The 142,708-nt window shown below is 41.6% G+C and overlaps 6 protein-coding genes across 11 annotated transcripts in view; 2 read left to right on the top strand and 4 right to left on the bottom strand.

Moving 5' to 3' along the window:
- shroom3 (shroom family member 3) overlaps window positions 1–45,959 on the bottom strand; it is a 60,135-nt gene extending 14,176 nt beyond the window's left edge. For 2 of the 3 annotated variants that reach the window (XM_080047001.1, XM_080047003.1), the window contains exons 1-17: window positions 38,609–38,673; window positions 27,351–27,533; window positions 15,079–15,204; window positions 11,489–11,710; window positions 10,578–10,900; window positions 9,873–10,119; window positions 9,331–9,380; window positions 8,449–8,902; window positions 7,507–7,755; window positions 6,491–6,944; window positions 6,151–6,284; window positions 5,678–5,830; window positions 4,693–5,111; window positions 4,181–4,408; window positions 3,194–3,386; window positions 2,360–2,681; window positions 2–75 (exon numbers count right to left, since the gene is read on the bottom strand). In XM_080047001.1, coding sequence (XP_079903127.1) covers window positions 2–75; window positions 2,360–2,681; window positions 3,194–3,386; window positions 4,181–4,408; window positions 4,693–5,111; window positions 5,678–5,830; window positions 6,151–6,284; window positions 6,491–6,944; window positions 7,507–7,755; window positions 8,449–8,902; window positions 9,331–9,380; window positions 9,873–10,119; window positions 10,578–10,900; window positions 11,489–11,710; window positions 15,079–15,204; window positions 27,351–27,533; window positions 38,609–38,667 — 3,890 coding nt within the window. In that variant the 5' untranslated portion in view covers window positions 38,668–38,673. Of the gene's footprint in view, window position 1; window positions 76–2,359; window positions 2,682–3,193; window positions 3,387–4,180; window positions 4,409–4,692; window positions 5,112–5,677; window positions 5,831–6,150; window positions 6,285–6,490; window positions 6,945–7,506; window positions 7,756–8,448; window positions 8,903–9,330; window positions 9,381–9,872; window positions 10,120–10,577; window positions 10,901–11,488; window positions 11,711–15,078; window positions 15,205–27,350; window positions 27,534–38,608; window positions 38,674–45,827 lie in introns of those variants that run through there. The other variant, XM_080047002.1, reaches the window with a different exon arrangement.
- Window positions 45,960–60,590: 14,631 nt separating this feature from the next.
- LOC307265311 (uncharacterized protein) lies at window positions 60,591–66,890 on the bottom strand (the record flags this gene model as incomplete). The annotated part of the gene is made up of 7 exons (XM_080047007.1): window positions 60,591–61,319; window positions 62,049–62,165; window positions 62,792–63,313; window positions 63,965–64,078; window positions 65,025–65,387; window positions 65,581–65,700; window positions 66,809–66,890. The coding sequence occupies 7 exons, from the start codon at window positions 66,888–66,890 to the stop codon at window positions 60,757–60,759; spliced, it is 1,881 nt and encodes a 626-aa protein (XP_079903133.1). The 3' UTR covers window positions 60,591–60,756.
- A 4,578-nt stretch (window positions 66,891–71,468) lies between these two features.
- On the bottom strand, window positions 71,469–87,876 carry mfsd14ba (major facilitator superfamily domain containing 14Ba; the record flags this gene model as incomplete). Its single annotated transcript, XM_080046335.1, has 12 exons — window positions 87,769–87,876; window positions 80,465–80,563; window positions 79,340–79,402; window positions 78,942–79,069; window positions 77,999–78,113; window positions 76,804–77,022; window positions 75,907–76,020; window positions 75,699–75,770; window positions 74,769–74,881; window positions 72,770–72,867; window positions 72,325–72,485; window positions 71,469–71,756 (listed from the first exon to the last, which is right to left on the bottom strand). The coding sequence occupies exons 1-12, from the start codon at window positions 87,844–87,846 to the stop codon at window positions 71,469–71,471; spliced, it is 1,548 nt and encodes a 515-aa protein (XP_079902461.1). The 5' UTR covers window positions 87,847–87,876.
- A 5,355-nt stretch (window positions 87,877–93,231) lies between these two features.
- On the top strand, window positions 93,232–102,629 carry LOC307265121 (kelch domain-containing protein 1; the record flags this gene model as incomplete). Its single annotated transcript, XM_080046705.1, has 18 exons — window positions 93,232–93,293; window positions 93,458–93,530; window positions 93,649–93,691; window positions 94,165–94,243; window positions 94,676–94,764; window positions 95,350–95,496; window positions 95,866–95,917; window positions 96,317–96,417; window positions 96,817–96,902; window positions 97,434–97,515; window positions 97,910–97,995; window positions 98,389–98,476; window positions 99,026–99,074; window positions 99,246–99,336; window positions 100,901–101,001; window positions 101,536–101,620; window positions 101,893–101,997; window positions 102,518–102,629. The coding sequence occupies 18 exons, from the start codon at window positions 93,232–93,234 to the stop codon at window positions 102,620–102,622; spliced, it is 1,524 nt and encodes a 507-aa protein (XP_079902831.1). The 3' UTR covers window positions 102,623–102,629.
- A 4,046-nt stretch (window positions 102,630–106,675) lies between these two features.
- Window positions 106,676–122,249, top strand: spina (spindlin a). 4 transcript variants are annotated; one of them, XM_080046207.1, is made up of 8 exons: window positions 106,683–106,795; window positions 114,363–114,436; window positions 115,615–115,709; window positions 116,339–116,387; window positions 116,928–117,069; window positions 118,082–118,199; window positions 118,719–118,952; window positions 119,344–122,249. In XM_080046207.1, exons 3-8 carry the CDS (start codon window positions 115,670–115,672, stop codon window positions 119,541–119,543), a joined length of 783 nt encoding a protein of 260 aa, XP_079902333.1. In that variant the 5' UTR covers window positions 106,683–106,795; window positions 114,363–114,436; window positions 115,615–115,669; the 3' UTR covers window positions 119,544–122,249. The 4 variants fall into 4 exon arrangements, with proteins under 4 accessions (XP_079902331.1, XP_079902333.1, XP_079902330.1 ...); XM_080046204.1 differs by having other exon boundaries at window positions 116,904–117,069; XM_080046205.1 differs by lacking the exon at window positions 114,363–114,436 and having other exon boundaries at window positions 106,676–106,795; window positions 116,904–117,069.
- Window positions 122,250–122,963: 714 nt separating this feature from the next.
- dnajc25 (DnaJ (Hsp40) homolog, subfamily C, member 25) lies at window positions 122,964–130,007 on the bottom strand. Its single transcript, XM_080046523.1, has 5 exons — window positions 129,609–130,007; window positions 129,030–129,182; window positions 127,635–128,008; window positions 125,103–125,202; window positions 122,964–124,352 (listed from the first exon to the last, which is right to left on the bottom strand). Exons 1-5 carry the CDS (start codon window positions 129,945–129,947, stop codon window positions 124,230–124,232), a joined length of 1,089 nt encoding a protein of 362 aa, XP_079902649.1. The 5' UTR covers window positions 129,948–130,007; the 3' UTR covers window positions 122,964–124,229.
- Between the last annotated feature and the right edge of the window lie 12,701 nt (window positions 130,008–142,708).

Raw genomic sequence — 142,708 nt, 5'->3', positions numbered from 1 at the left:
CCTGTCTTGAGGCGGAGAGTCGCGTCCTAGTTCAGAGAAGACACCAAACACCCTGGCTTGTCCTGGAGGGTAATCCTGAAACACAAACACACAGCATAGATAAGCTCAGTTCTGTTTTAGATAACGACTCCACCTCTTTTGTTTATATTCTTCTTTTAAAGGCATAATGTTTTCATGCTTTATATAACTTATAACTCATAAAGATGGCATCATCCACGCCTGTCTCAAGTCTTTCCACAAAATCAAGTGATGAGGTGAAGATGTATTTAGTAATTTATTCTATAGTACTTCTTCTTCTTCGTCTTCCAACAGGTGCATTTCCCCAGGACGCCCACTGTATATAAAAACACGTAAGGGTTAGTTTCTCTGTTGGGTGCTACTGCACTATATTGATATAAAATGCTAAAGTTATAAGAAAACATTTTATTCATAAGCGATTTACCAAAGCATACCTATGAATTAAAATAATACATTTTCTACCAAGTCTGTTCTGATATAATACAATGATGACAGTTATCATTAGAGTACTTGAGTGCACCTGAGCCACACCAACAAAATCATCTGGATGCGATAAGGACATAAAAATAGCATTCCTTCAGTGATGGTCTCGTTGGCTTTTACATTTATCATCATCAGAGAAAAAATGTTGACTGTATCATAGAATGTTCCTCTTAGCCTCTTTCATACCACTCTCATGTCTTTGTACTAGCTATTGAATTATAGCCAGCAGACGAGTTTACGTTTTGAGACAAGCTGTGGTCATAATGCTTTAGTGTGTGCAAACAGCGTTATCCTTATCTGAATCTAGGGGTCTTTCTAATCCTTAAATGCCTCTTTAGGGCCTTTGGACTATGTACATAAAGTGTGTTGCAGCTTTGAACAGTGAGCACTGCTGTTTCTTGTCTCACTGACCCATTTCAAAAAAAGAAGTGCAGACAGTGGCATCAGCGATCACATGTCTGCCCACAGATATCATCACACACTGGCCTGAGGTCTGCTTCGTCTACACTGAATCGCTGCACCACCAAACTTTAACTTGTCTGAGATAACATAAAAAAAAAATCAACCTCATTTTGCATTTTGCCCCAACTCCATCAATAACATACTGTTTTACATCAATCGGGTGCATTGAAAGACAACAGAAGAGTTGTTGAGGACATATTACATTCTTTGTCAGCTGCTTAAAGGTGGAGTCAGCCAATCCGGAGAATGCTTGTCAAAATCACTTTTTTTTGTCAAAATCAGTGAATATCTCCTCACAATACATTGATTCCGACAACAAATGTTCTCCACCTTGGCTGACTCCATCCTTAAAATAAATAAAAAAAACTCAATGAAAGCAGGACTGTCACCACCCTGTTGTGAAATAGATTGTGTAACACAAGAAGATAGATTGTGTGTTTGTCCAACTATAGCCGTAATGATGTTTATGTGACACAGGCTGCTACGATCAAGATAAAAAAAAAGATAAATTCATCCTTTACAGCATTCATTTAAAAAGACTGTGTGGATGTGTGTAGTCAGTGCATGATGTATGTATACGTGTGCTGCCCGTGTGTTATCTTTGCTGTCATCCACATCGGACAGCGCCCAGCCACCGTCTACCCCGCTCTCTGGGACAACACAGGAAACCTCTGAGGGATCTGGGTATTTCCTGTGTGACTCAGGGCCAAAATGTCCCTTTCGCGGCACAAAGGTGGTGATGCCAAGAGGAACGTGAATGTAAGATTTATTAGTATTCCATCCAAGTTGTTGACTTATGTTTATCCTCTTGGCACAAAATGGATGACAAAAGAAATATAAATTATAAAGTTGATAAGATAATGATGGCATTTACTTCCTCGCAATTGTTACGATGCCAAAGCAAAAAAAACAAAATAGCTCCTGAGCTTTGTAGTAACACCATTGTGCTTATGAGTCATGCTACATTTATTGTATCTTCCGTTGCGACGATCGCAAGGTACACATTTTGTAATACAGCTTGAATGTTTGTATCAACTGTGAACCCTGGTGCTCTATTCTAAGTTGATTCAATAAAACTATAAAATATAACTTTTACATTTTTCATAAAATGTTATATTGCTTTGATTAATTCTGCTATGATAAATCTACACAACCCATGTTACCACGTAACATAGGATTTATCAACGACTCACATAAACAAACCCATTTTACTGTATTCTGATGTCAATGCATGATTATTATTTATGGAGCTTCACTGAGTGTATGGTACTTTTTCTGAAAGTGCTGTCGGTACTAGCACCTCAAATAGGACTGGGGTGCGTTTGCCCAATCTATTTATGTCATTGTAATACCAACAAAACAAAACTGTGAGCTCCTGGTGTGAGTGCAGTGCTACCTGGTTGATTGTCTCCACCATGGGGGTGGAGAGGGAGCGGTAGTGTTGAGTAGTGGTTGGCCTCTCCTCAGATCTCTCCAGGAGATCTTCAGCAGAGGCAGACTTCCTGCTAGAGCCGGCCCTCTGCAGAGCCCCGTTGAGCTGCGTGGACAGGCCCAGTTTGGGTTGAGGATCCTGGGCTAGCTGCTGCTGCTGCTGGTGGACGACTGCTGGGCCTGGGTCTCTGCTTGAAGACTGACCCTGTCTGAATAGTCCTTCTTCAGGGGTGAGATCCTGGAGGGTGTGGGCCTGGAACTCCGAATGGGGCCCAGATAGAAGAATACTGGGAGAAGACATCAAGAAAGGGATTTATCAAAAAAGTCATTACAACGTTATAATCAACTTCAATTCAAATGTCAAGTTATTGCAATTCATTTGGTGGTTAATGTCTGATTCATATTTCAGGTCAAGTCATCCAAAGGTTATGAAGACATCTTATTCAGATGTTAAGTTTTGTCACGGGATAAGTAGAAACTTTTAAATTATGGTGACAAAAGTCTTTGGCTTCATCTTCTGAGAACCAAGAAAGTTTTGTATACAATTCCACGACAATGGATGTGGTCGAGATGTCTACGTTTTTTTTTTTAAGTTTTTTTTAGATGGATTTATTTTTGTGTGAACATGAGAGATATATCCGGCGGCTAATTTACATCCTTATTAGTCCTTTTGGCAGGTTGGTGTCAAATATACAAATCACAACATATCACAAATACAACCAATCAATAAGAAGTCTGGACCAAGCACGGCTTCAAACGGCAGATTTACATAAAGCGGGGTGGCCAGTTTTGGGTTTACCTTGGTTGTGGGTTTGCCGGCAGCCTGGGAGTGGTCACTCTGCCTGGGTAGAAGAGGTTGGACTGAAGGCTACGCAGGTCAGCTCCTGGATCCCTCTCTCCAGTGGAGAAGCTTCGATCCAGGCCAGAGTCCTGCAGGGAGAGCAGGCTGGAGGCAGACGACAGGCTGAATGTGTCCGACTGACTGGAGGAGACTGGAGAGAAGGAAAGATAGACAGAGGGACATGGTTCATCCATCTACTTTCAGTCTATCATTCAGTACCTTTCATGCACAGTTAAGTCGAACTACGGTTTAGTCGAGCTACGGTTATAGCTAGACTAGACCATTTAATTGGACTACTGTCCTTATCCCAGAATACAAACCAAGGAGTCGAATCAATTTATTGATCAAATTATGTCCAACTCCGCTATGATAGGCGGCGATCCCCTTTCAGGTGCTTTTAGTCATGGACCTATTATGCTTGTTGTTAGTTTTGGACCATTTTCCGGTTGACATATTTCGGCTTGAGTGGCTAATGGTTAACGTATGGCTAATGTTTAGCTAGCAGCTAACTACGTAGTTTAAGAGTGTCTGTAAGCCAGCTGCAAACTGGCCCCATGTTGAGCGGTGGTATGGATGACTTAACAGCTCTGTACATTTGTTATGCTGTACGCGTGCAAGGCTTTCTTCTTTTATTTCCTTTGTTGGTGTTCTTCTGTTAGCATTGAATGCTATTGGGCTTCTGGGTCAAAGCTCGGGGCGGGATACTGTGGAGCATGCTCAGAGCGTGAAGTAGGTCAGTTAAGGTCTGACTGACTGCAGGAATAGCTCGGCTACCAATCACATTATCTTGGTGTGTGTTAACTCGACTTTGAGAAAATTGATTTAGTATGTTGTATTTTGAAAGTCCGGTTTCAGTCGGACTAACGCAATAAATCGACTTTCTCAAGGGGAACTTTCTCGAGTACAATATTTAGTTTCCCTACCATTGATCCTTCATCCACCCACCTGTATGGTTGCTGTTTTCAGGCTGTAGATAAGCACTGCGAGGCCTGGGTCCACCTCTATGTCCTCCGTCGTCTCTTGTCACACTTCTCTTCCTCTCCACATACTCAGCCAGGGCGTCGTGCTGTATCTGCCGTAGGTCAGGCCTGGACGTGGCGCTCTGCCCTGCCGCGCCCCTCACATGACTGGCCACCAGCTCAAACATCTTCCTCCGGTCGGCCACGCTGGTCTCTGGACAGACAAGGGAAATCAGGGTCAAAGCCCATGATTAATACAACAAATATTTGTTTGTCTTAGCATTAAAAATAAATCCCATTTTATTGATGAGCTGTGTTTTAGGTTGGCCTAGGAATTTCCACCAAATTATATCTTTACATGTTTTGCTTTTGTCTCGGATAACTTGCACCATGTCGACTCGCTCTTGCCATATTTTGGTGTTTGTGTGAGCATTTAATAAGTAACCCAAGTAAATTACCACTTTGTCATTGTGACATTCGCAGCATTATCTCATTTACCTCCGCGCCTTAAGGGAGCCGTCTCTGCATCTGAAACCCCAACCTCGTGCATTTTCTCTGGCTCTGAGTAGGAGCGTTTCTTCTGGTCCGCCCCCAGACGCTTGCGGGCGCATATCCGAGCTGGAGGTCCGACCGGCGGCATGCTGGGAAGAGCTGGGGGACTTGGGCCTCGGAGTTCCAGGCTGACCACGTGGCGCTCCTTGGGGGTGTGAGGGGAGAGGATGTGTTGTGGCGACTGCGGCGCGATGACCACGCCCTGCGGTTTGGGCATGGTTTTGGGAGCTTTCTTCTCCAGAGAGTGGTACTTGGCAGAGACGGGTGGAGGCTGAGGGCTGCCGGAGGAGGAGGAGGAGATGGGTCTGAAGGAGGTGGACTGCAGCACCTTAGACTGGGCATCTTTCAAAGAGTCCCTGTAAGATCTGATGAGAGTTACAAAGTTAGAAATCCAATGTCAGGATGTCTCAGAGAGACACAAGAATTCCACGAGCTGAAGGCCTCAAATTGTGGTCTAGTTCTGGAGGGCTGTGAACTGTTCTTTTGCATTCATTTTGCGCTGCCTTAATGTTGTGTTAATTGGTCCGACTCAACAACACTAGCTTACCCAGCTACGACAAAGGAAAATTGGTGGCGACTCAAATTCTACACATCGGTATCGGTATCAGCTGACAAATGTGCAATCGGTTCATCCCTATCTCTGACCTGTTGGAGGACCAACAGGCTGTGGCCCCAGACCATTCTCCTAGCCGTATTTGACAAACAGGCCATCAGGAAAGGTAGACTTATCATATCAGACCCCCACCAATAACCTCAACAATCAGTACCATCAGTTACATTTATGGAGGAGATTTTGAATCCGGACCCTAAAATCCAAACGGCCCAGGTCCACATTTGTACCAGTATGTTGAGTTTGAATGTGCCTGACCACATATGAAGTTCCCTCACACGAATTGCTGGTGGACCCCTGATCGGTTGGGTAGACTCTGACCTGTTGGAGGATGTGTCCTGCATGGAGCCCAGCATCTCCTGGATGTCCTGTCTCCAGGGGAAGTGTTTGCTGCTGCCGTCACTGTCCCGGTATTCGTCCAGCTGGAAGGTGCTGCGGCTCCTCTGGAGGGCTGAACTGGGATCTGCTGGGGTCCTGAACAACAGAGAGAAGTGTAACTCCCTTGTTAACATACCAGCAAATACCAACATATGGCACTCAATTTGACTTAAGCTATTTTGAAAGGGACTTCAGACACAAAATCATCAATCAACATTGCAACACATGACGTACCCAACCGAATATGAAACATGTTTTTGGTGCTTGTTAACAAATTGGAACAAGTCTAAAACATGTATATGAATGAAATGTATCCATGTTGGCAGCAGTTGTGAGAAACAAGGTGACTATCATGTAGACACGTAATAGGATAATATACTGTAGAGAAGAGTGAAACATTCCAGCAACCCTCCTACCTGTATTTCATGTGTTCGTTGCTGCCTCCCAGGTAGCTCATTGTCCTGTGAGCTTGTCTCCCACTGGTGCTCCTCTCCAGCATGCTTCTCAGGTCACTTGCTCCACAGGCGTTGCTCTGGCCCTTCTCGGTCATCTGATTCAAAATTGCGAAAAAACATTAGGCAGTGAAACAGCTTCTCAGGCAAGGAGAAATTTTGGGATTGAGATGTTTGAGATGAAGCAAATCAGGTCAAAATATTGTATTTATAGAAATACATTTATGTATGAAGTTTTGTTTGTTCGAATCTTTAAAAAAAACATGGCGGTCAATGATTTATTTTCACTTTGATTTTGACTCACCTTCAGATGGCAGTTTGCCGTGCTTAAACTGCGCTGCTTTGAGGAACGTTCGCGACGCTCAAAGCGATTGACCTTCTCCAGGACGGAGAGGCTGCGGGCTGGTCCCTGGCTGCCGTCGCCCAAGCTACTGTTGCCGTGGCTACTGTTGCCCTGGCTACTGGCGGAGACCACACTGTCGGTGGGGGTCGGGGATCGCTGCACTTCGGCCAGGGCGATCTCCAGACGGGTTAGCGGGTGTTCTCTGTCTCTGTCCCGCTTTCTGTTGTCCCAGTGGGGGTGCTGCAGAGCTGCAGAGTCGCTGAGGTGTCGATGGGTCGGGTTAGGCTGAGTGGTGGAGGATGGTGCTGAAGACTGGGGCTGAGGGTGAGCAGGTATGTGGGTAGGTGGCACCTGGCCCTGGGCCAGCCTGGGGGAAGTCGCTTCCTCTGAATGAATGATGATCTGGTCTGTTGATCTGAAGGCGAAGGAGTAGGAAATAGGAGGACATGAAATTTAAAGACAGAAATGTGTTATCTGTCAAAAAAAGGTGGTACTGCGATTCTGGAAAAGGCTTGATGCCAAAATAATTTTTTAATAAATCAGTGAATATCTCCTCACGATCCGCTACCTGTCCAAACTGTGTGTTCCCTGAAAAAATCCAGTGTTAATACACAGCATAGGCTCTGTAAACGGGCATGTTGCTAGCTATAGTGAGCCCTTTTGTCTACATACAAGTTTAGAGAACCTATGCTGTGTATTGAAACAAGATTTATTTTCAGTGCACACACAGTAGCTGATTGTGAAGAGATATTCACTGTTTTTGCCAAAAGTAATTTTGACAACAAGCGTTCTCCAGAATCACTGCCTCCACCTTTAAGGTTAGGAGTACTATCCAGGGATGTTTCTTGTGGAGCTTCTGATTGGATCTCAAATAAGCTTTACAAAGTATAAGATACAGAATCTCAAAATGTCATGGCGAAAAAAAAAAAAATGATTTCAACATATAAAGAACAAACAGTCATCCCTCCATAGTGTACCTGCTCCTGTCTGCTCTGGACTGAACAGGTGTAACAGGCTCCCTCCACTCTTGTGAGGATGGCGGCGGCCTGGGTCCAGGGGTTGACTGGATGTGGGAACTATGGAAATCCTGGATCTGTTCCTGGAACAATTGGCCTCTTTGAACATGGGACCCTTGGAGGCTCTGAATGTGAGCTCCCTGGTGGTTTTGGACCCTGTGGGACTCTGTCTGGCTCTCCGATGCCCCTCTGGCAGTTTTCATGCAGGGTCTGTAAGGTTCAAAGTTAGACTCTTCCCGTTGAGGTCTGATCAAAGTAGAAGGCTGGGTAAGCATTGAGAGTCAACACGGACATTTTTACAGTTGCATAGCATACCATGTGTAGCCTGGTGAGACCAGCCTGATCTTGTGTGAGCTTCACATCGTTTTTCTCAAGCAGATCAGTCTGGATTTTCTCTAATCTTTGGGGTGGAGGAGCCCAACAAAAAATGCCCGGCCTAACGTCCCTTATAGTGGGAAGGCAGACCCTGATTGGTTCATGTAGTTGTCAATGTAGCCTCTTGAGACCAGCCATATCTCACAAGCTTATTTGTCGCTGCATGTTGTCAACGTCAAACGACTTCAAGAACCAATCAGGGGCTGTCTACTAACTGATGGAAAGTGGGGAGTTACTGGTTAGATTCAGGACTACATGAACCAATCGGGGGCTGCCTTCCACTAACGGACTTGCTAGGCTCCTCCCCACGGAGATTGGAGAAATGCCAGACGTATATGCGAGAGGTATGCAAATGTTTAAATGTTTAAAAAATAGGCTTCCATAAAATTGTGAATTTAGCCAAATTTCGATAAAAAAAAAGATGACTCTTTGAAACATACTCCTAACAACTACAGCTGCAAACCTTAACAGCCATGTACAACACAGTAGTTGGTCATCCATTGGAATAACAGCATTAAGTAAAATCACCTCTCTGCTTGGTGTGCTTGAGTCCTGGGCTCTGAAGAGGCAGACGACGAAGAAGAAGAGGAATATGCATATGTTGAAGAAGTGTTATTTTGGTATCCATTTTCTGTAGAGGACATCCTTCCGTCCCTCCGCCCCTCTACCACTCCTCTTTCCTCTCTCTGTCGGCTGCTCTCCTTGGCCAGGGTGGGGTAGACTCCGGCGGACCCTGGAGCTGGGCCGGTACTGGGCGTCTGTGCGTAGCGGGGCTCGGGCTGGGGGACAGGGTACATGCCAGTGGGCAGAATGAAGCGGCCTGATGGGGCATTGGGGGGGCCTGCAGGTCCAGTGGAGGGTCCAGTAGGTGAAGGGGGCTGGGAAAAGCCACCGCCCTGCCGGGGCTTTATGGTGGGACTGCTCTCCGGACTCTTCTCTATCACAGTGTGGAGCTGACCCTCAGTGCCGTACGAGCCTTTAGCTGGAACATATTATATCATTTGTAAGAGAAATGCAGAGGATGATGACAGCAGAAACCTTACTCGTTGGATCGACACTTTCTGCATATTCTATTGTCACAGCAGACTTAAAGGTGGAGTCAGCGATTTTTGGAGAACGGTTGTTGTCAAAATCACTTTTTGTCAAAATCAATGAATATATCCTCACAACCTGCTATGTGTTAACAGCCATATTGCTAGCTACCTTTGTTTCTATACCTCTTACAGAGGCTGTGTATTCTTCAGCGCACACACACAGTATGGACAAGTAGCAGATGTTGAGGAGATGTTCACTGAATTTCACAAAAAGTGATTTTGACAACAAGCTTTCTCCAGAATGGCTTACTCCACCTTTAAACGGTATATTTGGATTCTGCCCTTCAAATAAATAAAATATTTGAGATGTATTTACCTGATGCCACAGGGCCACTGGAGTGATGCCAGGAACCTTTCTGCAGCAACCTGAGTAAAATGCATTAGATTACATAAAATAACATTAGTTCAAGGGAGATGTCATTTTATGCAGTAAGTTGTAGTTCACACTTTTGAAACGTAGTCCATCGTTTGTACCTATTGTTTTTAAATCAAATTTCATTGATTTCAAAATTTCTTGAGTTCCATTGTAATATCATAGAATATTTTCATTCATCTTTTACATCAAACATGTATCTAAAACTGTCCTTGTTTAAATGTGACTACCTTATTATTTTAAAATGTAAACAAGAGAACAAATAAATGATGAGGGGCTCAGACATTACTGGCATGTAAACCCATTTATATGACAACACTTTCTAGAGAAGAGCTCTAGCTTAATATCTGCTTGTCTTTAAATGTAAAACAAGTAAACACATGCTATACTGAACATTGGGAATACTGTGTGCTTGTAATTGTAATTAATCCATACAATTAAATTCATTATTATTCTGACATCAGTGTGTTTGGATGAGAATATACCTCAGTGAGCGTGGCTGCTCCAGACTGGACCAGGAGTTTGGTCTCTCGTGGTGTCTGATGGCTGCGTAGCTGTCACTGCGCCTGGGCGGAGCTGGCGCCCCCTTCAGACTCTCGTATGAACTGCTGCTGGCTGTTGGACCCAATATGGGACCCACACTGTGTCTGTTTGAGGCCGGTACCCCACCATTGCTGCTGCCGCTACTGCTACCACTGCTGCTGCCACGGTAACAGACCACACCCACTGAACCTGGAACCAATAGTACAAAGATACCACAATGATATCATCACATCAAATTTACATTACCCAGTGGTGGGACAGTAACAAAGTAAATTTACTCGAGTAGCGAACTTAAGTATATATTTTGAGGATTTAAGGACTTAAGTATCTGCTTTTTTGGAAACTGCTCTAACTGACTCAACTACATTTCAAAGGAAGCTTCCTAGACCTTTGGAACACGAGTCCTATTGTATGTTAATCCTTTGCCTATATCTAGCAAAATGTACACTTTATACTTTTGAATACCGGTAATCATTGTATTTTTTTAAAAGAAAATACTCTGGTACTTTAAATCGAGTACAAATTTCACTAGGCAACTTTCAATTGTAGTTGAATAGTATTTGACCAGGAGTGTCTATACTTTGACTTAAGTCTTTGTCCAACACTGACATGCCCCAACATATAACTATTCCTGAGAGAAACCGTACCCTGCATATCTCGGCTCATCCCGGCCCTCGACCCTTCCCTGCTTCTGGGATCGGTGTGGCGTAGCAACGCGGCAGAAGTGGAGCTCAGCTCGTGCTCTTGAGATCCCTGATGGTTATCGTAAACCGTCCGGACGTAACGTATGTCGGCCTGTTGCATCTCTCCACTCCCTCCTCCCCTCTGAGGGACGGTCTCCAGCGAATAGGAGCGCTCTGGGCTGAAGGAGGGGTTGGAGGCAAGGTATTCTGGGATACTGGAGCTGGTGGAGAAGGATGAGTAGGCGGAGTCCCGTTTGCTGTGGAGGTGGTCGATGCTGTTGGATGACCTGAAACACGACAAGAGATTTAGTCTGAGACATCGGGACATTTTACCTTATTACATTTCTATTCAGGGCTTGTACGAGCCCAACATGTAACGATAATGGTCTATGAAGTAACAAAAGGCTGAGCATATAAACTAATAATAAATGAGAAAAATATTTTGCTCGCTCCCGGACGAGCCCCCAATTTCATACAACCCAACTCAAGGGAATTAGACAATAAATGACCTTGTCATGAACTTGTAATTTATTTAACAAAAGGCAAATAAAGTAATGTGATGTGTATATCAGTAACATCAGTAATGTGTGCTGTGAGTGGATGAATTATTTTAATAGTATTAAATAAGGCTCCTTTGATCCTACCATTCGGGGTTAGGTCGGTGAAAGTGGGTGACACTCTTTAGGTTTAACTAGTGCTATAGCATGCAAGACCAAGGACAGAGCTAAAACTGGCTACTCCACTATACTAATGGGCCATCGGAATTATGGGTAGTCCCCCATTAGACATATCCCGAACCATTCTCTGTACTTTTTTAAACTTTCAGACAGTAACAACTGAGGTGTTTGTATATTTGTTTGTTTGTTGGTATGAACCTGGCAGAGGACAGCTGGTGGCAGGAGGAGTAGGCGGGGTGGGGTCCTCCGTGGGTGTGGTGGCCCAGTGGATGGTGGTGGTGCTGGGCTCCAGGGTGGAGGTGGGAGGACTGAGGAGGGTCCAGGCTCTCCATGCTGCCCCTGGAGCTGTACTGATCCGGGCTCTTCCTCAGGTAGCTGCTGCCAGCGTCAAAGCCGCCGGACAGGTCAGTGTTGGAGGCGCTGAGAGATCGAGACAGAGGATTTAAATTGTTACCTAAGAGAGTCAGATACATGTTTTGGTAATGGACGTGCGGCCAAATCATCATACACAGTGGATATTTTAAAAATGATAGTAATTCTGCTGCCTGTTTTATGGAGTGTAACTATGCACAATCATAGAATGACAAGGCTTTGAGTTGAGTTGGAGTCAGCGATTCTGGAGAATGCTTGATGTCAAAATCAAATTTATTTGTCAAAAGCAGTGATATCTCCCCACGGTCCGCAGATCTGTCTGATCCTGAGGAGATATTCCACTGATTTTGACGTAAAAAGTGATCTCGCGGAAATGCTGCAGTTTTCACATTGATGTGAATTTTCCAGAACCTTTTGAGTAACCATGTTTACGCCTGAAAGTTTTTTTTTATTTGTTAGAACTGTTGCTTTGTAAGTTGCAGTGAATCGGCTGTTACCTCACTCTAGAAAACCGTCTGGAATGTAAATGTGTGTGCGTGTGCGCCTACGTCACAGTTTGACCCACCAAGTCTTTCAAGCGAACACAATGCAATTAACTGCTCTGGAAAAGGGGACAGCCTGAGTATGTCTGCATTTCTCTCTTTCTGTGTCAGTAACTCATCTCAGTCAAACTTTTGTGCCGTCCTTTCTCTCTTTCTGCCGGCTGTTCTCTCAACTTCTGTTTTTACATTCTCTCTTCAACTCCTTTGGTTTCTTAATTTCTTAATTCCAGATAATATTAAAGCAGAGCTGCAGAAATGTTATCACAAATGGTTTATTGAGATCCCCACTTTACTAACAGGTCATGACAAAACTGTGTGTGTGTGTGTGGGTGGGGAGCAGGGGGGAGGGTTGCCATAGGAGACCCAAAGGTAAGGGGGAAGGGTAAAAGGAATGCCCACGTCAATGCCCTGTCCATCCTAATAGACACATGTACACCCACACACCCACACACAAAGACACAGTGATGTAACTTCCTCTGATGACGTATTCACATACGAAACAACAAGCACAGCATTAAACGAGGCAATTAGCAATTGAAAGTTATATTGTGACTTTTTTTTTATAATGTCTGCAGCAATATCAAATCTGTTTGGTCTGAGGTCTGAATCCTAAAACAATGTTAACACACATGTGCGGCCCTTAGGCACTTTGGTTTGACTCAACGTCATTGGTAATGAGGGTCTCTCGAGTATAAATAAAGGTTGAATGAATATGAATATAGTACGAAAACGTTTAACCAAACATAATTGGAATTTTAATATTTTAACCAAGTAAGTAGCGCCTTTAAAGGACATTTTGGCTGGCAAAGTCCTAATTTTTACCCAAAAATTGTATCCCCTTGAAAACAAAGACTTCAATATCCCAATATAATAATTTTTTTCCCTAACTTTCCAAAGGTTCCACACTAAAAACATTTCTAAAATGGCCATCACTGTCAAAGAAACTATAACTGGTCCTCACAAAGATAGATATCATGTCAGGGTTGCAGGTTTACTTTACAATGGGGCCACCAATACTGAACATTTTTTAAAATCAGTAATCAATAATCATAATTTCAATCATCTAATATATTTCAATGTGTATTATAAATGACCATGCAGGGTCCAATATTGTAATGGAATTCATTATGCTAAAAATGGGGAAACCACATTCTGACACTTCAGAATCCACACACACTGTGCTGCTGACAGACAGACAGTCAAAGGTCAGGTCATTAAACTGACAGATCTCTTTCACCTGAAGACATTTCTGCCTTAAAGAGAGTCACGCAAACACAGTGAGTGTTCAGTGAAAGCCGTAATTAACTGTAACTGTAGGCTGTAAACGAATCGCCTGCCATCAGTTTCTCTGAGATTATTACCTTGTGCGGTGCATGATTGTGTGTTTTTATTGGTGAGTGAATGTGGTGTCTGTGTGTGTGGTGTGGTGTGGTGTGGTGTGGTGTGGTGTGGTGTGTGTGTGTCTGTCCATTAACAACACATCAATCATAATGGAAACTTTACTGCAAGTCTAGGAAAACCACAACTGCAGAGTTCAATTCATATGATCTTGACCTGTGATCTCAAAGCAGGACATGATAAATGTCTAGAGTGAAGACTAGGTGTGAGTTATTTGGAGATAAGATAAGAAGCAAGACATTAAATGTTTCTCTGAAAACATGAACTTTGACCCTGTAAGCGCCTGACTGATAGTGACACAGTAAACTACAAAATCCAGGCAAAACCTATCTTCAGACAATGAAGGAAGACTGCACTGGGCAAGGGTTGATAACCAGTTTCAAAGTATGCCACGGATTTGAAAAAAGTCCACACACACACACACACACACACACACACACACACACACACACACACACACACACACACACACACACACACACACACACACACACACATACACACACACACACACACATACGATATTAACATACAAGTTTATTAATGTTCAGAATATTTCTACATTATAACGTTTACAAAAACCGTGGTATTCTTGCTTAAGGTTAACATTCAGAGTATCATGCGAGCTGGTGCCTAGACTGCACAGACAAGTTGTCAAGATACATAGTGATGTCATAAAAGAGATGATTGGGTTTTATTGTCTTGTGTTATTACGCTTATGACAACAAGCGGCTGTCCACTGGTGCTACATGGAAGGAGTCAGGTTACACAGTAGACTACATGACTGCAAATCGCCAGCTCCTCCAGGCCAGCCAAGAATGCATAATGAGATGCAAATAAAATCCAGAGGTCCATGCAACAAAACAACAAAACTACATGGCAGAACTTACCATGGCAATAGGCACATGCAGAGGCGGACATACCATTAGGCAAAGGAAGCCAATTGCCCTGGGCCCTGAGCTACTTTATGTGGGCCACATTAACAAGTCTTTTATAGCTAGATAGAACAGATCTTGTGGTACTACAGATAACACAGTAGATATTAAGAAGCCAATGATGGAGGTACAAAAATAATACACAAATCATAATTGTGTACTGTATTTTGATTCTTTGGCAAAAAAATTTTTTGGAACTTAGATCCCAATAATTAATAAATGTAATTAGATTTTACAGAAAATAAGTTATACAAGTATGTCTTTCTTACATAGATAAAGATTGAAAAGGGGGGGAACAAGGGATGAGGAGGGCCCCATGATTGTGTACACCTTAGACCCAAAAATTATTAAATCCGCCCCTGGACACATGAAAACATGGCTTATGTAGCATTTTCTTATGAACATTATATCATTCTGGTAGCAACATGCTAGCTACACAGATGCAAAATGCCAGGCGAAAAATGTATCCAAAGAATATTAATGGTGGGAGAGACCAAGAGCCTGGGATAAGTGATGGATATAACTGTTTTTGAACACTGACCTGGCGTGGTAGCTGTGGTGCCAGCCACTGCTCACTGTGTCCATGCCTCTCTGGTTGGACTCCTGCTGACCTTCACCCAGCTTCGTAGAATGCCACGAGTGAGGCCGAGACGACGCCTCATTGCGTCTGTGAAGGGGAAAAGACATCAAAGACAGATTCAGTGTATGTGCAGTATGTGATTTGTGCTTGTAGTTCGTCAACACACTTCCGAATCAGAATGGCTTTTATTGCCAAGTACGTTCCATCCCACATACAAGGAACTTGCAGTGGTCAGACCGTGAACATAGAATTAACATAATCCCAGAGAATATAAGTAAAAGGAATCTTAAAGAATATAAATAGAATATATACAAATAACTATTACAAGATAGAAATATGTGCAATTATCTATTTTAAAAGAGGAGCTGTACCATTGTGGAGCGTACTAAACAAGATCAAAAGTGAGCATGAAATACAAATTGAGGCATACTGTATTTGGATCTTTGATGTGAAAGTTACGGGAAGTACATCATTTGATTGAAGATATTTAGTGAAGGCAAAGCATACCACATACACCTACAGTGTAGTAGAGGCTGTGAGAAAATACTCAGACCTCAATGTGGAGAGTTACAACTTAGGAAAATGGTGTTTTTTTGGCTGTGTGTCTCTTTTTCTAACATAGCATATGTTTAGTTGGGTTTTTTATGTTATGAGGTGCAGTCCCATGAAGCCCCCCTTCACTACTTCCCTTAGTGAATCAAACAGACACCCTAAACTGCTGCAGGAAATTCACCACCGCAATAGAGTTTGTTATCAGAGCTGGAACCAGACAACGGATCATTCCAATACTAAATAATCCTGCTGCCTATCCCTCCCACGGTAACACTATACACTACAGGCACACGCACAGCTGTGCGCTCTCATTCCACAGAGGTGTGACTCAACTTCTGGAGAACTCTGCCGCTCCCTTCCCTTCCAGGGGGAAATAAAAACGATGAAATAGTTGAAACTCCAAACTTTGATAGTATTTTTTTTTCTGACTTGTAAACTTGGCGCTGTTGAAATCTACTGTAAGCAACAAAATAGTACGATGGACTATGATGGTTAATTACATTTATCACATGAATATGCAAGACCATTATTTCCAGTTTGTCATGTTTTATAACATGATCATACTTAATTTAGAAGCCTCTCTGTCTTCTCATCTGCATCCATTTTGACTTGTTGCAGATGTTTGCTCCAATTGCAATGCAATGGCATACTCACCACTCTGGGTCTCACTCTTCATACACTTTTTGACATTCCCTTCTACTTTGCTGTTAATTTGTTTAAAGCTATAGTGTGTAACTTCTTCCCCCCCCCCCTCGCCCCCCCATGAGGAATTTTGAGTATTTACAACAACACTGTTGGAGCATCTACATGAGGTGAAACCAGATTGTAAACGTTGCCGTATTGAGAAATACAGAGAGAGTTTATGGAGCTCATAGGCGTAATCAACTTGGCAATGGCTTGAATGTAACGGAAATTCATTTATATGATAAGGTTACGCACTGTAGCTTTAATGTTAAGAGACTGTCACTGAAACTCAATGCTTCCCTCGGGAATGTTCACAATAAAAGCCTTCAAGTGGCTCACACAACTCATGATCCCTAAGCAGAGTAAAAGTGATTATAGATAAAAAGGTGAAGGCAGACACATGTATGGAACAATTGAAAGTGAGAGCAGATGATTATGCCAGGCCTCTGTAACAGGCCTGGAGTTCTGTTGTGCGGGTTGGTTTCTCTTTCTCTCCGTTGTGTTTTTTTTTTCATCTGATGCTGATGACACTAATCCTTATAATGTGTCCTTGTTTGTAGTTCTAGTCATTACGACATCCCTGTCATTATTTCTTGAACGCGTTTTACCAAACCCAGTTGTGATAACGGAGAGGTCGGAGGGCAATGGCGGTTACAAATAATCTTCCCCTCGTCGTCATATTTGAAATGTTCTGCCGCTGTGTATTTATCCGCACACATAAACAGGAAAAGATGGTATCGGAGTTAAGTAGGAGACAGGAGACATGAAAGCCCGCATGTCTCTGAACCACAGGAGCCCGGGTAATGACAGGACATGACTGGAATACCTCAACGCGTTATCATCATCGCCGTTATACTTGTACAGATATTCACCCTCTCCATTAGCCCATGGGGGGAGGGAGAAGGGGGGGTCTGGCTTGAGTGCATGGCAGGTTTGAGTTTCCAATCCAAGTCTGATTATAAATACTCAAACTAAACCACATTAAGGCAGACTGGTCACACAAAGACATGAAAAGAGAAACATGTCTTCAGTAGACTCTGCATTCACATTAACACAGTATGTATCAAGGTAATATCAAGCCACCAAAGCTATGTACGAGTGCCACTGCAATTTCAGGGATTCAATGATCATAAGTAAGCCAGGGCAGTGCAGGGACACAAAGTCCTGCACCAAACAGAAAATGTCATGTCCAAATCATCAATGTCCTATTATAACTCATTAATATCATATCAAAGTTATACATTTTAATAATGCGGTTTGAAGTACTGAGAACAAAAATCTCCCCATTCACAACAGATACATTACTGCCACATTGAAAACATGTATATAATATAATTTTTTGATTCTCAGTTACTAGTCAGTTAAAAATGATCCTCTCTTCTCTGATGGTTTTTCTTAAGCTTTCTGTTATTAGTAACCACAGTATCGGGTTCAAAATTTAGGGTTGTGCTTTTGAGTCTAAAAAAATTGGGACAAGAGTGAGTGACATTCCTCCAGCCAACAATCAACACATTCAGTTTGATCGTCAAGGATGATCTTGGCTTGAGACATGAAGCATCTCAAACTGTGTCCTTTGCTAAGAAGAAATACTAAACTGTTTCATCCTAGTCAATCACCTGTAAAGGTTCCAGTTTCAATTGCAAACGCACAAAGTTAGTTTCTTCGTATGTAACCTATAATACTGGCTAGACAGTCACGTCAACTCCTTTACTTCGGTTGACTGTCAAGGAAAATCTTTAATCAAATAGCCACAGGTCTCTTTTTTTACAGAATTCATTAGACCTCTTCTCCTCAACGTCTCCCAATCTTCTGACTGAATAAACCAAACATGTGAGCAGTTTTTACCTGGAGGTGAACCTGAGGACTTTGGAGATGAGGCCAGTCGCCAGGCCGTTGACGCTGGACTGCGACGGCGCCCGACACAGGGCCCCGTCGGACCGGCCCAGCTGTGCCTTCTTCTGCTTCTTCCTGAGCTTTCTGCGGTAGAACACCTCCAGAAGCTCCATGGCCTCGATTCAAAGTCCACTTTATTCTAGTTTCTACTCTCCTTCTTTCTTCTTAGCTTCACACTTCTTTTCTCAACGTGTTATCCTTCTTTTATACAGTCCCAGAAAGTTCCATCTCCACACCTTTTACTCTTCACTCATTCGAGCTGGTTGTTTGTTTTGTGTCCTTCTACGAAGCTCCAAGAAAACCTATTTTCTGCTTTCAACTGGACTCAACTATCTACATCTACCCACCAGATGTACAAGGGTACTTCCAAGAATACTAGTTCCAGTATTGGAACTTGTACCTCCTACCTAAGAAAACAAACACAAACTAACCCCCAGTTCTGAGTCAATGTATCTCTAACGCTAACACTCCACTTCTTCTGCTGTCTCCTTAAGTACAAAGAACCAACCCAATCCGACACTTCCACGATATTCCCGAATAGTCCACGTTCATCTACTCTATAAAATAACACTACCAATCGTGTCTCTTCCACCCTCTGATGTGTCCCTTCCGCACTGTGTTGGTCCACGGCCCCGAGCTTGTTAACCAAATGAAGCAATTAAGCGTCATTAGGCTGCTGTGCGATAAAGGCGTAAAGTAAACATCCTTGGCCGGCTTGGTTTGGATAGCAGCCGTTGATGTGGTGTTTGGTTTGAGCGAGAGACACTGATAGTCTGAGGACTGGGAGGAAGAGAGAGAGAGAGAGAGAGGGGGGGGGAGAGAGTGGGAGGATAATGGGAGAGAAAGAGAAGCAAGAAAGGGAGGGAAGATGGAGGGAGATAAAGAGTCACTAAGGAAGATACAGAGGAATGAAGCCCCTCCAATACTGATAGAGAAATGGTGGAAAGGAACGGAATCGTGAGGGATCATGGAAGGGAGGATAAAAAGACAGAAGGATGTGGGAGAGGGAACTGAATATGACCAGAGAATATGATCAAAACTAAAAAATAAAGCACATTATTGGACCTTAAGCAGTAGAATGGCCTGTCACTGGAGCAGTATCCACAAAGGTGTAGCTGTTAACCTTTTAACTTGGATACTTATTTGTACCCTCGTCCTTCATGTCCATAAAATCTACTTACAGACCCTTTATTTATTTTATAATTTTTCTTTTTAACGCTTCCTAACCACAGCCTACACGTTAAAATCAACCTTAAATAAATAAGGAAACCGTAAAACCTTCAAATCCAAACCAAATTGGGTACCAACACACACTGTCTCTTGATATTGTACCTTGACATTTAGAAGTAACGGTACATATACAGTATGCATCTTTCACTGCTTGCAAACCCATATGTACCTTTATGGCCCTCAAAAGGGTACATATAAGTATAAGTACGCCTTGAGGTCCAATAATTATAAGGGGTACATTAATATAGATTACACCGTGGGGGACATAATGGACTTACTGTACCCTTACTTCCGACAGTGGATGAGGAGGGGGAGCAAGGAGGAAGTGGGGGGGGGGGGGGGCAGACAAAGAAGGGCAGAGAGTTGCTGAAAACAGTGGATCATTGAGTTCATGGCAGGAGAAATGGATTCTGAAGCCGAGGGGAGAAAGACATCTTATGATGCAGCATGTGGTGCTATGGTGAACAAGGAACTGACTATTATTGACTGTCATTATCACTGTTACAAGGTCTGGATGTCTAAGGTTAGGAACCACTGATCCCTTCGGGGCAGGTAACTTGAATGCAATGTAAGACCTTACTTTACTGGAAAACTAAATAAATAACTAAATAGCCATGGAGATATTTGAATGACTTTGGTTGTCCCCCAACTTTTCCTCCAACACCACCATCAGGTTGACATTTTTAGTTAATGAAATTGACCACGATTAGATGGACTGACATTTTCAAAGAAATCTGAGGTCCATGAAAAATAAATATTTATGATTATGGTAATCCCATAAACCTCTCCTGTAGCCCCTACGTTTGGGTCTTAACTTAAATTTCATCCAATTCTGTGGTTTATGACTCGGTAACTGTGGAACCGGCAAAGCAATCCCTGTCAATTATTCATTACATCTCCATTTGAAGGTGCCTTTCAAAAACCCCAAATTAGTTTTAACTGATATAGAAAAAGTAAATGAGTCAAGCAGTGAGTATACAGTTCAGCGGTATCAACGGTTAGCTTAGCCAACAAAAACAGCCTATATCTGAATGCAGGAATTGATTGTGCCCTAGAGATCAATGCATGTTCCTACCCTCCGTACCCCCACACATGTGGTTTCACTTATTTTCCCTAGGTTCACCTGTGTGTGGGCATGCATGAAGTGATCATGCGAGCCCCTCAGGCACTCCCCAACCATTTGAACCTCTTCAGGGACCCTTTTAAAAGACCAGTAGAACCTTCTTAAGGCATCCTAAAGGATAACTGTAACTGTATCTTCCTCCCCTGGAACCTCCAAAATAACAATGTCTGCCTCCTTAAACACATCCAGCAGCTTCTCAAAGACCCCTGAAACCACTCAATGACTTCAGGCTTCCTTAAATACCACTGTAGTGGCCATGTCCAGGACCAGTTACCTCTGGTTCCGTTTGAAAGGTCTCTGGAACGCCTCTTGATGGCTCTATGCTTCCTCAAGGACTGTTGTAATCTCTTCAACCACCCCACCTAATAAGGATTCCATTCTTTCTTAAGGACCACTGTGATTTCTTCTAGTTTCTGTGAAAGCCCCTTAAAGACGTTTTCCTAAAGAACCAATGGTACCACCTCAAGGACCAAATGGATGAAGGGAAGAAAAAAGCCTGAATCAGGTGAAATTGGCCCCCAGTGCTTTGTTCCAGGAAGAAATGTACTCATCTTTGCGCCTAAAGGCTGTGTATGTTATGTTCCAGTGGTGTCAGGATATCCATTGTAAGTCAAATTGGTCAAAATGACTTCACAAATTCAACCTTCGAAATGAAGCCCTTGTGTTCAATAAATGCTTATCTGATGCTTAGGAAAACTTAATTAAACATATAAACATTCCGTCAACTCCAAAGTTGCCTGATTTACATGTATCATGGCTGAAGCTGTTGCAATAGAAACCTAAAAACAAGGCATTGTCACAGTGGTAAGTAATGTTCATCATCTGTGATTGGGATTAGTGACTGCAGGTAAAACCTGTCAACCAACCAGTTTTTGTATGGAAAATATAAAATACGTGAAATTATCAATTTATCAGGATCAAAATAACGAAAAACTGAGCTGAGTGTTGTTGTCTGTGTATGTGTGTGTGTGTGTGTGTGTGTGTGTGTGTGTGTGTGTGTGTGTGTATGTGTGTGTGTGTGTGTGTGTGTGTGTGTGTGTGTGTGTGTACGTGTGTATATGTGCATGTGCAGGGTGTGTCTCTTTGAACGGAGACCTTATCTGTTGTCGTGGGAAAATGTTCCTCCAGCCTATAATAATAATCACTCTGATCTGCCCGGAAACCAAAATTGGAGAGAGAGAGAGAGAGAGAGAGAGAGAGAGAGAGAGAGAGAGAGAGAGAGAGAGAGAGAGAGAGAGAGAGAGAGAGAGAGGGGCTGGCACAAGTGCATACTTATACACTTAAACTGTGTGTGTTTGTGTCAAGTGTGTAAAAACAATTTGTTTGTGAAACTATGTTAATAGCTTGTGTGTTTAGGGTGCGTCAACATTGTATTAAAGTTACGTGTAGCCTAGACAGTCTTCTTTTGCTACAGGTCCTGGTTTTCGGCAAGCAGATGAAACCCTGCGTGGACCCTTCAAACATGGTTCTGGTCAACATTTTTCACTGTTTTTAATAGGTAACAATAGCGATAGACACACCATGTTACCAGTTGACTCACTTCAAGACACCCCCTAGCAAAGCAGTGTGGTTAGAATACCAATCTTTGCCCAGTGGTTGTTGGCTGTAATCATTTTGTTGGCAACTTAGTTTTCTCCCTGTTAACTGAAGTTGTAATAAGAGTGCAAAGTCTAAAGCAGGCAGTGAAAAACATGGCACACACTGCAGCCACTTCCAGTGAATGGTGGCTGTTGGTCAGAAGAAAGGTGAAACTGGGGCAAAGATCAGTAAGTTCAGAATTTATAATGTCATATTGTGATGCTATATAGTGTGTTGCTTGCCGGGATAAGTTGGCTGATACTTGGCTGGATTGTTTGGTGGATTTAGCAGTGTGCTGCTGATGGTTAGATGTACAGATATAGATAAGTGAATGCTTTGCTGATTGCCAACTTGGTTATATGGTTGTGCTAAGATGATGTAGCTAAGGGGGATTATTTGTCTGCTGCTTGCTCATAGCAACATGCTGGTTAGCACAACATGCTGTTAGCTGGTGATTTTGTGGACAAATATAACACAAGCTTACATTTCCCGCAGAAATTCATTTAGATACCAAGTTGCATTATTTGGTATGACTGGTTAAGGTTCAAAATTCAAGAAAGGTCTCTCAGGGCTCCTCAAGGACCACTCAAACCCAATAAAGGATCCTCTTCCTGCTCCTGGGACCACTTTCAGGATCACTACAACCCCCTTCGACAACTTCTGGACCATTCTCAAGGACCTCTCTAACCTCATCAACCACAAGCAACATGCAGACACTCACTAGACCATGGCTACAGAGAATCTTGCTCACTGGCTAACAGGTGCATGTTTATAGTTCATATCAGTAGCTTACATCTTCCAACATCGAACTTCTCCACACACAGTTGAACCACAGATCTGAATCAGAGCTCAAGGTATGTGTGTGTGTGTGTGTGTGTGTGTGTGTGTGTGTGTGTGTGTGTGTGTGTGCGTGCGTGCGTGCGTGCGTGTGTGTGTGTGTGTGTGTGTGTAAGGGAGTCTGTTTGTATTGCGCTTGTGTGTGGGTGTTTTCTGCAATTACGTGATGATGTGTCCGAAAAATGTGGTGATTCAACTGAATAAACATGTGAGGAGACAGAGGAGACAAGAGGAGCAAGGTAGGAAAGGAGAAAAGGAAAGAAAAACTGAAACGTTAAAAGAGAAAGAAATGAAAGGAAAGAATGAGCTGCAGAAAGAGACTGCGTGTAGATAAATCACTCCGTCGTCTCCAGATTAACACCCAGCCTCATGGGGCTCTGATGGCCCACTTCCTGTTTTTGGAACCAATAGGAGACAAGCGTTGCTCTCCCCCCCCCCCCCTCTCCCCTTTCTCCTCTCTCTACAGTGGTATCTGATAACCATCCAGGGCCCGGGGGATTGCAACAGAATAGAATCCCCATGCAAGTTTATCTAACTCTATGGGACGATTGTACATTTTAATGACTCAGTTGTCACCTGCTCAAAAGCACCTCGGCAGGACCTCTTAGCTGCAGGTTGAACTTATTTTTAACCTGCAAGTGATTTCAATTCAACTGCTTCGTCACCCCTCCAAAATAAAAGTGGTGCGTACTGCGTAGGCTATATCCTGGAGCAGTTAGCTTTCCGAGAACAGTGAACTGTGTTTTCAAACTCCACAGTTTCAAAGACTGTCTAAATCAGGGGTGTCCAAACTACGGCCCGCGGGCCAACTGCGGCCCGCGGCCCGCTTTTTATTGGCCCGCGGCCGATTTTAAAAATATAATGCAATATGGCCCTTTAAAAAAAAAAAAAAAAAAAAAAAAAAATTTTTTTTTTTTGCATTTCTTAGTTAACCCACTAGTGCAGGGGTGTCAAAACTGATTGATTGGCCCTTGGCACATTTTAAAAATATAATGTAATATGGCCCTTTTAATTTTTAAATAATCTAAATCAGGGGTGTCCAAACTTTTTTCACTGAGGGCCACATACAGAAAAATCTACGAAGGGCCGGGCCACTTTGCAAAAATAACACATTTATCAGGACATGTAGCTGCTCTGATGTTTAGTTTCATAGTGTCTTCGTAAATTGTAATCCTTCTTCACGGCAACACTTTACTTGCACATTAAAAATATACATCCCCCCTCTTGTTAAATGCCATTGATACACCCAGTGTTTTCTGCTTTTACGTCTAATGTCCAGCTTGGTGAAAATAGTAGCCAGCTGAGATCCCGCCCCTCCAAGGGGGGTCCGGGGGTATGCCCCCCCGGGAGATTTTTTTAAGTTTTTAAAGTGAAATGCATGAATCTGGTGCACTTTGAGAGGGAAATTAAGAGGCTAAAGCTGAAGAATTTTGTATGAAAAAAAATGTAAACACTGTGTCAGATGATTTAGAAGCTATTGGAGAAGGACACATAGATTTTCCATAATAATATTAATTTAAATTTGAATATTATGCAGGGTCCTCTGGGATGGCCTTGATGCTCTTTTTCTTTTATGGGACATATTTCTCTGCAATATAATGAGTGCATTTAGATTATTTAAAAATTAAAAGGGCCATATTACATTATATTTTTAAAATGTGCCAAGGGCCAATCAATCAGTTTTGACACCCCTGCACTAGTGGGTTAACTAAGAAATGCAAAAAAAAATTTTTTTTTTTTTTTTTTTTTTTTTTTTTTAAAGGGCCATATTGCATTATATTTTTAAAATCGGCCGCGGGCCAATAAAAAGCGGGCCGCGGGCCGCAGTTGGCCCGCGGGCCGTAGTTTGGACACCCCTGATCTAAATGCACTCATTATATTGCAGAGAAATATGTCCCATAAAAGAAAAAGAGCATCAAGGCCATCCCAGAGGACCCTGCATAATATTCAAATTTAAATTAATATTATTATGGAAAATCTATGTGTCCTTCTCCAATAGCTTCTAAATCATCTGACACAGTGTTTACATTTTTTTTCATACAAAATTCTTCAGCTTTAGCCTCTTAATTTCCCTCTCAAAGTGCACCAGATTCATGCATTTCACTTTAAAAACTTAAAAAAATCTCCCGGGGGGGCATACCCCCGGACCCCCCTTGGAGGGGCGGGATCTCAGCTGGCTACTATTTTCACCAAGCTGGACATTAGACGTAAAAGCAGAAAACACTGGGTGTATCAATGGCATTTAACAAGAGGGGGGATGTATATTTTTAATGTGCAAGTAAAGTGTTGCCGTGAAGAAGGATTACAATTTACGAAGACACTATGAAACTAAACATCAGAGCAGCTACATGTCCTGATAAATGTGTTATTTTTGCAAAGTGGCCCGGCCCTTCGTAGATTTTTCTGTATGTGGCCCTCAGTGAAAAAAGTTTGGACACCCCTGGTCTAAATCGATCGTACACCCTTTAGTTATAACATGGTGGGGGGGACTGTGCAACAAGAAAAGTATACGAGAATAAATGTCTGAAGTCACACACTAGCACCCCCCTGAGGCTGTGCTCTTAATGACAGCCACACATACAGAGTGCTGACCTCCATATTAGGATGAAAGTAGCTGTAGCGGAGGGTCAGTATTTATAGACTGTTTGTTCTGAACTTGGACTGGGTTTATACACACACAACACTCTAATAGAGCGAGAGAGAGATGACAGCGGAGTGTTGAATCAAGAAGCTACTCTTAGATAAGATGTGCTGGCCTCATGGCTTCACACACACATGACAGCATGCCATGCAATCCACACCGAACTTTGTCATCACATTAATTACACAGATGAATGAAGCACACTTTGAGACGGGAGGCCATAGCAGTTACTTGCACAGTGCGGACTGACAACCAAACATTACATCATCACCTGACCCATTAGCTCATTCTTTTGGGGTTGTCCGGGGGCCCCTAACTTTACTGTTATGGGCTCACTCTCACGCAAATAAAGGCTAGCTAGTGAACACAGTGGAGCATATAGCAGTTGGTAGAGAGAATATATATTGGATTTGTCACAACCATTCATCACATGGACACAAACTCAAAACCAAACGAACGATAACGTAGCTACGTACCGAATCTGCCCGACTGTAAAACATTAGCTGTCCTGTTAATAAGCTAATGACGTATTAACTCTGTAAGCAGGTAGGTTCGGCCTTGCACTTTGCTAAATAACACAGTATGTCGAGCATCATATGATGTCACTGGAATCCAATCAATCAATCAATCAATCAATCAATCAATCAATCTCACTGTCTCACAAACAGCGGTCCCAAAACACACAACACAAGTCAACTCTATTACAGCTTCTCATCATTACACACACACACACACGCCAAACACACAAACACACACACACACACACACACACACACACACACACACACACACACACACACACACACACACACACAGGAAGCACAGGCAGGACATCCCTACACCACCAGGGGTCATGACCTCAGCTGAAAGCAGTAAAGCTGTCGCTGATTTGACATCACTTCCTGTGTTACCCACTGCAGAGGGTCTGAAAGGAATATTTATAATTTATCAACACTGGAAGGAACTGTTATCGTAAACCGGACAGGACGTCCCTGTCAGCAACGCTACGGCGTCAAGTCAACCACAGCTCTGAGGAGATGTCTTTGGTTGGACATAGTGCAGCTTACATGAGAATTTTTACTCTATTTAAAGGGTCCCCTAAAATGCTTTTTCAACAACATTCATATGGCTCTTAGGTGTGAGGAGAAAACAGCCCTCTCTCTTTTTCTCCATCTCCACCTTTCTGAAAACCTGTGTTCAAAAAACCCCAGTCAGATTTCTCTCCCCCTTTATGACGTCATAAGGAGACGTCATTCAGGGCCAATCAGAGCAGAATTTTGGAAGGCAGGGCTTTAAAAGACAGGCTCTAAAACGGAACGTTTCAGGCTGCGGCTGAAAGGAGGAGATTCAGCAATGGCACTGTGAGAAATACAAAAGGTTTTTTGACCACTACACTATGAAAACAGTTTCTAGTACAAAACCCATATTACAACTTTGAACCTGACAGTCAGCAAAATCTGACCTTTAAAACTTTAAAAAATTGTATTCTTAGTTTAGGAGACAGTAAAAGCAACACAAAGAAAACACCAATCGAAAAATCTGTCCTCCTCATGTACAGTGTATCGCCCATGAACATGGGAAGAAAATAAAAAAAAGCTTGACGGGCCTGTTGTGCCTGATGATTGGACAAGCAGCATTTGAGGGAGGGGTTCAAGCAAACGGCCAACCAATAGAGAGCCTCAGATCTAGCCCTACCTGTTCTTGATGCGTAGCTGGACTCCTCCTGCTGAGCCTGACCTGCTGTGGCGGGATGGAGGCGGGGTTTGTTGTGGCGGGGGCAGCGGTGATGAAGAGGAGAGAGGAGGAGGAGAAGAAGGAAGCTCTGGGAGCGAGGGATGAGAGGTCTCAAACTCCTCCATGTATCCTGGATCAAACTCCCTGAGAAGAAAGGCAAGAAATGAAAACCTTCATTTGACAGGAAATTCCTCTTCAATCCTGCATGACATTCTGGGTTTTAAACAAAGTCAAAGTCAAAGTCAAAATGATTTCTATAGCACATTTAAAAACATCATCAGTTGACCAAAGTGCTGTACAAGATACAATACAAAATAACATATAAGATACATGAAAAAAAAAGTTAGGAGAGTCAAAGTCTCAACTTGTGTTAAAGGCCAATGCAACAAAAGTGAGTCTTCAGCAACGTACACACACACACTTTTATATTGTAAAGAAAGAAGAGAATTTATCCCATACGCTAATAACGTGGCGATTCTGGAGAACGCCTGGTCAAAATCACATTTTTGGCAAAATCAGGGAAGATCTCCACAAAATCCGCTACCCAAAAAATCCAGTGTTAATACACAGCCTAGGCTCTGTAATCAGGCATTTTGCTAGCTAAGGTGGACCCCTTTGTTTACAAAATGTCAGCGCACACAGAGTACTGACAGGTACAGTGGATCGTGAGGAGATATTCACTGATTCTGACAAAAAGTGATTTTGACAACAAGTGTTCTCCAGAATAGCTGACTCCACCTTTAAAGGCCATTTTCCAAATGATGGCTGAATCTGAACATGTCGCCGTGGTCAGCATAAACAAATAAACACAGACCAGTGTCATATCATACAAACCAATCACTGCTTTGAATTATTCAAATACTGTGCCATTTTTTCCATTGCTATTAAGTTGCACCTTGCCCATGTTTCACAATAAAAGCCTACATAGACCGGGAGAGATTACTGTGACTTTAAAGTTGTCACAGAGCTTTTAATGTTAAACATTAGCAGGAAGTGTTGCCATTCATTGACACTGGCTTCACCAAGTCATTATTACTTTTAAACAGATCTTCAGAATAGTGTTCTTTTCTTAACTTTCTTTCTGGTGTTCTTGTTCCCAGACAAGATTAGCTGATCTATGGACCATTGCACCTGCAGAATCGACCACACGGCTGCCTAAATAAACCAGGGCCTGCTGCTGCTGCTGTGTTCAGGTCCGACCGGTTCAAACAGGACTGTCTGCATGTCTTTTGCTTGTTGTTCCATGAAATCACATTTAACAATTTAGTAATTCATTATACGCGCTTCACCACGGAGGCCCGAAATAGTGTGAGGAATAAGACTCCAGTTCAAAGGTCAAACCATGGTCAAACTAAAGAGGTCTGATCATAAAGAGATATAAATAGTCCTGCTATGTCTTTTGTTATAACAATGAGACAGAAAAAAAGACTTTCCCCGCGTTCCAAATCACATACTTTTTCTTTTTACTACACTACATACTAAAGTACAGAAGAGTTTTAGGGCCACAGACAAGAGAGAAAAAAATCTGATAAGGAAGATTTTTTTCTCATCATGTCGAGAAATGTCAAGAATAAAGACGAATACTCCAAAAAGCTATTGGAGTTAGTGGGGCATTTATGTATTTTCAACATACTACAATTGACGTGCATGTATTGGGACATCCTAAATCTTCTGGCATACTAAAAATTAGGGAAGTATGAGGATTGGAAAGCAGGGTTTATGTCTAAGACTGTTGTGTTTGATATAGTAATTTGAATCTTTTTTCAGTTTGTGGATGGATGTGGACACAAACACTGCTGACGGGTGTTTGTGTTATCCGGTCCAACTATAGTTATATCGATGAGTGAAGGCTGAAAGAAATAGCATCACATCTGTATCTATAATGCAATACACTTTAACACCAGCAAATACCCTCTATTAAGGCATGATTTAAAGCTGCATTAGGTTTTAGCCAGGTGTAAAAGTGCCACCCAACCACCTCCCACCTCCCCCACTGCATCCACCTGTAAGCGCTGAGTCTGCATTTATTCGTGGAGGAAAGATAGTATCTCTCACACACACACACACACACACACACACACACACACACACACACACACACACACACACACACACACACACACACACACACACACACACACACACACACACACACACACACACTTTGTGCTATGCTGAGTGTGGTGTTTCTTTGCAAAGAGAAAAAGAGGTCAGAGCCCATATACGTTCACATACAATCCATTCCTTCTGATCTACTGAATCCCTTTACATTGTCTATCTTATGGCATTTTTTTTAAATAAGGCACGACAGCGAGCTAGCATGAACAATACAACTTCATGTAAACATTTTGTTTTAAAAACAATCATGAAGAATAAGCTTCACAAGAAACCACATGTGTTGCTCAAGTGTTTAGTAAAACAAGATTGCACAAAGCTAGATGTATGTATGTATGTATGTGTGTGTGTGTGTGTGTGTGTGTGTGTGTGTGTGTGTGTGTGTGTGTGTGTGTGTGTGTGTGTGTGTGTGAGTGTGTGTGTGTGTGTGTGTGTGTGTGTGTGTGTGTGTGTGTGTGTGTGTGTGTAAGATGAGCTTTTAATGATGACACACTGGCCCGAGACAAAAGCACTCAATTGGTGTCTGTATATTTCTCCTATATGCAACCATCTTTAACTGCCATTATCTCAAAATAGTCTTATTCAATTCTCTGAACCACAAAGCTCAACTTCTAAAGCACTTGAATAAGCAAATCTACCTGTAATTGGTCAGACTTTGCCAAATGTAAGTATTTATTCAAAAATTTCAGAAAAAACTGTATAACAAAAGATACTGGTTTGAGTGTAAGTAATCAACTGGCGGCCTTTCAAGATGATAGCCTAAGTCCAAATGTGACCTTATTCACCGGAGCCTTGATGGACTCCACCTGCGCAGGTGTACAACTTTGTGTTTACAACCAAATCCTTTTTGTCTCCTACAACAATACCCACAATCAGTTTCTGTGTGAGTAACCCGATCACAAAGGGAAAAAGAATAGACGGAGAGAAGTGGGTCTAAACCTGTGTGTTCAGCAAGCCACCACACCGTCTTGTTGAATGTCTTTTAAAAAATGATTTATTGGACTGTTATGGATATTATGGAGGTTATTTATGCTTCTGGTCCCTTTGATGCAGCATGTCACTACAGTTCATTATATTTACAGTTCAAAATACAGTTATAATATCAGAATTCATATGTGATAAATTAATAAAACATTCAGATCACAAACGGCCTGGCCCGAGCTGTTCCCTCCCTCCACTGCAGGGCCATTTAAATCTATCTCTCCTTTCAAGTAGAGGGATGAAAAATTAAGACAATACAAAACTTACAACCACACACACAAAGAAACACACCCTGACTCCTATTATTACCGAGGACATTCCACTGTTGAGTGACAACAGACATATACAGTAACCATCAAAACACTATTCTATTTTGTAACACACACACACACACACACACACACACACACACACACACACACACACACACACACACACACACACCCAGGAGCACAGATAAAGGCCCATTAGAGTGAAACCTGTCAAACTGGTCAGAAGGAATTTGCGGCAGCCACAACACCCTCAAATCACCTGAACAGGAGGGACTGTTTTGTCACATTCCACTTTCCATCTCATTACACACACACACACACACACACACACACACACACACACACACACACACACACACACACACACACACACACACACACACACACACACACACACACACACACACACACACACACACACACACACACACACACACACACACACACACACACACAATGCTCCCTCCCTCTGCACCTGACCTCAGGAGTTTTCAGGTAGTCACTCCGAACTGCTACAGTAGCTAACTATCCATCCTCATTTAACCCTCCCGTTGTAGTTTAAACTGCTCCACAAAAGAGGATCGCCTTGAAAACAGTTGGTAGTACTAACAGTCTTCACTATGCAAACATATTGTCTTGTAAGTGATAGCGCTAACAAGCTTGCAAACAGTTAGCTTAGAATGTTAGCTTCAGTATGTTATTTTCATCTTTGATAACTCTGTGTTAAATGAAACAATGAATAGGTCACAGAACTCAATGCAAGTTCTTAAAACAAGCCTGGCTCTAAACCAAAAAGTACAGTTCAAGACTGCGGTAAAGTTGGAAACATGTCGAAAGAGTGAAAAATAGTCAATATGCATAATGAAAAATAAAACTTCCTCAACTCATTCATTCCCTCTTCCCTGGCCTTAATACCTTCCCATACAACAGTCACATATACAGTACAATGACAAAGTAAATCCTGACCTGTCGTCATGAATGAATTATCATGTGACCCATATCATGTGATACAGCTGGTGGTATTACAGGCTCAAAGATGATGTTTGGTAGTCTGGAGGGGAAGCCCCACTAAACCTGGTTCTGCTGGGCCAAGCCAATCATGAAAAGGGGGGTGGGCGGGAGTATCTTCTGGTGCTACATGTAAATAGAATCGTGAAAACATAAGGTGGGTCAAAATGAAAAACACATCAAGCCTGGAAAAAGTGTTGCAAGACCATCCCCTACCAATAGGAAATGTAAAACACACCTAAGGGTTGAGGATTCCAGGGATACATTGAGATTCTCATGCCCACTAACTGCCCCCCAGCTAATCTTACTTTGCCTATATGTGCGAGCCAATCATCCTTAAGGTCACAATCCAAAGCACATTTTGATTGGTGCACCACCAATTTCAGGGCTCTTGCCCATACATTCTCACAGTGGCCATATTGCTGCAATGCAAGGGCTTCTGGGTACTCAGATGCTGTGACTGCTTTATGTCTGGAGTTCTCACAGAGATTCATTTAGTATCTTAGCCGAGGCCCCCTTTTGCATGACTTCCCCACTGTCATGATGATGATGTCATGATGATTAACAGTATGCCTCATGGGGTTGTCCAGTAGTAAGGCGCCATGTACCAACACAGATTTTCAGATGTTAAATGGTTGGGGGGATATTGCTTACTTCTTGGGACTCCTAGACTTTGGGCAGATGTTCTGACAGTCCGGTCACATACAGAACATACTGGGAGATTTAACCATTTCTGTTCTCACCATCTTTGTTCTGTTTGATCCTGAATAGAGCTCCATCTATCCTCCACACTCACTGGTAATACCTTCTGCTATGTGGCTCCTCACCTCAACCACTGATCTTTAATGTCATAGGTTGTCCACTTCTTATCACCTGACCTGAAATTCCATTCTTTTGATCATGTGGTCACAACTAAACCAATGACTCCATCCACTGAGAAGAATGAACCTTGAAGTCCAATTATTTTAGATAAAATAACCAGTTAGGGATGTCTGACTTGGCTTAATCCAGTTAAGAACCCATGGCTGGATTTAGCAGCTGGGGCCAAAAATAAGATAGGTCCTCCTTTCCTCCATCTCTCTGTGCAATGAGTACAGTCTTTCTATGCTACGATACTACCTGGCCCTAGGTTTTCAACAGTCATTTGGATAAACAGAAATGGATGAAGATTTATTAACACAGCAAAGTTATTCTTGTGCAGATGTGTCCGATTGACTAAATTCCTTACACAGATCCAGCTGAGGGTGTTCTACAAATAATCCTCTTGGACCATAGAAGTCTGTCATGATACATTTTAACCTCATTTGCATAAAGTTAAATACAGTCATGTGACATCTACTTTATGGATGACGAATTTGCTAACGTCAGAACATTCTGCAAACAAAAAAGGGTGATTCTGGGCCTCAGACTTTCATTTTGTCCTGTGCGTCAACTGTTTGAAAAAATTCTGAATGGACAAATGCCTTCAAGCGACTGATAGAAACACGTCATAATATGCTTTGGAGGTGGTGAATAATCCCCAAAGAAGAAATGCACACAGTACGCCTAAACCCATGTGAGGCAGTTCACACATTTGCTTTATATATTAGTTCTGCTTGATGACTGGCAACAATCCCTTCCAACTTCCAACTTCTATCAGATGTTTTCAAACTGCGAGGGAGAGACGTGAGGCATAGACACAGCCCTGAGGTGAAAAGGACAAGTGCATGCTGCTAGTGCTCTGAAAACACACGTTCACACAAAAGTTACACGGACTGGACAGGTCACCAACTTTTTCAAGCAAGTCTTGGACGGGTTCTTAAGTCCACAGCAGAAGTTTGTTTAGACTGGTTGGAGGCTGACATCATTGGTAAACAATGTGACAGAAGATGTATTTTGGGATGACTTGGAATGGAAAGTGAGGATTGTGCAGAATGCGTGGAGCCGACGTCAGTGCTCTTTTTCCCACAAAGTCACTGTGTGTGAAGATGTCTTTGTCCCCACTATGTGATAATGTGTTGAAGTTAACACTGAGAGACACACACACACACACACACACGCAAGCACGCACGCACACAGACACACGCACACACACAGACACAAGCACACACACACACACACACACACACACACACACGCACACACACACACACACACACACACACACACACACACACACAGACAGCAGTTGCCCGGGAAGCAGTTTTGTGGCGTTTCATCCCGGTAATGACTTCTTACCAATTCTTTTTTTTGAGCGGAGAAACTCAAACATTCATTAAGCTTAGATTACGTCAAGCAACAACAAAGGAGGAGCACAAAAGACAGAGAGTCACAGGAGACCAATGGAAGAAGACAAAGAGAGAGAGAGAAAGACAGACAAGACAGAGAGACAGAGAAATACAGAGAGAGAGAAAGAGATAGAGGGAGAGAGAGGGAAAAAAAACTTACCCAAAACCCAAATAGAAAAGAATGACAAGAAAAGCCAATGATAACAGAAATTACCCTAAACTTTATCCCATACATTCATTCAAACACAACTGATGGACCCAAAGAAGGATGTAAAAGCTTTCTAAAGGAAAGATATTTAGACTGCATATCGACATCACAACTAAATCCACAGAGGTCAAAGGTCAACGCCTCTTAACGACAGCCGTTACAAATACTGTATTTCTACTTTCACAGAGATCACTGTTATTGCAACAAACAGCCATCCTCTCTCTCTCTCTCTCTCTCTCTCTCTCTCACTCACACACACACACACACACACACACACACACACACACACACACACACACCCACACACACACACACACACACACACACACTGCTGATATGCTGCATGACTTCTTATGAGGCACACCTCCCCACAGTGTGATTATCTGCGTTCATGCATATTTCATAAGTTTACTTCACAATGATAACAATTGTGTAGTATCTCTTCAAACTTTTGCACATCACTATCACAATATAAAGACAGTTCAAATCACAAGCCATGAATAAACAATCTGGAAAAATCTGGGCTAAATCAAGTGTAACCTGGTTCAACTTCTGCTGCAGCACAATAATGAAACATCATCATATAAAGTGCTGCATTGGTGCAATGCCAGACATGCATGAACTGCATGGTTCTACTGTTTATCCAGTGAGTGACACAAAAGATAATAAGTTGCCGTTGAGGTAACTTAACACAGTTGTTAAATCTTGTCTGAGTATTGCAAACCGCTTTTAGTGCTTTGGTGTCTGATAAAAAACCTTTAAATGCATTCCGTTGCCTCACTGGGATCCTAAACAACTCGACCCCCCAGCATGCATTGTTTTAACACTGGGCTGTTTTGGGTCTGAATAGGAGAAAATCCCTGCAGACAGGTGTAAAAAAAAAAATTGGGTCAAATGTGAGACCATGGAGGAGGAGGCTGTTTTAACAACAAACGAATGTCTATTGTTTTGGACTGACATTTTCAACTCATACAGATGACTCAGGTGTCAACATAGTTTTGGGTGTGTTTATAAAAGCCATTACGTGTTTTTATTTTTGTTTTAACTTGTTTGGCTATGTGGTAGCATCTTACAATTATTATTATTTTTTTTTTTTACAAATTATACAATTCTGGTCACACATTGTGTTATGGAAATACATTTCTTGTCCAAAATGAATCATTTTAGTAAAAAAAAACATCCATGCTGATCATACTGGAAAGTTTTTCTAACAATTGTGTATCGAGATTCGTCTCATTGGTTTCAGTCAAATATTTGCTTGAAGGCCTGATTCAGGAGGGAGGGACAGGTGTCATTTTACAGGTGGTCAGCTTTGCATTCAGTCTGAGTCACACAAACAGAACAAGACAAAGAACATGCAAATAGCAAGTGGAGGAGAACAGAAGACAGCAACCAGTACTGCTCCACTGAATACTCACTGCAGGCTCTGTTCACACCAAGGATACTGACAAACCATACCAGCCGGAAAAATACACACTCCCACATTATGGTGGTGTGTTGTATGAATATGAATGAGACAACATTCACTTTAAGACCTCCAGATGTCACCAATCAGTCTGCTTATACATTCATAATCAAGGGTTGCTAGCAGCTAGCAGAAGCTATCCAAGCAAAGCCCACACTGAGTGATCCATCATTAGATTAAAAAGAAGAGCATGATGTGGAAAGACAAAGGGACAGCATCTAACTGGAGGAATCAAACTTAAAGGTTTGGGCATTTCTTGAAATGACTTAACACTGTCAATGACAACCGTGTCATGTTTTGGTAAATCTATCAAGGTGTTCTCACTGACATGTCTGCAACAATATACTTTATATGTAATCATTTATGTATATATGGTACAGTATGAGTCATAATATTTTGATGGAAAAAAGTCAGAAAGTTAAAAGAATAAAGTTGAAATTTCACACAAAAAAATTCTTTTTCATTTGAACCCTTTTGACAGAGTTGAAAATAATCAAACCAATGAAGTCTGAATTCCATTTAGCTGATTCAATGAAAAGGGTCCTGTTATTGTTCCGGAGGATTTTTTTTTTGTGGCATTTTTATGGGGCAGAGAGGGGAGTGACATGCAGAGAACGGCCGCGGGCTGGAATCGAACCCGGGTCCGCTGCTGGCCAAGACCCATGGGGCCCTACCAACTGAGCTAAGGGCGCCCCCTTCGGAGGATTAACCCTTCAGATTCCAAAGACCTTTTTCTCAAACCACCTTTAAAACAATATTTACACGTTTGTCTCCTGGTAGAGAGGTTCACGACTTTCAGTACTGAAGAAGGATCGATACTGCCATTATGAAGTAACGATTTAAAAAAGAAATGATGCTTGCACTTTGACTAGCAGGTGTCTCCTGTCTGCCTCAGGAAAACAAAAACTCTACGTGTGTAAAGTAACACCGGTGTAGTGCAGACTGCTGATCACTGGGGGATTAGAGGACAAAACACCGGTAAAACAGCTGCAAGGTGCAAGGCAACTTAAGCAAGGAGTACTATAGGTAATGGAAACACACACACACACACACATACACACACACATACACACACACACACACACACAGAGAGCACAAGTGTGCAGTGCTAATCTTACCTCAAATGAGTAAAGCAGCAAGTGTCAGGTATCAAAACCCCACACGCTACACACATGCTCCACAGGAACACACACACACACACACACACACACACACACACACACACACACACACACACACACCGCAATACGGAAGTTCATTTGTGAAGAAAAAAAAAACAATAACAAAGAATTCAGTCATTCAAAGCTGTTCTCTGCTTTGATCACACCCAAACAGAAATAACAGAGGACAGATTGCTTCTTATGACAGCTACTATCAGCTACTTAACACATTCTGTCTCATTTGTTTAACCCCTACGGAAAGTTAATGTGGGGCTTTTAATGCTGGAACTATTTCTTGACAAACAACCACAGAATATCCATCCGCCCAGTGCTTCTATACAGTGCCTCTGCTGGTTGCCTGGAGACCTCAGGGTGACGAAAAGCCTCCAGGCAGAGTCACTGCACCCATCTGTTACTTTGCCAAGAAATAGTTACAGCACATAATCCTCCCCCTCAAAATGTAACTGTCCAGATCAAGCGGACAATAATATGGGCCAGTTTGGTACTAACTGGAGCATACCATAGCCTTGAATAGCTTGGTAAAGTCCACATTGCCTATGCCTCGTTAGCAATTAAAGACACCTGTTCATTTACAACATTTTGGGAGGACCCATTGTGTATGTTCGGAAAGTGGAAGCTAGCTAGCTATAACTTTAGCACTCATTCCCTACCATTTTCTGTTCATATTATTTCAACAGAAGTCAATGGCAGCTGCTTTACACTCTGTACTGTGTGTGTCCTACATTATACAAAGTTGTGGTGTTGACAAATGAGCAGACCATTGGAACTCACAGGACATAAGCTCTGTGAACTGAGCAGCCCTCATTTTTCCCATTGATTTAACAGGGCCTAAGGCTTACAATGTTAGTCCCGCAAGCTTGAATGAATGTGGAGGCTGTTGAAATTCATGTGATATTACAAAGTATTTTTGTTCCCCGCCCACACAGATATTCCTCCAATCAAATTACAGTAACTACTTGTCTTCATATTAACAATTAAATTAGCACAAAAGCCAAAACAACCAAATATATATACTCACATTTCAGCTCAAATACATTGTAATCTCAGTTGGATAAGTTCAGCTGCGATTTATCGATACAGGTCTGACAGGCAGCAGGTGTAGAAGAGATGTACACACCTCAAAGGAAGCGTTTTGTCCTATATGTCAACAGCATGCATATAAACCTTTCATAAGTAATGAAGGAGAAATATTTGGCCTATGTTAATGACAGTAACAAACTGCATTCCTACAGGTCGCTGCCAAAAGACGTTTTCAATTCAGCCAAGCCCAACACCCTGAAACGGGCAAGACCTGCTTGAGCCAGAAGTGAAGTGGTGGTTAAGCGTTGTCTCATTTTTTCCATAGCTCACAATGGGATGGGAAAGTCAGAAACTTTCCAAGGGACTCACCAACTGTGTTGTTATCTCATAGCTCTGAATGTATAAGTATTGTGTGTGTGTGTGTGTGTGTGTGTGTGTGTGTGTGTGTGTGTGTGTGTGTGTATAGTGTATAGTGTAATTTTGTCCATCATTTCTATCAGCATACTTAGTGGGTCGGAAGCAGTTCAGATGTTAAATTGAACAATGTGAAAATAAAAATAAAATTAAAATGAATTCTGATACATCACATCACTTTCTTTATATAGTAAATATGTAGTTAAGTTTTAAACACACTAAAAACAAACAAACACACACACACACACACACACACACACACACACACACACACACTTGCAAACTTACATCTCTGATGGGCAGCTCCTCCATTTGTTTTCAGCCTTTTGTAATAACACCAATGGCATGCTTATCTCTCTATCTCTCTCTCTCTGACTGTCAGTGGCTCTGCTGTCTCTCTTGACTTTCCCTGTGTCTCTTTACCTCTCTGCTGTCAGCCAATTAGGGCTCACCTGAACGCACCAATCAGAGGGAGGGCAGCAGGTACGGAGGAGTTTGGTGTCGACAAAACACACACACACACACACACACACACACACACACACACACACACACACACACGCACACACACACACACACACACACTTGTTGTTAAGGTGACGCAGAGGATGGAGGACATGCAAACACACTCAGACAAAAATAGCCATCTATAAAGCCAGCTAGCCTCAGGAAATCTGTCACACACACACACACACACACACACACACACACACACACACACACACACACACACACACACACAGCCATCATTTCAATTAAATGAAGCTTCATGAGGACTCTTTAAAGGAGGAGCTTAACTCATGGCAGAACAGCTGGACATGCTCAACACTGTCTACTTTACATGTTGTACATTCTTTACAGAGCTACGAAGTCAGAGTCCATGTTTATAAAGACAATGTCATGTGACTGACACAGTTAAGCACGTCAAGGCTTACAGTACATACAACTCTCCTGATCAGTGCAAAAATGAACCACTTTGTTGGAAGATATCTGGCTTTATGATAAAAGTACAAAAGGAACATAGCAAGCCAAATAAAATAACTCAACATGATGGTCCTAACATATCTACCAAGCATATTGAGCCTTCTGTGGGTCAATGTTGAGAGAGACGAGGAGATCATACAAAGAACACACACTGGTAGACTGGTGACTACAGCCCTAGTTTGTGCGCTCTCATACAAAGCTGCTGGTTGCGTTAGCAGCATTATCAGGTAGGTAAGTGCAGTGTTTCCCCCAGCGCTTTATAGCTAAGGCGGCCGCCTTAGCAACGCCAGCCTCCCGCCTTGACTACCAACCGACCGACCCAAAAAAAAAAAAAAAAAAAAAAATTAATTTAATTTTTTTTTTTTTTTTTTTTTTTGTGCTGCACAATTAATGTACTAGCAAGCGCGATGTGTGTGTTGTGCATGGTCATAACTGCGCGAAAGGCCGCGATTTGCGGTAAAAAGCATGTGTCTCCAAGCGTTTCTCGATCAGCTGCTCTGTGTCTGCGGCTTTGCGCGCGCGACCGTACCGCACCACGCGCGACTACGGCATGCACGCGGGAGAGTTAAACGAGCAGAAGCAAACCGAGATTTAACTGGTGGCGATAATAAACGCAGTGCAATTCTATGGGGATATTTAGCTGAACAGAAAGAAGTGCTCTGCAAAGCTAGAATAGTTTAAGACTCCACATCACTGTGGCAACACAACCTATCAGCGCAGAGAAAAGTTTGAAGAAGGCATGAGAGTGATGTCCCAGGCAAGTTTCAGTAAGTGTTTACTGAAGTGCCAAACTAGGCCTACTGTCTTTGAAATGCATTTAGTCATTTTAAGGGGAAAACACATTGTATTTATTATTTAAAGTTATTTTTCAAACAGCATGCTAGTGTAGGCCAAGAAGATTTATTTTCTGAATTTTCAATGCTGCTTTATTTTTATGTTTTAAATTGGGAAATACATGTTCCAAAACGACCTCTGCTCTGTATTTAAAAATAAATCAAGCAAGTAGGCTTAAAATAACCATTAATCGCACAACAGCCCCCATCCAAAAAGGAACTTTAAAAAGTTGTATTTGCACTTTGATGTGCATACACATGTTAAATGTATGGTCCATTATTTGTATTTAGTGTGTCTGTATAGTATTGCACCAAAACAGTAGAAGTTTTCTTTAATTGTGCTTTGTACTGTCTGTACGTTTACACATAATTTGTACCTGCACATAGCAAACAAAATTGCACAACTGTAAGGTCAGCGTCTGTTTTATTTTTGTATTCAAATAAACAATTGTTTATTTCTTTACGGCGCATTGGCATCTTTGAGCAAAATACCCCTAAAATTTTCGGCGCGGCGCGTCGCGCCGCGCCTCCACTCACACGGGGCAGTGACCACCTTGACTAACACATTTTCTGGGGGAAACACTGAAGTGTATTTGGAGACAGAAGTGACAACACAGTACAATACACACGCCTTCTGTTTTCAGAGAATCATCAGCATACAAAAATGACATCATCTAGAGCTTTCCACAGTCCCACAGCCTTTCCTGGCTGCTAGTGCTCATGGGAAAGTGAGTCCACTACCAGGAAACTACAGTCCAAAGGTGAGTGCGGCTCAGGTATGCAACTGCAAAGTTTGACCTTTCTGCACAGTCCACTGACTGCACACGGGTACAACATGCAAAACCAAGGTCCACTTTTAAAACCCGCCTCAGTACAAGCCCAATGCAACAGATCAAATATAGTTATTAGGACACTAGAATTAAAGAGAATTTATATTCTTTTATAACAACAGACCTGAGAGCAGTCCAATTCTCGCGGTTCCCCATCTGATAACGGCAAGAATGATCGATCAGACCAAAACACACGCCACTGCTCTCTGTTTGGCTACATGAAACAAACATTCTCATGCCTTCCCCTCCTGGCCACACCTTCCCATAATGCCATGTGTTCTCCTACACCTGTCCGACAGTGTGTGTGTGTGTGTGTGTATGTGTTTGTGTGTGTGTGTGTGTGTGTGTGTGTGTGTGTGTGTGTGTGTGTGTTTGTGTGTGTGTCTCAGTGTCTCAGTGACTAAGGGTTTAAAGTCTTGTATTGTGTCATGCCTCTCACGCGTCCTCCACTTAATAAAGGCCGCAGTAGCAACAGCCAGCCTTTGCCAGCGGTCACACCCCAAACCCAAATACATACACCTGGCTTTGCACCTGGCAATGATGAATCAACCCGGAATATGAACAAGACACACCGTTTGTCTCCCAATATTCTACTCACTCTGGACATTTGTAACATCCAATGTGTCCATCTCAACAAGCAGGGTTTATTGCTGTCCTTTTTCTGTCTAGAAACGTATCATATTATCACTCATCCATCTATCTGGTTGATTTAACAGTCTGTGTTAGCTTTTAAGCTAGCTTGTAAAGCTGACCATTGCTGTTCTTGTTTTGGGGTCATCCCAATGTTGCCAGGGCTCAGTGTTATCAGATTAATATGGCACCAAATGGGATGTTTTATTGATGTCATATTTGGTTTTGTGGACAAAATACAGTGTGTGAACTTTCCCTCTGATTGACTCATCTCTATACCAGCCAGTTGAGTGATGTTATGCAGAAGGAGGAAAAATCCACTATATACTGTATCAATGTGTATTTAATAGTATGCCTTTTCACTCCTATTCCCTACTAGGAATTTAGCAACACAATTTTAAATCCGGACATTGTGGACTATTTTTTCCCGGAGATATCATCACATTGAGCCTGGGACATTGAGCCCTGGGAACATTGATACGCTCCCCTTGAGGTAACACCTGATTTAAATGCTATCTAAACTGGCTGAGAGAAGAGGAGCCAACATCAGTGTGGCTAACACCATCACCATACTGCTGTGAACACTTTATCCTTCCACCCTATTTGCAGAAATGTGACTCAACCAAGTATTAAGTGAAACTGAAACTACTGCTAACAACCTTACATTACCTTACATGTAGGCAGGGGAGAATAATGACTGGCTTACTAGCACTATTATCAACAAAGTGGTAGATTAACTTACCTTCACAAGCATTTAAAGGAATACTTCACCCATACAGAACCAGCGTTCTATCATTATAAAATCACTATCATAATAGGGGAAGGTGGGGTGATTTGTGCAACTTTTTACTCAAAGTGATTTTAAAGTGAGGCCTTGACAGTTATGTCTCCAACTCAAATATGTACATATATTTCAGGATGTTGTGCATCCCTGGCAATAAAAACTTTGGATCTGGAATAAACTGTTTAAGAAATATAGCCTTCGGAAAAAAAGTTGTCTTGTCGCACAAATCACCCCACTACGTGGGGTGATTTGTGCGTCATTGTGTCACAATGACAAAGTCACCATCATCATCTTTCTGGCCATCTGAACTCTCATCAGTGGTGTCGTTAAGTGGAATTGAGATGTCACTCTCTTCTGAGCTACTGTAGACAATCACTTTCTTTTGGTGACCAGCGTATACAGCCATGCCACTGGCACAACTCTCAGCAATGTACTTTGCACTAGTTGCTCCGTGCTTGTGGAACCAACTGCCACCTGACAAATGTGATTCCCCCTACATTTCTGCCTTTAAATCAAGGCTCAAAACACCAATGTACACCCTGGTGTTTCCTCCCCATTAACCTCTGCACTACTTACTTACCTCTGCACTACTATCTGTGTTTATGTGGATGTATGGGCTTTACGTCTTTTATTTTGGTTATTGTTATTTTACCTTCATTGTTTACCTACTGAATGCACTATGTACAGCACTTTGGACAGTGCAAACTGTCATAAATGTGCTTTTATAAATACATTTTACTTACTTACTTACTTATAACTCACCCAGGCCCTTGCGCACAAATCACCCCATCCCCAGAATTTTGGATAATAGGCATGATGCAGCAATTTAGGTTTGACATTGTGCTAACTATATAGACTCAAAGTGTAGCATACCAAAGCACTAAAACATGTGTCAAATGTTTTCAAACGTGTCTATAATTGTTCAGACACAATAATCAAAAAACCTTGATTAATGGAAATTTTACTTTGAAAGGCAAAACACAGTTTTTTGAGCTTAAATGTGCTTATATCTTATTCCTTGTGTCTCCCTTCTTTACAGGATGAGTCAAATGGATGGCTCTTCTTAAATATGTGGTCACATTTCCAATTTCTTCCACGGTTTTCTAGAAACAAGGGGTTTTGCAACTTCCAAAATGCACAAATCACCCCACCTTCCCCTATAATGAATGAGGTTTTTCTTTCCTCAGTCTTCCCTCAGTCTTCCCTTGGCCCAGCTGTCCTGTTAATCCTGACCCTTACTGTGATGTCACAAGAAGGAAAATGTAGGGTTAGACAGTGAGACCATAAAACACTCTTTCTGCCTTTTCTCAGGCTAGGATGATCCGATTTAAAAAAAAATTGCACATTTATACTACAAAGGATCTCCGAGTTCAATACACCTTCATATTCCAACCGGTGAAGTAGGTCTTTAAGTTTACTCATGTTTAAAGTCAATAAACAAAACACAGAACTGTTTCTCATGATATATTTCACTTGTAAGCTTATTACTGAGTCCGAAATATAGTTGCTATCTTGGTGGAATCCTAAAGACTGTCTGAAACCTGTACAATGATTGTTTCCACCAATATCAGCCAGCCATGATTGTTGTAGTACTTGACAGACAGGAGGGAGCATAAACCTTATGGATGAGCTAATACATCAAACTGAACCACTGATAAAGAGTTCTGGCGGTAAACGACCCCCTACTGATCCTATGCCAACTATTCAAGTAGTCTTATACCAAAACAAACAAGGACCGCATCTTGCAATTGATGCTGAAAGGCACAGAGTATTTTGAGATCCATGATGGAGAGGTTTTCAGAGCTTTGCAGCTACAGAGTGAACAGTATGTGAGTGAGAATTTTAAGTTAAAAAATGAATAAAAAAAAGTGTTTATCTACCAGTATGTCTCCCTCCCTCCCTCCCCCTGACAAAGACTGCTACAGATCCACTCCAACATCATCCGATCAGTTGTTCAAATTACATTCAAAATCTGATCATCAGTAGTAATGTGTGTGTAATCAGCTAATTAGCTAGCACTTCACACAGTGTTTGGGAGTAGGAACCACAGCTATACACAAGTGTCCCACAGTCAAGGAAATGTACTGCAGTGATGGAGAGATATATATTTTTACTCTCTATTTTACGATGTCATGCATGTGATAATCAGCTATGCCGATCACAGATAGAAGGTAATATAGAGTATTGTCCTGTGTGTGTGTGTGTGTGTGTGTGTGTGTGTGTGTGTGTGTGTGTGTGTGTGTGTGCGCTCTGATTTGGACTATGAACCAGGATGTCAAGCAGAATCCGGAGCGGTCATAGATTACACATGGCTGACTGGAAGGAAGCAAAGGAAGGAGCTTCTTTTTCTTATGTCCTCCATATCGCTTATTCACATGGGCTCTTTGTGCATAAACACACACTTGAAAACAATGGAAACTTGATAAGTACTGCATTCTACATTAGCATAGAGCAGTTTTAAACCCTATAAAAGCTCATTGCCACTCTGATATTATAGTATTCCTGCTAAATTTGTATTTATTGAAGTGAGTAAGAGTGAAAATATAATTATACTGTACTGTAGTGTGAGACAAAACTTTTTCCTCTGGGAACCTGTGGAGATTTGTCCTTGTTCCCGACATTTTATATTGTATGGACTCGAGGATTGATCAGTTCCATTTGAAAGACAGTCACTGGATGAAAACCTTGATTATTTTGTGGAAAGTCTTATGTGTGTATTAGTGAGTCATCATTAGTCTATATCTCTGTCTGGATAGAATGAAACAAACTCATGGCGTCAGGTTTGTATTGGGTCTTGAATTAGAGTGAGATTGACTTGAGTGGTGTCTTCTAGCCGTGCTAACATACTGTGTTTGGGTCTCAGTTTTACACCCAATGCAGACATCCAACACACTCAAACACAGTCCCTGCGTTCCAAATCTCATACTTTCTTTTTTTTCTATACTACATACTACATGTGACCATAAAAATAATCTAGTTAGGATGCAGTAGTCATACACCTGGGACGTCCTTTTTCTTATTTATTTCATCATAACATTGCGCACTGGATTGTGGGTCAGAATCGCCCAAATAAGGGGGCGCCTTTAGCTCAGTTGGTAGGGCGTCCCCCCCTTGGGCCTCGGCCAGCAGCGGACCCGGGTTCGATTCCAGCCCGTGGTCGTTCTCTCTCTGCATGTCACTCCCCTCTCTGCCCCATTTCAACTCTGTCTCTACACTATCAATAAAGCATAGAAATGCCAAAAAAATATCTTTAAAAAAATAAATAATAATAATCGCCCAAATAGGATGCTGTTTTCAACACTTAAAATCTCGGCCCGATGTAGAAGACATCCGGGTATTTCTAACCATACTAAATCTGGCAACAAGAATCGGGCCATCCTAACTCTTTTTTCTACCATACTCAATAGTAGATAGTATGGGGATTGGAACGCAGCCAATGTCTTTACCTGCGGACAGTGAGCTGCAGAGTCTTGTACGATCCCTTGACCAGAGCGATGGCCTCCTGTCTGAATCCAGTCAGATCCACTTCATTGATGGACAGGATCTCATCCCCCACTAGCAGAGGCTGCTCCAAACAGTCTGCCTTACCGCCCTCCTCCACCTGTACACACACAAACACACACACACACACAAATACAAACATATCAGAACATGGAGTAGTACAATAGTGCAATGCAGTGGTCAACGATTGCCATGTAATAAACTCCAGCTCTACCAAGACACCAGGTCATTTACACAGTTTTAAAGTGACGATGATGCACACACACACACACACACACACACACACACACACACACACACACACACACACACACACACACACACACACACACACACACACACACACACACACACACACATGGTATGCATCAGCATGTCCCCACTGCGTTATCGGCACTGCCAATGATGCCTCTTAACAGCCTGTCAGTGTCTGTGTGCAGTATTATGAGAACGTACGCCCGGGCTGAGGTCTTATCTCTGTGTGTGTGTGTGTGTGTGTGTGTGTGTGTGTGTGTGTGTGTGTGTGTGTGTGTGTGTGCGTGTGCGTGCGTGTGTGTGCTGGCTCTCTTTAAGGTCACATAGTCTTATGTTCTTGTTCTCTGTGAGATAAGCTCAATCAAATCCTGAGTTGTTGGTCGTCAAAATATCTCTGCTCGAACGTCAGCAGCTAAGTCTGGATTGGTGGATGTTTTCTGCATTTTGTAAAATTAATTTATTATGACATACAACATGTTTTCCTGTGAGGGCTTTGGTTCTTCTGCAGTGTTCACTCTGAGGTCAGGCAGATCAGCTGAGACCAAAAACTAGGTGTGCCTCAGAACAGTGAGTGGGAGCTCACTTGAGTCACTGCAGAAGTGACTTTAGGTTAAAGCATAACTGTAAATAGACCTACTTTTTTTTTGCAATGGATGCGAAGAAGCTGCATGCCCAAATGGTGGTTCTATTGTTCAACCATGGAAAGTTGAATACAATAGCATTAGCATGTTTTAAATCATGAAGATAAGGGAAAGACTACATGAATGTTTTACTGAATTGACTTTCTTACCAATAGCAGCTGTGAATGCAAAGCCCCCTGATCAGATAATGTTAGCTTAGCCTATAGCGATAGCTACGGTGGGTCGTTCCGAGCCACTTTGTTTACATACTCATTGACAGAGCCTACTAGGCTGCATACACAGCGCATACACAGTATGGACAGGTAGCAATCATGAGAAGAGATATTCACTGATCTTGCCAAAAAGTCATTTTGACAACAAGCATTGTCCAGAATCGCCGACTGTACCATTCAAAAATGTGGAATGTAAAAGCAACAAGACACAGTTTCTGTCACGGCCACTAGATGCAGCACCAAGAAAACTCAGACTATATTGAAAAGAATGGGACCCCCCCCCCCCCCCTCCCCTTACACACTTTAACCTTGACTGAAAGGCATTGATTTCTATTATAGGCTACTGTAGTTTATTTGCCACAAATGCCCACCGTGGCTTTTTACCCAAAATGAAGATTGTGTAGTTTAAAATAACTGGCAAGGTTAAAATGACTGACAAAGGTAAATCTGAATCCGACCTGTGAACTCAAACTCTAGACTTGAAACCATATCAAAGGGGTAGACATACAGTAACTAACACCAGTAAAAGGGCCCTTTATGTGGTAGTTGTTTTTCACATTCTTTCCTGTGATTGACAAAAGGTTGTGGAACAATAACCCCCCCAGCCCCTCTGGGTCTATTCCAATGTTAAGACAACTGCCAAGAATCTCTCTCTCGCAGGGTGTGTCTGACCCTCCCGTGAATTTCAACATGTGTTACTTTTTAAAACCTAATGTCTTGAGGCCCGCACACTGCAGCGCTAGCATTCGTAAGGTCCCCCAAACATAAGAGTTCATTCTCATGTACATGTATATGCTGATTTAAAATGAACCAACTTTGTATGGTGGCCCAGAGTGGACCCAACTAAACAGATTACAGAAAACACAATGACATTTCAGGCAAATCCTCATATGGGGAAGTCCCATGCCACTGACAAAACAAAGATGGGATTTCAAAATCTATGTACATCGTGAGACATAAATGGGACAGACACACAACAAAAATAAAAACCAGTTTGAGTTGTCCCTGATTTTAGGAAATGGAACATCCTGGCTCAGAGCTACGAAAGAAAAACAGTGTGTTAAAACGTTAGCCATTCCTCAGCTTTTGTAGAACAGTGCAAATGCCTGCACGGTTTGCCTTTTAAAGGAATAAATATACCCAAATAAGGGCTCGCGGAATCACTCAGTAACTCTGCGAGTGTGTGCATGTAGAGTGTTTGTGTGTTATTGTGTGTGTGTGTATGTGTCACTGGCTTTGGTATTCCAGCTGAAATTCATTATCCAGCACACGGAAATATCCCAAACAGAGCGGCTCAGCCTGTTGCATACTGTGACTGAAACAGCATACCTCATCTAATCAATAAAGACGTGAGTGATTTGGGGAAATATCCTCAGACAGCAATGGGGAGGGTCTCGGCCGAGGAAAAAGGATTTACTGGCCCTTGAATAATGCCGTTGTTCGTTCTTAACCCCTGTTGGCTTGTGAGAACTGAAAATGAAGCGATATACTGTATCTGCTTCATTTTCCGTTAGGGGTTTTGAAGGTGGCAGGGAACTATAGCCAAGGATTGTTTTCTCCTTCTGTTTCATTGGAAGGATGTTTAGAGTTGAATAGGTCCAACAACAACTTGAGTCAAACTTGCACAATTCAAAACGGCAGTGGCTGTGTGTGGCCGACCGGTTAAGACAAATACCACATGGCCAGGGAGTTTTGCTGATGTCATTCCCCTCTGGTTTATGGTCCGTCACAAACACTGTTAATATCTAATAAAGGCAAAGTCCACAAAAGAAAACTGACTTTTAGTCCCTAGTATGGGTCAATATTAAGATAGGGATTTAAATGCAGTTAGTAAATGTTGTACTCCACTATAAAATTGGTGGACTCAGAAGAGACCAATTAAAAAAATGAATGGTCAAAATTGAAGCAACGGAGGCCAAGATGTACTGTATGTACAGTATGTATCTAGTATGGGTCAAGCTCCAACTCGTCTAGAATCATACATTTCCCATAGTGCTCCCCTGTTATGTGTGTATCTTCGATATAGACCCTTACCTAAAGACCAACTTATTTCAAACCACACCCCCAGTTTGAACACCCCATACCGAAGACCACATCACCCTGATGTCATCCCTATGATGTCATCAATGGTATTAATCATACTCTGCAGAATACCATCTCTGAACGCACAACAAGTCCAGCCTTGAAGCAGATGGGCTACAGCAACAGAAGACCCTACCGGGTGCCACTCCTGTCAGCTAAGAACAGGAAACTGAGGCTACAATTCACACAGGCTCACCAAAATTGGACAATAGAAGATTGGAAAAATCTTGCCTGGTCTGATGAGTCTCGATTTCAGTTGCGAAGTTCAGATGGTAGGGTCAGTATTTGGCGTAAACAACATGAAAGCCTGGATCCACACTGCCATGCACAATCAACCATGCCTCGTTCAAAGTCACCTAAACCCCCTTTCTTCCCCATTCTGATTCTCGCGGTTTGAACTTCAGCACGTTGTCTTGACCACGTCTACATGCCTAAATGCATTGAGTTGCTGCCATGTGATTGGCTGATTAGCTAATTGTTTTTTAAGCAATTGAACAGGTGTAACTTCTAAAGTAGCCAGTGAGTGTATATTTCATTATTTGAATATTATGAGTGAAGCAATAACACACAAAGAGCATTTTAAATGACAGCTTTGGGGAAGGGTATAGGCTGATTCAAACTACTTTACATACTGTCAGATACTGTAGCTCAATATATTGCTACCATTAAAAATAAAATGGTCATACTCTATCATGTGTTTCTTTTGTTAAATCTTAGTTTAAAAGTTCCCCCAAAAATGAACCGGCAATCTAGTGTGGACAGACGCATATCATTTGGACTGTTTTTTCAGATGTAGCCGCCTTTGTGTGGATAGGGTACACATGAGCCGGAGGTGTTAGACAAACACACAGAAAGAGACGAAGAATGAAAGCGAGAGGAAGTAAGGAGAGAATAGAGCCAGTGCCAAGCCCGACAGGCAGTCAGACAGTGGGCAGTCGTTGGGTCAGGGAGAACAGTGCTAACACTGATCTAAGAACAGTGCAAAAATAAATGCATGAGTGTTCTCCAGGAAAACACATAATTCACATTCTTGTCCTATTTTACAGTCATTTTGGCCTTCGTCCCAGAATAACCTTACACGCACAGACGCGTGCGCACACACACACACACACACACACACACACACACACACACACACACACACACACACACACACACACACACACACACACAGTCACACTAGCCATGCTGTTTTGCATATTAATTCAATGAGGCCATGATGGCTGAAAGGCCAGATAGGGAATAATTAGTTGTTATTTTATTACAGTCAGAATGTAGAGCAGCTTTACTTAGCTAACTAAGCATGACAAATCAACATTCACCACAGAATGAAACACTCTGCATGTCAGTGTTTTTCTGGGGCAGGTTAAAGGTGCACTATGCAGTTTCAGGGGAGGAGGGATTTATGAGTCTGCAGTTATTTTACAAAACATATTTTCTCTACATGTCATACAGTATTGAATCATTTTAACATCATACATCAAAACAAAATCATTTTGAGGCACCTCGAACCAAACGTAAGACTATAATATTTTTGTCAACCAAACTGTGGTCCCTGCTGCTGTAAACAACAACACTGAAACAGTAACTTTTCAGAAAGCTTTTAAAAAAAACAGTGTTCCAGGGATCACATTTTCCTGTGAAGAAAGATTGTTTATGAAGTTATGAGAATCTACCTTAGAAAAAAATGTCACTTCTCTGACACACCCAAAGTTACATAGTGCACCTTTAAGGTAAGGGGGCAGGGTTCGACATAACGTATAGCCCGATGGCCCGGGGCCAGTAAAATCATATGCAGGGCAAGTTGATTGGCCAGTCACTGTCCCGCCCGGGCCAGTGACTGGCCAATCACAGTTCAGTATCTTTTTGTAGACTACCTTTTTTGTAGACTATCATGCTCATTGAAATGCGCGTTGAGAGTCGTAATGAAAGCAGTGTTTATTTAAGACTCAATATAATAAACCTAATATTAAATATATTTTTTAATGGACAACCGATGCGTGGGCGTTTTGACAGGTGGAGCAAGAAGCGGGTGCACTCTCGCTCCGTTGGCAGAGCTGCCTACCGTCCGCCTGCGAGTCGACAAATCAATCGACTTGCTTTGCCCCCTTTCTTTCTTCCCACAGCAGAGGTTGAGGTGCAGAAAGTGATAACTGCGCTTTTCCTTTATCTGCCACCGTAATGTTACAGTATTTGCATACATGCCCCAATGGTAATACAAATGAGAGGCGTTATTTAAACGCTGTGAATGCGTCTCCGGTGATTGTGTCGGTTGTAGACAGAAACGAACGGAGGGACTCCGCTCACTGTACAGTTCCTATAGTCGCGCAGTTTGGCACTGTGTTTTCAGGCTCGAGACATTCAATCAAATCGCGGAAGTCTTTCCCATTGAAATCGCTAACGGGGAGAATATCCCCGGTTATTATTTTAGCCACAAACCACAGTTCATCTGCGCGGCGGCTCACTCGCTGGCGAGATCACACGGTGAAACGCTGCTGTGATCGGACGAAGGCATTGTGTGTTTCTAAGGTGATTTAACGTCATAGTCTCAGACGAGCGTTTAACTTATGCTGCATATTTTGCACTGCATTGTTTTTTATCAATAGTTTGAAAAAATGGTCCCACACCGGACTCTTATGTGAAGCTGACACTTCATGGAGAAGTGACACTCCTGCAGCGCGCTCACGACCAGACGTGAACTCACATACACGGTGAAATATCCCATTAAAAAAACGGCATAACCCCCTGATTTTCGTATTTCTATTCTATTTTTAAAGTCAACTTGAGCGCAAGTGGAAAACCGGTCATTCGGTCGACACATTCACATCCCTAATGCATATAGAGAAAGTAAAAAACAGCCTACCACACCACAAAGAATGATCAGACCTTCATCTCTTATTTTTTTTTTTTATGTTTGAACATGACTTCTGCAGGTGAACTATTCATTAAACTGCCCAAATTCAAGAATAAAAACAATCAAAAATCATAAAATCAAACTACTGGACTTTAAAATACTGGCCGACTCTTTCAACATACTTTCAGTTGTAGGCTTCTAATTCAATATGTTTGCCTGGTTTTATATTATGTGTATGAGCAATATCAACATTTCATATAATTAACTAAAATAAAAATAACCAAATCTAAAGGGAATATCTATACTGTTACAGTATAGATATTCCCTTTAGATCTGGTTATCTTTCTTTATTTTTCTAATACAGGTATTATAATTATTGACACTAAATTATGAAGAAAAAAAAATGTGTGCAGGGCCAGTGAAAATATACAAGGGGCCAGTAAAACTCAGATCCACTGGCCCGGCGGGCCAGTAGGAAAAAAAAGTTATGTTGAACCCTGGGGGGGAACAAAACAATGTTGCAGGCAGACTGACATTAACTGACACAGTTTGTATTTTTGAGGAAGTAAATCTCTATTTGTGTCATTTTGAAGATTGAAATGACAGGATAGAATTTGACTGTGTCTGCCTAACAAAATGAGTCTTTGATAAACCATTAGATTATGACTTACAAGCAGTGTGTCAGTATTACCATAACTGGACAAGTGCAGCCTTTTATCCACCAACGGAATGCTAGTTTGAACTGAAAGTATCATTTCTAAATTGGTGACTCATTTATAGTACTAAATGTTGGTTAAATTGACCACATAAAGCCACTGTATTCTAATGCTTCGAGGAGAGCTTTATAAGGTCTCAAAACATGACCTCACCCTGGTGGCATCATCAGGGTCCATTCAGCTCAAGTTTGGAGACTACAGTATAGCCTACATAACAAAACTGTGGGCATGAAGTCTGGAAAAACGGGGGTTAAATAACCAGGTCGAGAGGGTCGAATGAAATGATGCTGTTGATTGAATTATGGGAAATGTAGTTCAAGCGTTTCTGGAGCTTGACCCATATCTCAAAGACACGTTTCTCTGCATCTGTTGCTTCGATTTTGAACATTGGCTTTTATTTGTATTGGAGGGTGAAGCTTTTCCATTGTGCATAATTCTAATTTTGCATAATATATACTTACAGTAGGCCTACATCACTGACATTTTATATTATTTATCAAATGAAACAAGGCATGTAGATTAATACAATCAAATAAAATTGATAGTTGACCCATAATGTTCATTTTGTTAACTAAATAGGCCTATCATATTTTCTCTGTACACATTCGAGATTCCTTTTCTTTATATTCTGTAAAGCACTTTGTGTTACCTTTGCTGAGTATAGGCTATAAAAACTGCTAATAAAAAGTTTGACTGATAGCCTATAGTTTCATGACATGTTGACACCTCTTATAATAGGTCCATAGTTGACAGCCAGGTGATAAAATGACAGTAAAGTAGCCTAACACAGTAATGCTTGGTGCCTCGTCGTACCTTGGAGATGATGAGCGGTTGTCCGTGCTCCAGGCCGCCCTGCAGAGTGAAGCCCCACGGCGCGCCTCCCTGTAGCCGGGCCTCCACCAGCACCCAGCCGCCGCCTCCTCCTCCTCCACCACCACCACAACCACCGGCAACCGCCTGCTGCTGCTGGAGCCCCGCCCGGTTAAAGCTCTCCATGCCCGGGACTTACAGAGCAGTCACTGCGGGGCGGGCTCCTCGGTCCTCAGCCCCTGAAGAAGAGAAAAAAAACGATCCGTCCTTCACCAGCGCATTTCTCTCCATTCATTTGGAACTGCGAGGAAAAGAAGGAAAGAGAGAGAGGTGTCCGAGCAGCAGCAGCACCGAGCTGCGCTTCCTGCAAAGTGCATTCCAGACGCGCAGAGGGCGGCCGATCCTCCCTGGCAGACAGTCACAAAAGCGGCCCCAAACTATCCACCGGTGTCCGGGGACAAGGTTACAAAAAGTTCACGTGAAAGGGTAAAACTTCCAAAATGAACCAAGGTCAGATCAGATCAGATCTAACCTGTTCTAAAAAGAAACCCAAACCTTTTCTCTCTCTCTTTCTCCCTCCCTCACTGACTGTCTCTCTCTCTCTTTCTATCTCTCTTCCGAAAATCAGTTTAGCATCACAATGGGATTTACTGCGACTCACTGCGCGAAAAGAAAAGAGAGAGAGAGAGAGGGAGAGAGAGAGACGAGGGAGTTGGGGGGCATAAGAGGAGAGGGAGAAGTATAGGCAAGGCAAAAAGTATGAGGGAAGTTAGAAAGAAATGAAAGGAAGAAAGATGAGGGAGTTTGGAAAGATGGATTGAATGAGGGAAGTTAAGAAGGAAATCATTTTTGATTGAATTTATTTCGAATGTGTAAAATGTAGGCAAAAATGTCATACAGAAAATATTACACAAATAGAAAGCACAATGCCAAGTCATTATTAATAAATGAATGAATACATACATTTCACAATAATTATTTACTTAAGCTTAATTAAAGCTATGGTGCGTAACTTTTTCATATAAATGAATGTCAGTCAGCTCCAAAAAACTCTCTCTGTATTTCTCAGTATGGCAGCGTTTTAACTGGTGTCGCCCCCTTCGAAACTGGTGCAGGATTTCAGAAAAATCCCAAGAAGAGCCCAAGAAATTTTTCAGTTGTTAATTCTACTGCTAAGAGAGAACGTGACGTACAGCAGAAGGTATAAAATCTATGCGCCATCAGCGAAGGTTGATGCGCAGAGAGTATTGTTGTAATTACTCAGAATTCCTCATGGGGGCAACAGAAGTTACGCACTCTAGCTTTAGGCTAACTATAGTTTTAATTAACCCATTATCTATGTCTTACAAAATACAAGCTATGTGTTCATATCAAATAGGCTATGCAATATTTTTGTAAATTATATACAGTATCTCACAAAAGTGAGTACACCCCTCACATTTCTTCACATTTTTCTTTATATCTTTCCATGCGACAACACTGAATAAATGACACTTTGATACAATGTCAAGTAGTCAGTGTACAGCTTGTATAACAGTGTAAATTTACTGTCCCCTCAAAATAACTCGACACACAGCCATTAATGTCTAAACTGCTGGCAACAAAAGTGAGTACACCCCTAAGAAAAAATGTCCAAATTGGGCCCAAAGTGTCAATATTTTGTTTTGCCATCATTATTTTCTAGCACTGCCTTAACCCTCTTGGGCATGTAGTTCACTAGAGCTTCACAGGTTGCAACTGGAACCCTCTTCTACCCATTCATGACGACATCAAGGAGCTGGTGGATATTAGAGTCCTTGCGCTCCTCCATCTCCCGTTTTAGGATGCCCCAAAGATGCTCAATAGGGTTTAAGACTGGAGACATGCTTGGCCAGTCCATAACCTGTACCCTCAGCTTCTTTAGCAAGCCAGTGGTCGTTCGGAGGGGTGTTTGGGGTCGTTATCATGTTGCAGTACTGCCCTGCGGCCCAGTTTATGAAGGGAGGGGATCATGCTCTGCTTCAGTATGTCACAGTACATGTTAGAATTCAATGAACTGTAGATCCCCAGTGCTGGCAGCACTCATGCAGCCCCAGACCATGACACTCCAACCACCATGCTTGACTCTAGGCAAGACACACTTGTCTTTGTACTCCTCACCTGGTTGCCGCTCCACACTCTTAACACCATCTGAACCAAATACATTTATTTTGGTCTCATCAGACCACAGGACATGGTTGCAGTAATCCATGTCCGTAGTCTGTTTGTCTTCAGCAAACTTTTTGTGGGGTTTCTTGTGCATCATCTTTAGAATAGGCTTCCTTCTGGTATGATGAGCCATGCAGACCAGTATGATGCAGAGTGTGGCGTATGGTCTGAGCACTGACAGGTTGACCCCCCAACCCTTCAAGCCCTTCAGCAATGCTGGCAGCACTCATACGTCTATTTTCCAAAGCCAACCTCTGTGTACGACGCTGACCATGTGCACTCAACCTTCGTAAACTGGGCCGCAGGGTGGTATTGCAACATGATAACGACCCCAAACACACCTCCAAGACGACCAGTGGCTTGCTAAAAAAGCTGAGGGTAAAGGTTATGGCCTGGCCAAGCATGTCTCCAGACCTAAACCCTATTGAGCATCTTTGGGGCATCCTCAAACGGAAGGTGGAGGAGCGCAAGGTCTTTAATATCCACCAGCTCTGTGATGCTGTCATAAATGGGTGGAAGAGGGTTCCAGTTGCAACCTGTGAAGCTCTAGTGAACTCCATGCCCAAGAGGGTTAAGGCAGTGCTGGAAAATAATGGTGGCCACACAAAATATTTACACTTTGGGCCCAATTTGTAAATTTTTTCTAAGGGGTGTACTCACTTTTGTTGCCAGCAGTTTAGACATTAATGGCTGTGTGTCGAGTTATTTTGAGGGGACACTAAATTTACACTGTTATACAAGCTGTACACTGACTACTTTACATTGTATCAAAGTGTCATTTATTCAGTGTTGTCCCATGGAAAGATATAAAGAAAAATGTGAAGAAATGTGAGGGGTGTACTCACTTTTGTGAGATACTGTATATATAGGCTTTAATAAAGGAAGGAATGATTAAAGAATAACATTAACATAAAAAGGTGTGTAAACAAAAGGAAAGGAAGAAGAAGAAAAGGTGGAAGAACAAATGAAGCAAGAAAAGAAGAAAAAGTAAGGAAAAGGGAGGGGAAGTTTAACTCTTATAGAGGGGGATTATTAGAAAAAAGGGAAACAGGGATTTGTGTGTGTGTGTGTGTGTGTGTGTGTGTGTGTGTGTGTGTGTGTGTGTGTGTGTGTGTGTGTGTGTGTGTGTGTGTGTGTGTGTGTGTGTGCTGATGAGTTGTAATCCAATCCTCCACAACAGTGTGTCCCCCGGCCCCTTCACACTGGAACCAGATTACTGTGGGAGAAGCACATTAAAGCGCCTGCTGGATCAAATCATTTACACGCTTAACAACACTTGACAACCAGAGTTTACACTGGGCTGTTCTGTGATCAGTTCCATCATCAGCCTAAACCCAAACCCTCAGTGTGCTTCAATGGAACAGGTTTGGACAAAGGCTCGTCCATCAATCTTAATCAATCCACAGTACAAATGGGGAAAATGGAATACACTTTAGGAGAGTCTCTCCTGAAATGCATTCTTGATGTTGGACTTAAAGGAATACTTCACCCATACGGAGCCGGCGTTCTATCATTATAAAATCGCTATTATAATATAATGAATTAGGTTTTTCTTCCCTCAGTCTTTCCTCGGTCTTCCCTTGGCCCATGTGTGATGTCACACATGGGGAAATTTAGGGTTAAACAATGAGCACTATTTAACACTCTTTCTGCCTTTTCTCAGGCTAGGATGATACGATTTCTAATATGTTTGCACATTTATACTACATAGGATCTCAGAGTTCAATACACCTTCATATTTCCACCGGTGAAGTAGGTCTTTAAGTGGGCGCAGGCAGCCATGCTACTTGCTACTGGCTACGTGAGGCCCTACTTAGAGGTGGAGTCAGCAATGCTTGTCAAAATCGTTTTAGTCAAAAACAGTGAATAATATTATCTCCTCATGCTCCGCTACCTGTCTGTAGTGTGTGTACACACAGCCTATGCTCTGTAAACAGGCTAGCTACAACAGCCACCCTTTGAGAAAGTATAAACGGGTTTTTTTTTATCCTGCAGACCATTTAAAAGCAGCTCTGTGAAGCAGCAGTGTCATCAAGTGTATCACCTAGCAGGGGTCAAAGGTCACAGGCCTTTAAAAAGAGTAGAGAGGAGAGCAGTTTCTGGATGAAAAAGGGTTCAGGTGACACACAAAGACATTTCAGCAACGGTGAGGTTTAGGGTTTACTGCCTCAAGCTCAGTCCAATGGATTTACATCAAACACACAAGAAGACTCAGCATTCTGTCTGTTCTTTTCAGCTGTGTCTCCCTACAGACATTGTCAATTTGAATCGCTTTATTGGCATGAATGTTGTATGTGAAAGATATAGCCAAAGCATAGTGGGCAATACACTTTAAAAGAATAAAAAGAAAGACAATCCATTTGAGTACAACAAACGAAAGAACAAGATAATAGCAAAGGAACAATTTATAGGAATATATTAATACATCACATTTCGTTTTCATGAACAGTTATAGAGGTCTTACATTCTATGACTATTCTGTAATATTTTCATAAGCTCCATAAGAAGCATATTGAAGGGGAAATCAATCACTGTGATGGCTGTTAAAAGCAGCTTTTCTTTTAGAAAGAGACAGAATAGTAACGAGTATGTAATCAGAGGACGCCATCTGGTGGAAAGATAAAGGCAACACATTTTACATGTCAAAACTTCAACAAATGATTGCAGGTAGAACATATTATATACTGGATTTTATTTTCTCAGAAGGAAAAGTCAATGGAGTGATAGTTCAGCAACCTAGTTACATTTTGAATTATTACTTTAAAATGACATATTCAGTAATATCAGATAGCAAACCCTGATGAAAGTAGTGAATTTTGATGATGCTATTATAAAGAAATCACCAATTTAAGTCTTAGATGGAATAAACGAAAATCAGCATAACGGACCGCCTGCTTGTTCTTTTATTTTAGACATTTACATATAATGTAATAATATACATATAGAGCCCAAAGGTGTTAAGACCAATTCCTGCACATTTACTGGAAACACAGTTAGTGTGATTCTGATAAGGCACTGAGTCAAATTTAAACAGTTGTGCAAACAACAAACAGAGAAGGATATACATCATGAGGGTCACCCCTCAATTGATCTCTCGAGTATAAATAAGGGTTAAATTAAATTAAATGCATTCTTATAAAGAAACTGTATAAACATGTTCACTTATATATATACAGTATATATATAACACAGTCACTCATATCTGGAGCTAATAAAGAACTATTATTGCTTCCAAAGATTTTGAAGTTGAACACTTAAAGAATGTACATTTTAAACATTAAAAGTCTTTACATGCATATATATTTTCTTTTTAAAAGGTGACAATTTTCTATAAACATTATACAACTTCTATATATATATTTTTTACATATCTAATGACAACAAAACAAGTTGACCAGTCAAGAAGAGCTAAATGTAACTTTTCAGACTTGTACTTAGAAGTTACAGTAAACGTTCATGTTATAACTGCCCATAAGATCTTTTTTTTTATTAAATAATGAATTACAATTACAACTCAACAGGGTATTTTGTGACAACGTAGATCTTTCCCTATGAGTGCTAAAGCTAATATAAATTAAAGAGGGACGTGACACATCCAACATTCGTCTAAATGCCTCTGGACAAAATGTTTCTGCATAAAACACTCAATATTTTCAGGTTTCTTAGTGAGATTTGAACATTAAAGTAAAAACACAAACACACACACAGCTTCTCCAAGGTGACGTGATGAGGAGATTCATTCCAAAATGCCATTTCACTATAACTTCCACCGTAAAAGAAACAATCTTTTAAAAAATACAAATGTATATAAGCTCTCATTTTAAATGGAGGGTTAGTCATTTTGGAATGAATATCATCACAATGGGATAAAAAAAGGCTCTTAAAGGGCAGGGATATGAAGCTGAGATTGACATTTCTCTCTATCGTTCCTTGTTTAAAATGATGTTGTGCTTTCACAATAACTTCAATCTATTGTCTTTTAGTAACAGCTGTCAGTTGTGGTTTTAAAAATAAAAGCAGAACCCATACAAAGATGTCTGTCAGCCCAGAATGGCATTTTTTTTTGGCCAAACCCTGACCTTTGACCTCTACAAGTGTTATTGCATGTTTTTGTCTATGAGTGGCTCCCATTATCTTGTGCATGCACACGAGGATGGACATGCACATGGATGATACCCATCACTACCATCATTGAGGGTTTGGCAGAGTTCAATGATACACATAATGCCTTTTTGCTGAGTAACAGTGAATGGGTACACAACCTTTGTTTGAAAACTCCACCAATCAAAACAAAGTCTGTCAAAATTGGAACGAATTATTATGATCAAGCATAGTGTCACTGTTACAATGAGATGACAGTAAAGAAAAAGGCACATTAAGCACATGAGAGGATTAATACAATTATAAACAAATACATTAAATCCATCTACAGGCACATTAAAGAGATATTTTGATAATTTCTGTCTGATTCAGAACATATTTCTCTAAATCTTTGATAACGATTGTAGAAAATCATCCTGCAAAGACTGTTTTGTGATTTGAACGTGGACTTTTACCTGTTCTGGGAACTACTAGATTTTTTTGGCCATCCCAGGCTCCTTTGAAGTTACATTGAGCGTTGTGATGATGCTCTCTTTAATGTGGCGATTGCACAAGTCCTTCTCATTTGGCACACATTGCAGTGCATTAGTAATGTTATCATATCCTTTAAAAGGTCACCTATTGTCCAAAATTCACTTTTATCGTGGTTTTTCAACATTAATATGGTTCCCCAGTGTAACTAGACACTCCCAAAGAATGAACCACACTCTTTTTCTCCACCTCCATTTTTCAGAAAACCTGCGTTCAAACCCCCAGTCAGATTTGTCTGAGTTGTCAAGCTGAAACCACACCCCCTCATTACCATCCTAGCTTAACACTACCTCCACCTGTGATAAGCTACACTCCCAGATACCCCAAGGCCAATTAAAGCAGACTGGGCTTTTTGGAAGGCGGGGCTTAAAGAGACAGGCTCTTATACGAATTGTTTCAGACAGAGGCTGAAAATCAGAGTTTCAGCAATGGCACTGAAAATGAGCATAATATGTGACCTTAAAAAATCCTCAAACTGTGCGACACTAAAGCTCCTCCTCCGACACGCTGTGGATGGTGTCAATGATCTTCTTCTTCAGTTTCCTCACCTTGTCCGGAGGCGTTTCGTTCAGACATTCCTCTACGTACTTTAAGAAGCCCGAATGCGGTGACAGGGTCTGGCTTTGACAAAACGTCCTCATCAAGTCTAGCACATGGTTAGTGTGGGGCCTAGGGCGGCGGCTAGTGCGCTTACACCCTGACAACCTGCTGTCAGTGTGCGAGGAGGACGAGAAGGACGAGGAGGGCCGTGAGTCTGGGGGAGTGGGTGAGGGAGGGGATGTTACGGTGAGTTTGGTGTCCGTCTGGGTGTACTGCAGGGAGGAGGGCAGGGTCTGGCTGGACTCCTGTGCCCGCTGGAAGTGAAGGTCTCGGGGTGGAGGCTGGTCCTCCTCGTCGCAGGAGTCGCACAGGAACATGAGCTCTTGGAAGTGTTTCCACTTGGGGAGGTAAAAGTCCTCGGAGCCGCACGTCTTGTTGGAGCTGGCCGCCTTGTGTTCGCGCTGGAAGATGGTGCGCAGGTTCCTGAACTTTGTCTTGATGTCCTCCACTGGAGAAAATGAAGGATTACAACGAGTCAGCCACAGCGCATAAAACTACTATGAGGGAATGGTGTGAGGGATCATTTGGTAAAGATCCCAATTTTGATTGGAACTCGTAAAATCTGACAACGCTCAACAAAAATATGCCTCTGTCAGCTCCTCATGTGTTGATTTTTTTTTTATTATTGTTTGCTCTGGTAGCTTGTCAGGAATTTTTTTAAATGTTGCTCTTTGTGTTGAAAGTTATCCTAATGACAAGACTGTAATGCCTCGTTTCCACTGAGCGGCACAGTTCGGTCCGGAACGCGATGGTTTGGTACGGAACCCTAGAGCTGACTTGTGTTTCCACTGCTGACAGCACCCTTACTTAGTAGGCGGGCGTTTATGCGACGGCGATAGCTGCAGTCAGAGTATATACAGTCTACACAGTAGGTCAGCGCTGTTGAACGGCTCTGGCCGTGGCAGCTATGTAACTATAGTGCCATTATAGCAGCAGGACACAGTGTATCCCTATGATTAATTCAATGAAGAGGAACAAGGCCCCATAATAAACAAAGAGATACATTCTGACATTTTGACTACACATGGCTGTTAATCTCTTCCATGGAAAATATGACTCTGTCGACCAATCAACGAACTGGAGTGTGTAGCTCCAACATTTTGGAACCCTTTGGGATGGCTTGGTACCCCAACGAAAGGGTGACAACAATAGGTATGGCATAAGACGTAAATGTTACCTGTGAACGGGACTGGCTCATTGTCAGACAGCACACTGCTCAGCGTCTCCAACAGGCTCTGTCTCAGCAGCCTGTTCCTGTAGCTCTCTGACTTGTGGTTCCACAGACAGCTGTGCTCTACAAAACAAAGAAGGAACAAACCTTTGAGTCACACAATCCAATAAAGACGATTCAATCACAGCAGACTGGGCTTATGGAGACAGGCTCTAAAACGGAGGGTTTCAGACAGAGGCTGAAAAGAGGAAATTCAGCCATGGCACTGTGAGAGATATAACGTTTTTGTGGACACTACACCATGAAAACAGTTTCTGGTAGAAAAAACTAATGACAATTTCAAACCTGAAAATGTAAACTTTCTATCATAGGAATTCGATCATCTCCTTGATGTGAAAAGAGGAAACAGTTCTCTCTTAAATGATGAGGTCAGATCATTTTAGAATGCAGCCGCCCGATGACTACAGTATCCTAATGTGTTAGTAGACTGTTTGTTGATGTTTAGGTGACATAAGTTTCCTCCACTGTACATTAAAAAACTTAAAGCGAGCCGGCTAGTTAATCGTTCAGTGTAAATTATTCTACCGGAGAAGATCTGAAAAGAACACAAGCTGTTCCTTTGAATAACAAGTGAAGCCTAAACCAACAGTGGAGTGGAGGGGTGTAGATATCCATCCGGCCTGGTCAGCCCTTTATCTGAAAACATTACAACAGTAGCAACACACACACAAACCATGCCACCAACCAACCGGAGTAAAATGAGATGATCTGCTGAACTTTGGCCTCGGTCCAGTGGACACGGGCGTCGCTGCTCTGTTGTCTGCAGTCTGTCTGAACGGAGGCGGATGCGCTGACGTCGAGAGGAGGCGGGTTTGTACAAGGTTTAGTGTCCGGCGTGGCTAGTCTGAGAGTCTCTGGAGATGAGGGGAGATAGATCTGGTATGTGGCTTTGGCGTCGCTGGATTGAGCAGTGTTGAACACTGTGTTGATGCTGTTGGTTTGGGGGGAGTTGGAGGAGAAGCTGCTCAGAGTAGGGGAGGGCGTCTGGTTCCCATGTTCTATGAGCTCCTTGTCTTCCCGTGGATCCATCAGGATGCTCAGGTCTTCTTCTTCTTGGTCGCAGGCGTCTTGGTCGCAGAGGAAAAGCATCTGCTTGTAGTGTTTCCATTTGGAGGTGTAGGGTTTGTCCCACGCCTGGCCCGCCCGCACCGCCTTGTACTCACGGTTGAAGACGGTCCGCAGGTTCTTGAACTTGCCCTTCAGGTCTTCCACTGTAAAAAACGCCAACAAAGGAGTCACGTCAAGCTCAGAAAATAATTACTCACATCTACTATTCAGAAATACACCCACCCCAATGACAGTTTAATGTGAAGATTGCCTCACCATTATCCCCAGCGCTGCAGCTCTTTGGAGCTATTTAACCTTAACCTTTCAGCAAGCAGTTTGGGTCTTACAGCACAGTTACTGAGCTGAGACAACAAACAGTTAAAGAGACAGTGCCTTTGGTTGGAGACCAAAGCAGAGCTCAGAGCATTTTGGACACTCATCAAATGGACAGACACATCGAAACTCCAACAGAATGAAGAAGTAGGCAGCTCTCTGTTAACACGTTAGCTGTTATACTGTGTAAAATGAATCAAATATCCTGGTATGCTAAGTTGGCAGGTGCATAAAGGATTAGTTCCACATTTTAGGAGATACACTTTCTGTCTGAGAGTGAGATAAAAAGGATAAATACTCCATAAACTCCACAAGACCTTTAACACACATTCTTAATATGAGACTGATATCAATGTTCTCCCCTCTCTCTTGGAAATAAAAGCACCTACAAATCCTGAATGTGTAATATTGTAACTTGAAGTGTATTGACAGTGATGGTGTTGGGCTGTAGCCATTAAAACCAAGCAGCAACATCTATTCACCTGAGAGAGAGAGTGAGTGGTCGAACAGCTGGCTCCTCAGAGCCTCTAGCAGCCGCTGTCTGAGCTGACGGTTGTTGTGGTTTTCAGACTTCTTGTTCCAGAGACAGTTATGTTCTGTGCATGACAACAAACAGAAACACACACGGACAACATTGTTACAAGGGTCATTACAAGAATCCAACACAGTCTTTGTATGCCAATCTGTCTGACCTAGGATCAGTGATTTGTTAAGATGGACGTTCTCGAGGCTCCGTGGGGACGAGTCTGGCTCTGTCCGTTAGCGAAAGTGTTACGACCACGTAGGGTCTCTCTCCTTTTTGTATTCTTTTGTTTACTAGAGCTGATTGTTGACACGCTGTAGCTATGTGCATCAGTGCTATGTCAGTGACTACACTTCCCAGGACTTTCAGCGGCAGGATGTGACGTCATTCAGAAACGACGGACTGTTTGAAATGAAGACACGGCCGTGCAGTTCGACGGCCAATTGTTTGTGACACAGAGCTAGATCGCGTCAATGAGGAGTTTCTTTTTTAAGCTTTCACAACTTCACGGCATGATCGTTCCTGCCCATCACACTATCACACTACTGAACTCAATATCATATCCCATCATTCATTCCCATTCAGCTGACCCGTGAGCATAGCTACATTTTAGCCTCTGTCATATCAGCTTGAGTTGCCTTTTTTTTGTGCTTTACGTCTTATTGCAGTAGCTTATTAGCCCGAACCGCGGGTGATAGCTCTGGGGTACGACAGAAGGCCGCCCCCTGATTGGTTCATGTAGTCGTCAATCAAGCCTCCAGTCATATGGGGCCCTTCCGTTTTTAGAAGGCAGCCACTGATTGGTTCAATAGAGTTGATGAGGGCTGGTCTGAAGACACTAGTTTCACGACGACATGAACCAATCAGAGGTTGCCTTCCACTTAACGCTGGTCTCAGGAGTCTAGATTGACGACTACATGAACCAATCAGGGGCTGCCTTCCACTGTAAGGCGACAACCGTTGGGGTCATTTTTTGACCGGGCTCCATGCCAGTCTCACCACGCTATGTTTTGTCTTACCGGAGTAAAATGCTATTAGTGCACGCTCCCTCTCTTCAGTCCAGTAACATTTAGCCATGATGTTGGAGGGGACACAGGAGGAGGAGGAGAAGGAGGGGGAGGGTGTGGGGGGTGTGGGGAGGAAGGAGATGATGAGCCCCGGCTGGCTCTCTTCCACTGGGCCAGGCGGTGGTGATAGAGGCAGGGGGTCTTCTTCTCCACCCTGGTCCCAGCAGCCCTGCAGGAACATCAGCTGCTGGTAGTGTTTCCACTGAGGCACAAACACCTCGTCGGACCGGCAGCCCCCCTTACTCGCCTTCATCATTTTGTACTGACGCTGGAAGGTGGTGCGCAGGTTCTTGAACTTGTTCTTAATGTCCTCCACTGGAAAGGGAATGCAGAATAGAAGTGTTTTAGATTTGAGTTTTTCCCGCTCTACTATATGCTCTAATATGGGGTTCAGTGTCCAGCCCAGGGACATGTGGCGGGTAGGCGGGGGATCGAACCTCCGACCCTGCACTCCAGAGGACGGCCTCCCTACCCACTTCGCCACTGCCGCCCTTGAGCACAGCCTCACCTGTGAAGGGAACAGGTGGGGGGTGAGCTGACAGAAGGATCCTCAGGTGTTCCAGGGTTTTCCATCGCAGCTGGCGGTTCTTGTAGTTCTCCGATTTGTGGTTCCACAGACAACTGTGCTCTGAGAGACAAACACATAAACTAGAGATTACTAGACCGCAGCAATGTTGAATAGAAATGTATTTTTATTTTTTTAGGGCAAATGTTGATTCATTGTTGATTCATTGTCCTTCAAATCCTTCACAGTCAACACCACTTCTTTAACACTTCCTAACAACCTGTAGTCCTGTCTGTTTGAAGACACAAGAGAAGATTATTAAATCAAACAGTGGACCAGACAGACTTTTTTATCAGTTACATTAGCTCAGATGTAAGGAATTATTTACTTGAGTATGATTTGAATTGTTTAATGTAGGCTATGTCATGTGTAGAAAAGAATATGTGTAAAGAATATTTGCTTAATGCTACAAGGTGGAGCCTAACCATACAAATCTATGTGAAAGCCTGTGTAGCCTACAAATATTGACATAAACAGTTTATTAGACTAGTATAAATATATTGTATAGCATCAGAAAGCACAATATCAATACATGTACAGCTAAAATATTGCACTGATATAGGCCTGTACATGGTATCCTACACTACAAGAATAGTGTAGCCTACTGAGTGCAGGGAAATGTTACTCTTATGTCGATAGCTGTGACTTGTGGGATATAACTCAGGTGTTTAAATATCTTGTGGAGCCTTCTGGACTCTATTAGGATTGATGGAGCTTCTTCAGTCAGGTGTGTGTGTGTGTGTGTGTGTGTGTGTGTTGCTTTGGTTTTTCCATTGCTCTATAGGAGCATCAATAGTAGTGGTTATGCTTGACTTCAAGAGCCATATAGTTTCTAAAAAAACACTTATAATGTTAGGCTATAAGACAAGTCTACAATATCCAGAATATGTTCAATTCATTTTATATTTTAGAAGTGAAACGTCAGATAAACGTCAAGCAAAAGAAAGTGTGTAGCCTGCTAGGCTGCCTATGTATGTTTAGGGGAATGACAGCTAACTTGATTTGACAGTTGCCAGTCGCCATTGCTGTAATAATCTGTGTCGCTTGTTGCTAACAGCGGTTGGTCTCGTCGAGCAACCGTTGCCCACAAATGTTGCAGCTTCCGACAACACGTCAAAGAAACGGCAACTTTACGTCACCAAAAGTCACTGTTGTAGAGTGTGTGACTTACTGGAGAAAAAGGCTATGAGCGCCCTCTCTTTCTCCTCCGTCCAGTATCGCTCCGGTGTGAAGCTGAACGGAGACGCCTCCATGGTTGTTGTTGCACTTCAATCCTGCCTCTACACGGCGGCTAGGGCACGTGACCCACACTCCAGGCTCTGATTGGACCGAGAGCGCCTGCACATTTCCCTAGCAGTAACTCGCATTGCCCGGTAGAGGCCGCTATTCATTGCTGCTCATCTCAGCAATAAGGGAGCTGTTCCTCTAATGGCAACACACACGCTACACTTTCACTATCCTACATAGTACTAGTAAGTAAAATGATAACTGCAATGTTGTTTTTCCACAGTGAGGTCCACATGTCCTACACAAAAAGAACATTCATTAAAATTCTTGAATTGTATGTGCATGTGTGTGTTTGATGTTTTTGCATTGAATATTGTTTATGTATTGTTGTTTTCCCTTTGAATTTGTTTTGAACTCGACGTCATTGAAAATGAGGGTCACCCCTCAATTGGTCTTTCGAGGATAAATAAAAGTTAAATGAAAAAAAATGTAAAATGTGTAGCCTACATAGACCTTATTCTTCCTTTGTGTATTATTTAACACTGGTTCTATTTTATCTGTGCATGTAAATGTAAAGCATCTTTGGTTGAGTTAAAAGGCTCTCACTATTCAAATGTTTTATTATTATTAGTTTAATAAAAGATGATAAAAATATATTGTAACATATTTTGTACAAGGCGATAGTTTTAATGTAATTTAAACGTTTAATTTCTATTCATTGTTTTTCATTTGCTTTTCTAATGTCTATTCTATACTTGATGTATTTTGATCTTGATGTATTTCATGCCCCTGTAAAGCACTTGGAATGGCCTTGTGTCTGAATTGTGCTATATATAGTAAGTAAACCAGCCTTGCCTTGCCTACACACCACCATTAAAAAAGGGTTAGAACTCAGAGGAACTTTTAAAAACACTCATTATGCAGACGCCAAGTGTTGTTCTGTTTTAATTTCAAATCACCTACGACTGGCTGGTAATGCTTCCAGACAAGACGACAAACAACGTGTATTTACAGGCATGTACATTTCATTTCCTTACATGTACAGACATCCAATCCATGGACAGTATTTACACTCTTGAGTCAGTTGTTTTGCTTCTGAACTAACGAAGCAGATTCAGTAGTCAATGAAATAACTATGAATGCATACTAATATCTTGTTTATGATCGGGGTTTTGGGAGTATTTTGATCACACACACGTCATAATAATCCTGGTTTTCAGAAGGCCACAGCCTATATATGTGATTTGGTTGGTTCACATGGAACTAGTCTACTCGTGAAAAAGCAAATCGAACATAATCTTTGAATAATAAAGGAGAGGCTAAAACAAATAAAATTACATTGATGACATCATAGAAAAAAAAAATGCAGATCTGTTTAAGTCTGTACAAGGGCAATCGCGGATATCTTGATCTGCTCTAGCACCTTTCAACATGTTATAACAAAAAGATTACATGAGTTACATGAACGTGAGTAATCAACGTCTCTTTGATTCATAGTTGTCATGCTACAAACGTGACCATAGACACAGATATGATAGAAAAGCACCGCCATGTGGACACGCCCACTAAGACTGATGACCAGGATACCAGTGTGTATGTGACATTTGAATTACAGTAGGAAAGGGGAGATAATTGATGTGTTGGTAACACTTTACAATAATCAACTAGTTAATGGTTTGTCAATACTTAATAACCATTAACTAACCATTAACTAACTAGCTTAAAAGTTAGTTCATGTTAAAAAAGCCTTAACTATTATTGTAAAGTGTTACCGATTTGTTTGTTTGTGAATGGACATAGTAAAACAGAATAATCGATAGTCTTATATAACTGTTTAGCTGCACAGTTAGAATCAAGCCCCCCCCCAACCCAGACTGTGTTAGCATGGTATTAGCCAATGTGTAACACTATTGAGCTACACAGTACTGAAACCTGAAGGAAAACCCCTCATATCAAACCACTATTCAAACACGCCAACCCCACACTCCACTTACATTATATTACAAGCCATATTATCATTCACTTGTACATTTTACATTTTAAGGTCATAAAGCAAAGCACTATGTACAACTCTGTGCCAGTTATATAGTGTTAAACTCTTTTAGCATTTCTTCCTAGATCTTGTCTAAAGCTCTTGTAAAATCTCTCTCTCTCTGATGCTTCAAGTATAAGTTAATATCACTGCTGTCAGGGGGAAAACCTCAAATCTGGCAACGTGTCTGTTCAATCGAATCAACCCAAGCCTTTCCAGCTGACCTACAGTGTTTTTAAAATCATAGTTGAAGGCATACTGACCCTGGTCAATGGATGCCACAAACATTGTATTTTTGGAATTGGTCCATAGTGTCCTGCAGCCAACTATAGTAGCATTTCTACACCTACATTCTATGGAGGGGACGCTGGGTGGCCGCATGACACCATGGAAAGCTGAGTATAGTTGTTAAGATATTCATTTTGAAATATGTAAAAAAGTATCCACATTTGGTATTACAATACTGGAGGATGTACATGTTGTGCAAACTACATTTGGCAACATTTTAACACTGCGCTGGTGAGCCAAGAGCTACATTATGACAAACCCTGTGTTCCGAATTGCATACTCTTTCTTTTTTCTATTCTACATACTACATCCGAGGGTAAAAATAATCTAGTTAGGATGTAGTAGGCATCATTTTGGGACATATTTATACTTATGTATTACATCATAACATTGCGCCTTGATCTTGCCTCTTGCTTTTATATCCATTGCATCCCTGTTTGTTTTCATATGGAGGTTGATGTGACGGCACTTCAAAACCATCCTAAATTTGTCCACAAGAATCGGGACATACTAAATCTTTTTTCTACCATACTAAATAGTAGAAAGTATGTGATTCGGAACGCAGGGATAGTGTCAACAAATCAGACGTCATTTGGAGAATCTATTGGTGACCTTGATTCAATTTCAGCTAATATGCCAGCACATGTAGTCCCTCAGGGCTCCATGTTAGGCCTGATAAAATAGTCATTATTAGCATCAAGTATTTTAAAAATGGATCCCAGTGCCAAAAATTGTTCAATTAGCACTATGCGTGTGTTATTGATAGGATTTGGATCATCTTAGGGTTACTGTAATGTTAAAGAGTAGCTTAATGCTAAATTTAACACGTATACCCTTTGACAGTTGGGGATGTAGAACCACATTCCATTTTAATTAAAGAATGAGTCAGAGCACTGTTGGAACAAAAAACAGTATGGTCCCAACACTGTTGGTGATTGGGCCGTTGACAAGCTCAACACCAGAGTTTTCAGCTGTGAGGTTTTCCTTCTGCCCGCAGAGCTAGCAGCACTTTCATAAAGTGACTTTGATATAAAAATAAAACAAGTGTGAGAGAAGATGAGAATATCCAGGTCGAATAGGATTTTAAAATACACTGATTCTGAGGTAGAGTGAGAATTGGGGACCCTAAACTGAAGTGATAAATGAACCGGTGACATGGTCGGTCAATATGTCCCACTTCAGCATCATCCAGGATTCTTGAGTCCCTCATACATTTCTTTAAATATATATACAATATACAATACATGTGGTTTTTGGGGCCTGTTGCCATCGCTTGGCCTGAAACATTTTCTTCTTCTTCTGTCAAGGGTTACATTAAAAAGAATTCAAAAATCAAATGAGTAAATTGGCCATGAAAAAATTACTTGTTTGAATTTCAGGTGGCTGACTTATCTCTCAGCAAATTCACATTCATAGGTTAACATCAAACGTGTTAACAACAATAGTTCATAGCAGGTGTAGATACTGTACACTTTAAAAAAGAATAAAAATCCCTTTGGAAAAAAAAAGAGAAAAAACTATCAACAAAACATTTCAAAATGTTCACCTTCTTTAAAAAATAAATAAATGAAAACTGAATCAACACTAATGTTTTGGCTGCTGTAAATATGTTGCAGACACGTTTTCCTTTTTGTACAAGAACCGATGAGTAATAGTCGATCAACACAGCATCAAAATACAGCTTCAAAAATGATACGGCTGAAGGTAAAAACAAATTTTTTCAGGTACAGCATATCACAAAAACAATCAAAAGAGTTCAAGCTTAAAGATGAAAAATAATCCTTCCATTAAAACCTCAAAAATACTGCTCTTTCCCTTTTTTGGGGGGCGGGGGGGAGAGGGGGTTATGTGGGCGTATCCCAAAAAACTGGACACGCCCTTTCCATAAAAAACAAAACAAAAAAAGCAGTTTGGTCCCTTTTCTTCTCTTATTAAATGATGCTTTCCATTCAAACTGTGTCGGCCCCACAGTCTTTCTATCAAACCAAAAAGATGACATCGTTATTTTGCAGCTCTTTGCTCCCGTCGCAAACGAAAACCTCCTCATTGGTCGCTCGTAGGATGGTACTGTCTTCACTCCTGGTCAGCGGAGTGATATGCTAGTACCTCCTTCAACTCTTATGGGAGCGTCTTGCTGCCAAAGGCAATCTTCTGACAAAAAAAAGTACATTTAGTCCCTTCCCTGTGGCAAAGAAAAAAATGTATTACACTTTCTTCGTCTTTTCCAATCGAATCAAACCACCGTACAGCTCCCGGCCCCTGAGTGGTCCTTCCCACCTGTCAATCAAACCATGCTGTCCTGCAGCAGAGGCTCAATGTCCTGGTCGCTGGCGGCGAGGGGCGGGGCCTCTTCGTCGCTGCCTGGGAGGGGTGTGTTGATGTGGACCCCGGCCAGAGAGGACATGGACTCCTTGCTGTCCGGATGGGGCTTAGTGCTGTCGCTGAGGGACAGGTGTGAGGAAGAGGAGGAGCAGGGGGCAGAGACCTTCTCTGGGATGAAGAGAGCCACGCAGAAGGCCACCACCACACAGCACGCCCCCAACAGGAAGGGAGGGCCCGGGATCAGCGCTCGCTGAGGAACACACAAACAAATTATTAGTTGGTCTTTCATCTGAAGCACAGTTTTTACACAACCTTTTGGTATCAACCATTGAAAGTGTCTGTGCTTTATAGACAGCAGCTGGTAGGCTGAGCCCCAGGAGGGGAGCCAGAGTCACTACGTATGTTTTCCATCCACAACTTTTTATGCAAACCCTCCAAAATCTAATCAGTTCATCTTTGAGCAGGGGGTGATTTTTTGCAAAGTTTGCAGAGAACCCGTCAAAGCATTATTGGGATATTGCTTTTACAATATGCAAGGTCACAGTGAGATAGTACAGAGTTGAAATGGGGAGACAGAGAGAGAGGGGGGATGACCTGTCCTGCAGTAAAGGTCCACGGGTCGGATTTGAACCCGTGACCACTGCAACGAAGGCCAGAGCCAATATGGTACGCGCTTTATCCACTACGCCACCGGAGAGCACCAGCATCTACCATTTTGGCCTCTGACTTGATATGTGCCTATACTATACTGTAGGTTGGAAATAATGGCAAGCTTCCCATTACGCCACCAGAGCACCCCCGTTGAATGTGTCCCTTACCTCAGTAGGAGGGTGTTGAGGCAGAGGGTCGATGAACTCTCCCTCGATGGGGTCCAGGGTGTTGAGCTCCACGTTGAAGAGGAAGAAGATGAAGCCGTACATGGCCGGGCCCAGGCCGTTACACAGCCCTCGGATCCCTGTTATCATGCCCTGCACCACACCTGACACAGGGGGGGGGGGGCAGCTGGGTGTTACTGCTGACTCAGTCAACACTATTAGAGGAGACAGAGACACAGAGGAGAGACAGAGAGGAGAGAGAGAGAGGAGAGGAGAGGAGAGGAGAGGAGAGGAGAGGAGAGGAGAGGAGAGGAGAGGAGAGGAGAGGAGAGGAGAGGAGAGGAGAGGAGAGGAGAGGAGAGGAGAGGAGAGGAGAGGAGAGGAGAGGAGAGGAGAGGAGAGAAAGAGGGAGAGGAGAGAGAGAGAGGAGAGGAATGTCTTTTTTCACCTTGTTTATCCGGATCAGCAGACTGAGACACCAGAGTAGAGATAGCTGGGAAGGTGATGGAGGACATCGCCGCTACAGCACCAGCTGCCCACATCATCCTGTTAATACACACACACACACACACACACACGCACGCACGCACGCACGCACACACACGCACGCACGCACGCACGCACGCACACACACATGTATATGTCAGACCTTTTATGTGATGTGGTTCAATACTGTTTTTCAAGATGTTATAAATGTACAGTATGTAGTTTAGGGCAATTTTGGAGAACGCTTGTCTGTGAATATCTCAGGAGCCGTTACCTGTCTGTACGGTGTGTGTGTGAGTGTGTGTGTGTGTGTGCGCGCGCGCGCACGCTGGAACAATATCCAGTTTTAATACACAGCCTAGGCTCTGTTAAACGGCATTTTGCTAGCTATGGTGGGTCCCTTTGTTTGCAAACTCATTTTCAGAGCCTAGCCTGTGTAATAACGGCTGATTTGTTTTTCAGCCCACACACAATACGTATAGGTAGCGAATCATGATGAAATATTCACTGATGTTGACTAAATAGATTTTGAAAACAAGCGTTCTCCATAAATCATTGACTCCACCTTTTAAACTGCGTGTTTGTCTGCTTGCACATGAGCTGAAAGCTTCAGGACGTCCAGTGATGAACTAAACAGCTAGAGGAGTCACTGAGCCATGACTTAGTATTACATTAACTAACAGTATAAGTCTGTGAGGATACAGCTCCTGCTAATGAAAAGCTGTGTAGTTGTATCCCACTGGTCCTGGATGCTAACAGATTGCTGGCTAACGTTAGCAGCTCTGTACTGTCCTTTATTGGACTTAAGAGATATTTATACTCCAGCGACATCAGAAAATCTTGCTATGGTATGCTATGCTACGTTCCTCAAACACATATGTTACACTTTAACCTAAAAATACTTTAATGTTATGTCTACTAGTTGTGTTTGTGTCTGAGTTTATGCTCCTTATCTGTATGCTCCTTGTTTGTGCTTATGTGTTTTTGTCTGCATTCATGCCACTTGCATGCTCTTTGTCTGTGCTTTTTGTCTTTCTTTAAATGCTTATGTGTTTTAACGTGCTATATGTTCATGCACTTTTATCTGTGTCTGTACGCTTGCTTCATGTTTTTCACACATCACCAACCTGTTATGGGCTGGAAAATGCATTGTGTCATTTTACTTGTCTGTGCTTGTGTCATTTCATTTTTGTGCTTATGTGTTGTATTTTTGTATTTTATTTTTTTATTTTAAATGTTTCTTTTAAGCCATCAACCTGCCAGGGACTACAGGTGAAAATGAGCCTGCATGGCTAAATCTGTTACATTTACATGTTGAACTTTGGTGCTCATGTTTATCAATGTGCGCTGTCCCTTCTAAATAAAGAAATAAAAAAATATATATATAGGCCAATATATTGTACTGATAAGAGTGGAAAAATACTTTTTGTCAATAATAAAAAAATTAAATAAAATAGTATGCAAGCATTAACTGGCAAACAGGATTATGTTTTTTTTTCTTTTTTTTTAAGATATATCTTTTTGGCATTTTTATGCTTTATTGATAGTGTAGAGACAGAGTTGAAATGGGGCAGAGAGGGGAGTGACATGCAGAGAACGACCGCGGGCTGGAATCGAACCCGGGTCCGCTGCTGGCCGAGGCCCATGGGGGGGACGCCCTACCAACTGAGCTAAGGGCGCCCCTGCAAACAGGATTATGTTTTGACTAAAGTCTTGTTTTACTTTTGACTTTTACCTGGATAATTTAGCCTCAGTCTATGGTAGCATAGTATATCAAGTATGCACCCGTAAGGATTGTATTACAACAACCTTTAACAGGGTTCTCATTTTTAAAACAAAGCCACACACACACACACACACACACACACACACACACACACACACACACACACACACACACACACACACACACACACACACACACACACACACACACACACACACACACACACAGATCTCACCATGGCTCCGATCCTAATCCGTACCAGGCCAGCTGAAGGACCTGGAAGCCCAGACCCAACAGCACAGTGTTTTTGTTCCCCAGCGTCCTCATCAGCAGAGTGAGGAGGAGAGTCTGAACAAGAGAGAGAAAGATCAACATTTATTATTATATGTAGTAAGTCTTCATACAAGTGTGGTTGCCCCCCCCCCCCAAAGGTAGCTTCCTCCACGCCTTAGGTCTCAGTGCCCAGCCATGTCTCTTTAGTGACAGCTAGTGTATGTAGGAGTGTCGTGAGTTTGTGTGTCTGTGTGTGTATGTATTTGTGTATGTCTCTGTGCATGTCTAGGGGGGTGGAAGGGTTGGTTGGGTCTCTTTTAATTTTTTTCTCTTGACTTTATTTGCAGTTGTTTTATTTTTCTGTTGTTGTTTTTAATCTCTGTAAGGCACTTTGAGCTACTCATGAGTATGAAAAGTGCGATAACAATAAAAATGTATTTAAAAAAAATGGATTGACAAATTGTGTTAATAAATATACATATTATTTTATTAGATTATTTGTGTCCATTTATACTTTTCGTTTCAACTGTTAACAAGTGGTCGACCAATAATCGATGCTGATTATCTCAAAATGCCATAAAGTCAGCTAGATAAATCGACCTGACTAATTCATTGGTCTACTTCCTCTGTATACACCCAAGCACATGCTGTATGTACAGTATATGTGTATCTCCAACAATGTCTGTGATGTGTATGATGCTTGTTAGCTGGCTAACTGAACAGTTACTGCTGTAACTCAATTGCTGGACTGCAGAAATATTCTTCTTCTGCATTTTTGGCAGCTAAATAAAAGGTGTGTGTGTGTGTGTGTGTGTGTGTGTGTGTGTGTGTGTGTGTGTGTGTGTGTGTGTGTGTGTGTGTGTGTGTGTGTGTGTGTGTGTGTGTGTGTTACCTGGGCTATAATGGACAGAATGCCCACCACGCCAATAAACACAGCGATGGTTGTGGAGGAGAAATTGATGACCTAGTGAGAAGAACACACACATTAAAACAACATATTATTAAAGGTATTGTTAACATTCTAACATATACGTTTAAGGGCCAAGCAGTGCCAGTCATAATGCTAGTATTGATGGGAAAACACTGCAGTGTCTCTCTACCTGTCTGAGGTATAGGAAGAAGCTGGAGTACTGTCCGGCTTCAGGTAGGTAAGACAGGAACACAGTGATACAGATGAGTAAGACTGTGGGGTCCTGACCAACCTTCCTCAGAGACTAAGGAGAGAGAGAGAGACAGAGAGGGAGAGAGAGAGAGAGAGAGAGACATTCAATACAACAGTGAATCCTATAGCATCATCACATTTTTAAAATAAGGTTAGTGTTGCTTAATGTGCTTAAAGGCCAACTAAACATTTCTGGAGAATCTTTGTTGTCAAAATCTGTGTATATCTCCTGTTGGTACCTTGTGCACGCTGAAAAGAAAAAAACAAAACAAAAAAACAATGCTATACATAGCCAAGGCTCTGTAACCGGACATGTTGCTACAGTCGGGCCCCTTTTGTTTACATACAACACTGGATTTCTTTTTCAGCGCCGCACCACAGTACGCACAGGTAGCAGCCGATGGTGAGGAGATAGTCACAGATTTTGACCAAAAGTGATTTTAACAACAAGCGTTCTCCTGAATCGCTGACTCAACCTTTAAGATGCCTTTTCATACTCTACATACATACTGTGTCCAAAACAGAGAAGAGAATCAAATCATTGAGAAAAAATACAAAATGTAATCAATTAATCAATGTGTAATAAAAACTCACCCAATTAACTAAGCTCCTTTTAAGTTTAGTATGACTGTGTACATGTTTTTTTAATAGGTTTATTTTTTTTTTAACTAAGTCCAAGCATTGTTTTGGGCGGGGGTGGGTGGGGGTTTAAATGTTTTAAATGTTTGTATGTTTACATAAAAAAGAAACTAAATTTCAATAAAAATCGTTTTGGGGAAAAAAATGTAAAAAATCAACCAATCCCAGCCTCTAGTCTGAATGAGCGTTTACTAACAGTGAAGGGGTCGGCCTGCTCCCAGGATATGGGCGCCCCCCAGGTGGTGAGCCTCATCTTCTCGGGCAGAGACTCGGGCACAGCCAGCAGGATGAAGCAGATGTCGGCCAGAGAGATGAGTGTGGCCAGCAGCACCACCATGTTGTCCCCGTACCAGGCGGAGAGGTAGGCCCCGATGGCAGGGCTCGTCACCAGGCTGGCTGCAAACGTAGCTGATACCTATGGGAGAGGAGGAGTTAAGTTAAGTTAAGTTACTTTATTAGTCAATGGTTACATTGAAATTTGTCTTTTCGCATATCCCCTCTCAAGTTACCACACTTCGGTGGGGGTCATAGCGCAGGGTCAGCCGCAGTACAGCGCCCCTGGAGCAGTTTTTGGGGTTAAGTACCTTGCTCAAGGAACCAATGGTAGAGATGGTGGGCACCGTAGACGAAATACCAGCCACTACTAGTTTTACAACTAACACCCTCCTGTCCGGTGCCGGGGATCGAACCAGCAACCTTATGGTTACTTGTCGGCCACCTTTACTCTAGGCCATCCTACCACCCACCCCCCAGGAGGTGGAGGAGAAGAGAGTTGTAGAGGGTGGATAAGACGGTTAAAGCTGCACTTTAGTTCGATGGAGCTAAGAAATTAAGCTTTTTCGACAGCAGCAGCAGGGTTCTACTATGCAGCTGGATGTACAGTATGTGTCATCAAGCTGACAAAGGGCTAACTCATTATCAACGCTTACTTTCAGGCTATTATTTATTTGTTTATTCGATTGGTTTCAAGATCATATCCACATGAAGGTGGACCAACACAAGCCCTACACGTTTGTTTTTTCTGCGCCACTTTGTTCAAATCTGTATTGTATTGAATATGTACATTACAATTCTGCATATCGGAGACCATTCTGGATTTTTCTTAAATCCTCATCTCTACATTACTTATTGAAAATGCTCTTAATGACAACAAATGTATTGTCATTTGGTATAAATGTTGTCAGTAGTTCATATAATAAAACCAAAATGTTCATTCTACTCAAACATATGCCTCTAAAAAGTAAAACGAGAGATACTGCACATTTGGAGTGGTCTCTTAATTTTTTCCAGAGCTGCATATACCTGACTATGTTGTCATTTGCACTCTCTCTTGATAAGATGTCCATATTAGGTTTGAATACTGGGGAGCACACGTCAACAGGAGTCCTTACCAGACCGTACGCTGTGCTCCTCTCCCTCGCGTCCGTCACATCAGCCACGTAGGCGAAGATGACGGAGAAGGTGACGGAGAAAGCTCCAGACATGGAGATCATGGCAAAGTACCACCTGCAAGACAAGCAGGGGGGAGGAACAGCTGTTAACAGATCAGATTCATGCAGACAAACCCTGCGTTCCGAATCACATACGTTCTACTATTTTGTATGGTAGAAAAAATATTTAGTATGTTCCGATTCTTGTGGCCAGATTTAGGATGGTTAGAAAGACCCAGATGTCTACTACATCCGGCCAAGATTTTAAGTGTTGAAAACAGCATCCTTTTCAGACCCACAATCCAGTGCGAACCTGAAGTGACGTCACATCAACGGAGCCTCCATATGAAAACAAACAGGGATGCGACGGATATAAAAGCAAGAGGCAAGATCAAGGCGCAATGTTATGATGAAATAAATAAGTAAAAGTATGTCCTGATAGTATGCCTACTACTGCATCCTAACTAGATTATTTTTATCGTCGGATGTAGTATGCAGAATAGAAAAAAGAAAGAGTATGCGATTCGATGAAAAGGAACAAAATGTTAACAATACAATGAATGACAAATGTGCTAGTCAGTATGTAAGGCTTACTGATGCATACTGCATAACCCATGTTGTGACCTCATGTGTTTTTCCTTGATGCCTCGACATAGACAATCACCAGCACTTTTAGATCAGGCATGCCACTTGCTTATTGGCTCACTCAGTTTGAAGACATTAACCCCTTAGGAATTTGAAAGTGGTTTTGAACGACAAGACATTGTTCCATACTCGATGGTATCAAGGCATCTCGGTTGTTGCCAAAAAAAGTATCCAACTTCCATACCCAGCCCTAGTCTCACAAGCCTGTCATTGAATGGCAGTAACATAACTATACAGGGTAGAGTAGAATGAGTCGTACCATGGGCTGAGCCTCATCAGAGGGATGGGGGCGCAGGTGAAGAAGACGGTGACCAATAGGAACGTCCGTCTGCCCCACACGTCCGACAGCGCTCCAATCAGAGGAGCCGACATGAATGACAGCAGACCCTGGACAGGAAGAGGCGGGGTCAGTGACAACTTCCTGAAACAAGCCAAACTAATACAAGCGCCTGCAATAGTGAACTACATTTTCTGTTGGTGTGGCTTATAAGAAACAAGATTCAAAATGGATTCCTCCTTTGAACATGAAGATATTTTCACTAGTCATTAGTTAGTACCAATGGCTACCTGGGCCTATTTGTACTCAGGCCTGAAAATCATCGAGGCCTGAATTATAGCAGCAATTTGAAATGACAAGAGTTGACTTGAAGTTCTTACCTTCACTCCCTGTATGAGTCCGTTCATCAGGAACGTGTGTTGGGGAAATGTTTCATGTAAAACCTGTGAAGAAAAGGCAAAACAGAAACCTTAACAACTGCTACACAGAGTACACATGTAAGTGTGTGGAGCAACAGCCAAACTATACATCTTACAACAAAACTTTACGGTCGGTTTTCAAGACTCAAGGGGTTGAGTGTTTTAAGCACAGGAGGTTTATTGGATATTGGACAAAATCTCTTCTTACAACAAAAATTGAATTCCGGATGACACTGCACACCACCAAGAGAAGATTTCTGTTTCATATGACTTCATAATTCATATAAGGGGGTGGTCCAGACCACAGTGAACGTGACACTGCTTATACAGATTAACACTAACTGGATGTTTCTCTGGATAAAGACAATGTACTGCTGTTTTAATGAACACAGAGTCACTCACTATAATAAGGTGACTCTACACATGTACCTTTACTTATATCATTAACTTTTCACTGTAATACAGTATGTCTGAAAATATCTCATCGGCCGTAACTACAATATTGACAAAACAATCAGTATGAACGTTCAGTACTCTATAGATGGATGTCTTTTTCTGCCACAGATACAGTCAGAGAGTCAGAGCTCAGAAAGATCTGTTGTTAGAATTCAGACCAACTTTGAAGCAAAAAGCAGAAGCACTAAACTTTGATCTGGAGAACAGGACTTGAACTAGACTGGTGCGTTGTTGAGTCTCTATAGCGGCGCTGCTGACATGATGTGACAAATCTAAAATCGTTAGCCTCATAGCATAATTGCCTAAATCATATTTACTCTACTCTACTTTTACTCTACATTTACTTTATTATACATCAACTCTACTCTACATCTACTTTACCCTACTCTATAACCCTTAAGATATGACTTAGGCAATAATGCCATTAGGCTAACGAAAAGTAGATGTACAGTAGAGTAGATGTAGACTAGAGTAGATTTAGACAATTATGCTATGAGGTTAACAAAATGTAAATCATATCCCATCCAGTGTGCAGTGCAGCCATCTCCTTATTAACGATGATTCTAGCTGATCCCCGATCTGTACATGCCCCCCCCCCCCATCTCCCCACCAGTGCACAGTGTCACTCACAGTGAGCATGGGCGTGGTGAGTAATCCCCAGGCAAAGAACTCCAGGAAGATCACCACCACCGCATGGTACACACTGGGCCTGCCGATACCCTGCTGGAGCTGAAACACACACACACACACACACACACACACACACACACACACACACACACACACACACACACACACACACACATAGATACATTTTACAATCAAAATTCCATTTTAATGTGACTCTAAAATTAAAGGGGCACAACACCATTTTAAAAAAATGAAGATTATTTTGATATCATGATTCAAAGTTTTATGTCTGCCGTGGATGGAGATTAGAGGTGTGAACCTAAAGTGTGTAAAAAGTTGATGAATTGCCTTCTGCTTACTCTTGGTTTTTCATGAAGATTTCCAAACAGTTTGGTTTGGTAACATTCAATAGTATAGGGTGAGATTGCCACTTCCTTAAAGGAATTTAATAAGTGAAATGATGGCCAAGGGTACAGCTTCAGGACAATAGAGAAGTCCTTCGGCGAAACAGGGATTCCATAACAGATAGATAGATCCTTTAATAATCCTTTACAGAAATTACAGTGTCACAACAGTTTATGGACAGACATAACTGTCACCTATGGGCACCTTCTCCCCAACATGCCACAGCGAAAAACAGAGCACTGGCCACCACTGAGTGGTAGACAGTGCACAGTAGGGGTTGGCAGATGTTTAATGACTTTAGTCTCCTCAAGAAAAAGAGTCGACTTTGTCCCTTCTTGTACACCGTCTCCAAGTGGCTTTTCCAGTCCAGCTCACTGTCGAGCTGCACACCAAGGTACCTGTGGTTGGCGACCATCTCCACCACAGTGCCCCCGATGCTGATTGGTGTTGGTTGAGTCCTCCTCCTCCCCCTCCTGAAATCCACAACTATCTCCTTTGTCTTTGTGGTGTTGAGATGGAGATTATTGTGTGTACTCCACTTGTCTATGGTGTCTCTGTACTCCTCCCCATTTCCCCCTTTGATGAAGCCAACAACAGCTGTGTCGTCTCAATATTTTTGCAAGAAGCAGCTTTTCTTGTTGTGTTTGTAATCCGCTGTGTAGATGGTGAACAGGAATGGAGCCAGCACAGTTCCTTGTGGAGCCCCTGTGCTGCTCAGGATGGTGCCTGAGACATTGTTCTGTAGGCGCACATACCGTGGTCTGAGATAAAGGTAGTCCAAACACCACAGTACCAGTAATGGATCCACCTACATCATCTCCATCTTCTCCCCTAACAGACGCGGCTGGATGGTATTAAAGGCAGATGAGAAGTCAAATAATGTTATCCTTACAGATGCATCAGGGGTGTCCACATGTGTGTACGCCCTCTGCAGCATGTAAATGAGGGCATCATCGACACTGATGTTAGGGTCCATTTGGGTAGATACACTAGTCCTGATGTAGGAGAGGACAAGTCTCTCAAATGTCTTCATGATATGTGAAGTGAGCGCTACTGGTCTGTAGTCATTGTGGTGCGTGGGATGGGTCTTCTTTGGGACAGGTACCTTCTGCCTTGGGACCTTCTATAGGCGCAAGCTCAGGTTGAACAGGTGTGTAAGAATACCACACAACTCTGAAGAGCAAGTCTTCAGTAGCCTTGGGCTGATGTCATTGGGTCCAACTGCTTTCCCTGGCTTCAGCCTGTCCAGCATCATCTTAACCTGAGCAGTATGGAGCGTCATTGGTGGGGTTGCTGGTGGAGTAGGAGGTGAGAAGAGGGGACTCTGTGCATGTGACATCTTAGGAGTGATGAATAAACAGCATTTCCAGTAAAACCAGCTGGCAGAGACATGAAACTGGTTACCCCACATGTCACTTGACTAAATGGTAAAAAGAAAACTGTGGAGTTGTGGTTTTATCCAAAAGTTCCCAATCAGAAAAATCTATTTTTTTTTTACCAATGAAATCTGTGTCTGTTTGATGATGTCATGAGACCTGTCATCATTTCCTAAGCTAACAAGACCATACATCTTTTTTAGAGAAACATTTAAAGGAGCTTTCACACCTAAAAGACCACATCTAGTTAGTTTCCTTGGTTTGCTTACTTGGTTTGCACCAGATGTGAGATTCATTATTTCATTTTTCCCCAGGTCGGGTTCTCTTTCACACCTATCGTTCCCTCTGGTCCGGCCTGGTGAAGTGAACCAAACTGCAGCGGCATTATCACCTTGAGAACGTTCTTGACACTCATTAGTCTGACGTGTCTGAGGGGCAGCAATAACCTAGTTCCTGAACTCCTTTACAATTGGTCAGAATTTCCATGCAGGAAAACTACAGAAAGAAACTACAGGAAGTAGATTGTCTTCTTCATCCCATAATGCATAGTGTATAGCTGGCTACGGGAGATCGTTACACAGGGCTTCCTGAAGTTGGGTCGGACGCACGTTCTCACCAAAAACAGAGCGCAGCGCACCAGTTTGTTAGGAAGCGTACTGAGACAAGCCCTTCAACAAGGTCTCTATACGCTTATTTGGTCCGCTTTTGGTGAGCATCGGACCAGGCCTCCGTAGCAACGCCAGATAAAGGTGAACGAAAGGAGTTGAAAATGATTCTTCTTATCACTTTAGTCTTTCCTCAAACACACTGCCATTCACTGACACTCACAGTCCTCTCTCCACCTCACAGAGATTGGGTGAAATCGTATCTTTTCAATTATTTTGTAAAAGAAGCGTGCAAAGAAAAGTATCATCATCACAGCTGAAGCTTGGACCGTAGATAACAGCGTTACAATGATTCAGACTTGGTGTTGTTCTACCTTGGTGGATTCTGGGAGCAAAATGTTTGCAGGGAAAGTTCATTTTCGATGCAGCATACAGTGACTATAATAATCAAACCAATGATCACATTACAAACAAGCAGCATTTATATATACTATGGAAATGTATAAGTGCTTCCTAAATTTCTCTGAAACACAATGGGGGAGCATTTCCAAGCAAAGGGTAACATTTGAACCATAAGAGTCTTGTCAGATGACCTCTTTTTTTGGTTGATTAAAATAGGTTGAGTATAATTGTCAGCATATACTGACACAGTTCCACAGGATTTAGGTGGTAATGTGAACTATTCTCTATCTTTAGCTTGAATTATAACACTACCACAGATTTGGACTAATTAGATAATGAGTTATGCTTTGCTGCTCTCCTGTGAGACTAAGCTTCTCGTCAGCAGGTGACTGTGTGTGGTATCAGAAAAAGATATCTATGGGGCGCTCCGGTGGCGTAGTGGATAGAGCGCGTACCATATTGGCTCCGGCCTTCGTTGCAGTTGTTTCGGGTTCAAATCTGACCCGTGGACCTATACTGCAGGTCATCCCCCCTCTGTCTCCCATTTCAACTCTGAACTATCTAATAAAGCTTGAAAATGCCCAAAAAATTATCTTAAAAAAGATAATTACAGGAGTGAAGGTTTGTATTATCTTTCGATTTTTAGGGTCGCCTTTGATACGTGTAACATGGCTGATAATTTTTTTTCCTATAATAATTTTATTGGCAGCTGCTCCACACAAATAGTCTGCCGTATGTATGAGAGGAAAGGTCCAAATGTCATTAAAGCCATCGGGACTTATCCTATGGGGAGCAAGAATATCCACAAGTTACATTGAAGTACCAAGCATTGGACAGATGTCACGTTAGTACTCAGAGATAGTTAGGAAATAACTGAAGCTGTAAACTACAGTATATTTTCTAATATCTTGCCCTGAGAATTCTAAACATTTCTGTGTATTAGTCATTACAGTTACTCATTTGTGTGTTTATTTCTTCAAGTAATATGAAATGTATGGCAGAAAAAAAATTCTTAATCAACGCCTGCAGCACACACTTGACTAGTCACACATACAACAAGTGTTCAAGATGCTGCTGAGGCTATTTCTGGCTCATCCACGGGAGGGAATCAAGTGATAAAATGCTTTTTCTTCAGTCAGACGCACATCGGTGCTGGGAAACAGGACAGAGATGTTTCCTGAAAAGATGACACATGTTGTGCTGGGATATGCAGTGTGTGCGTAGGCTCTGAGGTGACACTGTTAGATGTGACGCAGCTTATGTACACACCTCCTCATAAAAGGAACTGCAGATCAGTGTCCATGGTGGAGACAGAGATGCCAGGGGGTGGGGACTGAAGGGATGGGGGGGGGTTGACTCTTGGGTTTTTACTGGGAGTTTTTTCTCAGCCGAGCTAACGGCCTCCACACACATCCTACCTCTACTGAGCGTCTACTGCGCGTCTGCGTCGGACTTTTTGTCACTGACCGTGTTATCAACCTAGAGCGGACACACATCCAACCTAGGCCGCGCTGCAGACGGCCGTCAGAGGCACGTCTGCAGCGACGCTCCACTTTACCTCAGGAGGCTCGCCTATTTTTTTCTGAGAGACGCGCGTCTCTCTCGGGTCTCTCTGCTTTAACTGATAGAGAAATACTGAGAGTCATATTGACTTCATACAGGCAGCTTTCGCTGTAGTTTCACCATTTCCTGGTGTGTCCCTTTCAAAATAAAACTTCCAACAAGCGAAAATGTGGCAAAAAAGGCAATGGAGCGCACGGATTACTGTCGAGACTCAATATTAGACTCAATATAAATCATATGCATCATAAATGACATGAAAGAACTAGAAATTATCTATGAAAACAGGGCTTTTAAAAGCAGCGCTGCTGCAGCAGCAGCTGCTGAGACGTTCCATGTGTCCGAAAAAAGCGCGAGAGAGGTAGCAGTAAGGTAAGGCGACGCGCTCCAGAGGTAGACGCAGGATGTGTGTGGAGGCCGTATGGGTCTAAGGGCAGGGTGTCATACTGTATGGAATGTAAAGCCCACTGAGGCAAATTGTGATATTGGGCTATACAAATAAAACTGATTTGATTTGAATGGATTTGAGTTTACTGGTGCTGACGGACGTTGTTAAATGTGAAGACAAGAATAAGGATGAATGTCTATAAATCAAGCTTAATGCCCATGTAAAAGCAGAGGCTCCTTCAGCTGCAAAATTAAATGTTCTGCTACTGTTACTATAGATAGACAAGTTTATTGTGTACAAACAAGGGGCAAAAGACCGCTTGGTGGTAGCCAAGATTGTAACTGATATCAATGAAGATGTTGTATTCTTATTAATTGGTTTCCGTTGACTCAATTGTCATAAAATATAATTTCATCAGTTTGTCTTTTTATTTGCATCCCACATTTAGAAAAGCACTTCCTGAAATGTCCATATATTCGCTCAGCTCACCTGGTCAACCAATGGATATAACTTGTAAAACCTGCTTTTATTTTGACTTAAGAGTGTAGCCAGGCCCGTGCACAGATAGACCCCACCTGCCCTTTTGGCTTCTGACTTGATATGTGCCCCCCCCCCCCCCCCTCACACACACTTAGGTTTAGGATACTAGGTCTATATACTGTAGGTTGGAAATAATGGCAAGCTTCCCCCGCAGTGTTAAGTTTTTAAACCACAGCCTTATGGTTGTGTGGCAGTAGGAATTGAATCTTCCATGTTGTGTATAGGACTACATTGCACTTATAATAAATGTTTTAAAGAGGACCTATTATAGTTTTTGACTTTTCTGACCTATAAACGTTGTTATAATGATTTATAGTCATGTTTAACCATACTAGCTTATCAAATAATGACGTACATGCATTTAGACGTATTCCCTGCTGACCGTCTGGGGTGTCTGTGCAGAGCACTAAACACTAGGGCAGCCGGTCGAGAAGTCACGTGATCAAATCGTTTCAGAATTTCCTGATATTCTTGTCGTCACGAAAAGCGGATGTTTCCATGTATGGTAATGCTACAACATGCCCCCACCTTCCTGCTCAAGTCTGCCTTGCGCCTCGCGCCACTGAACGTGTTCCAGAAGGAAGGTAACCAATCACAACGGAGTGGGGTTTGCAGGAGGGGGGGGGGGGGAGCGGAGAAGCACAAAGCTGAGAGTTGAGAGAGACTGCAGTGCGCGCTCAGATGAGTGGAAGAGTTTCCCGAAAATCTACATGGTTTTTTGTGATGTGATTCGTGTCAGGTTGCTCTATAGCAGTTTTTAACAAGAAATTAAGACCAGAAAAGTAGTATAATAGGAGATCTTTAAAGACTGAAAAAACAAATTAAACATTACCTGAAACCAAAATGCAGTTAAACCTTCAAACTTATAATAAAATTATAACATAACCATTATAAACATATAAACAATGAACCATAAACTAAATGACCTCTCACATTTGCATGCTCTTATTAGCATGATCCTGAGAGGGTTGCCCCTTTTTTTTGCTTGGCATTTTCAGGGGCTTTTTTTGCCGCCCCTCAAAATGTCTGTATGTTACCGAGTATAGTCCCAGTTTTAATGTAGTTTTGTTTATTATTTGGCCAATGTATTTATTTATTATTTCATTTTTCTTCCAATTTGAAGAGATCGTCTTTATGCAACTACTATTGAATCAAGTAGGACTTCTGTCATTATTAATCTTTCTTTTTTTAAGTTGATGTATTATGTGTCAATCGATAACCTGTTTAAAATGCTCATCAGTTTTCCCAGATCCTTAAAGGCCTATGTGAGCCTTCAGGAGCAGCGGTCCACTCCATGATAGCAACCTCAGTGAGCCAGTAGGCCTATAGCTTCTTGATGCTGTCACTGTCATTATAGAGATGAAGGTTATTTTGATGGCCTATGTTTTTATTTTTTTTGTTAATCACACACACTACGTTGTTGTTTTCTCATGAGGGATGTTAAAATGGAGGCTGGCGGATCAGCAGGCTCCCTCGGTTCGCGCTGTTATGTAATAGATAATGGATGCATCCTGACCACATCACCCCCCGCTAAGCCGAGCTGTCTGTGGGCCACACAACCATAGACTATATACGGCCGCACAACACACACTCTCCATCCATCCATCCATCCAGAGAAACAGCCATTTTGGACCAGACCGGTTCTTTATTGGGGCCTTTTTTCATTAGTTATCAACTGGAACATTTCATGCCGTCACAGTGGCATTCAAATTCACATTCACACGTCGTTAAAGAAATATTTGGGGTATTTTAAGTGTTTTAATTCAGTAAAATGTAAAAGTTATGAATTTTTCTGTTTTATGGTCGCCGCCGACTTAATATTAAAAGAAAATCTCAGGTGTAGATAACAGAGTAAGCCTAGTTAATTGGGTTTTATAGGCTAGACTAGCCTACAGGGTTTGACAACAACATTAAATACCCCCAGATTAGTGCTGGGTTTATAATCCTACAGGTTAATACCATAGCAGATCTGTAGGCTATATAAAATAGGTTTAATAAATGAAATAAAATGGCGGGTCGTCCACCCACCGCGGTTCCGTCCTTCATGACGATCTTCTTCACCAGAACCACCCGACCGGTTCCCGCCGGCTGCTCTCCCGGCATCATCTCCTCACACCTGCCGTGGGACACGAAGCAGCCATGCCGCGTAGATATCCGCGGTTCTCCGGCCTCTTCCAGGATGATGAGTTATTTTAGCCCCGAAGAGGCTAATAGTAATAAGAAGGTTAACCGCGCTGAGAATATATCCACAATGTATCCCGTTAGATCCGTCGACAGGTCAGTTCAGACTATCACAGCTCCACTGATGCGCTCACTGCTCACTGACACTGTCAAGTTAGACATGGTCAGGTGAGGGTTTCCGGCTAGGGTTCTTTTCAGATTAAAAGCGGGATTTGTATAAATCGACAACAGAATGGCTGGAGAACTGAAAGTTTTCTGGTTTTACACAAGCAATCACAAGTGATGGAAGAATGCCTATTGAGGACCTCAAGGGGCATGGAGATTCAAATAGAGCATTTCTTAAAACCTAATAAAAAATTGTATTTTTAAAAGATGTAGGCTAGCCTATTTGTGAATTCAATTATTATCATGATACTTTTCATCAATTATTAGTATTTATAGATTAAGAAATATTTCTTTACTGTTTTAAAGTTTTTGTAAGATTTACTAAATCTTTTTATAGTTCCTCTATAGGCCTATTTAATAATAGCCTAAATGGATGAATGTATGCAAACCAGTTTATCAATGGCTGTTGTTAATGTAGGCTACAATTAGGCCTAGTTAAACTATTAAAAAAATACATGTTCTGTCTATTTCAATTGCCTTGAAGCCTTAAATAGCCTACTCAAATAGGCTATTTGAAAGTAGCCTACAACAGTAGGCTATAAGTATGCTCTTATAATAGGCTATATCATTTCCTCACAGACGGAACATGTGTCCTGAACCTGGACTATTTAACTAAATGTGATCACCTGAAATAACCTTGATAAACCTTTATTTTGTGAAAATTAATTGCTGTACTTTCCGTCTCCCCCACTGAACTTGACGTAGTCGATTCGGAGCTGCATGGATCAGCAAAGGATGAACTCGTTTAGTCAAAGTAGTCATATCAAACCAGTACATGACCGGAAACATGAACTTATGTTACAATAAGAGCGCCTGGTAAAAAAAAAAAAAAAAAAAACATTAGGCTATATATATTTTAGAATCAATCTATTTTATTTTCCTTTTATGGGCTAATCACGAGTCCCCTATAAACACATATACTCTTATTAAAACGTTTCCATCACTCAAAAGTGTTGCGAATTTGTCAATATATGGTTTTTGTTTTGAAAATGCGAGTGCATCCGGTTGGTTTGACAGGAGGCGAATACACGAGAGGATCACGTGTCGGTGGCTGCTGTGTGTGTGTGTGTGTGTGTGTGTGTGTGTGTGTGTGTGTGTGTGTGTGTGTGTGTGTGTGTGTGTGTGTGTGTGTGTGTGTGTGTGTGTGTGTGTGTGTGTGTGTGTGTGTGTGTGTGTGTGTGTGTGTGTGTGTGTGTGTGTGGTGAATAAATCATGATAGGCTACAGAAGCAGTGTGGCGACGGTGAAACGTGACTGGCCGCTTACATCATCAAACAGCAGGGAATCAAAAGCCGAATCAGCAGCACGTTTACACCGCTTTACGCCAGAATCATTTTAGTTTCCTCTTAGCCTACAGCTTACATTATTGATAATAAGTATATGATTGTTTTTTTATTCATATTTTCCCATTTTCTTCCTCTTCTTAAACCTTTCGAGGCCAAATGGGCAGACGTCGGAGATGGCTTTTAGAGGCAGTCTTTAAAAGGAAAGTAATTTTCTGTTATTGAGAATGAATAAGTGAGGCAAAACGATGATAGGCTAATAGGCGGAATAATAATATAGCATATCGAATAATAATAATAATAATAATAATAATAATAATAATAATAATAATAATAATAATAATAATAATAATAATAATAATAATAATAATAATAATAATAATAATAATAAAAGCAAAAAACTGCTGTGAATAGTGAAATTGTATATCGTATTAAACCCCAAAGGTGGAATGCCTTTAAACACGTGAAAAAACATTCAACTTCATCGTCCAGCATCTGTCACGTGTAGCAGGCAGGGAGATGGGCCCGATAATGCAGAGACACATGGCAGATAGCTGAATGAGATGATTTATTGATGGAAATGACTTCACTGATGGGAACACTGGAAACACTTGGCAAACAAAACAATCCCACACAGACAAAGGAATGACATCATTGTTGCAATCACCATCATTATTGTTGTCATTGCTGCCTTTTTGGTTACCTAATGAAAAACTTAAAAATAGAATATTAAATCAATAGAATGGTAATAGAAAAAATAAGTAAGTGTAAAGGAATGTGTGCTTTATGCTACAAAAGAAAAAATAAGTAAATACAAATTAACATTAAACTATACTATGCATAAATGGAGGCACTGGAAATAACTAGATTTACTAAATGTAGTATACAATTAGAACAGATATTTACTTTTTAGGTAAGCATGAGGAAAAACTTTTTTCTGCTGGTCCCCTCTGCAACAATACATGGCCGACTTCTGGTACAGAGACATTTCTCCCAAACTCTGCGCTGACCACCATCTCCATAAGGTAACAGAATAACCATGCATAAGAATCACACGTCAAAAATACTGAACTATCCCTTTCAGGTATGAACTCCAAATGTGTCTCAGTGAACTACATCTTTCAGACTGTTATCTCTGTACATTGTATGGGTTCCTACTAGGTCACCATTCTGCATAATCCAGACAGCACTTTATACACATATAGTAAAGGTACAGGAAAAAAGGACAAAAAACACATCATTTAGAAATGTCAAAGTTAAAATCTCATGTGTATTGAAACGTGTATTGTGTTTGTATTCTGCATTGAAATACATTTTTAAAAAGGGGGCCTTAAAAGTACATTCACAGACTACTTTCTTCATAGTCTCTTGTGTGGCACTGTAACTGGGTGTTTAGAGTAAAAGCCGGGGATTTGCGTATGGGTGCAGGGAGGTCTGGTCAGGGGTTGGGGGAGCTCTGTGAAAAGTGAGAATTCCTTGGTTTCCTTGGAGATATGCAGCGAATGGACAACCATCCTGAACTAACTCGTCCACTCAGCTGTTTATTCCAAGTCTGTACTTCTTGTTTCTTCAAGGCGTACACGCATTATTTTGGGTTTCCATCCTTTTGACAAAGTTTCAATTTATATTCTGGATTAAGTTGCAATTCAGAGTCTAGATTCTTAACATTTGCAATATTGTTTTTTGTACTTTGTACTTGTGCACCATAAACAACAACACACCAATACAAATTCATAGGCGTATATTCTATTCTGATCCTTATACAAATTAGTTTTAGGCCTACAAACCAAATCTCTGGCAGACACACGAGGTATTTACTGTCTTCAAAATCGCAGTTGTCATTGGGTTGTTTCTTTCCAACAGGGAAATTCATCCCTACTACTTCTTCATGCCTGTTCAGAGTCTGTCCCTGCGTTCCAATCCCCATACTATCTACTATTTAGCATGCCAGAAAAAGATTTATGATGTCCCAATACATTTCTCGACATAATGAGGCTCTCCTGTGGCCCTAAAACTCTTCTGTAGGCCTACTTTAGTATGTAGTGTAGTAAAAAGAAAAATTATGTGAATTGGAATGCAGGGCATCTCCGGCTTTTTGATGTGAACCGTCTAAAGTTGTAGACCTAGCTCGTGGCCACCAGGGGGCCCTAGAGTATGGTCTGCCCCCTTCATCTTCCTCCACTCACTAATCCTGGAGGGCTTTAAAAGGTTTAAATGATTAAACGAGATCTTAATTAGTCCCTTTTAGTTTACAATGGACCGCGTGGGAAGAAACACCTGATCCCTCCAGCTTCCATGGGCTAAACAGGCCTACTGCTTTGAGCCGGGTCACAACCTGGAAGATGAAAACCAACAGCTCATGGTGAGGATTATCTGATATCTTCTTCTGATCCTCTTCTGTCACGGCAACGGCACAACGACCAAGGTGTTCCTTTTAAAGGGACACTGTGTAACGTTTTAAGTAATTTATTAGCTAACATCAATATCCTCATTCATAAATATGTCCTCATTCGTGTAAAATCACCTCTGCCAATAATCTGAATGATCCTTCTGAGCGGAGAATTATAAATATTAATATTACATTTTGTACATTGAGCGGGTAAGTCTTATGGAGGAATCCATGTTGGAAGCGTCATGGTTGGAATGTCATCAGGTGCATTGTTAGGAATCTAGTATTGTTCTTGTCCTTGAAGGCCACTGTAGCTTCTGTTATTATTAGAAAGGGGTGGGGTTACCCAGGAAGCGTTGCATTCTAGAACTTTCACCACTAGATGCCAATATATTATTATTCAGATATTACACACTGCACCTTTAACTCACTTCCTTTTTTCCTCCTCACTCCGTTCTGTCTAAAGCTGACCTGCTCTGGCCAGCGCTTTTGTTTTGAATGGGGTTGCTAGGCAACAGTGTACCTGCAGAGGAAAGTGTATAACTTCTACCTGTAAGATGATACATAGAAGAGAGAGAGAGCTGCTGGACCGTGAGCTGACGGCTTGAGAGCAGCTTCAATAAAAAACCACAGAGAAGAACTGGACAAGCTCCAGGAAATAGCCAAGCTCCTCACACTACACAGAGCTCAACAGGTAGGTGTCATTCTGATGATGTCATCCTTCTTACATTACATTACATGTCATTTAGCAGACGCTTTTATCCAAAGTGACTTACAACTTACATCACACATTCTAACTATCGGGAGCAATTTAGGGTGCAGTCTCTTGCCCAGGGACACTTGGACATGTGGCAGGGAGACAGGGGATCAAACCACCGACCCTGCAGTTGCGGGTCAACCACCCTACCCACTGAGTTACATCCCCTACATCTTACAAACCTGAATAGAAGACCACCAAGGACACACCATTCTCTTCTTTTGTTATCGTGGACTACATTAACCAATCAGAAGCTTCCTTGCACTATAATGGATGAACACGGGCCCTGATTGGCCCGGTCATTTTTTAAGCAGGTTCTTCGCCTCGTAGAATTGAGAAAGTCCAGACTGATCTGCGGGAGAGAAACAAATGTGAAGCTTGCGAGATCAGACTGGTCTCACCAGGCTTATTCAGGTGCACCTGCGCCGTGTGTTTTTTAAAATGTACAATCATGGGAAATGGGAGCAAAAATAAAACCTTCCCCTGTGGACTAAAGGGCTGCGCCATCGAATCCTGAACAATTCAGATGGTAAAGCCGCGTGTGTGTGTGTGTGTGTGTGTGTGTGTGTGTGTGTGTGTGTGTGTGTGTGTGTGTGTGTGTGTGTGTGTGTGTGTGTGTGTGTGTGTGTGTGTGTGTGTGTGTGTGTGTGTGTGTGTGTGTGTGTGTGTGTGTGTGTGTGTGTGTGTGTGTGAGATAGAGAGGCAGCAGATGTGAAGATGGCCCTAGCCAGCGGTCACTGGCTGGAGAAAGAGATGAGGGGAGAAGCCCCATGTTCCAGGTGGGTGTTTATAGTTTTTTCGCACCATAACTAAGTGAATGACAGAAGATCGATGGTGAGGTAAACTCATCCAAGCCTTCAGGTGGGGCAGGGATGAGTGGATAAGTTATTTTTTCCTTGATTGGTGGTTGCTTATTGTTAATTGTCCACGCTTTCTTTCTCAGACATGGCCACGCCTTAGCTGTGGCAGGAAACGTGGCCTTCCTGTTCGGAGGAGCCTCCAGCGTCAGTCAAGAGGTGACTTTTTAATTCTGTTTGATTTGACGAACAGCAAAGCACTCGAGCATGTGTTGATGCACTGTGAAAATGGCCTCAACATGGAATTTTGACGGTTATGGTCTACTGTTTTGTTAAGGAGGACCACCCTGCTTACCTCAACGACTTCTACATGCTAACAGGTACAACTTAAAGATGCATTGTTTTTCATGGAGTGCAGAAGATGTTTGTGGTTGCTTCTGGAGTTTTGACCACAAGGAGTGCTGTTGAGGAATTTTTCTTTTTACAGGCAGGTCTTCAATTTGTTTGTTTGTATTGTTTGTTTGCGACATGACAGTGTTCACGCGTTTGCACCTATTTAAAGTTTCACACACGCACCAAGAAAAGTAACCATATGTAGGCGAAAATGTGCTGGCTAGCAAACACGGACGAAAATTTAATTTAATTAATTTGTTTACAAGAAAACAGCATTGGGAAACAACACTGGTGTGCACAAACGAACAAACGAAAACCAAACAATTGTACTCTGATAACGGAAAAAATGAAAGTTCAGAGATGAAATACATTATGATTTCTTTTCCATTATTCATAACCTATTTTGTCAGGTAGAAAGGGAAACTAATCACAGCTCTAAACCTTATTGTCTTATGTCTAGTTACTCCTGATGACGTGATATGGGAGGAGATTCCTCAGAGCGGAGATGTTCCCTCAGCCAGAGAAGGACACACTCTCTGGTACAGTGCAGCACTGACTGAGTGGTGTATGGATGATTGGTGAATAGCATGCAGTTACTGTGTGTTGGCTCCTGAGATGGGCATCTTATATCTATAACGACACACACTCAAAGGTGCAGATTATTTTTTTCAGCACACATAGTGTGTAACGGTAGCGGGATCGCGGAGAAAAAATTCACTGATTTTGCCCCAAATAATCCAGAATCGCTCACTCCATCTTTAAATGCTAAACTAAAAAGACTACTAATGGCTTTAGCTGCCCATGGTTTCCTATGAAGCATTGCTGTCTTTCATTTGTTATCACCGATCTGGGAACCAAAATAGTGACTAGAAAGTTATGTGTGCTCAATAGAAATACATAAAACTGACTTATGTAAAAAAGGGCCCTGTTGTGTTTTTACAGCTATACTTCCATCTTGTTTTACCTTTCAGTGTGGTGAAAGGGAAGCTGTATCTGTTTGGTGGAGCCTCGAGCCCAGACCCATCTGAGTGTCTGCCAGGAGTCTACACTTTTGACATAGGTGAGGATGTGACAGTAGGTAAACGAATAGAGGAAGACATCCATTTTGGTTTGTGCCAATATGCTTTTTTCTTGTTGTTGCTATTGTTGCTTTAATGCTACATTACGAAAGTTAAAGGGGCCGTTCACACGGCATCATTTTCAACATATTACGCAAAAGTATTCTTAGGTGTTGGCATTTAGTTTACACGACGACAGCGTTTTGGGGGACTGAAAAGGGGAATATTTGAAAACCAGGTTCCAGGGTGAAATCTTTTGAATACGCAACTCCAGCATCGTCGTGTAAACTATAAAAGCCAGTCTATGTGAAAACGATTATTTACATGCGCTAAATTGCACTGGAAGGGCTTACTACTTAAGTTTCACTGCCACCTACTGGCCTGGCTGCATACTACAGCCATTTAGCTCCTTTTTTTCACAGATTGTCTGTATGCGGAGCGTATTCAAACTACTGTCGTCTAAACACGGACATTTTTTAATGACGTAAAGGGAAAAAGTTAACGTATTCAGCGAGACCCTTGTCCTGTAAATGTAGCCTAAAATAATGTTCCACAGCAGATGTGATGGTATTTCCGTCCCCAAACAGTGGCTCTGACCTGGGATTGCCTAGCGGTCGGGGGAGTGGCCCTCAGGACCCTCAGACACAGCTCTGTCGCCGTGGGAGACAACATCTACGTGTACGGAGGCATTCTGGACGGGAATCCAAGCGACGATCTCATGGTCTTCAGCACAGGTCCATTATACCTCATTCAGGTTTTTAATGTTTAAACCCCCTATTATAAGGTACAGTGTGAAATGAAGGAGTAACTTGTGGCATCTAGTGGTGAGATTCTAGATTGTAATTCTCCATTACTTACCCCTCCATTTTGGGTACTGGTTACTAAAGATGGCATCATTCACCACTGCCTCAAGGCTTTCCACAATATCAAGTGATGAAGTGAAGATGAATTTAGTTATTTATTCTATAGTACTATGGAGGTGCATTTCCCCAGGACGCCCACTATATACTGTATATAAAAAATGTGTAAGGTTTGTACGTTCTGTGCTTCTGTAGATATATTAGTTTCTTAAATTCTGTGACTTTCTCCCTGCTCTGTTTCAGTGTCTCTCTCCTGGATGCCGGTTAAAACAGGTGGATCACTGCCTCCTGCCCTGTAAGACACTTACTGTTAGTCCTTTATAATTATAATGCTTCCGTCAGTCTGCCCCAGGGCAGCTGTGGCTACTATCGTAGTTTACCACCACCGGTATGACTTTGTGTGAATGAATGGAACCTGGAACCCTGTAAGCGCTTTGAGTCCTTAGGGAATAAAGCGCTATATAAATCCTATCCATTATTATTATAAGGAGATTGAATGTTGCGTAATTTGTTTAATATGAGTTAAGAATTGATTCAACGAAAATTGTTGCATCTTAATTGACACATAAATACGATAATTGTGGCATTCGTCTGTCCATTGTGTGTGTGTGTGTGTGTGTGCGTGTGTGTGTGTGTGTGCGTGTGCGTGTGCGTGTGCGTGTGTGTGTGTGTGTGTGTGTGTGTGTGTGTGTAGGTGTGATCAGAGCTCTGCGCTGGTTGGAGATCAGGTGTTTATGTTTGGAGGTTATGAAGCAGGTGGAGACTTCTGTAAAGACCTCCATGTTCTCAACACAGGTAAACACTGAATCACATTATCTCAATGTAATATTTCATTAAGAACAAAAGTGCCTGTGTACAATCTAACTTGGTTCAGGCATCCACAAAAGAAAACAAAGAGGCCTGGCTTTAGTGTAAATTTGTCAAGATTATATGTAAAAATAATTGTATGTTAAACATGTCCAGTATGGTTATTTAAAAATTTGAAGATATACTGTATATCATATAAGAAATTAATTAGAGTTTAATGAAATCATTTCTGGACTCCCATACTAAAGTGTAGTTCTTTGGTATACAGTCGCAATAAGCATTTCCGACTTGTAATAGACATCATTCCCTGACCTCCGACCAATTCATTGGGTATAATGTAATGAAACTGTCCTTATATATATATTTTTTTCTGTTTCACCTATTTAGAGAACTGGGTTTGGCAGAAATGTGAGGTGAAGGGGGAATCGCCTGCCGCCTGCAGCCAGCATACACTGACAGCCCATCATGATAAAGTAAATACACACACTCACTCACACACACACTCACACTCACACACACACACACACACACACACACACACACACACACACACACACACGCACGCACACACACACACACACACACACACACACACACACACACACACACACACTTGTAAATTCATGAAATTGAATTGAGAGTCTGATGATCACTATTATAAAAAATAAATTTTTACTAGTATGCAAAACTTGCTATATTATTGCTGTCATATTGCTTAGTATTGTACAATAATACAATATTGTTTTCTAAGGAATGAGAGGTATTCATTAATAGGAGCAGCTGTGGTAAAGTAATATTTGGAACTGCCTGTCAGATACAACATCATGTCAAATAATGTAAAACATAAACAAAACAACTATTAAATATAAAAATGTCCAGTAAGACTATTATGAAAAGCTAGATATTTGCAGTTCTAATTCTCTAAAACGCATATAAATAAAAAATTGATGCTGTTATTAGTAAATGTTCATGATTTCCCCTCTGTTACTGTGTGTCCCATGGAGGATATCTACCTGTTTGGTGGCAAAAGCACCAATGAGGAAGGCACAGTGACGTCTTCCAATGAAATCCATAAACTCAGTATTGGTGAGTGACACATGAAGCAGAATATCAACCTACAAAGAAAAGTCAAAGCATTGACTTCTACCCTGCATTCCAATCCCCATACTTCTCTACTATTTAGTATGCCAGAAAAAGATTTAGGATGTCCCCATACATGCATGTCAATTGTAGTATGCTGAAAATACATAAATGCCCCCCTAACTTCAATAGCATTTTGGAGTATTCGTCCTTTATTTTCGAACATTTCTCGACATAATGAAAAAAAATCTTAATTATCTGATTTTTTTTCCCTCTCACGTGGCCCTAATACTCATATGTACTTTAGTATGTAGTGTAGTAAAAAGAAAGAGTATGTGTCATTTGGAACGCAGGGCTATTCTTCAAATCTGTCCCTGTGTATCTCTCTCTCTCTCTCCAGCTAAGATGAAGTGGAAGGTTCCTCTGTACGTTGGGATTCCTCCCACCCGTCGTCATGCACACACTGCCTTCATACACCACGGACATGTCAGTTCCTTCTTTTTTAACGGTCCAGTCTCTTACTTTGTCTTGTCACCACCACATGAACACACAGCTGTCTTTATCAGATAGTGCCGCGATGGAGAGCAGCGAGTCATCGTTCACAGGCACAGAGACCCGCCTCTTTATAGTGCTCTTTCTCCTGATTGCATAAAAACGAGCCGAATACTCAACATTTTATCTGGAAATAATTGCAAAGTTGAATGACTGGGAGACCTGTGTTATGAACTGGGAATACTGTTTAAGTGATTGCTGTATGAATATAGAGTAATATAACGCTTGTATTAACAAAATCACTTACTTCTCCTTTAATGTTTATCATTGTCATGTCTCATTATGTAGGCCTGAAGTATCCTCTTTGTGTGTCTGTTTGGTGGACAGCTGTATGTGTTTGGAGGGAAGAATGAAGAGCAGGAGTTCAATGACCTGAAAGTGATGAAACTGATAAACCCCTCAGAGAGACAACCAGGTACATTGTTCATATTTAGTATATTTTAAGGCGAGATACTGCAGGCATTAATATTGTATTTTCAAGCACTGGCCAATTTTGAGATTTCTGTCCATTTTGGTCCCATAACATGTCTTTTTCCATACTAGTATAGATCAAAGGTACATTTAGGTGTTTATTTTGACTAAACCCTGTCCATTTGGGTGTGTATATTTCTGATTTTTAACAGCCATTATCTCACCATTAGTTTTTTTTTCCAATACTCTGAACCATAAACCAGAAAATGCATTTTTAAGAGCTGTACATAGTCATTTTAGATTGATTAAATGAAGAAAAGGCTGTATCCAAAATCTCTCCTGTTAAAACTTTAGACTCTAATATGTTAAATTAAATAAAGAGTTAGACTCTGGCTTTGTCCAATATCTAGACATTTGTTTTTTAAGGAGATTTTCCTAAAATGTACACATCATTAGTTAGATATAGCCAAAGTTTCATATTTATTAATTCCAACATTTCTGAACAAAATTGTAATTCAAAAAGTTTAAAAAAAAATTACTATTTTCGAAACAGTGATGAAGGAGATTCTGTCCGAGTTTGGTCTGCAGGGAGTCAGCCACAGGTGAGCAGCTGCCTTACACAGCTGTGTTTCTGTTTCATCTTTATGTGTGTGTGTGTGTGTGTGTGTGTGTGTGTGTGTGTGTGTGTGTGTGTGTGTGTGTGTGTGTGTGTGTGTATGTGTGTGTCATCTCTCACTTCTGACACGTTGCTTTGTGGTTTGGACCGTTAACAGCTTCACTCCCACAAAGGTTCCAAACGTTCGCTATGAGATGAGTGAGTCTGCTCCATCCTATCAGAGCAAGAATACAGCTGTTAATGCACAGGTGATGACACAGCACACACACACACACTGGCTGGCAACTTTTTATATCATTAAACAATTATTAAAGATTATTAAATGGTGGTTTTGTAAAGGTGGAGTGGTGATTGGGTATGTGGAAAGGCCCCAAAACCAAATTCCACCACAGACCCAACAAGGGTGTGCAGAAAGAGGAGTGGCCGAGCCAGGACCAGCTGTATAGACGTTTTAGATGTAGATGCAAGAGTAATATTAAAGATTCTTTCAGACAGAAAATGTGCTACAACTGCTTTTGCTGTTTTTGATAGGGCGGCAGAAAGGTGACACTCTGTGGTTACTTCCTATACCCGCAGATTCTACTAACAACATACTGTATATATCCTGTTTGCTTTCCATTTAGTCTAATCTCATCACATGAGCAAATAGAGTCGGTTATGGCGAGGTAATGGTTAACAATATGACATCATTTCATATAGCAAGTTCAGCTAACTGATAACACCAATCTTGTTTATCTTAGTTGGAGCTTCACATTGGTTTCTCTCACGCAGATCAGTCTGGTCTTCCTCCAATCTCTGTGGGGAGGAGGCCGGCCCCGTCTGTTAGTGGAAGGCAGCCCCTGATTGGTTCATGTAGTCATCGATCTAGCCTCCTGTCAGACCGGACCCTCCCCACTCTGTCCGTTAGTGGAAGGCAGCCCCCTGATTGGTTCTGTGAAGATGTGAAGCCTTGCATGAGATCAGGCTGGCCTCACCGGGTTAGTGAGGTGTGGCAGCATAGACGGATTATGAGATAATGGGCCCCTGGGCACAAACTCTTAAAGGGCCCCCCACTCGTCCCTATCCAGTCGGGTACACTGACTTTTCCACACAGATACATACAATTAATGGCAAAAACATATTAAGGAAGTCAGTGTTTCCCACAGGATTTTGGGATACTGTTGGAGGGACCCTGTACCTTGTTGGGGGGTCCTTTTTAAAGTAAATGCATCAATCTGGTGCACTTTGTTTTGAAATGTGAATTTTGTCGCGTCCCACTTTAGAAGCGACGTCCTAGAAAAATCGAACTCAGTTCGAAAAAATTAAAAACGCAAATTCGCGATGCGAAATGACGGCGCTGGTGTGGAGGCTTGTATTGACTCTGTATACGTTCGTTAATTAACGGATTAATCGCACGAATAAAACGCGCCCGGTGTGCAAAGGCCTTTAGACAGAGCTAATAATGCTGTTGTTTTTAACTTGCTTTTGTATTTCTCCCCTACTAGTTGAGGGGCCCATGATGATTTCTATCTTGTTAAATTTTAATGAGTATCCTTATATTTAGGCTATTCCTTTTTGGACCCTGTTATTGACATCAGTGACCGAGCTCTTTGACTATGCAACATGAAAAGTTACTATCAGTATCTCTGGCTAAGGGCCCCCCTGAGCCCTTGGGCCCCTGAGCCTGTGCCCGGTGTGCCCGTGCAGTAATCCACCCCTGTGTGGCAGTATAGCTGCAGTTGTCCTGGTTGTTGAATGACTGTACTGGTAGAACCCTGCTGTCTGTCTGCTCACTAGTTAGACCTCAGATAATCATTATGTTTCCTCCTGCAGGTGTCTGTCCAAAGAGACTTCAGTGTAGTTCGAGATCAGGCCATGACAATGATCCAGACCGCCTTCTCTCTGCTGGACCAGGAGTTCCACAAACTGGATCGGTACATGTTCATTTTGTTTGTTAACCTTTGTTCATCTTATTTACGTGACATGGGCAAAACCACTGCTTCCTTTTGGGTTGTGTCCCCCCCGATACTGAGAAAAGACCACTCTGACCCCCCCTGACCCCCCCCCCCCACACACACACACACAGACCCACACCTCAGTAGAAAATGTATCTGCCTTTCTATTAAAACTGAATATATCTAATGTATGCTGTTATTTTAAATTTATATTACCTAAGTTGATTTACATTTGTCAAGAAAAAAAAACATTAATGGTTCCCAGAAACTCTCCAGTCTCAGAATTGTCCAGTTCCCCCATGTCGAAACCATGGTTTCGCCCATTTTACGTCAGAACATACATGTCATAACAGGTAAAAAGAATGTCTAACAAGGTTATACCAACTACTGTCAAAGTACTTTCAGCACGTTGACTGACGATCGATTGATTTAACTCTAACTCTCCAACTATCCACAGAACCATATACCAAACGTGTATGGATTTCTTCACGTATGATTTTTTTTTTCTTCCAGAGAGAAGTCAGAGTTGTCTAAAGCCACCGCTGCTCTGCAACAAGAGAAAGCAGCTCACGAGGCCCACACACAACAGCAGCAACAGGTTCATCACAGACTAACATACTCCAATCTAGTCTGATCTAATCATATTTTAACTAATATAATATAATCCAATCTATTTTAATCTAAAATAATCCCATCTATTCAAATATAATTTCATCTAATGTCATGTAATATAACCTAATCTAATCTTTCAGATGATTTAGTTGCATGTATACTGAAAACATGTAAGCATGTTAACGTACTAATGCAAACTGTGTACGTGTGTGTGTGTGTGTGTGTGCGTGCGTGCGTGTGTGTGTGTGTGTCTGTCAGGAGCTGCAGGAGATGCTGGACAGACATATCTCTCAGAATGAGGCGTGGCTCCGAGCGAGGGCCGAGGAGAACGACCGGGAGAGGAGGGAGCTCTGCAGACTCAGAGTCAGTACACGCACACACACACACACGCACACACGCACACACACACACACACACACACTATGAGGGGTTGTATGAGACTTAAAGCACTTTTTGCATGTACACACGTGTGATTATATTGTAAAAGACAAACACGTGTGTATGTGTGTCATGGATGTGAAAAACAGCCTCCCATAAACAGTACATTGCCTTTGTTGAAGTGAAACTATGGGAGGCCGTTCACATACGCACTGAAACCATGCACGCACGCACACACACGCACACGCACATGCACACACACACACTGAAAACGATCACATATAGACACTGAAACCATCTACTTATTCACTGTACTGGTATGCAAACATCCTCTGTCCTTCTGACCTCTCCCTCCTGTCTGTGTGTGTCTGTGTGTGTGTGTGTGTGTGTGTGTGTGTGTGTGTGTGTGTGTGTGTGTGTGTGTGTGTGTGTGTGTGTGTGTGTGTGTGTGTGTGTGTGTGTGTGTGTGTGTGTGTGTGTGTGTGTGTGTGTGTGTGTGTGTCAGGATGAGGTGCTTCAGGAGCAGGACAGGCTGAAGGAGGAGCAGAGCAGCATCCAAAAACGCAGCGAACATCTTCTCTCCATCATGCAACAGTTCAAAGGGATGTGATAGACAGACAGACAGACAGACAGACAGACAGACAGACAGATAGATAGATAGATAGATAGATAGATAGATAGATACATACAGAAGGGGTTCAGAATGATAGCCTATACTTTTGCATCCAAGAAATTAGATTTTTTCGTAAATCAATCGCTTTAAACAATGATAAAAGAAAATGTAATCCAGTCGGTGAAAAGTCAATGTTATGAATTGGAATATTAATTATCATTTATAAGTTTACTTCAATGTTTTTAAGGAAAATAACTGAATATCTCTGTAGGGTTCACAAACTTTGGAGCAGCACTGTAGATAGATGGACAGGAGATCTTAAAGTGGTGGGTAGGATACTAGAACGTCAGTATTTTCTCAAAGTGTTCTGTGCAGGAAAGAAAAGGGGGAATAAAATCCATTCAGGGTTGCTCTGTATGTATGTATTAAACTTCCTTCACAAAAATAGTTTGTTTCTTGTTTTGTGTGTGTGTGTGTGTGTGTGTGTGTGTGTGACAGATGACCATAATATGATAACAGAACAGCATGATTTGATTGGTTCAATTACTGATTACTAGAGATGACCCAGATTACTTGCTCAGGTTGGGTTAATGACCAATCAAGGCAACTGTTTTAACAAGGTGTAAAATTCCATCTGGAAGAGAAAAACTATAGAAAAACAGCCTGGCATTTCTATTCATCGATAAGGCACACAATTGCAGAACGGTGAAAATCCAGTGGTGGTAGGCAATGCCTTTAAGACGTTAAAGCTCCTAAGAAGCTACAATATGGTACAAGGACACTGCGATCTGACAATATACAATGTCACAGTAACATTTGACCTCCAAAATCTACTCAGTTCCTTTTTGAGTCAGAGACGACATTGCTGCAACGTTTGAAGGAAGTTCCTCAGAGGGTTTGTGAGATATTGCTCTCACAAGAATGGTCAGTTTGGACAGACGGACGACCCAAACACATTTTGCTTTAGGCCTACGACTATATCTCCGGTGCAGAGGCATAATGATGAAAAAGTAAAGGGTAATAATCTGCAACACATAAGACTAAAGGTCTACAGCCAAGACAGCAGCTGTGTGAGGCTGTACTTGCTGGATTTGAGCTAAGTGTGTCATGGTTCACAGAGTTGACCTCCCTCAGCCAAGGTAAAGTAAAAAAAGGAAGGTAAAGTTGCGATGGCATCGACTGCTAAACAAATATTAGACACAGACATGCACCACCACCATAACTTCAGCTGTATTCTCTCCGCGGCTGCAGACCTGTATGGCTACGGTCTAACGTATAGGCAGTCAGGATTTGCGACGATGGTGAACGGCAGGGGCGTTTCTAGGTTTCCAAAACATCCGGGGCTTAGCCCAAGAGGGAATAGGATAGTGCTATTAGCTTTAAATAGCTACCTGACTGCTATGCTGCTTATCCCCAAACATTTAAGGTTCCATTCAAGTTATTTCATAGTACAATTAATACAAGTGAGACAGACCTTACATTACCCATATCAGGGGTGTCAAACTCATTTTCAAAGGGCCACTCTACGATATGATAATCACACTAAGGGCCAACATGGAGTTTACTGACATGCCTTCTTTTTAATCCAAAAAGTAAAAACAACATACCTATGAATATATTGTATACAACCTGTGTACAGGGTCAAAGGCTAGGTTTCATTTCAACATTTATGGGGACAAATTATAGGTGGGGGGTATGGGGGTGCTCCCCCAGAGATTTTTGAGCATTAAACACTTAATTTCCTGCATTCTGTTGGATTTTTATTCATCTATCTGTGCCTTTTCTGCATCAATTTATAGTGGAAATATTTTTTTTTTCTGTGAAGGAAAAGACCACATTCAGATTCCTAAAGAAACAACTATAATGGAATATAATTCAGTAAACCTCTCAGGCATCCTGGATTTTTCAAAACTTTCTGCACATTCAAAACACATCACATGTTTTGGGTATTTCTTTTTTTAGGAATCATGACTCAGCACCAGTGTTAACTATTTATGACACTTAACATTGGTAATGAAATGACACCCACCATTGGACATGAAAAGGGTGGGCAGCTAGCTAATTAGCTAAATTGTAACTTAAGGCAAAAGTTGGAAACAAATCATGTTAGCTTTCATCCTTAGACACTTGAAACAATCAGTCATCAATAGTAGCATGCTATTTAGCCTCATAGATTGGCCTATTTACAGCCCACAGAAAACTGACATATTTTCTTCAATGCAAGTTCATCAATTCATGGCTTAAAATCTTGAGCAGTGGAACTTTCAACAGAAATGTCTGGCAGTAAGCTACGCGAGTGTCCTAACCAATGGGAGCATGTGTGACGTGCGGATATGGCACATGCAGCAAAAAAAAAAAAAAAAAAAAAGTTATAATTTTTTTTTTTTTTTACAAAAAAGATTCGGGGCTAATCAAATTAGATCCGGGGCTTTAGCCCCGAATAAAACAGCCTAGTGACGCAACTGAACGGTTTGTGCCGAATGCTCAATATATAAGCACATAAATGGCTATTTGCAAGTTGAACTTTTCCCAGATGCTCTGTTCAAGCTGTGGTCATAATAAAGGCAAAAAAAAACTTCTCCATCCAGGAAGATGTTCTCTAAAAGCTCTGTTTTCTGCATGAGTACAGGGTGACCAGTGACCACACTGCCGATATGCGCCTATACACTCATAGGATTGTGCTTTGTTGCTTATTCATACCTAATTGTTTTGAAAGAGCAATGACGGGGGAAATTGGTGTCACTTCCTCAACAAGTCACAAGTAAAGAGATAATAATAAGATAGCAGATAAGGTCATTACTTTTGGTGAATGCAATGCTCCACCCATAAGCTGGTTCCCTCCATAAAGCTACCACTATGGACATTGGTTCCACTACTGCGTTACTTACAAATTACAATTCCTAAACTGAGTTTTAAGGTTTCAAAAGTCCCCATACACGCGTAATGTGCGACATTTCTCAGAATTAAACTAGTTTGTTCTTTTACTGTTTCACAAGTTTATAAAAGAACACTGACAAACCCACAGCTGCAGCCTGAATGACATCATATTATTCAGATCGAAAAAAAATAGCCTACAGAAGGCCTAATCATGGAAATGTGTCTGATTTTTTGAAAGGCCTATCCACCATAAACAATGTCATAGCAGCATCACAGCTCTGATAGGCGAAATAAAATGTTGCTGTCTAAACTCTCTGTCTCACTCACTCTCTCTCTCCTCCACTGTCGCATTCAACAGCAGGACTGATCACAATTGAGCATGGGAAAACAGCGTAATGCGCCAGTCGGTGTCCTTGTATTTCGTCTCGGTTGCACTATTTGGCAGAGCGAGCGAGGGGCGGAGAGAGAGTGAGAAGTGTCACGCTCACAGCAATATGGGCGGAAGAGAGGCCGTAAAGCAAAATAAGAGCGGTGTGTTTGGTTTGACGAAATTGGTTTGCGCAGGTTTCCGATTCAGTGGCCTATGTTTTATAGGTTAACCTCCAAATATTTGCTCAAAATTCATCATAATTAACTGAAGAATCTTTTAGGCCTACATTTTCAGTCAATAAAGTTGGCAAATTAGTGATGGTGGGCTAACCGTACAGTAGGCTACTTTGACAGTGGTAGGCTAGTCCTAAATGTAACACTTTAGTTGACATTAACATAGGCCTACATCAAATGCACTAAATAAATTGTAAAACATTAGAAAATGAAATAAACAGAACACATTTAAGCAGTAGGCCTAGTCTAATAGGCCTCATACTGGCCAGTATGTTTACATTTGAAATGTAGACTATTATATGTTTTTGCAGAGCAATTTTTACTTTAAATTGTTTAATCAATAGGCTATTGGGGGGACATTTTGAGAAGGCCTACATTTGAATAGCCTATTGGAGGGGACTATGCTTCGGCCTTGCTTCAATGCTCTACGCAGCAATTTTTTAAAATGTGTTTAAATTAGCCTTCTCTCATGTCTTGACAGAGCTCCTCTCGGTCCCTTTGGCGCATTTATTGTGAAAGGTTCCACCGGACGTGTCGCGTTTCGTCGTGTCTACCTTAACTTTCCGTGGTGCGATGGCCGTGGACTCTGCTGGTTCCTGTGAAGTCGAAACGGACTCTGTGGACAGACAGCAGGAGGCGAGAAACACCGCCGCCGCCCCCTTCTACCTCCATTTTTAAAGTATAATAACGGTAAGACTGAACCCGAACATGCACCTGTCTCTTAATAGCTTACCGGGCAGCCCACAGGTAAACAGCCAAAAAACAACACACATACACTGAGCGCTCGTTTCGTCGGTGGCGTTCTCCCGCCGACGGTTCGGTCTGGCAGGCGGGCGGAGGGGAGGGGCGGGGGTGGCAGGTAGGCAGCAGCAGCAGACGTCTGGGATACCGCTGCCTTTACCGCAGAAATGCTGTGGGGCAGTGCCCTCTGTTATCCGCCCCTGAACGTCCCTTTTTTACCCCTGATGTGGGGCTGTGAAGAATAGTAAAATAGGCTAGCAATATGGCTGACATTGGCCCTGCAGAACCTGCTTGTTCGTTTGTAAATGCAATTGATGACTGTATTACATTTATTATAGGCCTACATGTTTAAACTATCCAGGGAGCTAGGTGGTGGTAGAACTTGCAACTTAATCCACACTGACAGTGGGGAAAAGTTGAAGACACATAAGAAATAGCTGTGGAAGTGTCATTGAAAGCAGTGAAAACCTTTCATCTTTAACACAGGTTCTGGTTGGGCACACCCGCTTATGGAGGAACGTTCTGCATGTTCTCTCTCGTATGCAGTCAATAAAGTAATAAAAGCGGTAGTCTACAGTGAGTTTTTTGAAGGCTGATTTGAATGTGCCGATGGCCACGCCCCCTTCACCAGCCTGTAACCAAATCAAAGCAAAGTTCAACTGGCGTCTGATCCTGCAGATAAAAACTACAATTCCCTGCTGATGCTGAAGCATAGGGCTCAACAGTGTGGTTTCAGAATAGGTGAGTCAATCTAGGGAAAAAAAGGGCTTAACCCCAAAAAAATTGATACAAAAGGTTTTTCAATGGATTCCAGTAGTATTTGGTGTGCTGAATAACATACTAAAAGTCTACCAAAATCTACCCCCCAGAAAGCCCTCATTTCCAAGATGGCGGCCGAAATGGCGGCGGGGAGCTTGAAATGGCTATATCTCAAATTGAAAAAATGTTGCAAAGGAATTTTCAACTGATTTTGGTACCTCTGGACATGCTTACAAACATACTAAAAATCTAGGAAAATACACCTTCCGGAAAGGCTTCATTTTCAAGATGGCGTCCAAAATGGTGGCTGGCCAAGCTTAAAATGGCTATATATCTCAATAGAAAAATATTATTCAAATGATTTTTCACTTGATTCTGGTACCTGCAAATATGCTTATGACCATACTAACAATCTAGGAAAATATACCTCCCAGAAAGGCTTCATTTTCATAATGGTGTCCAAAATGGCGGCCGGGAGCGTAGAATGGCTATATCTCAAATGGAAAATGTTACAAAAGAATGTTTCAACTGATTCTGGTACCTCTATACATTAAGAAAGTGCGACAAATCTAGGTAAATATAACTGCTAGAAAGGCGTCATTTTCAAAATGACTGCCTGATGGTATAGGGGAGGGCTGGGCGATTAATTGAAATTCAATTTCGATTACGATTTTGGCGTCCCTCGATCATGAAAACAAGATAATCGTAATAAATTGATTATTGTGTCGCACGCCGTGTCTTGTGTGGTAAATGCAGCGAACCCTTCTGTGCCCCCACCCAAACACTTTCGCTTTCAGCGATTGCAATGCAATGGTTTATTCAGCATAAAGTTAAAGTACTCGCCCAAGACTGATGTTAAATCGAAACACAAAAGCCTTGCGTGAGCGAAATAGCGAGTTGCCAGTTGAAACTCCGTGACGGTGGGTAACGGTGTCATTCACAGTGACACCTCGCCAGTGTGAGCCGCCGCACAGAAAAGCCCTGTGGCTTTACGGCTAAAATGAACCGGGGATATCCTGCCCGTTAACGTTGTTGATGTGGAAGGCTTCAGCTCAGATCTTGTCATCGAGACGACATTGATGAGGTCATTGAAGACGCATGGAAGTGGAATGACTGACAATCAGAGAGCCCTTTGGACCATGTCAAAGTGCATAACATCACAGTACAACACCGCAATGCAGGAGTTCACAAACCAGACATACACAACATCAGAACAGCACAAGGACTCAACAGAGGCAAGGATGAAAAGGGATGCTGCTGACCTGGAGAAGATCACTTCAAAACTTGCTATATGGTCACCTTTCTCTCCAGACTCTTCTTTAAGGAATGTTGTTACAGGTGTTGTTGCTGAGGACGGAGTGAACGTGCATGATTATGACTGTGTTGGACGCAATATCATGCACAAAATGATTGGACAGCCTGCATTCACGTTCTCATTTAGTAGAAAGGATAAAGCCATAACCCTTGGACAAAAATCGTCTATCAAGGTTGCTCCTGATCAAACAATTGATTTTGCACTTCTTTTTCAACGTTTCCTGATTGTCTCCCAAACTGGAGAGCTATCATTGGAGGAGGTTATGCGTTACGAACTCAGTCCTTTCCCTCCTGCCCTCTTTGAAGCTGGAAACATCTTCCGCAAGGCTGATAAACCACAACTTGCGCACGCAATCTGTGATCATGCAAGTGATGCAATCCTAGATTCTGTACCAGAAACAGATCATTATGTTCTTGATGGAGGTTCACTCCTTCACCGAATACCATGGAAGCACGGACAAAGCTATGGTAAAATTGCGCAGTCATATGCAGACTTCACCATCCAACATTATGGCTCAGCTACAACCATTGTGTTCGATGGCTATGGGGATGGGCCATCCATTAAAGACAACACACATCAAAGAAGAGGAAACAATATTCATCCCATTGTCAACTTCACTGCTGAGACAGAGTTCTCAGGTAAGAAGGAGGAGTTCATGTCAAGAGATCTGAATAAACAAAGGCTGATCCAAATGATAAGCGATGAACTGAAAGAAAGGGGTTGCACTGTGGTCAATTCAATTGGAGATGCTGATGTAGACATCGTAAGGGCCGCAGTGGAATCATCTCTTCTTCACACCACTACGCTGATTGGAGAAGATACAGATCTCCTTGTCTTACTACTTCACTATGCACAGAGAGATAGTAAGGGCGTATATTTCAGATCAGACAAGTCAAAAGCTGATGGCAGTTTTAAAGTGTATGCCGTAAACCATTTAAAAGAAGTACTTGGACATGATGTGTGTTCTCAGTTGATGTTCATCCATGCTCTCACTGGCTGTGACACAACTTCTCGGATCTTCGGGGTTTGCAAAAAGACTGCTTTCCAGAAGCTTGTAAAAGGGGATCCCGTCCTTCGATCTTGTGCCAATGCATTCATTGTCCCAAACCAGACCACAGAGGTGATTGATGACCTTGGGTGCCAAGTAATGGCTGTCCTCTTTGGTGGAAAGTGCACAGATTCCCTTGCAGCAATGCGATATAACATTTTCAGCAAGAAGGTTGTCTCAGCTTCATCAACTGTAACGCCTGAACGTCTGCCACCAACTGAATCGTAGAGCGTACTACCAGGTCATGGTCTGGATGGGAACAGAAGATGGTATGGATGCCCTGAACTGGGGGTGGAGCCTGCAGGACAATAGATTTGTCCCACTCATGTCAACAACGAATGTTGCTCCAGACAGTCTCTTGAAGGTCATTCATTGTAACTGTACCACTGCCTGCAAGACACTCCGCTGTTCTTGCAGAAAATATGGACTACCTTGTACTACTGTCTGTGGACCATGTCAACTTAAGGAATGTGACAATCCACTTAACAAGTTTCTTCCAGAGGAGCCCGAAGATGATGATGAATAAAGACCACAATAAGTGTGGCATTTATGTTATTCAACAACAACACCACCTTTCTAGTTTGAATAGTAACCAATTTGAACCATTTAACCAATGTAAGCTTACAGGCAGTCATTTTGAAAATGATGCCTTTCTAGCAGTTATATTTACCTAGATTTGTCGCACTTTATTAATGTATAGAGGTACCAGAATCAGTTGACATTCTTTTGTAACATTTTCCATTTGAGATATAGCCATTCTACGCTCCCGGCCGCCATTTTGGACGCCATTATGAAAATGAAGCCTTTCTGGGAGGTATATTTTCCTAGATTGTTAGTATGTTCATAAGCATATTTTGCAGGTACCAGAATCAAGTTAAAAATCATTCGAATAATCTTTTTCTATTGAGATATATAGCCATTTTAAGCTTGGCCGGCCACCATTTTGGACGCCATCTTGAAAATTAAGCCTTTCCGGAAGGTGTATTTTCCTAGATTTTTAGTATGTTTGTAAGCATGTCCAGAGGTACCAAAATCAGTTGAAAATTCCTTTGCAACAGTTTTTCAATTTGAGATATAGCCATTTCAAGCTCCCTGCCGCCATTTCGGCCGCCATCTTGGAAATGAGGGCTTTCTGGGGGGTAGATTTTGGTAGACTTTTAGTATGTTAGTCAGCACACCAAATACTACTGGAATCCATTGAAAAACCTTTTGTATCAATTTTTTTGGGGTTAAGCCCTTTTTTTTCCTAGATTGACTCACCTAGAAGTAAAAAATCCCTTTCATTCCTTTTTGCAAAGCAGATTAGATTATTAGCCATAATGTCATTACAGTCCAAGGTATACTTGCCACAAGCTTTTGGTGAAACAATGGTACGCTATGCCTCTGTAGGCCTATAAAGCCTGACACAAGTTCAACTTCTTAGGAAATCAACCCTCACCCACAGAAAGGTGGCAGTTGAAGCAGGAAGGTGTCCTCCAATAAATCTTTATCTATTTTGAATCTATTGTGAAAGTAATGCAGCCAAACCACTCTCAACAGACATTTTTTTTTTTTTTAAATGTTGTTAATTGTCAGCCGACAGATAAACACTATATTAGCTTGGACGATCTATTGCCCAGGCTCCTTTTTAAAACACCACAGAAGCGGAAATACTTTTTTTTTCTATTTTTAGTTTTGGTTTGTTTGAAATCTAAATGTCACATGACTCATACCTCTTGAATGCAGCCCAACACTGAAACGCAAACTAGTCATTACTGTACAATCAGTTTCAACATGCAGAATTAATTACACCTTGGACATACTTTTTACAGATTTGGGGTTTTGGTTAGGTAGCTTCCATAGCCTACACATTTATTTATGTGGCTTTTTTATTTTAATTTTTAAAATAGGCCTATACAAAGTTTCCACCTCGGAGTAAACCAGACAGCGCTGCAAACTCGAGTACTTCAAAGTATTGTTTTTTAAATCTGTATAACCTTCTGAAAAGATAGTGAACTAGAAACTAGTGTTTGAGTAGGCTATGTTAAAGGAAAACTCTTAGCTCCTTTGTTTTGGTTGAATTTCAGAGCCCAAGTCTTAACAGTTAGGGCAGTGCCTGGGACTTTATATATTCCAGATGTTTTTTTTTTGGGGGGGGGGGGGGGGGGGGCAGAACAGAGCGAAACATTCAGGGAGTTTATAGATTCTTCAGTCCGAGTTCCTTACATTACCAGTAGCCTACTGTGTGTGTGTGTGTGTGTGTGTGTGTGTGTGTGTGTGTGTGTGTGTGTGTGTGTGTGTGTGTGTGTGTGTGTGTGTGTGTGTGTGTGTGTGTGTGTGTGTGTGTGTGTGTGTGTGTGTGTGTGTGTGTGTGTGTGTGTGTGTGTGTGTGTGTGTGTGTGTGTGTGCGCAGGGAAGGATCAGGTTTCACTATGCGCTGTTTTGTACCGAAAAAGAGCAATTTTGAGTTGTTTCTGTTTAGCATCGCTCGGCCCCTTATGACAACGGATGACTAATGTTGTCGGGGCAACGGGAGGGAAATCACCCCCAGCTGCTGCCAAATGCTGCAAAATGTCTCCTGCAGTTTCTGGTTGGTTGTTTTTTCCTTCTGCAGGTAACCTAGCAGTGTAGAGCAGGAGAATGTTTGAGTTTTGAAGTCAGAATTTACTCAAATAGCATTTGGTCTTTAATCCGTAATAAGGTGTCAAGACAGAGCCAATTTTTTTTTTTTAAATCGGTGTCTTACTCAGAGTTGTTAATCAGAGTTGTTGTTACTCTGAGTAAGAATTCGGGAACTGAGGACATTAATTGTTGACATTTTGAAAGCAACATTATTTCCCATTCTTGCTTGAAATACACCTTCAGATGCTTCATATAAATACACCAAATCTTTTCCATGGGAGACGGGTATGTACTGCAGACAGGCCAGTGTAGTACCAGCACTCTGTTCCTACGAAGCCAAGCTGTATCAAGATGTGCAGAATGTGGCTCTGTATTGTCTTGCTCTAATAAGCAGGGACGTCCCTAAAATAGACGTTGTCTGGATGCAGCATGTTAATACTTTTCAGCATTAATGGTGCCTTCATAGATGTGCAATTTTTAAATGTGTTGCAATCTTAAAATTGTATATTTGTGTAAATTTACAAAAATAAATAAAAAGTTTATCAGTTTAAACAAGTACATATGTAAAGAAATAGGAAATGATCACATTCTGTTTTACTCACATTTTATATAACGTCCCAACTTTTTCGGAATTGGGGTTGTAGACCAACTCTGTAAAATCCCCTTATACTCACTCTACTCTCATAGAAGGCAAATAAGACCAGCAACCAGAATCTCTTTGAAGAATTGTGGAACCAGTGACTTAAAAAAAAAGTAAAATTGACTAATTTGGCCATAGTGTTTATTCAGGTTGGGTCTTAAATACGGTTTGAGCATAGTTGCCCCCTCAAATCTTGTTGTTATTTTTCCCGTCTTGACTTGACATTTGTCATTTGTCATTTCCTCTTGCTGTTGGAAATGTGTTTTTTATTGGGGGGACAGAGGTGTTGAGCAGAGCAGACAGTCAAGGGGACAGTGAAGGTAGAGGATGAGAAGTGTTACACAACACCCTGCCTGCAGATAAATAATACAAGGTAGATAGGCTCTTCCTCTCTGACTCCACTCATCAATAATTGAAGTCTCCTGTTCAGGACATGGAACCTTTTGCAGACTGGTTTGTGGGATGCCCTTGGTGTCAGCTTTGTATGGGCATGTACAGTACGTGTTTATGAACAACATATGCATAACTTTGCTGGTGACTTGATTGATTTTATAATGTTCTATAGTGAGAGGGGTAGAGCAGGTAAAGCATGATTCTGTTATAATCAGTTTCGATTGATTATTTTGTGGATTTGGATAGGTCTTTTATATAATACTTAGTCAGGAAGTAAGTCTGAACATGCCCATGGACAAGACATTAGCCTTGTTTGAGTAGGAGCCGTCTTGCTCAGGCCTGCGCAATTATGACGCGTGTCTTGCTGAGTGCACAGCATTTATGCAGCAGTTTTGCTGTGCGCTCAGCGAGACGTCATAATTGCGCAGGTCTGACCAAGACGGCTCCTACTCAAACGAGGCTATTAGTTAGTGGGGAGATGACATCACAGTTAGACAGGCAGAATGTCGCCCCCTGCTGTTCACAACTACACATATTGAAAGGATGGTATGACTGAAGAGATTTGACCAGTTTCCCCCCCCGGAAAGAGTATGGGACTTAAGCAATGAAATGGTTTGGTTTATCACGGTCTACAGAGGAGATCAGTAATATAACTAAGTACAAATCTAGAATTTATCTTATTTTACTGCTATCATTTACAAAATTATATATATATTTTTTTTGCATCTGTAACTTGGTTTGAGCCCGTTCTATTTTGCAGATGAACAGCCTGAATCCTGAAAAGCTAGAAAGCTGCTAGACATCTGGTCAACACTCCTGAGCACTGGAGACTTGGTAAATACAGCTTAACATGCGTTGTCCTTTTACTGTCTTTACTCTACCTGTATGTTTGGATGATAGAGCGTATGCACACAGAGGCCGAGGAGCCATTTAAAGGGTAGTGCCAAAAGCACTGACATTTATGTTAATGGACAAACAATTAAAAATGTGGAAGAATTTAAGTACTTAGGCGTCACTCTTGATCCAACACTACATTTCAAAAAGCACATAAAAAGGTTGAGTAACACAATCAAATTTAATCTGGCAAACTATTGATTCATAAGAAACTCTCTTACAGTTGAGGCATCAAACACCTATCTGAATGCTATGATTCTTTCCCATTTTTCCTACTGTATGACCAGTTGGTCTCAAGCAGGTAAAACAACCTTGAGACCACTTGAATCATTATATAAAAACTCTCTTAAAATTCATGATAAACAAACTCGTCAATATCACCACTGCAAAATCCTGGATAAACACAATCTCCTTAATTAAAAAAATCGCATTGTGTATGCTAATGTGCGCTTAATTTTTAGAATAATACACAATGCACCTCCTCCCTTAAGGAACTTTGTGTCGACACATGTCTTGGTACTAAAAGTTAACTTAACACTAGTCTGTATTCAAAAACATTGAATCAAAAATATAATTTCAGCTGTAATGAAGCAAGCCTGTCAGTTTCCACTCCTTTGTGCTAAGCTAATAAGAAGTGGTTAATGCAGAGACATCAAGACGTCTTGACATTGAATGTTTGTGAAGATTCATAGTCACCATGACCTAACATGCTGACCTATTCTAGCCCTGGCAGCAGTTTGCCAGACATTGGATCTATTAGAAGTATGTTGAGTTGATGTTGTTGTAACTCCTACTTGCCACCACTAGATATCAGTAAAGGTCATAACTGCTCTGAGACCAGCCTAGCAGGACAGCATATAGATCCATGTACAGATAGTTACTGCTATTCAGTATGGTAGAAAAAAGATTTAGGATGTCCCAATTCTTGTGGTCAGAGTCAGCATTCTTAAAAAATACCTAGGAGCCTACTACATCCGGTCGAGATTTTTTAGTGTTGAAATCAGCATGCTATTTGAGCGATTCTGACCCAGCTGTAGTATGTAGAATAGAAAAAATAAATAGTATGCTATTTGGAACCCAGCCAGATGATGTGCTCTCTGTCCCGTGTCCTATAACAGGTGTGTGTAGTAGCAGTGCTGCAGGCAGCCTGGCTGCCTCCCTGCCTCCAGATGAATGAAGAGCACTCCGGGACCCAGAGACTCAGCTGATGCAGGTCAGAGGTCAAACACACTGCCAGAACACACACACGCACGCACGCACGCACGCACGCACGCACGCAGCAGCAGCAGCAGCAGCAGCGTTATTTTCAAAATGGTCCACATTGACAAAGTATGTAGGATATGTATTAAATGGGCAAAAACACACCAAACAACCACCATTGTTATCTTAACAGGAGGTTGCAGGGTGTTTCCTGGCTCAGAATGGGCCTTTGGGGGGCGAGAACACGGAACAACTTTTTGGGGGGTCAGGACTGCAACAGTAAAGGCGCAAAGTTTGTGAATTTTAAGAGCGGTGTGAGGTTGAGAAAGGAGAGTTTCAATGATCGTTTTATTACAGTTATTTTGTTTTCATGATCAAGGGAAGCAGTAATGTAAATTGAAATGCAATGCATCCTCCAGCCCTACAAGAAGGATGGCTTGTATTTGGATGAACTAAAAATGCATTTGGAGAGGTTTTAAATAGCTAAATATATTCTCAATTTTTGTCATTTTGGCGCTGGTGATTTTCCTTTGGGGGAGGCATAAAACCGCTTTGGGGGGCGCCAAAAATGTCTCTATGCAGGAAAAACCCTGCAGGAGGTTGTCATTTGATGAATGGGCTGTGATCTCTGTGTCTCCTCAGGGCATGAAGGTGTTTCTGCAAATATGATGAAGAAAAAGAATCCCCATAAGTGAGTTAAGATTCCTCATTTGCTCATTCATGTTTTTGTTATGGCCAAAATAAAATGGAATCATATGACACATGAGATTTGACCTATAATAATATCACGATTAATTTAACATTCTACCCCGATTACGATTAATGAACCGTTCTTCTTCTTTGCCGCCATAGTTCACTGACAAGGTTCATTCTGTAAATATGCTCTCAACTATCAAAGCTGGGATATTTTATCTAATGAAGTATTACACATCTAATCTTTGTGATTTAATAAATGCACAGATTAACTATTTATAGCTCATATTTATTGAATATTTCACACTGAAATCAAAGCCATCTCTTGAAATGAAAATGCCCCGTCTCAGTTTTGAAGTCAAAAATCAAGTTCTCTAAAACTGCTGATTTAAAAGAAAAATAAAGAGGGGCTTGGACAGGGCACAAATCAAAATAAATCGACATGTGCGAGTTTTAAAGTCCATCACAGGGTCTGAATTGACGGTTTCGATTCATTTTTCGATGAATTGCACAGCCCTAGTCTGCTGTCCCCTGACAGAAAACACAAGAGCAGTCTGGGTCCCCCCACCACCACCAAGGTTATGTCCCCGCCACGGCGCAACATGGTGGGCTGCAGGATCCAACATGTGTGGAAGGATGGAGGGGGACACGTCATCTGGAAGGGAACCGTGCTAGACCAGGTGAGATCTACACAGGCCATAAAACACATTCGGTGCTCACCAAGCAAGCATCCCAGCAAACTAAAGTGGGAGTTATTGATTGTGTGAATATCCTGACTTAAATGGTTGTTTAAGGCGAGACACTGCAAGCTAAAAACATAGGTTTTTTCAAGCACTATTTTCTCTTCCATGACTTGTCTTCTTTCATACTAGTATACGTGTCGAGTTGACTCAATCTTGTCTGTATAGTTCTCCTATACAACACTATTTTAAGGTCATTATCACAACATTAGTTTTTTTCCCCCAATACTCTGGACCAAATATCTCAACTTCTAAGGCATTTACGTCAACTAAACATTCCGTGATCATTCTTAACACTATTATGAAGGTTATAACTGAAGGATTTCTTCATTTTTTGTTGATTATCCCAATTTTTTTTATTCATGATTTTAAAAAAAAGGCTGTATCCAAAATCTGTACTGTTAAAGATGTGGACACTAATAAGTTGTAAAAACTGAAATAAAGATTTGAACTCTGTCTTAGTTACTGTAGATATTGCCAAATTAGCATATGTATTCAAACTTTTCAAAAAGAAAATTGTAATAAGAAAATGATTGGTATAATGTTAGTAATCAACTGAGAACGTTTTATGACGGTATCTATGAGTTTAAATGGTACCCTATTCACCTGCAGAAAGACATTGGCTGTGTTCCAATCCCCATACTTCCATACTATTAAGTACGCCAGAAAAAGGTTTAGGATGTTCCAATACATGCATGTCAATTGTAGTATGCTGAAAATACATAAATGCCCCACTAACTCCAATAGCATTTTGGAGTATTCGTCTTTGTTCTTGACATTTCTCGACATAATGAAAATAAATCTTTCTTATCTGATTTTTTTTTCTCTCCTGTGGCCCTCAAACTCTTTTGTACTTAAGTATGTAGTGTAGTAAAAAGAAAAAGTATGCGATTTGGAACGCAGGGATTTTTTAAATTTTAAATGGGAAACCGATGTTTGAAATGTCCTGTAGGTGCCTGTGAACCCGTCTCTCTACCTGATAAAGTATGACGGCTTCGACTGTGTGTACGGGCTGGAGCTTCATAAAGACGAGAGGGTGCAGGGGCTGGAGGTGCTGCCTGACAGACTGGGTGAGCCGCTGAAAAGAGAATGAACTGTTTTGTGTTTTTTTAGAAGGAAAGTTTGTGGGTCACTTGTCATGTTGTATACAGTCAAAGTTGTAATCCATCCGATTTGAGTTACGCTGATTCCAGCTGCAGCTTTGTGTAATACAACTTTAAGAGTGAAGAGGCACACCGGTAAAAAAAAAAAGGTAGATAGTGTTATGTCATGAAATAAAGGTCCCCAGGCTAAAAAATGTACATACAGCTCTGGAAGAAATTAAGAGACCACTCCAAATGTTCAGTGTCTCTCATTTTACTATTTAAAGGCATGTGTTTGAGTTGAATGAACATTATGGTTTTATACTATAAACTACTGACAACATTTCTACCAAATTCACCAGAAAAATATTGTCATTAAGAGCATTTCCATTTTCATCCAGAGTTGATGATTGAAGAAAAATCCAGACTGGTCTCTTAATTTTTTCCGGAGCTGTATAACCACTAACCACCATTTTTTTAATTGATTTATATTTTTGATCCTGGCAGCTAAATCCCGCCTAACAGACGCCAACCTAGCGGACACCATGATAGGGAAAGCAGTGGAGCACATGTTTGAGACGGAGGAGGGTCCTAAGGAGGAGTGGAGGGGGATGGTGCTGGCCCGGGCGCCCATCATCTCCACATGGTTCTACATCACGTATGAGAAGGACCCGGTTCTCTACATGTACCAGCTGCTGGACGACTACAAGGAGGGAGACCTGCGCATCATGCCAGACTCCAGTGAGTACACTCATCTCCTTATGATCCGCTTTCCTGTCCGTACTGTGTGTGTGCACTGAACAACAAAAGAAAATCTGGTGTTGATATACAGCATAGGCTCTGTAAACAAAGGGCCATATCATAACCCATGTATCGTGATGCTTATTGTATCGTGAAGTATTTGCCAATACCCAGCCCTGGTATTCACCCCTCTCTCTCTCTCTCTCTCTGTCCCTCTCTCCCTCTCATCCTCTCTCTCTCCCTCGCTTCCTCCCTCTCTCTTTCTCTGTCCCTCTCTCTCTCTGTCCCTCTCTCTCTCTCTCTCTCCCTCTCTCCCTGTCCCTCTCTCTCTCTCTTCCTCCCTCACTCACTCTCTCTCTCTCCCTCCCTCCCTCTCTCTCTCCCTCTGCAGACGACAGTGTCCCTGCAGAGCGTGAGCCGGGCGAGGTGGTGGACAGCCTGGTGGGGAAGCAGGTGGAGTACGCTAAGGAGGACGGAGGGAAGCGCACGGGCATGGTCATCCACCAGGTGGAGGCCAAGCCCTCCGTATACTTCATCAAGTTCGACGACGACTTCCTCATCTACGTCTACGACCTGGTCAAAACCTCCTAGGACTCTTACCGACTTCAACTCCCAGAATGCATCACGTGTTGTTGAAACATCTGAAGCATTTTTTTTTAAATCAAGCGAGACTCCAGTGAAGACCATCAAAGACTAAAAGGTAAAAAAATAAATTCTCACAAATGGGGGGAAAAAGACAAGATGAAAAGTTATCGGCTTGGGTTTTTGAGCCGGGGAACGTTTAAGACGGGGGACGGCTAATTGGTGACGTTGAGGACGCATCGTTGACCTTTGACCCTTTTAAAATGGAAAAAGAAAATGGCCACACAATGCCCAAAAACATTTCAAATACAAGTACCCCTGATAGCTTTCTAGAAAACTGGGTCAGCAAAAGGGTCAGAAAAATACAAGTTTGACTTTAGAAAGGGAAACGAATCAAATTTATTTTCCGTGCCCGGATTGAGAGAAACGTTTGATAGTCAATGTTAATGCTGTAAAGATATCCGGCCACAGGAAGAAAAGAAAAAAAATAAAGTGAAATCATGAGCTGGTTTTGGAAGGAGGGGCTTTTTGGAAGAGGAGAATTTCTCAGACTGGACGAAGCAACGATTGTGATCACGATGGAGAAAAAAAAGCACTTTCTTTTTTTAGGAACCCTTTCACACACAGGAACAGCTGTATAATCCGCGCCATCGGTCCAATCCAATACGGACTGGCAACACAACTTTATATGGAAGCCCACTTCTGCCAAAAAACTTAACAAAAAGACATACAGATACTAATGAAACACTCTGACAATTGATCACTTTATAATTTTGACTTAGTAGAACTCATAGTTTTGAGTACTGTTTAATGTATTTTATTTACATTTTTTATTATTTTTGACAAATTGAATCTCCTCATTTTGATTTAATACAAATAAATGACAATATTGACTTAATTTAGAATCGGTATGTCAAAATATATTGCTTCTGTAATAATTTTGACTTGAAATAATTGCTCATGCCTTATTTGTTCACAATTCTGGTTTACCTTGATGAGGTAAGTGTTTTTTCCATGCCTAACATGTCATGTATTTTGTTCTCTTTTCTTGAGCTGAATTGAGCTTCCATATAATTGAGCAAATTAAGCCCAATGCAGCTTTTAACCAAGCTTTATGATTGGTTAACACACTTATGGGAATATCCCAACATTTAATTCATGGCCCTGTTTTCTTCAAAACAAGGTTGTTTTGAAGTGGGATTTCTGTTTTCCCGTTGTACAGAACAAGACGTGATCTGTTCATTGTATAGTGTGCTACTTAACACAAGCTCCATTTTTTTTATTAACTCCAGCTGAATAATCAGAACAGTCATCAAATCCACATCTCTACTAGACTACTGCAGTTAAAGAAGATGAAGAAAAAAAGATGGCGGCTTTTTTTATAGCTTTTATCATTGCCAATCCCCTGCCTTCCTGTTGTGAAGCTGTTTGATGTGTTGAAGACGATCAGACGGATTTTATCTGGTGATTTCACTTGAAGCCTATGGATTTGCTCTTGTGTCGTCGTTTTTTTGTGAAGTCATAAATGAAGGATTGAAAGGACAGAGGAAACTGATTTTTTTTTTTGCCAAAGCTTTTTCTGCGCTTGGCGGTTTTGTTTTTAATTCAACAGACGGACACCTGGATCGGCCATTTTTCTTGGGCTCCTCTTCCTCCATTTGAACCACTCCATTCTAAAATATCACAATAAGTTGACTTGAGTTGTGGAAAACGTGGTTTAATGCACCTTAAAAACCCCAGGGGAGGAGACAAGGTAGATATCCCCCCCCCAAAACAGTTAGTATGTATGTAAGTGTGTTGGACCTCCAATGATCAATAGAATCTACAAGAAATACAAGTTTAACAGTAGGGATTCAGTGAAGTTTTCAGTTTGGAACGCATCACTGAGACATTTCTCGCTTGGTAAAAAGCAAAAAGTATCCCATGTTTTTTTTTACACACAAACCAGAAGATCCTGTGGCCTGTGAGATGTCTGTCTGTTCCACAGCTTGTATGCAGGAAGAGAGTACACAGCTGGCCGTGTTTAGTATATGAAGAGATTAGAAACCAGTTAAGGTTCCAATTTCTTTTCTGTTCTTTTTTACAAATGTACATTTTATTAGATGTGGATTTACTCCAGACTGAAGATTTTCCATAAATGTTGTTCTAGTATGATTTTTTTTAAACTTTTTAAGTTAAAGTATTTGAGCATAAAATTGCATTTTTAAAGTACTATAAGGTTCTAATCAAGCTGTTTATCAGTGATATCCCAACTAAAGTTGCCACTTCCAGTGTTCTGTCAGCCAGCTTCATCCGTAGACTATGAAATAGTTCTCAAAGGACACAGAAAGTGACAGAACTTTGCAAGCTTCTTTGTTCCTTAAAGCAATCATTGTGTCTCAGGCCAATATTTTCAATTTCACAAAAATGTCGACCTTCCATTTATAACTCCTACTTTAGTTATGTAGGGAGGTACATATGCCAAGTTTTGGGGGTAAAAAAAAGAGAAAAGAATAGAAAGGAATGGCCCACCTTTTGAGCACTCAACACATTAGATACCAGTGAATGTTTACTTTAATTTAAAATTTTCTCTCAAAACCAATGAAAAGTGAGGGGGAAAAAAGCAGGTATACTTCGACAAGCTGTACTTTTCAATCATCCACCAATCAGACGGCTCGGCCCAAATGGATGAACAGCACTGAGTGTATAGCCTCGTTTGAGAAGGAGCCGTCTTGCTCAGACCCTCGCAATTATGACGCGCGTTTTGCTGAGCGTCATAATTGCGCAGGTCTGAGCAAGACGGCTCCTTCTCAAACGAGGCTTATGTGTATGTGAAACCTTCAGTCTGTGTACTTCCTGTGATGTAGTCAGTTGCCGTGGCAGATTACAGCTCTTATAATAACCGCACTAAAAAAAAAAGAAGAAATATGATAATGACCATCTCAACAGGCACTATTTGAAGTGGTTATACCTTGATTTTTTTTGCTGTGTCCAATTCAGTCAGTGTACATTTTTGCTGTTCTTAATGATAACAGATCATTGTTGTTAATGTTGGAATGACATGGGCCTTCTTCTATCATCCTTCTGCCTTGTATGGTTTGTTTTTTGTATGTTTTAAAATGTATGTTAATAATTTTTATTGTTAATGGAAAACCTGTGTGTTATTATTTGTCTCCAGCATGCTTTACTTTCAGGTTTATGTCACCTGGGACAGGGGTTTCGGTGTTGAAATCAAGGGCACTTCAACAAAATGCACTCAGGATCCTATTCAAATGTTATAATTAATTAAGTAGTTGACTGCTTGCTACGCAGTACCCTCCTTGGTTATAGCTATGTACAAGTACATTTTGAAAGAGGTTCTTTATCTCTGTCAACAGCTTCAAATTTCCAACCAGCGGCCGTTGATTCTAAATTGACAACTGCCCCAAGCAGACTTTATGAGCTAAAAGACTGTCCCTGCGTTCCAATCCCCATACTTCCCTACTATTTAGTATGCCAGAAAAAGATTTAGGATGTCCCAATACATACAAGTCCATTGTAGTATGCTGAAAATACATAAATGCCCCACTAACCCCACTAGCATTTTGGAGTATTCATCTTTATTATTGACATTTCTCTCTCCTGTGGCCCTAAAACTCTTCTGTACTTTAGTATGTAGTATAGTAAAAAGAAAAAGTACGTGATTTGGAACACTGGGTAATTAGCATGCCTAGTAAATACGTATGCTAGGCTAAAGTCAGATGAAGCCAAGTTTGCCGAAACAAACTAAATAGAAAATGTATTTATTAAAGAGAAAAAGGGATTTGGTTGTGTTCATATCAGAGTACTGTATGAGTGTGTGGTTATACAGCTTAACTTTAATGTCCCCCTCGACACCAACATGACAACAGAAAGACCAGAGAAATTCCTAACAATAAATAATATGAAGTTAAAATCCAAGCTGTTTGAAAAAATGCGGTAAACAAGCGAACGGTAACCTGAACGTCTTAAGAAAAAAAAACATCTCCCGTTGGACAATGTATAGATGGTCGCAGCTGTGACTTTGGCTTCTGTTTTACACAATGAGACTGTTGAAATACACTCAAGTCTCTTTGCTTCTGCTTTTTCAATAACCGGATAGAAAAGCTCACACTGCTCTCAGATCAGGAGTCCATATCCCTCTTCTCGTCTGTCTGATGAAGACAGCCAGGATTCAAACCCAATGTCCTAAAGCAATACATGCTAATAGACTTGAAGTTGATAGTCTGAAGCAGCACACAGAGTGAGCTGATGGGCGCCCCCCATGCCTTGCTCAAGGACACTTTGACAATACTGATGACTGTTGCTTTGTTTTTGAATGGGTAGCCCTCTTGTTACTAAGCAACACGTTGATCACCTTGCACCTCAACGATGTCATCTATCCAAAAAAATCTTTTCACAAAAGAAGAAGATTTGACCAAAGGCAAAAGAGGAAAATATTAAAAATCAAATGGACTTTGTTGGTTTGAAAACAAAAAAAAGTAGCATGTTAAAGAAAATGATTTAAAAAAATCTGAAGCTTCAGCTCACAGTTTATTCCCCCATTTTATGAAAATATCTCTCACTATATAAACAGACATAGATGTCTTTTTCTGTACAGGTTTGTCTCCACACAGCTCGGCGTTTGTTTGTTTGTGTGTATGTGTGTGTGTGTGTGTTGGCACTGAGGCAGGTGTGTATGTGATAGACAGTGGAGTCTCAGTCGTCCATGAAGGTGAGCCGGCCCGGGCCCTCGTTCCTCATCCAGCGCCGGTACCTCTTCATCCTGGGGTCTGTGGCCATCTTCACCTTCATCTCCTCCTCCTGGTCCTTCTTGTAAATCTGACAGACAAGACGATGGTGTTACAACTGGCACGTGATCCAACTGTTTTTAACACTGCAACAGTGGCAAGATGATGCAGGGGTACATAAGGGTAACCTTTGTTACTTATAGATATCGTCATGAAACTTTGCCAGTTGATTACTGACAATTTAATAAGTAATTTTTTTAGTATTAAAATGTTTTCAGAAATGTTTGAATAAATACGCAAAATTTGGCAAAATCTTACCGGATTATCCGTACATTACATTCTGTAAAAATCTTCAGAATAGTGCTGAGAATGATTATGGAAACGTTAGTTGATGTAAGTGCTTTAGAAGTAGAGATTTTTGGTTCAGACTATTGGAAGATACAAATGTTGTAATAATGGCTTTTAAAGATGGTTGTATAGGAGAACTATACACGCAAACAGACAAGGTTTAGTGAAATAAACATCATCTTTTATTTGATATGTTATGGAAGCAAAATAGACAAATCTCTAAATTGACCAGTGCGTCGGGAAAAAAACAATGTTTTGCTGTGTCCCACCTTAAGGTTCCATAGTCTAATTGAAAATAATGTATAACGTTTTGGAATATGAACAGTGAACTGAGCCACAGAAGCTAGTGAAAGAGTGTAGACAGGCACTGACTTTAGGTCTCTGTAGGGTTTGTTAGCTATTGTTAGCATGCTAACACGCTAAACTAAGATGGAGAGAAGAAAAAGGTTTCAGACAATAGACAAAGGAGGTATCTACACTGTAAGTCCCAAACCTGGTAGTTTTCTTTGATCCAGAGCTGTTTGTCCATGAAGGTCTCCATCATGTTCTCCTCCAGGCTGTCAAACTGAGACTGAGACATCTTCATGTTCCTCCTGAGACATAAGAAACAGAGTCTGAGTGAGGCATCCACACACTTTTTGGGGCTAATTAATACCAACTTTATTTACCTTGTCATATACAGACATACAGTTGTGTTCAAAATAATAGCAGTGTGTATAAAAACAATTAGATCAAAATCCTTATCATAGCTTTTATTTCCAAACATGCAAATGCATTGGGGACATTGCACATTCTATTCCAAATCCAAATATGAAGAAACATTTGTCAAATGTTTCTTCATCTTTACAGAAAGTGAAGAAAAAGGAATATTAGACCGTTCATAAAAATAGCAGTGTCTGCATTTTTCTTTACAACTCAAACATTTACTGTATCAACTGAAAAATGCATGAAGATTTAGCTTTCCTAGGCATCACTGAACTAATATTTAGTTATATAACCTGTTTCTGAGCATCTGTGTTGCAGGGAGCCGACCAACTTATGGCACCTGTGAACAGGTGTTTCAGCCCAGGACGATTGGACTACATTCCACAATTCCTCTGCATTTCTTGGTTTTGACTCAAAAACAGCATTTTTGATCAACACATAGGTTTTCTATTGGATTAAGGTCCAGGGATTGGGCTGGCCACTCCATAACGTTAATCTTGTTGGTCTGGAACCAAGATCTTGTTCGCTTACTGGTGTGTTTGGGGTCGTTGACTTGTTGGAACACCCATTTCAAGGGCATTTCGTCTTCAGCATAAGGCAACATGACCTCTTCAAGTATTCTAATGTATCCAAACTGATCCATGATCCATGGTATGCGAAAAATAGACCCGACACCATAGACACATAGACCACAGACATCATATTATGGGGATGTTTCTCATACAATGGTGTCGGGTCTATTTATCGCATACCATGGATCATGGATCAGTTTGGTTGCATTTAAATACTTGAAGAGGTCATGTTGCCTTGTGCTGAAGAGGAAATGCCCTTGAAATGGGTGTTCCAACAAGTCAACAACCCCAAACACACCAGTAAGCAAACAAGATCTTGGTTCCAGACCAACAAGATTAACGTTATGGAGTGGCCAGCCCAATCCCTGGACCTTAATCCAATAGAAAACATATGTGGTGACATCAAAAATGCTGTTTTTGAGGCAAAACCAAGAAATGCAGAGGAATTGTGGAATGTAGTCCAATCGTCCTGGGCTGAAACACCTGTTCACAGGTGCCATAAATTGGTCGGCTCCCTGCAACACAGATGTGAAGCAGTGATTCACAGTCAGTGCGTTTCCATGGCACAACTAGATTGGATTATCACATATATCGAACAAGACACTCGAACGGACCGTGTCACTTGTCTGAGTATACATGGCCTTTCAGAAATCGGATAAATGTCCGATGCATGGCTGTCTCCACTATGCTAGGTGGCGCTGTAGCCCTTTCAACCATGCTTTCAACAAGTGGTTTTAGAGCCACGTCCGGTTCCCTTCCGTCCATAACCCATGGTGTATCACGCGCAGGCACACAACGAGAAGTCCGATATGCGATATCCGATCCCTGTATACATGCAGAGAGAAAGCCGACAATGAACGAATTATCTAGGTGTTCTTATCCGACTTCTCTTGTCCGTTATTGTGCCGATTTGTGTCCGAAGTAGATCAGATAAAGGTGTTTACATGCAGTTTCAAAGTCCTGTTGAGGTCTTATTCGTTTAGTTATCCGATTATGAGTCTGCATGTAAACGCACTGAGTGATTCACAGGAAAGCTAAATCTTCATGCATTTTTCAGTTGATACAGTAAATGTTTGAGTTGTAAAGAAAAATGCAGACACTGCTATTTTTTTGAACAGTCTAATATTCCTTTTTCTTCACTTTCTGTAAAGATGAAGAAACATTTGACAAATGTTTCTTCATATTTGGATTTGGAATAGAATGTGCAATGCCCCCAATGCATTTCCATTTTTGGAAATAAAAGATATGATACGGATTTTGATCTTGCCTCACTTTTTTAAACACACTGCTATTATTTTGAACACAACTGTACATCTAAACATTCTGTATTCTCATAATGATCCCATATACATTTGAACATTATAAATACATTTTTTGTTTGACTCCATCTATTTGTTAGTAGAATTTTGATGGATTCTTTCTTCAAAATTTAAATTTGCAACATTTAAAAATGCACTGTTAACAAAGCCTACTCCCAGCCTAGGCTCTGTAAACAGGCTTGTTACTAGCTACGCTGGCCCCCTTTGTTTACATACCAGTTAAGGCTGTGTGTGCTAAAACTTGATTTTCTTTTTTCCAGTGCACACGCAGTACGGACTGGTAGCGGATAGTGGGAAAAGATTCACTGATTTTGACAAAAAGTTGATTTGGACAACAAACGTTCTCCGGGATCACTGACTCCACGTTTAACAGGAAACCTTCCACCTCTTTTCAACCCTACGTATAACACGGTGTGCGCGTCAACTGACCTGATGAGGTAGAGCTTCTCCTCCTCTCCGTACTCCTCCCTGCAGAGCGTGAAGCGGTAGACCCAGGCTGCGTACCAGGCCACGTACTGGGCCAGGTAGTAAGGGAAGAGCACCATCTGACACAGCAGGATGTCAGACAGGTTGGGCTTCTGGTAGCCTCCCTTGATGTCTATCTTGGTCTTGATGATGTCGCGGATGACCTCCTCCTCCTGCTCGCGGATCTCCTCTTTGGAGCGCCGGTTCTTGCCCTTCTCCTTGGCCGCGCGGTTGAGCAGACCCTGCTGCTTGGCCAGCTCGGTGGCCTGGATGCGGTACTTTGGCACGGTCACCAGGTAGCTGATGGCCTCGTTGTAGCTGCTGTGCCAGCTGTAGTACTGGGAGGACGGAGAGACGAGACGAGGGAGGTCAGGGAAAAAGAGTGAGTGGTGGCAGTTGGCTCTGCTACCGTAAAGCCGAATTTCACTCCATCGGTAAACATTTCCATGGTAACAGCGGGCTTCCACCAATCAGAGACATCGCTTGGACGCTCTAGGATCATGGGTAGTGTAGTTAGAGATCGCGAATAAATTATGTTTTTCTTAAAACTAGATTGATAGTATCATACAAACTTGTTTGTACAGGAGCAATATACCATCATTTCACGCTTGGCTCACGGTAAGTCTGCCTTAAGTTAAGTTACTTTATTAGTCAATGGTTACATATGAAATGGTCTTTCCGCATATCCCCTCTCAAGTTATCCCCTCTCAAGTGGTCAAAGCGCAGGGTCAGCTGTAGAACAGCGCCCCTGGAGCAGTTTGGGGTTAAGTGCTTTGCTCAAGGACACAATGGTGGAGATGGTGGGCACAGTATACGTAATACCAGCCACTACTAGTTTTACATCAAACACCCTCATGTCCGGTGCCGGGGATTGAAACAATGACCTTATGGTTACTGGTCGGCCACCTTTCCTTCAGGCCATCCTACCACCCCCATTGTATGGTTATGATAGAATGGCTTATAATCAAATTGTCTATGGAGAAAATTAATGGGATTTTTATTTCCAGGACCACACTGTTGAGCTCTATACCCATATTAGTTTAGTAATTAGCCGCGTCGCTAGAATGGCTAAAATGATACTTAATATCTGGGCGCTCTGTGGGAATGGCTCGGACACCATTCTCCCTGTTTACACACATTAGACAATGAGACTGACTTTGAAACTGTTTCTGTTGAGGTGGAAACTTAACATATTGTTACTTGAATGGGAACTAGACTGGCTCTCTTAATTACATAATAAAAAGCCAAACAGTACGGCTCAAAGACGGGTCTGTGACCCCAAAATGTCTCCCACACGTTTTTATCTGTGGAATGTGGACAGATGTTTTTTCAGAACCTTTTATTTCATTTTCTTTGTACCTGGAAGATGGATATGGCACAGACTGTGACCAGGATGACGATCCTGACGTCCACTTTGGGGGTGAGCTGTCGTCTGTAGTAGGTGTAGTAGTGCTGGTAGTATTCCTCTGGGTGGTCCAGCATGTAGTCATAGTCCCGCCGAGTTTCCTCATCCTGCAAACATGGGACAACCAGGAGAACCACACATTATTTCTGCTTTTACTTTAAGGTTTGTGCTGTGAAGCCCTCAAAGCTGGCTTATTTATTAATAACCTCTCAAATTCATCGTTTGCTCTGCTCTCCGTTTACAGGAGCAGCCATTTTTGAGGAATAACTTCTCACCACTCATTCTGTCTATGTGGCACGGCACCATAAGGCCACATCAGTCCTTACATGGGGGATACAGTTAAAGGGAGTTGGCAACTAGGTAAACACACTGGTCTCTCTCACCAAGCAACATATACTGAACCAAGGACATATTCATGAACAGCATCAGGATATTAGAGGACTCATAATGAAGTTATTGGACGCAGTATGAATAAGGAAGATAAACAAAATAAGAATCTCAATAAAAACTTCTCGGACAGAGACTGGACCGACCTTTAACGTTTCGTATGCGGTCACTATGAGCAGGAACTTCTTCTCTGCGGTCTCCCGGGTCTCCCCCTCCATACCGGGCTCTCCAGGCCGGAAGCGGTCCGGGTGGTACCGGCGGGCCAGCTGCCGGTAAGCCCGGGCTATCTCTGCCTTGGCGGACTCTCGCGTGACACCCAGCACGTCATAGCAGATCTCGGTGCCGCAGTACAGGCCCTCTACCAGCGCAGTGGCAGCCGGCAGGGAGGATACAGAGAACAGGAGCACCGCGAGCCCTAACCAAGGCTTCACCGCCCGCCGACTCGCGGCAAAGCCGCCGCGGTACCCCTCCTTGAGCCCAGACATCTCTGTTTGCCTCCCACTTCTGCCAGCTGCTTCAGAGCCTACAGAGCACAGGCGCTCCGGTCGGTCGCACGCTGCCTACGTCATCAGCAAGCAACCGGGTCAAAATGATGACGAGGCATCAGAGAGTGGTTGCGTTCCGAATCGCATACTCTTTCTTTTTTCTATTCTACATACTACACCGACGATAAAAAGAATCTAGTTAGGATGCAGTAGGCATACTATTGGGACATACTTTTCTCTCTTATTTCATCATAACATTGCGCCTTGATCTTGCCTCTTGCTTTTATATCCGTCGCATCCCCGTTTGTTTTCATATGGAGGCTTCGTCGATGTTACGTCACTTCACGTGCGCACTGGATTGTGGGTCAGAATCGCCCAAATAGGATGCACTTTTCAACACTAACAATCTTGGCCGCATGAAGTAGGACATCCGGGTACTTCTAACCATCCTAAATCTGGCCACAAGAATCGGGACATCCTAAATCTTTTTTCTACATACTAGGCTATAGTAGAAAGTATGCGATTCGGAACGCAACCAGTGTCTTGAGAGATTTTCTAGAAAAAATCAATAAAAACAAGGGCTTGACCCTCACAAAATACAGAGTTGGCAACAATTTTTTTCCCGACATTTTGTTACAATAGAAATGTTTTGGGAGATAAATAAATAAAACCTCTTGGTGCCAATTTGACTTGCTTGGCACCATGGAAAAGGACACCGATGTATTGCACAAGCCAACACTAGGCCAGTGTGATAGATACCGAGTGAGCAATTTTCCTTTTATAAACGATCTCTGTGTCCAGGAGTCGGCAGAACAAGCCCCAACCTCAGCGATTTTTACCAGCATCCAATAAGGAACATGACATTGCAGTACCACTGGTGGCCACTCGGGGGGTGGTAGGGCCTACCAAGACTGAGCAATTTTTCTTTGACTCAATTGTTAAACAGGCCGTTTTCACAGTCTTATTAAACCTATTTACGGCCAGGTCCAAAAAAACATTCTAGTCTGTATGTTTAGGTCATATCTCCATGACAACACTGAGGGGGGTGAATTTTTTTCTAGCAGACTATAGTATAGTTCACTTCCACCACTTCCACCTCCATTTCTAAACTACACCTCCATCTGCGAAAAATAAAACAAGCCTGAAAGCCATTTCACTGTTTGGTTTTAGGACCCAAGCAAATATCTGTAAATCCCAGTGTGTGTGTGTGTGTTTTGTTTTTGTTTTTTACATCTGAAGGACTTCATATGGCATATTTTGGTCCACCTCTGTTGTAGAGATTTAGCTTTCGAATTTGTGGACTGCAGGCAAGAAACTGACAGCTAGAGAAAACGCAGTAAGGCGTGATCCCTGGTGGAGAACAATTGATATAACACCCTATATGTTATGTCCGACTACACTCATTCTCAGAGACCAGAGTCAGCTCAATTCCACAAAATGTAAAACTAAACCGTTATAGCCTTCTTCTACTGTGAAAGATTGTATTTATATGTTGCTTGCATTACATTATGTGGACTGAAAATGCAACAATTACACTCAAAGTTTTAAATAAGAAAAAGAAAAGGAGAAATAATGAAATACATTTTCAACATGGGATTTTACCATTTGCAATAAAAAAAACTGAATCAAAGGCCATTATGGAATGTTACCAGCTAGCTAGACTTATCATTTAAATACCACTGAATCTACCACAGTGGGGGCATGTATGGTAGTAGGACATTTGGATAAGATAAAGCCAGAACCCAGACTTTGGCGAGACCTTTTGGCATTTTATCTGGAGCTTTGACAAACAGGTGAATAATGTGAAATATCTTGCTGAGCAGCTCTTTTGTCGTAGGCGACTGATTTTGAAAAACATTTTAGAGGCAGCTACTGTATCAGATTAAACAGACACAAAGATAGAGACGGATGGTCACTGATTTAACTTACTGAAACATGACACGTCGACATCTCTCGTAAGGAATGTTTTAAATAGATCTGATCTTATACAGTGTTACCATGCATGCATCAGATCAACACATTATAAGTCAGTAGGCTACATCCTGTTTGTTAAAATTATTTTCATTATATATATTTTTTTTATATATACATACACAGTTGCAATCCACATTACTCAACCCACATGGCAAAGTAGGTTTATTGGTAACATGTAAAAACTTTAAGCTGTTTGCAATAAACAAATAAAACAAGAACAATTAAAATAGCTCAACATAACTAATATCTTAGGGACATGCAGTTTACACAGTGAAAACACAACGAGTTTCCCCTTTACGTTCTCAAAAGTTTCTACGTTCAGATGCAATTGATTTGAAAACGTCACTCGTGCACATGGTTTCGGAGAAAACGGTACGAAATCGCTGTATTACACATGCCAAGCCAATAGTCTAGACATTTAGCCTAGTAGATAGCTCTTCCGGTACCATTTGATGAATAAAACCTTACTGTTACTGAAAATGAATGCCACTAAGCGGGTAGTGTAAGCTTAGGGTTACAAGTATTGCAAATGACAAACTTTCTGTCCTCTTATTTCACCGCGTATACGTCGTGAAAACTGTGGACATAGGGCCTATCTACGAATAGTCAAATCTCGGAACCTTTAAGCCTCCTTTACTTTACCGAAAATGGACTACAACAAGAGCTCGTTCGATCCATCCAAACTGAAACCTCAGCGCCTGCTGCCACCAAATCTTTTGCAGTCTCTTTCTGACTGGTACAGGTAGTGTAGCCACTGTTCCTTTACCTTAGAACTTGCAAACAGTGTCCATGCCATCTTTTTTGTTTCGTTTTTCTTGTTTGTGCAAGGCAATGGTCTCTTCTCTTACTTTTATGGAAAATTGAATAATCCATATTTTTAATATGCAGTTGATGTCACTGTCCAATAATTTTATGTATTCCATCTCAAACACACATGATGCAACTAATGGAACCCTGTGATTGAGACAACACCTGATTGGAAAATATGCTCTTATATGGATTCTGTTAAGGGGGTTGAATACTTTTGAGACTGCTAAAGTCATTAAAAGTGGCATTTTGTGTTGGATATGAAGGAACCACTTAATATTAGATATGTACAGTAAACAGTGCTGCTTGAAACTATGTGAACCTCTTGAGCCTTTTGGAGTTTTATTTAGTCTAACCATTATGAATTATTTTTTATCAACACTAGTATTTTTATATTAAATAACAGGTGTGTTTATCAATTCCACATACTTTCTCCCCCCGGAAATCAATTGTGTAGTCAAAAAAGTTAAATAGAACAGATTATTTACCAACTTTTTTATGTGCAAAAGTTAGTGAACCCTGAGCTCCATTGCTGAAGTTGAGCAAGTAAACACAATCAGGTGTGAGAAATTGAGTGATGAAATGGACCAATGTAATGAGAGATCTTTAGGGAAGAAATTGGTCGGTACTAGATAAAACAGAGATCAAATTAGGTCAGTTACACTCACCAAAGTGAACCCATACAGGTCCGACATGCCAAGAGGAAAGGACATCTCAGAGGACCTCAGGAAGAGAGTAGTGAGATATAATTTGCCTGGGGACAGCCATAAATGAATCTAAAAAGAGGCAAATCATCTACAAATGGAGTGCACTAGGAGTGACTGAACATCTTTGGCAAATAAAGACTTCTGATTCTGATTCTGATTCTGATTCTGATCTGCCTAAAGGTGGAGTACCTCAAACATATCCACAAAAGCTGCAAGAAAAGTGATAATTCAGGTAAAAGCCAACCCAAACATTAAATCTTGGTGATTTGCAGACCTCTATTGCTGCATATGTGCATGGTTCCACAATAAGAAGAAAACTCACTCAAAATGGCTTTCACATGAGGGTTGTCGAAGAAGCCTCAGCTCTCAAAAAAGAAAAACTGCCCGTCACAACTTTGCCAAAGAGCACCTGGAGTTACCTGAAGTTTTTTGGACTGTGGACAGTCCAATATTTAACTTTTTGGTCATAACCAAAACCGACATGTTTGGGCGCATATGCAACACTGCCTATGCTCCCCCGGAAGATTTTTTTTATAATGTTAAAGTAAAATTCATCAATCTGGTGCACTTTGAGAAGAAAACTAAGGCTAAGGGTGTATTCACACATGCCGTGTTTAGTTCAGTTGAAACGAACTCAGATGCACTTCCGCCTACGGTGCGCATCTTTCAGACAGGTGTGAATACAGCAATCGCACTCGGGGGCGGACCAAACAAACGCTCCGAGACCCAGTTGAAGAGGTGGTCTCGATGCGCTTCAAAACGTACTCTGCTGCAGTTCGTTTGTGGTGTGAATTTGGCCGGACTCGATCCGACCCAATTGCAGGAAGCACTGTGCCTTTTCTTTTTTAATAAATCGCTGTCAGCTTCACATTATAGGAAAGTGTTGTTGTCGCCATTGTTAGGAAGATTAGTTGTGGTTTGACCGGGAGCCCCGAGCGAATATATTACATTTGATAGACAGGACGCGTAAACATGCTGATGTGTTCAGCGATCAGATGAAGGAGAGGGGAGCGTCTCCCGCACAGTGACAACAGGTTCACGCTGCGCTTTGTATGAAGTGCGTGTTTTTACTTTGCATCCCATGTTACGGTACCGTCAATACTACCCCTGTGTCAGTTTGGAGCTGAGCCGCGCCGAACTCACACCCAGCTGACACACGGCTAATTCAGCTGTGTCAGCTTGAGCCTATTCCTCGCGAGCCGCGCGTCCAGCAGCAAAAATACAGTAAATATTATGTTTCACATCGTATAGGCTACAAGCCACACATTGACACAGGCCTACATATCGCCTACGACTCTGTAGTGGCATCAGCCATCTTGTACGGAGTAGCCTGCTGGAGCAGCAGCATCACAGAGAGGGACAGGAAGAAGCTGGACAAGGTCATCAGGAAGTCCAGCTCTGTCCTGGGCTGCCCCCTGGACACAGTGCAGCAGGTGGGGGACAGGAGGGTCCTGGACAAACTAACATCCATGCTGGACCACGACTGTCACCCCCTGCAGGACACTCTGTCTGCTCTGGAGAGCAGCTTCAGTGACAGACTGATTCACCCTCGCTGTGTGAGGGAGAGATTCCGCAGGTCTTTCCTTCCTGCTGCGGTCAGACTGTACAACGAGAACTGCTGACCCTGTACATGTCATTCACCTGTATATACTGAAATCATGTGCAATACTGTAACTTAAGAACGTGCAATAATGGTGCTACATGTGTCACTGTCACTTTATTATTTATTCTGCCCATATTCTGCTAACTCACATAGTTATAGTTTATATTTATACAAAGTTTAAAGCTAAAACATAAGCTTATACAAAGTCTAAAGCTAAATAAGCATTTACAGCTATTGCTGTGCCCTCTGTGTGCTCTTTACTCCTGTGTGCTCTTTACTCCTGTGCTCTTATTCCTGCTCTAATGTGTGATGCAACACCGAAATTTCCCCACTGTGGGACGAATAAAGGATATCTTATCTATATTATAACCATATGAAACAACACTAATTTGATGTTTTTTTAAATTTTATTTATAGGCTAGATGTTGGCCTATTTATTTATTTATTTATTATTTTTAACCCCATATCGTATCAGTTATATATTTCGCAGTTTTTACTTCGTTTTACCTGCTTCTCTCCACCCCAGAATGTCTGTCCAATGAATGAATGACCTCAGATCACGTGTGGTTTTGCTTCGTGATGCTGGTTCACTTGCAAAAGGGGCAATATGAAAGTGGACCACACCAAACAAAAAAAATCTAAACTCTATTTGGTCTGGACCAAAGCAAGTGAACTAGCGGACTTTCCCAGTGTGAATACACCCTAAATCAACTGTTTCCTATTTAGTAATATTTTCTGGAATAATTTATAGATAATGTATATTTATCTTCCTAAATGTCGGGGCCTTCAAAGATCAGGGGCCTATATTGAGCCAGTAAAATAAATAAAAAAACAAGTTTATTTTTTTTGGGTGCAGCCCCCCTCTGCCTTGGGCCCCCCAAGCCTGACCGCAGTCCGACGGCTCTGAACGTAACTGACCATCGTCAGATGCTCATAATTACCGAGTAGAAGTTGAATGCGTCATGGTACAATTCAATGCAGCCTCTGGGCGCATAGGCTACTGAAGCACTGTCAGACAGTAATATGTGTAAAACACATAGTCACTGTAGTAGTAACGTTCAGTTATAGTTGGCGACTTTTTTTATTTTATTTTTTTTAATGAACTGGCGACTTGAGTGTAGCGCGGCCAGATGACAGCTAACGTAGGCTCCAGCCTGCGCCCCGTCAAAGGTAATGTTATGAATGAACCAGTAGCCTAGTAGGCTAATTGTTTCAGCCTCCCTCTGTAGTTTTACTCTCACCATTCTTAGAAAAAAAGTTTTTGATCCCCTGCTCTGCTGCTCATATCCTACTCCTGACCTCCTTCTCAACTCTTTTCTGGTGCGAGCTTTTTTGGGGGCATCCTCGCCTGCTGGAGTTCGCTCGCGCTCACTTAATTCCAATGAGTAAGAACGAACCGCGGGGTGGACCAAACCATTTTATAAGAAGGGGCCAAGGGGGTTATTGAAATTATTAAAATTTTAATATTGTATGACTTGTGGCTTTGTTTTAATTCGGAATCATTCGTATGATTATATATTAGTTAATTGTATGCATAATAATTTTGTCATAGAGTCTAGGCTACTGGGGGCTGTGTGGGCCCTAGCTGGCTGTGGGCCCTTATAATCGTCATAACCTTTACCCCCTATACGACGGCCCTGGGTTATTGTAGCGAAAGGAGGTGAAATAGTCTATTAACTGAAGAGGTTCACATACTTTTGCACCCATGAAATTTGACTTTTTTGCTATTACATCTCTTTCGTTAAATTAGTTAGTTAACTGTTAACTAATGTGTCTAATAATCATTTACTATTGGTGTTCATTTTAACTAAGGTATTCATTTCTACATTATTTAATATTTATAAATATCCTATATTAACCTTAAGTAATACATAAATTAAGCATGAACCAACAGTTGATTCATATAATAAACATTAATTAACTGTTAACAAATGTGATATTTTTTTATATTACTTAAGCATAATTAACCATTTATTAATGCTCTCTATGACCCTTACTGTAAAGTGGGAACAATGTATCCATTAAGTAACACTTAATACATGCATAACAGTGCTGAATTGGCATTACTTAAGCATAATTAACCATAATAGGCATTAGTGTAATTAACTATTTATTAATGGTATTCATGACCCTTATTGTAAAGTGGGAACCATTTATCATAAATTAACATTTAATAAAGGCATCATAGTGCTGAATAAGCAATACCTTAGCATAATTAACAATTTCTTGATGGTATTTGTGACCCTTATTGTAAAGTGGGAACCATTTATCCCTTGTTACACTTAATACATGCAAAATAGTGCTGAATAAGGATTACCTAAGTATAGTCCATCAATCAATAATCCTCTTTGACCCAAGTAAATTCCCTATAATAACAACATTAAACGTACTTAATTATTTCCAACTGGAAATCAATTCATGACAACAATGTGTTCTAAAGTACGGTGGCGCTGTACGGTGGCGCTGAGCATTTACCAAATAAAAAAAAGTTTCACAGCAGGATCTCGTAATTACGAGATAATATCTTGTAATTACGAGATAAGTATCTCGTAATTACGAGATAAGGATCTCGTAATTGCTAACTGCAGTAACTGACAGGAAGTTAGCTAAGATAACCATTCCGCTTACAGCACCTTTTAACTGAAATATCTTTGGTACCTTAATAAAACAAAACTCTCACTGAACCTTCAACAATATTTTTTTATCCATCTTCTTACAAATATTTGTAGTACAAGCAATGAATTTGACAGCATAAAAAAATACAGTATCTTGAATATTCACCAGTAGCCATGTAATGATGTCATCTTAACTTGGTGTTTCGTCCAGTGTCATCTTTCCAACCTTGAATGTCTGCTGTCTAAACATGTCTAACTGAGAGCTATGCTGAGAGTCCTGTGTCCTGCTACAATTACAGACATGTCTTGAACCGTGAGATGTAGGCTACAAGAACCAGGGCTGTATTTATAAATAGATTAGGAACTATTTTGCGTGTGTTTATTTTTGCATGCTGTTGGTTTCGTCGGAGTGAAAATCAGACAACTTCAGACATTCTGATGAGCAGCTCTTGTTTAGTTTTCTAAATATTCAAGTTACAGAAAACCAGAGGAAGGATTAAATAAACACCACGTTGAAAACTTGGATCAGAAATCACTTTTCATTGTCATTGTTAACACTTCAAAACAATACACATGCCAGATTTGTTAAACATTGTACAACATTTCTACTGTATGCAGCGGCTGGCTCAGTCTGGCATTAAAGGTGGAGTCAGTAATTCTGGAGAATGCTTGTTGTCAAAATCGCTTTTAGTCAAAATCAGTCAATATCTCCTTACGCTCCCCTACATGTCTGTACTCTGTGTGCACTGAAAAAAATTCCAGTATTATTACACAGCCTAGGCTCTGTAAACGGGCATGTTGCTAGCTATGGTGGGTCCCCTTTGTTTACATTAGCCGTTTACAGAGACTTGGCTGTCTAGTGTCTATTAGGCATTTTTTTATTCAGTGCACACACAGGTAGTGGATCGTGAGGAGATTTAAACAGATGTTGACTAAATTGACAAGCTCTCTCCAGAATAGCTGAGTCCACCTATACTACTGACCTAAATACTGTTTGACACTCCCTTGCATTTCTGTAAGGGACTGTTACACAAACCACAATTTAAATCGAATGGTATCTGAGAAAAAAAGAATTCTTAGCAAATCATTAACATTTGTAATGAAAGATGTTATATTTCTGTCAACCAAGGTTAAGTTATAAACACTGAGCGGGAAGGTACATTTGTGCATGTAGCATTATAAGTGTGCATGTAGGGAGACATGGGGACACATTATACAGCTCTATATTTACCACTGAAGCTGCCATTCACACAAATGGCCATGTGGTCATTCGGTCAGGGCTGAGGCTATCTTTCTGTATACAGTAAGAGGATATGTATGGGGACTACATTTGTACATTCTGTTCTCAAATCACATTTCAACAGTGAGCTAAAGAGGCGGGAAAAGCATGCAATATTTGCATCTCCATATAGGTGACATCAGAATTTTAAACTGTACATGTGAATGTTGAATTTGTAAAAACATTTGTACACAATGGACAATGAATTGTTACATATCCATTTTTAGATGGAAGCCCATTTTGAAGAGACTACATACGCACACGCACACACACACACTGTATATTTATAAATGTATTACTGCCTGGTAAGACAAAAATACTTACTTTTCTTAACTTACATTTGAGTTATTTTGACTTTGTATCTCATTGTTTTGACAGCATACACATGTATATCAAATGTATACCTGTCCTATTCCTTTTTGTTATTTAATAAACATGAACTATTGAAGAATATCTGTACCATCGTCCTGCTGTGCAATTATTTACTTTTAACTTTTCTCATCATATGATTCCAGCTGTGATCAGCATGCAGAAAGGGCTGCTTTTAAATGGATTTGTTGACACAGTTGTCCTGTGTTCTTGTATGGAAGTCCTTAGAGAGAGTTCCATGTGTTGGAAAAGACTACTCAACTTGGACATTCTGAACACCACGTCCTCAAAGGGAAAATCACAAGCAGTGGTGGACAGTTAATTTAGTTGAGAACTGAACTTAAGTAAATTATTTGAGTATTTGTACTTTATTTGAGTAGGCTATCTGCTTTTATGGAAACGCATGACTTTCTCTCCATTTCTAAGACTAAAATTGTACCTTGCGAGTCCACTACATTTCTAGGAAGCTTGGGGCATTACTCGTTACTTTCAGGCTTAGCATAGCTTTGATGTCAGAAGTAGATTTTTTTTATTTTTCTAAAAAGCAATTGGCCACACACTATTGTCCATTGAGCAGAACGGCTCGGTTTGGTGCAGCTCAGTCCGCTCCCATTGGCGTTTCCATTGCCAAAAGTTGGGTAAGGTCCCAAAATAAGTGAGCTGAGCCGCTCTTAGCCGCTCCTATTTTCAGTTGGGGCACCAATCCGTCTGAAAGGGTGCCGGAAAGATAGAGCTACACACTGCCGTCCGTTGATTGGTCGAAAGAATAATTTCTGCGTTAAACCGCCGTGTGTAGTCACCTCGGCAGGAGTGAAAAGAGTCTTGTGTTCATATGTTCCTCACATAAGGAAACCAAGCACAGTCCCTGCACTCAGCTAGTTAATCATTTGCCTATATCTAGCAAAAATTTAGATTTTGGCATTTTGAGTACTTATAAGTATATGTATGTATTTTTTAGAGGTGGGCATAGATTAATTTTTTTAATCTAGATTAATCTAGATTAATTTTGGAATTAATCTAGATTAATCTAGATTAAAATGGCTCATTTGAATTCATTCATAATATGTGTATGCTCCTAAATAATGACTCAAAGTAAGTCTTTGTGCTCCTAAATAATGACTCAAAGTAAGTCTTTGTGCTCCTAAATAATGACTCAAAGTAAGTCTGTGTGCTCCTAAATAATGACTCAAAGTAAGTCTTTGTGCTCCTAAATAATGACTCAAAGTAAGTCTGTGTGCTCCTAAATAATGACTCAAAGTAAGTCTTTGTGCTCCTAAATAATGACTCAAAGTAAGTCTTTGAGAACGTGTTTCTCAAGCCAGGTGGCTTTCATTTCGTCATCAGAACGAGTGTCTAATTATTGCGAACAAATAATATTCTAACAATTTAATCAGATATAAGGCTAAAAATCACAACATTGCACTGTTTTTTGTGCTTAAAAAAAACGAAAAAACTAATTTGTTGGGTAGGCTATAGGCTATAACAGAAAATAAAGCCATTACTTTTGTGCTTCAAGTGAAACATTAAATATAATTTTTACATAAATAATAAAGTCCTTATAAACTTTTCAAGAAGCTGGACTAGAGTGAATATTGGACAGGCTTTATAGGTCCATGGCTTTTACCTGTGGGACAGCGCTTCACCTAACAGCTGGCTGCAACACCAACCTACAGTCTATTGTGCGACGGAGAGCTAGTTATCATTAGCATCAGCGTTAGCCGACATCACGGCAACAGCTGAATAATGTAACACATTACACAAGTTACACTACATGAAAACAACGGGCTGTAGACGCTAGAGTTATAATTTCGTGTAGGAAACATTGTTGAGACTGGAATTTCGTACCACAGCGGCCGTTCCATAATACAGCACTCCCTTTAGCAATGGCTGAATATAAGACCTCCCTCTGCTGTGTATCTGCGGGAGCGAGTGGCATTAATAACTTAAAAACAGTAAACGTTTAACATGATTACGGGCGTTTAGATGCTTTAATCATATGCCGAATTTATAAACAGACCATATTATTAACAATAAATTAAGTTATGTACATGTCAGAGTTACGTACATGAATACATTCATAAGTAAACATTGAATAGACAGATTTGTGAAGGGGGTTTGGCGCTGAGTGTTACATTAGCGATCCTGCAGCCAGGTGGTGTGTGTCGTGGGCAAGTGATGGAGAGAGAGAGCGGCGGGTGTGTGAGAGAAGCTTCGCTCCTGCAATAAAGGCTCCTCAAGTGTCAACAACGGCCCCCGGCTATTATTACCCGACCAGAGAACACACGGAAGGGGGTTCACCCTGACGGCGAACAGCCATCGGCCCTGGAGGGAACCATCTCCCCTGAGCCGAACAGGAGGTGGAATAAGAGATTAACGGCGATATTTTTTTTATCGCCGATAAGAGTTTTGCGTTAACGCAGCACGTTAACGCCGATAACGGCCCACCACTAGTATTTTTAAAAGCAAATACTCTGGTACTTTACAGTAACTTATGTAAAAATTTGACTGGGTACTTTCACTTGTAGTTGAGTAATATTTGACCAGGAGTCTATACTTTGTACTTTGTCCACCACTGCTCACAATAAACATCATAGGATCATAGGATAAAACTACGACAGTTGAGGCTGATATCGTTGTTATCTGCGACACCCATCTCTTCCATCATTTCCTCACTGCTCTGGAACATGCAGGTCCCACACCAGCCTCCAGAGCCACCTGAGGTCTGCTCCCGTGTCAGATCTCTGCATACTTACCTGATGTGTCCTCATTGAACTCAACATTTTCTTTTTGTATTGTTCTGTTAAACTGTCCTGCTCAGATAACAAAACAATTTTAGGAATGTAATCTTAAAGCTATACACTGTAGGCAAAACAATTGTTTTTTCAAGCACTGGTCAATGTTGAAATTTTTGTCTAATTTGCTTCCATAACATGTCTAATTTAATATTTTCATAGATAAAAGGTCCAAAATGTATATATATACTGTAGGTGTTTATTTGACCAAACTGGTTGATCAAAGGAGAGATCTGTGCAGAGGTGGGGAAGAACGCCGAACTAGGTCTGTGGCCATGCGTCAGCCCGGAAGATCACCAAGGCAGAACTTTGGAAGTCAGAACCAGCAAGACCCAAGTTCCTGATAGTCGGTATGATGTCCTCCCAAGCCCATCAAACCTGCATAACTGGGGGCTTGTAGAAACCCCAGCATACCCGCTGTGCCTGACAAGAAGTTCCCTGGAGAACATCTTGAGCTGCAGTCCTAAAGCCCTGGGAGGGGGGAGGTACACCTGGCGCCATGACCAGGCGCTGAAGGCAGTAGCTGACACCATCTGCACTGGAATCCAGCAGAGTAAATATCAACTGCCAGCCAGGCACAACATCGCCTTCGTCACAGCAGGAGAGAAACCCCAG

This window comes from Ammodytes marinus (genome assembly GCF_949987685.1).
Source record: "Ammodytes marinus genome assembly, chromosome: 18".
Taxonomy (NCBI): domain Eukaryota; kingdom Metazoa; phylum Chordata; class Actinopteri; order Uranoscopiformes; family Ammodytidae; genus Ammodytes; species Ammodytes marinus.
This window is presented reverse-complemented; position numbering and strand designations above follow the sequence as displayed.

Coding starts and splice junctions, on each gene's coding strand:
- spina (XM_080046205.1), top strand. CDS start 115,670: ATGAAGAGCACTCCGGGACCCAGAGACTCAGCTGATGCAG. Junction 116,388..116,903: donor AAGAAAAAGAATCCCCATAA/GTGAGTTAAGAT, acceptor TGAATTGCACAG/CCCTAGTCTGCTGTCCCCTG. Junction 118,200..118,718: donor GGTGCTGCCTGACAGACTGG/GTGAGCCGCTGA, acceptor TGATCCTGGCAG/CTAAATCCCGCCTAACAGAC.
- dnajc25 (XM_080046523.1), bottom strand. CDS start 129,947: ATGTCTGGGCTCAAGGAGGGGTACCGCGGCGGCTTTGCCGCGAGTCGG. Junction 129,183..129,608: donor CCGCATACGAAACGTTAAAG/GTCGGTCCAGTC, acceptor CCATGTTTGCAG/GATGAGGAAACTCGGCGGGA. Junction 125,203..127,634: donor GAGAAGCTCTACCTCATCAG/GTCAGTTGACGC, acceptor CTTATGTCTCAG/GAGGAACATGAAGATGTCTC.